We start from the raw sequence: 139,606 nt of genomic DNA, 5'->3' as shown, positions 1-139,606 counted from the left end.
CATAGATAATAATCATCTTGCTCTTGATCTTTTTTCGTATAATCGACATGTTATAATATTTTATCCAGTTCGGATTTTAAATTTCTTGAACCGCATTGCAGCCATAACAAATATTTTTAGAAATTTTAGGTTTCGAACACATCTTACAGTAACTTTTCTGTCAATTTCTTCCACCTGTTTCTTGACTTCTTATATGTGGTGACATGTAGCCTAAGTATGACTTTTTATGATGGTCAGGTCAAAAATGAAAACAAACTAAGCAACCTAAAAAAATTGGTTGCTGTTTGATTATTTTGTCAGCCAATAAATTGAGCTTTAAAATGAAACAAATGGTCGGACAACCACTTAAATGTAATGAGCGTTTTTTATGTCCGGAATTTAAACGATCTCTGGCCTGAAGAATAACAAAAAATAACTCGTTTAAAGTCAAACCGGTTGATTTAGATATTTGCCAAAAAATGTCACCAAACGATGAACAGGTCACAATTCTTTTGGCATAACAAAATGATTTTAAAACGTCCTGAGACGGTTTGTGAAAAAGTGAAAAAGATTAGTATGCTATCAGAATTTCATCAGTTCAGTGCTACAAATCGAATAATAGAAATGCCTTCTGTCACCAAATTTTATATTCAGTTTAAACAGGTCAGTGTCAGTATTCTTGATCAAAAATGCCTTGAGCGATGTACAGTAGGCCTATTAAGTTTTTATCAGGATTTTGCATCTTAAAGCTAATTTTGGTAATACCATCCTAAAACAAGTTTTTTTTTCATCTGGAAAATTTTCCGTGAATCTTAAATAGTTTAGAATACAAACATGATGTTTGTATTTGCAAAATTAACGTGTGCAGACGTTATGTTATCGCCAAAATGGCTTATGGCGTTAACTTGATATACAAAAAGCGCAACAAAATCATAGTTCATTGTCCGGTTATTTTTAAAAATATTTGTTTGAACCAAGCCTAGAGCAATAAAAAAATTATTTGGCATACTCACCTGTTTTTTTTAGATTATCAAGCTATTTTTGTTTATAAATTATTGTCATATTTCATGGCCGTAAGCGACATATTTTATAGCCGAAATACGTTTTTTTGTACAGCCTGGTGTTTCTAGGACTTGGACTTGGACTGGATTTCGGTAACCTACTAATGTGCTTTTGAGAGTAGAGCAATATTATGTGACAGACATCGAGTAAGGAGAAACTTGGATGATGACTGATCAGGCTCTACTTGGCCGTCAAGTTACGTAAAAAAAGAGCCACAAATAAGACAACGTGTTTTTTGTTTTCAAAATGTTTCTTTGTTGTTTGTTCATCCCAATAGTTGCAAAAACAAATTGTGAAAAAAAAAAAAAAAAAAATAGTTGCAAAAACAGGAGTGCGTGCTGTGAAAAACTCAGCCTGTTAACGGGTGAATAAGAACTGCTGTACCTTCTTAACAGAATAATCTTTTCCTGGGATTGGTAGCTATTTACAAAATCACTTTACATAGATTTGTGACTTCTCAGATGGCAAAATCTGTCATTTTTACTTTATGGGTTGTTGTCTACTTGGGACGGAAATAAATTCTGGCTTTCAATGACTAATTCTGACACATTTAAATTTTCAGTATCTCAGTTCCCAGTTTGTCAGAATGTTTTTCATTTTCTATATACTAGACTTTATCGGTGCGTGAATAGCTTACCTGCCTGCTAGCTAAAAAACGAAGTTGATATTTAGGCTATTTTTCGATCTATTTTTTCATAGTGGTGAAAACACACTTTAAGCAAGATATGGAAATCCAATAGGCAATGTAAAACTCGAGGCCAAAAAAGAAAATTGGTTTAGCAAGTAGTTGGTGAGCAAGGTGTTTACTTGGAAATATTTCATTAGTATCATGATTATTGAGGGACTCTTATAACTTTATCGGCACAATTTAAATTCACTTCTAAAACCATGCGTTTCCAATGCCACCCACTAAGTTTATGACATAGGATTTACCAAGCAAAACGATCGACAAAATTGAGCAAAATGTAGACAATTTTCCTGTTTTTTTTTCTTCTCATTTTGGAGGAGGTACGTGACCAAGTGCCCCCTGGCCCCTTCTAATTCAATACCAGAAGAAGATCTCCGAAACACATTCTAAACACCAGCACATCGCAAACACACACACACGCAAGCATCATGGTCGGCTAGGCTTACCCTAAACCTTCTGTTGACCAGCAATTCCACGATTTTGAACCAAAGTGAAAAGTGACTCAATCGATTGGCACTTCTACACGTTGTGATAAATTACAAGTAGCAAAAGATGACAACAACAAAATAAATATTCAGACAAATAAAAGCCATCAATATGTTGTGAAAGCGAATCAGTTCAAACATCAGATTCTAAGATAAACTTATTTGGACCAAAATGAATATTTAGTAAAATACAGGATTAGAACGACTTGGGTTGGAAAAAGAAAAGGGAAGGAGTTTACAAATGGAAAATGTTGCTTGTTTGTATTACGTTTGTGCCACTACAACTGTATCAAAGTGTGATGTTTTTCCCATGACAATGCTAGTTTCCGTGCATAGAGTAATGACTAGGGCAACCAAAAGTCAATAAAGTCAAAATTTTTCTGCTTTGTTCAAAGTTTATAAAACGTCCACAAACTAAATTTCAGGCTGACACGAAGTGAGGTTTCAAAGTTATTAAGTAAAAAAAAAGTCAAAATTCATGGTTAGGTCAAAATTTTCTTTTAACATAGTTTTTCTTCTCTCTATTGATATTTTATTAAAGCTACACACATACAGTACTGATTTTTTGTTGTAATTTCCGTTGCTATTCTGACGTAATAATCCATTTGTTGCAATTTCTGAGGTAATAATCTTGTTGCGCCCATTACTGACGATTGAATATTAGCCAACTACCCTGCTGTTGATGAGTTGGTTGCCAGGGTTAAAGCAGTGACCATTAAAAACAGGTCAAGAAGAGCTAGTTTTACTTCCATCGGCCAACCTCCACAGCCAAATGTAACTAGATTGTCCCTTGGTTGAAAGCTGCTTTCTATTATTCAAGAAGTTTAACACAAGTCGGAAATATTGTGGAAGGCTTCCATGATGGTGGTGTCTTGCTGCGGCGTGCTCAAGATGCTGTAAAAGCTCCCAATTTAGCTACTAACCTTGTAGAAATAGAGGAGCAGTACAGTGCACTGTTTGATTTAATTCAGAAGATGGAAGACAGCCGATACACCATTCAAGAAGCTTACCAGAAAATGAGGTCCCTTAACTTTGGTGTTGATGGCTGCCAAATTGGAAAATATATTCAAGCAAGAATCTCAAGGAATGACATCAAGTGCATTGTGAAAATGGGACGAGATGATATTTCACCACATTTTTATAGCCTGTTGAGGAACTCCCAAGCAACTTCTGTATCAGTAGAGAGAAGCTTCTCTATTTTAGGAAAAATTTTGGCGAGAGACAGGAACTTCAAACGCGATAATGTGAAACATTACTTGATGTTGAAGTATAATAGTGCAGAGCCCTTTCAGTAATTTCGGGATATTTAAAGACACTCCATATTTATCTTTTGCAGTTTTTCGAGTGACTTTCATTACATGTTCGTTAGCTGTGGTGTCGTTGAGTCTTCCACATTTTTCTCATATTTCATAAGAAAAAGAAGATATCCTTACCTAACGGTTTGATTTCTAATGTGCTTTGTATTTCACGTTTAAGTTGCAAACGCAGAAAGCTATTGGTCAAAATTAGGTCAAAATTTGTAAATAATAAAGTCAAAATTTCAAGTTTTTAGGTCAAAAAATTGGTTGCCCTAGTAATGACGTATTTTTATACAGTGCTGCGCTGAATCACCGTTTAACAACAATATAGGTCATATTTTGAATACAGGCCACGTAGTAAAACCCAAAAGCTTATCTATTCCAGTCAATCGAAAATTGCAACACGCTTGCACAACGCTTTCACTTTACTACAGCACTAAATTTCTGCACCTCCCAACTTCACCAAACTTCTAATATTAATACTACCGGTACCTAAACTTCACATTTATCTCAAATTTAAGTTTGTTCCGCTGTTAATTAAATTAACCTTGTAGTTTCTGCATAGGCGAAGCATTGGCTTAGCTTACTTCTACACAATCTTTACAAACCATTGTGAGAAGAAGCTACTAGAACAGCAGTTAGCCATGTATCATCATCTACGTTGTTGTGATAATGCAATTGAGATGAGGGTTGAGTGCCGCTTTAGTATTATCAAACGTCGTTTGTTGGTATATGAATCTGTATCGCTTTGAATTCCACTGATCTTTTTAGTTGGTAAATAGCTTTTTACCTTTTTATTTTTTCCCACCACAGAAAATAGCTAGTTTTTCTGCGTGATCAAGTATCGTTAGCAATGGATTACAGTCAAATTTAAAAGGGCTGTTATTGTTAACGATAAAAAAGGACTTTGGTTTAAAGATTCAAACGTTGTGGTAAGATTTTGAAAACTGATTTTGAAATTGGCTGCTTCAGAAAAAAGTGACAGATATCGCGTTTTAAATTTCCATAAACACATTTGAACTAGACAAAATTTTTTATTTTGTTGACCGAGGCAGTAGGCTGAACCATAAACCACAAAAGCGCTCGTGCAAGACAGACGCAAGCCTCCGCTGAGTCAGTTGGAACAATGACGTTGCAACAGGGACCATTGAAATTTGAAACTTCACCACCAAATTGTAAAGTTGCATTGCAGTTCACATTAGAAAAAGAACTTTTCAAATAGTTCGCTGACTTTGTTTCACCTTAGATCTAGGCTACATTTAATCATTTTCAAAATTAGATGTTTGTCTTGCAGAGATGTAGGCTACTGTAAGGCCTACACTGCACCAAATGAATTGTGTTTGGGGGGAAATTGAACCTTATTTGATGAAGGATTTTCAAACCCAACAAAACTAATCACTGGGAAAACTGATACTAATTTGAAACTAAATAAAACAATGATTCATGTTAATTTGATGTTGATCGACAACGTAATTCTGGAATTTTTGTTCATAAATACATTGAAAGGTTTTATGAACAATCGACATGGACTTGGAATTTCTTCCAATATAAAACAATGTAGAAATCCTTGTAGTACACGCAGTGTGCTCATTATTTAAACATTCAGTGCTTGATTGTCCATGGCTCGTCACTAATCACGTTTTTACTGTGTACACAATTTGAAAAAATTTTTGCAAGAAGGCGCAAATATTATTCTGTCCCAGACATTAAAATCTGTCATGTTTGTAGATGTTGAATCAATGCAAAAATGACGGTTTTTGCTGCCTGGGGTGGTCTAGTCTGAGATTTGACATCTCAGAGTCAGCAGGTTGGTTGGCGTTGAATCTTTATTCTCGGACTCTGGTAATTTCGCATACTTGTAGAGGATTTTGACGCAGGGCCAGTTAGCAAGATTGGCAGAGCGAAGTTTTCATCTTTTTTAAGTGATTTTGCGGGAAATTATAACATCTACTAAATACGGCTGAATGGAGAGCAGTTCCCTGAAATGCGTTACTCAAGCGCACACCCCGAGAGCCGAACCAGCGCCGCTTGATGTTGAGTCAGGTCCTTAATCACTGAGGTAACAGGGCGGACTCACTGTGAGCTTATCTTGCTGCTGCTAGTCATGCAGCCATCAACCAAAAACTTTCTTGAGTAACCCAGTGAAATTAAGTGATGTAATAAAAGGCTCGTATCGTAAATATTATACTGCAGGCCCGCGAAAATGTAGATACAATTGCAAAGAAACAATAGCTGTTTTTGGTTGTTAATAAATAAAATTGCAACCCTTACAGCATGATTAGTTTATGAGGTTATTAAAACTGCTCCAGTTTAACAAAGACACGTCAACAAAAAATGTACTTTTGTTGACAGTTTCCAGCCACCATATTAATAAGTTAATAACGTAATGAACACCTCAAGACAAAGTAAGATGAATGCACGCATTAGTAAAGGACGCAACTGCTCATTGTTAATACCGGGTTACTCACATGCTTCACTAGCTCGGCTTCCATTGATTTTGATATTGTGATATGATTTCGGATGACATCAGAATCGTTTTGGGAGGCAAGTCCAATTACCCTGTGTTTGTCAAGAACACCAAGTTAAACAACAAAAAGGTAACTAACTGCAACAGAAAAATATGATGATTACGTTCATAGATCTTTTATAAATATGAATCTGTTAAAAAGTTGCATGGTTTTCTGCTTCTTTTTTTTTATGGGGAGTATTGACGATTGAATGCCCTGATTGATTAGTAGGCTATATCTTATAATTTTATTCTGCCTGTTGCGTGGCCCTGTATCAGGAGGCTATTGCAGGTTTGATATTTGCAGCAATATTTTGGTCGAGTGAAACCTCCACAAAGAAGTGCAATATCCAAATCAGAATGTTCTCTTTTTTTAAGTTATGGCGCCATCGTGTGACTAAATCTTTTCCTAGTGACAAGGGAAATAGATCATGTGAGAGTTTGAAGTTTAGAAACCTTTTGTAAAGAGACACGTTGTTAATTTGCAATTTGTTTTCTCACTAAGTAGTTTTGAAAAGTAGCCTATTACTTTTAACCTACGTAGCCTATCTTTGTACTCAGTACTGCTGCTTACTCAAAATTACTTTTTGCTAATAACAAAAAAAGCAACAAAAGCTTGAAACAAAAATACTATCATAGGCCCATAAGCCTATATGAATCTTCTGTTTTACTCTGTCGTGTACCCCAGGAATTCATAGTATAAATCCCTGTCTAGCCCTTTTTATTTTTTCCTAAATAATGCACATTAAACTGATTTAAAGTAAAAGATAGTAACCTCAAAAATGCAAAGGCTTAACTTTTTATCGTTTTGTATTGTAGGATAGTAAAGCCGTCTCTCTGCTGAAGCCACAATTCTGCTTTTACGTATGAGCAAATACTACTCTATGGTTATGCAGCTAACTCAAACTCATTCAGGAATGGTAATATCCATCACTTGTAGCCTATGATTGTTTGCAAGCAGGACATCAATATCCGGTCTGCTTACTTTGATTCTGTACACTGCAAGCAGTATTCAAAACAAACATGCCTGCACGCAATGCATGCCGCTACAGAAAGCTCCAAATAATCTGCTAAAGCAGATATTTTCGATCTTTATCTACACTAGCCTACTTATTTAAGCTTTGGTAGAGAGTTTGCTTTGTTGAACCATAGAGAAATAAAACAAAGTAACTTCAGCGGGTTTAACATGATGTATTACATACACAAATATAACATAATTAAAAATAAACTCTAACGTTTTCGACACATACGTGTGTCCTCATCAGGAATTACATATCTGCAACTGCAATATACATAAAATGAAAATTGTAAGGTAAATTTGACTTTGCACTATAACTGTAACTGTACGTGTCGAAAACGTTAGAGTTTATTTCTAATTATGTTATATTTGTGTATGTAATACATCATGTTAAACCCGCTGAAGTTACAGTACTTTGTTTTACTTATTTAAGCATTTTATAACGGCTAGTAAAATACATGTTTGTTTTTATTGAATAGATTCATGTTGCTGCAATTTACTTGTTGACTCACAGTTGAAAAAAAATAGCTGCTATAAAAGAAACTTATGTTAGCTTACTAGGCTACTATCAAAACTACTCTGGCTACATTACTTTTATATGCAGTACAAAAAATCTAAGTGATCTTACTTTCACAACATTCAAGCATGCCAGCTCTTTGTATTCGTCGTCATGTGGCGCTAGAGAAACATTAAAGCTGGATCCATCGGCACCTTCCCAGACAGCAACTCAGTCATTTTTTCAATGTTGAATACGTTGAATCATGGTTGAATCAATGTGAAAATTGGCTGATGTGCTTTATGGGTTGTGTTTCGAATATTTATTTATGCTCCTATTATAGGTTCTTCAGTCTGTGAGGCAAAGTTAAGCAAGCTGTTCTCTGTGTGCAATGTCCTTTTTGAGAAAACTTTTCAAGTCAGTTTGGGTTTGGCTACAATTTTCAAATTGGTTTGGCTGCACTTTTGGTTGCAGCCAAACTAGTTACTAAAATTGTATAGCCCAGGGGTTCTCAAAGTGGGGACCTCGCCGCTTTGATGCAATCGCCGCATCCATAAGACAGTGATTCTAAGTACAGTATAATTAAGGCACAAAATTAATTTTCCAAACAGCAGGTAATTCACGCAGTGCATACTGCATAGGTACATTTTGTAAGAGAATGAACGTTCTTTGTTGCCTTTTTATTGTTATTGTAATGAGGCAGCAATTCAGGCAACACCCCGCAACTGCTGCAGCCAGTGCACTGTCTCAGTGATAGAGTTGGCGAGGTCCACGTGACCTGACGTCGACAAATACGCAATGACGTGCTGGCTGTGCTGCTTGAGGTTTGTTGCAGTCACAGGTTGGTGAGCCACACAAACCCCAGTGGAACATATTGTGCTTAAAGCGACCAACGCCAGTACGGAGACAATTTACAGTCAAAACAAAATGCAATAAAAATTAGTCCACATTTATCTGCCATTCTTATTTTGCTTATTTTGTAACTAAGACAATCATCTTATCTAATCAAAAACATAATTTGTAGAGCTGCATGTTAGGTAGGTTTTCCTGCCAAATTATGCTAGCTTATTGTCTCCAAGTCGGTGAAAACTATAGAAGTCTCGGTTTGTTGGTAATGATTTTAATTTTGTTTCATTCCGAACTAACTTCTACAGAATAAATACCGCTTCTGCTTGAAAATTTTTGTTTTTGATAAATTTACAGTAGTTTGAGAGACGTTTTAAGGAGCCGTAAATGTTCATAAATTTTTACATTGTCCCGTCAGCAATAAAAGCTTGAGAACCACTGGATGTAGCCTATACGCTTTGAACCTTGGGAATCTTTATCTTGGTTTAACAAGCCTAACTGAAAGCTTATAGTCATGGAAGTTTCGCATACTTGTGGAGGTTTTGAACTAATGACGCAGGCTCGGTTACCGAGATTGACAGAGTGAAGTTTTCGATTGTCGAAGTGTTGTTATTTCCATCTACTAAGTGCCACTTGTCCTGGAAATGTTTGTTCAAGCGCACACCCTGAGAGTTGAACCCTCGTTTCGTCACGAGCTTGGTCTTTTGTCGTTGTCGTTTCACCAAGTGAGTTGTTGTGACGCAAGTTTTGAACCCTGCAAGGATTTTCATCTTTTTCCGTTCTATTGGCTGGGTAGTGTATTCCATCTTCAACTAGTGACCTACTTTCATTTTGACCTTTTTCCTCACAATGACAAAAGTGGGATGTAAAAATTACTTGAATTAACAGACGGTTCTTGTCTAAAATTTAACTTAATGAAACGCGGCGTTAATTCTCTCCAAACATGTTTGCTTTCATACAAAGTTGTTCACCCATTTTCAGCTTGTTAATTTACTTCTTCAATCTCAACGAATCAGCTTGACACTTGAAGAGGCTTCAAGACTCTTTCAAATGAATGAAAAGCTTTGACCCTTGTGCTTAGTTTCGAACGAATCAAATAATGATAAAACCCAGCCCTCCTTGAAAACCATTTATCATCATTATCATCATCTCTTCTCTCTGTCAAACACTTTTTCAAAATGTACTTTTCACTTGATTCGGTGTTTATGACAAAGCCAGTGAAAAAATAATGTAATACCTTTTTGCAAAACAAACTGCATTGGAAATAATCCTTCCTTTTGCAAATGCAATTGTTAGACCATACTTTATGGCACGGCAACATCATAATTTCATCTTTTTGTGTCATAAGTGCATAACTAAGTGTCTATTTACTTGATTTGAGGCAATCGGAAATTTTTATGTCATCTGCCTTATTGCAATAAACTTTCTTCGAGGATTTAAAATTTCAGAGATAGGCTATTGTAATTATCAGCAGAATTTCACGGCTTATACGGTAGTTTTGTAAACAAGATTTTTTTCTGTCCAATCATTGTGTTTATTATACAACCTTGGTGTGAAGTGTCTTTCTCATTGTACCTTTCATTTTTATAAATGGTTTCACAAACTTCCTAAAAAAGCATCTAAAGAAGTTGTGTAGTTATTGACACATAATTCCAAGTCTAAAAAAAGACTGGTATTATGCAATTTAGTTGCACCAGCCATCAAACTACAAGGCTCTTCTTGTAAGCACTCAGAACTGCTTCGGTAGCTAATTTAGTAATGCAGCAGTAAAGTAAGAGCTGCGATATGCAGAAAAATCAATTAGTTTTGTTGTTTAGTCAGGTTAGGTTAGATAGATTTATCATAACATCTCATATCACTTTTCGCATTTATTGTTACGAATTTCCGTTCAAATGTGTATTGTTATTTTCCTGAAGAGAACACAGTTGGCTTCTGCATCAAAAAAGTTTGAATTTGCTCAGTTTTGTTAGATTTTTTTTATAATTTACATGTTAATATACAAATCAACTATTATGTTGTCGATGATTATTTGTATATGATGCAGCAAAATTACTTGTCTCCCAAAGCTATATTGTTATTTATTAAAATGTAGATTAGTTGATATATTAGGTAGGCTAACTAAAACAATACACTTTTATAGTCTAAAGCAAATTGCATGTTGGTAGCCTATTGTCAGATCTTATCCACAACGATAATAATATATTTGCAGTCTTTATTAATGATAAAATCGATGAGTACTTGCAAGTGTAGCAACACTCATATTATACAATATCTTGTTTTTTTCTGCTTCAGGGTGGTCTTTGTTCCGTTAGCCATGACATCAGTAGTAACCTTTGTCTGTGGTTTGGCTTTTCGATTAGCTGTCTAATCTGTCATGATAAGCCACGCTAAGTAGCAAAAAAACTGATACAGTGCAAAGATAGGTAGAATTGTGACATTGCTGCGCTGTCACTGATTTACCGAAGAAATATATTTTTATTACCTACTGTAGCCATCTCCAGGTGGCCATGCTGTAGCCTATTCAAAGCAAAAGAAAAAAACCTTAATTCCTTCTATTCACATCGTCATTTATATTAGCAGACTTCAAAATTTTGTGTTCTCTTAAGGAAACGATGAGTAGAGCTTTAGTAGACTTAGCTGAAACTTTTTTGCTAATGAAATGAGGTATGCCACGAAGAACGAAAGCTATAATCATTTTTTGTAATGCGGAATTCAATCCTGCGATTTGGATTTTGATACTTTGCCACCTGCACCGAAAGCAAGGAAACATAAAAATAAAAGTCTGTCGAACACTCTTATTCCTTTTTAGTGGCGATAGTGTTGTTTTAGACGTCAGATCGTGGTCAGACCTTTGCAGCAACTGCAAATTAAACTGATTTAGTGATCTCATCTATTCTTTGTAAAAACAACTTTTAAGCAACGGTAAGACCCTTGGCTCATTGTAAAGACAGGCTGTCAGTGAGCCCACGTCACTACAGCAAAATATGACAATATTTAAATAGGGTTAATTCTGGCCCAATCCAGATCAAAAAGAAAATTCTTATTAAAATAAACTTTGCTATAAATGACTGTCCATTCAGAAGGATTGAGAAAATGCTACTAAATGGAGGGGCTGCATCGACTTATTTTCTTTGAAAACATGAGAGTGAGTTGCAAAAGGCATGGTAAAGCACCTTACCATTAGACTAAGCTTGGTGCATGAATGCCATACGGCGAATAAACAATCGTTACATTGTAGCTTTAAATATAAAAGTTTGATAAAGTCAGTTTCAAACAGATTGCGTTGTTGAGAAATTATGAAATGTAAGTTGCTTAGGTTACGTATAAGAAGTAGTCTGTTTGAAATAGTATAAGCTACCGGTGCAGCGAGAGTCAACATATGGCCATGGTTTATCGAGAGAATAAGTACGTAAATCGACATTACAGTTTTTGTGAAAACTTTATCGAAAACTGCAAAAAACTTAGTTATTTCTCTCGCAAAAATTGCTGTCATTAGGTAAAAAGTAGTTTCGGTGAATTTTGAAATAAACTTAATTTGCGCTAAAATTTCTCTCAATGAACCGTCGTTTGAAATTGAAGAACTGTGGATTTGAGGGATAAGGATTTGCAGAAGCCAGGCGCAAATAAATTTGATGAAGGAATTGATTTGCGTCAATAAATTAATTTCTGGTTCTTGGTTATTTAGTTGGTAATTGATTTCGCAGTTTAAAATCTATTTACACATTTTGTCAAAATTTTATTAGAAAAAATAGTTAAAAAACGTATGAATTTTACTTTAACTTTTGTGCATTATGGCAGCACAAATAGCTCATCAAAAGTATCTCGTTTACAATGTTGTTTCTAAGCAATCAAACAACACACTTCATTCTTGTAGTCTGCTGCTGCATTTGTACAATTATTTTTTTCATTGAGACTTAGAGAAAATAGCTCAAGTCTTTCATCTGTGCTCTTTTCCGGATCTTGGGTGGTCGTTTTCCCTTTTGTTTTGATGGTAACTTCCATTGCAAGTTTTACATTCCTGTTTGGTGGCATTCATAGCAGAGTCTTTAATTGAGCGTTAATTTTCATTTCAACACGTTATTCTCTAAGCCAGGAGTGTGCAAACCGTAACCCGAGGGCCAAATGTTGCTCGCGAACTTAAACTTTTTGGCCCGCAGAAAGATCCGGATTTTAAATAATGTGTGGCCCGCTAGACGATTTTCATTTATGTTTCAAGTTTTCAACGTTTAGTAAACATCATTTTCAGTTTAGCAACCCGACAAGTTCAATTAGTGTGAAAAATTCAGCATAGAAATCTTTACCTACATCTCTAGTAGATACATCCTTTGATTGCAGTCACATTTTGTCTGTGCTAGCATAATTCTAGTCGCGCGCACGCAGCGCCAAATTTAAACTAATTTTAAGACGTCCGCATGTCAAAAAAACAGAAAAAAAATTCGGTGCTGTTTTGCGATTGAAATTGAATGGCCTACTCGCGTGCTCTGTATGAACAAAAAGTAAACACCTATTTGCTGAGCATCCCACTGTGGTTCTCGCTATCCGTGCTGTGTCTGAAGGCGTCGTCTTTAAGTTAGCTAGGCGGTAGATAGCTGCGTGGTCATTTGTTGCATGCGCATTCGTCATAATAAAGTCAACAATAGATATTACTTGGCCCTCAGTGCTGAAAGTTTGCACAACCCTGGTCTAAGCGCTTGATTTGACACGTTGAAAAGCTTTTTCTTTTATTGAGCTGCTTGACTTGAAGACCTTGAATGGTCACTTCGCAGCCTCCCGCTGTTGTAATGCTTTCATCATTTTCTTTTTTAATTGTAATCATTTCAACAGTTTTATTATGTACATTGTGTTTCGATTTATTGTATACATTTTTTGCAGCAGCCAATAAACACATATCTCTCTCTAAGCTACACATGGTCTTTTTACAATCTCTTAGCATATCTGGGAGGCATATGAATATCTTTGGGTATCTGGGAAGCATGCTGGATATCATGGGTGTTTTTAACCCACCAGAGTATAACTTCAGTCGCAGCTTTATCCGGAATTTTTTATTTTGTTTCCAAGATTTTAGCTTAGATCCGTGTTGTATGGATTGCTTACGCAATATCACTAATGCAATTGTTTTGGAGCTTTCCTGGCTGGGTTAGCTTGCAAATCAATGCTATTTTTAACATTCTGCAGATATTGAATCAATGTAACAAAGGAATGGTTTCTGGTTGGAAGAGCGGCAGTCTAAACATGATTGCGCTTTCAGTCGAAAAAAAAAATTATACGCTGAATAAACTTTGCTAGTCCACATTGGATCGGCGACAAATTAGTTCTCCGAAAGTTATGCATTAACCATTGAGCTTCTTGCAAAATTCGGTCTATACCTTTTCAACCCACGGCTGCACACTGACGAGTAGCAGTAGAAAGAAATTTAACGTCAATGAAAAATATTGTCGATAACAAATAACCTATCCCTTTGCATGCAGTACACTTTAGTCGTATTTACGTCAATAAAGGAGTGATAAATTTTCCTTGAGAAGGTCACCCTTATCGAGTCAGATAAACGTAAACGTGAGCTGCAGAAGCTGATACGTAGATTAGATAAAAGCTTCAGCTTTGGCTCTATCCAACATGGAAAAACCATTGCTTTGAATGTGATTCATCGTAGTTGTGGGCTATGCGCTTATATATGTGACATTAACGATGGGAAGCTTAATTTTATCAGATATTTTTCAATCTGATTGAAAAACCATAAAACCTATGTATAGTAAATAAAATAAATGAGCAAAGGTAAGTACAAAGTCTTACTTCAAGCTTGACTTGAAATAGCCAAAAGCCACTGCAGCCAAAACTTGCATCTTCCAAACCTAAGCCAGTAGGCCTATACGTCGAGCGGCATTGCTCGTTATTTAAATGATTTCTTTCATTTAGATAACGCATTTAAAATACACACTAAATGTATTAACAATTTTTTACATTGATTCGCAGACGTGGAATTGATGTAAAAAATGGTTGATTTGGTGTTTGGGTAGATTCATCAATGTACAAAGGAAAATAAGATTTTTTACATATTTTTAACAACCCTCTGAGAGCTTCCGCTGTTTTGCAAAAGAGGTTCTTGATTCGAAGAAGGATTGTGACGTACATTTTTTTTTTATATAAAAAATAAATAAATAAATAGACGTATGTCTACAGTGCAAGAAAAACATATCCATTAGTTGATGCTTAAAATTTAACTGATATTTTTTGCAGATGAGCTTTTTAATTGCTTTTTTCTCGGTTATTAGGCCTAACTTTGGAATGGTTTTTAAGTTTTAGAATATGAATTATTAAGGCAGTTTTTCATGAGGATACCATATCAAAAGCATGGCATATAAACGTAAATGGAAAAAGTGTCTGAAAATTAAATTAAAATTTCCACTCTTTCCTTCATTATTGGAAGAATATTAATCTGCAGCGTTATGGGCAACGTGGGTTTAGGTTTGTAGCATTCATTTGTTTTATTCCTCTATTTACAATTATGCGTAGGCCATATCGCCCAGCATCTGGCAAAACCGATCAATTAGTCATTTAAGGCCAGAAACCTTTACTTTCGCATACAGAGAGAAAAAGTCAGACCTGCACAAGCATTGCAAAAATAACATAAAAAAATTGGTGAAAAACAGGACTGCCACGTTTTAATAATTTTATAGTTTTTGTAAAGCTGGCTGCTTCTTTATTACACTTGGTACAACTTTTCCATTACAATAACAATACCTGCAGAAGGTCAAACTTTTTTCCTGCACGTTCGTTAAATTCATGAATACACAGTTGGAACAGCACAGTCGGAGCAAATTGTATCAAGGTTTGTTAAAACAGAAGCTTTAATGAAAGTTTACGGCTTGCAAGTAAGCCGCAAGTTTGAACAGAGCTGGAACATGTCATTCAACAACTTGTAAGATAACAATCGTCAAGCAGTGCCCTAGTGGCAGGATTCAGCCGGTTTACACCAGTTTGCGCAAGCTGGGTCTTAAAATTGTTGAAGTAATGCGTACGGATTGAATCAAAACATGTTGTTGTTACAAGCTTCATAATGTATGCACTTAGATATTTAACGACCGGTTTGCTGAAAATTAGGATCACACTACTGACTTGGCAATGATTCCTTTGCCAAGAAGTAGCCTGCGTATAGCGTCACAATTTTCCACACACAAGAAAATTATGTGTAACCATTGTGCAACAGAACTTACTTTTGCAATACACCGAGAATGACGAATGATAGTTAAACAAGATACGGTTGTCTACGTCATCAGTAATGAACCGTGTTGCCATTAAGGGCTGTTGGTGATGTCATACAAACTTGTGTTGATAGGATGAAATGCTATGCTGAGTAGGAATGCCGTACCACAAAAAAACAGTTTCACTTACACATCACAAACACGCCAATACTTTTCTTTTAGCATTGTAACTTATTACCTACCTATCAGCCTGTTCAATTTCTTTGTTCATTGATCGTAGCACTTACTTTTTTCTGATGGAATCCCGTTTTAAGTTTTGCAAGCGATATTTTATTTTTCGAATTTGTGATTTTCATTTCGAAACATTAGTTTTTTGAAACAGCCTGGTTCTGTGTACAAATATGTGCTGCTGGGCAGGTAATCGCCTGATTTAATTCATTGAGGAAGTCCATCGTGTCTCAGTGAAAAAACGTCAGAAACAATGCAGCTTTCAATATTTTGTTAAAATTCAGCTTTACACAAAAAGAATATATCAATACGTTTTTAAATAATAATTTTCTGCATATTTTTGCGTTTGTACTTTCTCAGGTCTATTTGGTTTAAAATGATTTTTTTCTTGCAATGATCATTTGTAGTGTTCTGCGTTATGCTTGTTTTTTTGTCTCTTTTCCGGTGATTCGTAACTTTTCCAACCCTTGAAGACCTCTAGTCTTGAGGGCATTGGTTTGATTCGCTTGTCCGCGCAACCTGCAAAAGACGTGCTTATGAAATAGCATTTGGCATTCCTTCTAGAAATCCTTTACTTTTCAGTTGGTTCCTCTAGGTCTAGGGAATCACTGTTGTAAGCTGGTCTTCATCAAGCTCTTGTTGAGTTACAGAAATGAAGCAATGTGATTTGATAACGAGTTTCTCTAATTCATAAACCACAGGTGGACTCTAAGTACATTTTAATGCAAAAAATGGCAAAAAAGTGTTGTTGTGAAAAAAAATAGTAAAAAATAATAAATAAAACTGAAATAAATAAATTGGGAATACATATTGGACAATCAGGCCAAATTAACTAATAATTTCAAATAAGATTAGCTTTAAATTTGAACATACTTTTTTTGCATTGTATGATGTATTTTTTTTGATGATGATGTTTTTCCAATGTATTGATCTTTTTTATAACTGTTCTGCAGATAAGACTGTGGTAAATTTTCATCTGTCAAAATACCCAAAATGTCGTCACGCGCGTATTGACTATAGATCCGAAGAATGTCATTGAAATAAACGAAATTTCTTGACCGTGATTTGAAATTGAATTTTAAATCTTAATGCAATGTAATTTTGTTCCATTTGCGTTCAAATCTGTTTTTCTTTTTGCAATTTTTTAAGGCTCATTAATTTAATAACGTCACCTACGTATCAAAATACCAATAATTTCAAAACTAAGTTGATTATATTCATTCTGATATTTGAGCAGAGCTACGCAAGATTTTAACAGGGTTATTAAACTCGATATACGCTAAATTCAAAAACATCAGTTAGACCTACCAGTTTTTGATAGCTATTTCAGAAATATTGAAAAGTGCTTTATTCGGTCCATCACTCACCTATACATACTGTTGCTGCCAGTAAACCAGTAAAATTGGAGTATGCCTGATTTTGTTATTTACTCTTTTAAACCGAGTACCTGACGAATGATTTAGAAGCAAAGTCAATACTTTTGTGAATTTTAAACAGGGTTACAAAGAAATCTTTGTTTCAACACCTGCAGCAAGTTCATTTCTAGAAAGTGAATATTTTTGTTATAGTTTTAGTAGAAACGACCTCTCGGAGTGTTAAAAAAATATGGAAAGGGCTATAGAAATATTTCATCTCAGCACGAAGTCATGTAACTTAACACATTGACATTTGTACCCCTACAGTTAATTTGCATTTAATTGATTAGTTTCACATGTTGGTTGGTATTAAGACAGTTCAATGACTAAGTATTCAATATTTTTGTTAGCTGAAGTACGTCATTTTTTTTTTCAACGGAACGTAGTTGCAGAACGGTTGGAGGCAAGGCAGTAACGATCGGTATTGGTTACATCAACAAGATAACAAGGTTTCTTTCGAAGCAGATATAAAAAGAAAAATATCTGATCTCTTCTTCAATAAAGCAAGAAAATGTTTTAACGTTTTAAAGAGTTCATTGACGGTACAGAAATGCAAGAAAGTGGTCAACGGTTTAAAAAGTCGACTAAAATTGGGGCATCAATGAATCACCTTTAACGCCAAATTTTATTCATGGCAGAGCTTCAAAATTTAGAAGAAAAAAATTAGACTACAAAATGTAGCTTACTTTCACACAAGAAAAGTCGCCTTTTTTAACCAATATTGAAAGATAAAGTCATTTACAATGTAAATGTAAGTGGTATAACTACACTTTGTGATAAAATATGTACAGCATGTAACCAAGCACCAACACTACGCAATATTTTGTTCCAGTTTAGATTATTCTGAAATATTGAAGATGAAACTCTGAAAATCTAATGCCAGTAGATGTAATAATAACACTTCACAATTTTATGAGACTGGCATGATCTTTCATAAAGCATTTGCGCATTCCAGCCAACAAGATTTGTAAAAATAATTGCTCACAAACCTTTACGAGTAAAAATTATGTTTGGTATTGAAGTTCAAGCATTAGAGGTTGGCATTAAAGTTTAAAAAACATTATTTTTTCAACTTTTCCGTTTTCTGGGAGAATCGTATATTGCTTTTTATAGGCACAACAATATTTTTTAGTCTCTGCAATCTATGAAGAAAAATAAGATAAGGAAATGAAATTTTAATCATGGAAACAATAGACTGTTGACAGCTGAAAAGTCCACACATACAGTAGTCTTGAAAAAACAAAAGTCCGTTGAAAATTTAATCATGGAAGCGATTAGGTGTCTGTCGTGCACTGATGCTATCAGCTGTCAATCAACCTTTTGAGATCAAATTGCTAATGAGCTATTTTTCATTTTCGGTCAATTTTAAACCTATTGTGGCCCTTTTTTTTTTTCTCTGTAGGTGTTACTTCAAAGCAGTGGCATAGCCAAGGGGGGGTTTTGGGGGTTGCAACCCCCCCCCCCTTTGGCACGCGTGTGACGTCACAATATTGAGAATGATGCTTTCAGTCTAAAAAAAATTGCCTAATTTTAAACAAAATTGCATTAAAAGAGCAAGTTTTGCCAATACCAAACATCTCAGCCAGGAATTAGCAACAAGAAAACATAGAGACTTAGCTTTATTTCCGAAAAATGCCGAAGAAAACATGATCTTATCCTTTTGCTATGCCACCAAACACCACCATTTTACAGGAATATTCGTAACCACATTTTTGTTGAAAATGCTCTCAGGATGCACCAAATTGAAAGTGATTTTTCAATATTTTCTGGGGGAGGCCCCTCAGACCCCCCGTCGCTGGGTCGTCAAAGCCACCCCTTTCAAAATTCTTGGCTACGCTACTGCTTCAAAGTACATTTAGAATGAAAAATTACTGCAAATAAAAAATAACCTAATAAAAACACTTAGCCTACAAATCCCTGCATTAAGGTTTTTTATTCTACACATAAAAGGCAAACGGTGAAGTAGAAACTGATATCTCTCAACCTCTGTTCTTTAAGGTACACAAGGTTGAAGGACCCTTCATTTACTGTAGGTTGCAACCGAACGATCAAACGTAACAAGTAAAATCAGTCACGTTCGGAAACTTGTATGCTTTATTGATAAATCTAAATTCTAAAAGATTGAGTGGGTTGATATCTTTGAGAAACAACAAAAAGCGTGCTAGAATTAAAATACAGCGTGTCAGATTAGACGACAAGTCGCCGAAAAGGGTGTGAAATACTCAACACTTAATACTGACATCAGTGAAATGCGTCGAAAAGATAATACTGCTACTGTATTTGTGCTGCAATTTGCAAGCGTTGTCCAAATTCGTCATCAAAGCATCGTGATTCCTATTGCATTCCCCTTGAACTAAAATAGCAGACGTTAAATTAATGTAAAAATGGACTGATTTTGCAGTTTCAAAAAGGAAATGTAAACCTTACGTTGGATCTCTGGACTAAGCAAATTTTCTTTTGATATTGTTTAGACGTGGCATGACGTGGCTATGAGAACGTTTGCTAGCTGGGGTAACTGCTTTGGCATTTCTGTGCAGCAATTTTATTAAATAGTTTTTCCAATTAACGCAGTCGTGCCATTAGCAGCCGCTTTTGACACACTAAAAATAAATATGCATCTATTGTTGTCTATTTTGTTTGTTGAGGTTTACAAAGCCTTGAAATAACTAACGCATTTGTGTTTAAAAATGTGTTTCGAGCCCTTGCGATTTAAGTATGCAGAAAAAAGCAAACTGTCAGTATTTCAGGAACAGCAGGCTACACGTTTGAAGAGTTGAACTGACCAAATCCAACCGCTTTTGTGACAAAGTGTTGTTTTTGTTTTTTTCAGTAATAAAGTTGAGGTCTTGCAAAAGAATGCTTGAGTAGAGGACGTGGTTGAAACCTGTAATTCACCATATTGCTTTTGTAGTGAAGTGGAACTTGAAGATTTCAAGTAGATTAAAAGAAATCAGGGATATAACAACAAACACAGGCCAAGACGTAAACAGTGTTGATGTTTTTACAACAAAGAATGTTGCTATTTTTTTTTTTTTGCTGTACTATGCCATGATATTGCTTTGCGTTTCTCCTGCGAAGATGAGATTCTCTAAAACAACAAACTATCTCTAACGTTTGGTTTTTCAAACCAATTATTGACAGCTCGTCCTTGCAGTTGTAAAGCTCAATTTTTTTTTAAATAAAAGTTTATTCGTTTGTTAAAAGTATGTTCAGAATACAGCTATCCCATCATGCGGCGGCACATGTGGCATCATCTCGCGGCGCACCGGTTGGGGTGCGTTGAGCTAGCTCTAGGACGCCGAAGTGTTTGGACTGTCTGATTGTCCAGTTTCACTACTTGAATGGTGGATTCAGACCGAGACTGAACAAGTTTATCACAGTTGAATTTGAATGTTTTGTGTCAGAAACATCAAAACTAAGGCAGTCACTAATTTTGTAAGCTGTTTCCTTGATTTTACGAAGTGTATTGCACTCTAGGCCTATGTGCATTTGCAATAACATTTATAGTTCAAGCTATGCGTCCCCACTGAGCTTTTAGTTGTTCAAATAGAAAAAGTAGTTTGAATGAGTGTGCAAATAAAGAGATGATCCTTAAGTAACAAAGGAGAAAGGACTGACACCGGAGTTCTCGGATCTATGTAGGCTGCAACATGATTTCGACTAATGGCCTTCTTGGGTTGTTGCAAAACAAAGTGGTTTATGAGATTCATTTAAAGAAAAGAAAGTCCATGGGATAGAAAAGGTTGGAAATTATTGGTTTGGATGCTAGATGTTTTCTGCTGCCCAACTAAATAGTTTTAACTGTTTGGATTTGCTATTTTGCAGTGAATATTTAGCATTAAAATCGTGAAGAAGTGGAAAGATTATAACAACTAGATATGAATGAAAATACGACGCTTAGTTCTATTGTTTTCACCACTGAGGAGCAGGAAGAATTTCCAAGTTTAGAAAGAAGCGTTTTGGCAACAATTGTTTTTCCTGTAATTGTTTTCGTGGTATTTCTTTTGGGGTTCATCGGAAATTCTTTGATTGTTTATATTCTCAAGGTAGGCTACAAGTTGGTTTTCGTTAGGCTATTGTAATTAGTTTTTATTATGACCTTTGTTCTTATTTCTGGGATTCAATAAAAATTCTCTGATTGTTTGCGTGCTTAAAAAAATGTTGTTACTTGAAAAGGGCTAATATGTGTATGGCCGAAAACGTTCGTAGTTTGTAGTTTATGATCAGTTTAATGCATTATGTTAAATGCGTGTGGTTGCTTAAATGCTTGGTTTTATCTATTTATGGTTGAAAAAATTCATCTCTTTACCAAAATTGTATTAAAAAAATTGATTTACCAGATTATAATTTGTCAAAATTGTCAGTCTATCTGTTATTTCGCTTTCACTTACTTTTGTTATGTTTAGTTTCCTCTGAAGAGGATCTGCGACATCTTTCTTGTGCATCTCGCTATGGCGGATTTATTGTTTTTGTGCACTCTCCCATTCTGGGGAATTGAATTAGTTCTTCAAAAGAGGTAAAAAAAAGTGAAAATGAACTTTACATTTCAATTGTTCAGTGAGTTTGAAGTTGCACAAAATTTATATAAAGCAATTTGTGCTTTTGTCATCTTGTAGGTGATGAGATTGTAGATTGACCTTCAAAACTTAACTCAAAAACATTACGTATTTAGCATTATGTATTAGCCTACAGAGCATGTGAATTTAATAAACTTAGGATAACTTACAGTAGCCAACACATCAGAAATATTGAAATAGTTTTTACTCTTTGCTTGGCAGGAAGTTGGACATCTCACATTTCTATGAATATTTGAAATAACAACTGGAAGATTGTATAAACTTTTTAGGTGGATTTTCGGGAGTGCTATTTGCAAAATCACAAGCTGGTTTACGACGTTTTCAGCTTACGGAAGTGTATTCTTTCTTTCCATCATCTCCCTGGACAGACTGGCAGTGATTGTGCTCAATCAGAGGTTTACAAAGCACAGGTGGGCGAAACAAACTTCATTGCAGCAGGACGTGTAATAAGTTTTCTTTCAAGGTTTCATGACGCAGACAGGAATAGGTCAACAAGCAACTATTGAAGTGTTTATTCTCTTTAAAGTAAAATGGTTGGAACTTCAGTCCAATCTTATTCAAAAAATAAAGAGCCCAAAATTGAGATACGAAACTCAGGTTCAGCAACCGTTTCGAAAACAAAATTTTGGCTATCATTCGAACTTTGGCTTTCATTTAATAGCACTGAAGATGAAGACAATTCAGATTTAGAAATGTTTGCTAAACGTGAATTTACTATCTACATTTTGGGCTCTTTAGTTTTAATTTTTTGTTATTTAGCACTAACAGAAAATATAAAACGGGATAGGCTACCAACACCTACGAATTGCTGCCTAGAGCTGTTAAACCATTTCATTTTTTTACATTCAGGACCAATTTCAAAGCTTACATAGCAATCACTATTGCTTGGACATTGGCATTATTAGCAAGTCTACCTTCATTGCGTTTTCGTGGGACTTTGTATCCTGACAGGAACAGTTCTGGTAAGTATAAACAATTAATGCGTCAATCATTTTCTCTAGCTTACGTCTGCTCACGTAGATAAATAGCTTTCGTATATCAGCAAGGTTGTTTGTAATTGGTATTCACATTGACCTGCTAAAATGCACAAGTAGGCTATTGACTTAGGGCTTTTTTTCCCTCCTCGGCTTGTAATCGAAGTTGATCCTCTGCAGAGATTGAAATATGTCATGAAATCAAGCTAGGCTTAAGTGTTAGTAATCTGTTGCTTCAAAAGTTTGACATTTCTAATCTGGGCAACTGATCTCAGGCTTATATAATTATAAACAAAATTATTCAACGAGATAATGTCCATTTTAAAAGTTACAAGTGATGTTGAATGACAGTTGCAACATGCTACGATTTGTAACAGTATTGTGACCAAAATAGGTTGAGGGCATGGCGATCTTGAGGGTCATATCCCTCTAACCCTTGATGAATTCAAGGTTGTGTTTTAAGAGACGGGCATTTGATGAGACTTGTAATCTTTTTAATCAGAAAAATATCATTTTCAACAGCTTGCAGCTAGTTAAAATTAAAAAGCTTTTCGCCTAATTCTCACGCCCTTTGCGTAAGCTAGTTTTCAGACTATTGTACATATAGACCAATCCTTGAACAGTAGCCTACAGCGAATTTTAATCAGCTGCAAAATTGGCGATTTCATGGCAATATCTGCAAATTGCATTCATTTGATGAGTTGAATCACCCTACATCACCAACTAAATTCAAATTGCATGTATTATGGCTTAATTCTGCATACATCCTTTTCCATTAAATCAATCTTTTAATTAAAAACTGGTCAAGTTTTCTGGTACCAATATGCATTCGTCAAATAGGGGAAATAACAAAATTTCTCAGAATTACCCCAAAGAAAGAAATCAAGTTTTACGTACGAAACACTATATGTCACACTTTAGTATCAGTTTCTGAAAGCATTTGGTGCTTTGCTGGTGGTTTATCCAAAGATGGCATGATCAGCGGTTTGTTCTACGTCACACTGACAAACCGCTGGAACCAATTTCTATTCCTGCATTTTATATAATGTTATGATGTCATTCTGCCTGCAGAATTTTTGCTGGAGTATCCCCTAAATTGCTACATTGATCAAAATTTGGGGTATTATGTACTTCGACTGCACATTGATTGCAATGTGTTCAAAAGGCGAGAAGATGGGTATTGAGCGACTTTTCATTTACAAAAACACCCTTAAATTTTGCTGGACACCAAAATTATAGTTACGTATAAAATTAACCTTAAATCTTGGACTTTTTGTGACAGTGACACTCTTTTTCAAAAGTCCCTTCAGATGTCACTGTAAGGGAGTTCTAACATATAGCTTCATTGCGGTGGCTAGGCCTAATGTTTTATGTGGGGTTTGTACGGAATGAAACTTTCTTTGACACATCCAAAGTAGTGTTCATGCATGTAAACAGGCACCTAGTATTTTTTAATCTTTTCTGTTAGTCGCAAACATTAATTATCCTGCTTTGTACTGTGTGTTGCCAGGATAAAGGAACAAACAGCTAATCACACTGTAGACATGCATACAAGATGTAAAACACGGCTTACAAAAGGAGATGTCACTTTTAATCAATTAACAAGATTAATGATTCATGAAAACAAACAGACGATTTTCATTACTAATTTGCAGATGTCAACTTCAATCTTTGTGATAAAATATTTTATTTCATGGAAATGACAGCACAAGTAAGACGACTCAGAGCAGGCCTATGCTTATTCTTTCAAAAGCCATAGCTGCTAATGTTATGTCCTTGGCATGCGAGTACTTTAAATTTAAATAAATTTTAAATAGGCCTAGCATTAGATAATCATCTTTAATTAAAAAAATTACTCTTCTGGCTTGAATCCGGGGCAGTGAAGTAATATACGGTAAAAAGAATGAATTCGATCTAACAAAATTACAAAAAAAGGACGAGACAAATCGAACTGTAGATTTTTGCCATAGCATCTGCTGATAGCATCATACAAAACGGGACGTTGTTCATCCTCCAGTCAAGTTTGCTATTCATGAAGTTCTTTTGCAGATTTTGCGATATGTGAGTGGACTTTTGATAGCTCGTTATATTCACATACGATTTGGTTTGGAGTACACTTCGGGTTACGGTATGTGTTTACATAAAGTTTTATTTATTTTAGTCAAACCTACAATCTAATAAGTTTTGGGGTCTGAGAATTGCCTGAAAAGTTAACATTCACAAATTTTTATGCAAACCATATTGGGGAGAGTGGGGCTAGTCGGAAAGATTTTTTTTTAAAGTGAAATTTAAAACAATTGGTGCATAACCTGACAACGTGAAGTGGCTTAAATTATCATCTATGGTGTCCTCTATCATACAACCAAAAATAAGTATTGAGTCAATTCAGCTTTTGATGAAAATTTAAAATAAACAAACATACAATTGATTTTTCAACTAGCCCCATGCGTGGGGTTAGTTGAAAAACGTCAGTTTAATGCCCACTAATGAACTGGATACTCTTTTTTTAACCAACAAACATTTACATGGGGTTGTAAGCAAATATGTTTACCTGCTTTAAAATCAAATTCAATGAATTCTACACCTAATCATCGTAAAACCACTTTTTAATAAACGCATTATTAAAACTTGTGACGCCGTATATATAACACTTTCCAAATTATTCAAATTAAAATTTTACAATGTATGTCTGCTTAAAACAAATACATTGGAGCTTATACTACTTATTATCATACTACGACGATCAGGGCCGGATTTAGCTGATGGGGGGCCCGGGGCACTTTTAGATCGGGGGGCCCCCTGCAAAAAATTTTTCGCGCCTACAGCGCGAAAAACCGCCTCTGCGTCTACAGTAGCATCAATCCAGCACTGCACAGCATTTTGCAGAAACTTCAAAGGCTGAATGGAAGAAAAAATAACACATAACACAACATTTTTTCCACGTAGGGGGGCCCTTCAAAAGTCGGGGGGCCCGGGGCACCTGCCCCCTCTTCCCCCCCTAAATCCGGGCCTGACGACGATATACTCGTATCGTACTACATAGTCATACCGTTATCAAACCATTTTCCAACTAACCCCACCCACTATTTTCCAACTAACCCCATTAGCATATGACAAACTATTTTCCTAAAATATTCAAGTATGGCGCATTGGACTAAAATTTGTTTATGTCTTAGTGTTGTTGAACACCTACAGCTGATACACACCAAAAAACTTCTGCCTATCTTTAACGATATCGACGCATAAGATGTTTTTTAATATGTCAAAAATTTTACTTCGAAAGTAAGAAAATAGAAAATTGTCAGCCAAACAGGTATACCTTGACTCAACAAATCGAAACTAACATGGATTATGTGTTTTTATAAACTACTTCACACGTTGGCAGTAAATATTTAAAAAAGTTATCGAGAGTTAAAAAAATGATCAGTTTTCAACTAACCCCGCCTTCCAACTAACCCCACTCTCCCCTACTAAACTTGTATTGCATTTTTTTCAAAACTTGCCTTCTGATTTTTCCAAGTGCGATTTTGACAAATCATATTGCGAGTTGTGAGAATCCCTACTCGACAAACATTTTTGTCAAACAGAAATTGTCAATGATGGAACACACAACACAAGAAAATGCCATAATAATGTTAACTTGCATACCATTAATGTGAATACAAATCTAAGAATATAGTTTGATCAGACTTCACGCTTATCGTGTGCTGTACTTTCAGCGTACTTTTTTGGTGATCAGCTTGTGTTGTTATACTACTTTAGCTGTTATGTTAACATGGTATTGTTGTCTAACGTTGTTTCACTGTTCCTTGTGTAGGTTTGTGATTGGATTTGCCATACCTTTCATTACTATATTTACTTGCTATCTGTCAATCAATATCTACTTGAGTAGAAAAAAGTCTCAAAAGAGATTGCTTCGAAAGAAACAAGTAAGATTGAAGCCTTCTACTATTTAATGTTACTTTTCATGTAGCTTTGTCCATTTTTTTTATACTGCATAGAGTATACAATAAGCCTACACGCAAAGATATTTCTTGCTGTGCAAACGTAGCCTAAGTTTATTTCAATACAGTGTCCTTCAGAAAATGTTAATAAGTTTTTGACAAAGTTCACTCGAAACTTGTAGATAATACTTGCTAAGATGACAGAATTTAAACACTCTTTTTTATTTTCAACTTTGTTATTTGTACAGTATTGTATTATACCAACTTGCTTTTGCAATAGACTACTAGAATTATAGGCCGACATAAAGTGATATTGGCCATCGGGTAACTTAAGATTTAAAAAAAAATAACATACAAAATTTAATATTTGTGTTGTCACACTTTTTTCTTTACGAAATACATCATACCTGCTGTACATTAACATTAACAGTACTGCTGGTTGATATACAAAACAACATACTTTTTCCAATAGGACCGTATAACGGCTACGATATGGGTGATGATCTTTGTATTCATACTTTGTTGGCTTCCCAATCAAGTATCCGGTTTCATTTTTATGGCGGAAGGCCTTGCTTTGATTGGTAAGTATTTGCTCGCGATAGTTCAATCAACATCAAAATGATCAGTGCAACTGTGTTTACTTTTTTTTTTAGCACAAAACAGGATAGGTGCCAATGCCGTCATTTCTGCCATACTTCTATGAGTCTCTGAATTTTCATCCTGACATTCATGGAACCTTTAACGTTAACCAATATTTCCGTCAGAAGTTGCATAAATACTCCCTTGCTTTCCCTTTTAAGTCCACATACATAGCGCTGGTAGCACATCCAAGAAGACACACGGTCACGAGCCCTTTAAAACATAATTACATGCAATTTTTTTTCCGTTTTACAAAAATTTGTCGTTCATTTTATCACACTGCATAAAGTAAGCCGATGGTATAAAGATCGCTTGTCTTCTGAAGTGGGTACAATAAGAGATAAAAATTGTTGTGTCTGTCAAAGACAAAAAGTAATGCAATATTCCAAAATGGTTGGTGGTTTGGTTTTGAATCTTTATCCTCGGACTGACAAAGCATTGATAGGTTATTCCTGGTAGTTTCGCAAAGGCTACTTGTAGAGGCTCTTGAAGCAGGGCCGGTTACCGAGATTGACAGAGTGAAGTTTTTCGATTGTTGAAGTGTTGTTGCCGGGGAATTATTTTATTCACTAGGTGCAGCTGAATGGAGAGCAGTCCTGAAATGCGTTGCTCAAGCGCACACCACGAGAGTCGAACCAGCGCCGCGTGATCTTGAACCGGGCGTGTAACCACTGAGCTAACATGGCGGACAAATAGATTGCTCGCTTAACCAGTTACCGTACCAATCAAATTAAATTTATTTTAGCGTTTATAGAGGGATGAAGTGAAGTGTGCCTTGAATATTACAAAGAAAAGCTTGGGAGTTTACTTAAAGACCATGTTATACTGTTTATAAGACTACAAGACTTTTTCAAAAATAAATTATTGATATCCTTCTTTTGTCAAGAAAAAAGTGATTTGAAACTTAACTACAATTTTACATTAAATTTGTGACGAAGAATCAATATATTCCTTCCTTGTAACTTTAACTTCTACAAAAACAGAGTTTTAATACGATAAATTTGATTAAATACAAAATATGGGCCGACGTCCTAAACAAAAACAAAAACATTTTTGGGTCATAACATACGCAAAAAGCGAATACAAGGTAAAATGGTCAAAATATTTTACGAGAACAGCCGCAAGATCCTCCATCAAACTGTTTAGCCTATGAATTTCTTGTACTTCCCAACTTTTTTTCTAGATTTGCTAATGTACAGTATAGCGCCATATAAAAATATTATTGTTGTTATTATTGTTTGCGTGCTCCCAACAACACATTCCTTGGTTATACCTTGTTAAGGGTTAGCCTGACATTTACAGACTGTAGGAGACTAGGCCTAACAGTCAACATCAGATTAAGCACCGCTATTAAACATCATAATATGCCATGTGTGTGCAGCTTGCAAAGATAATATTTCAGTGATTGGATGATCAATTCCCAATCATATCCAGAGGGAAATATAGAATTCTTGAACCTCTACAGATCAAAGCAATAATTTTTCATTGAATAAACAATTGCAATCGGCTATGTCCCTGTGGGTCTTCTACTGCATTTTTTAATTAGCCTATTTTGTTTAGTTGATCTTGCATTAATTATATCTGTCATTTTGTTTGCCTGATGTTTCGTGTACGCCTACGCCTGTCAGTTTTAAAAGTATTGCTTGTAAGTTACGTTTTTTTTGTTTATTTCATTTTTTTTCGCTCAATGCTTAAAGTTCAAAATGAATACTGCTAGCCTACAGCTTGCGGGTTTAAATTTTTTTGATAGCCTTATTAGCCTATAAAATGGAATTGTTACCAGACTTATCATTAGTGTATCATTGGCACCTAAAGTGCATCATTGGCAAATTTCTACTTTTTGTGATCGAAAATGTATTTAAATTCTTGAAAGATATTTTTGGAAAATATATAATGTTTTGACTTTTTTGATTTGTTAAATTCGCTTTGGCAACAGCCAATTTTGTTTTACATTGCAAAACAGAAAAATTTTGACCGGAAATCTAAAATATCTTCTATAATCAAGGCTTAGTGAGGGCAAACTAGTTAATACTAACTAGTTTACTGTTGCCAGGTATTATTAACTGCTGCAATGGAATGTACCGTAGATAAAAACTCTGGAATTTGATGGCTGGCATGCTTGCAATAAATCACAACCGCGAAAATATTCAAACAACTGCAAGGTTTCATTGTTTAATGTTCAATCAATAAACTTGCGGTTGTTGGGACTTTGAAAGTTGGTTTCAAAGCCTACCAAGCCTACATGGTGTCATGGCATTTATTGTGCTGTCAGTCAAAACAATTAGAATGTGTTATCAGGAGTACAGGCTGCGGTTGACATACTGTATAGTGCTGTCAATTGTAAAGGTTTAAAAGTGCAGCCTTCTCTATCCTGATCGCGTCAACTTCAATTCAATCAATCAACAGTTTGCTTATCAAAAAAAAAAGAACGCGTTTGGAAAATAAAATAAAAGTAGGAACAATGCTATGTTTATGTACGATTTCCGGTCTCGATACAAAGACAACCAAGCAACCATATATTTATGGTCATCTGCTATGTAGCCAAGCAGCCCTCTGACTCGTTTTTCATATACAAAATTTATGTCATGAACTATTTGTTCCTAGAACCCAGGAACATGTCGACTTTGATGGTACATTCTCAAGTTCACATTTTCCTCACTGCTCTAGCATGGAGTCATTCCTGTGTGAACCCGATCCTCTATGCGTGCATGAGAGATGACGTCAGAGGAAAGGTAAAAGTTGATTGGTTAGTTTTCTATCCTTAGGATTTGCTGAAAACAAATCTCACGACGGCTACTTAATAGAAGTAAAGAAAGTATTGATGAAAATGTATAGATACTTATTGATAAATTTTCTCGCTATGTAGGCTACAGTTGTACACTTGCACGTCTTCCAATTAAAACTTGCCTGTTTCATTCTGCCTCTTTACTGGTATCCTTTTGATGAATTAGGCCCCGATGTCGCCATCTATCTTTGAGATCTGAGACTGACTGTAACGTTCCCACTAGCTATAATTAAATGAAATAAGTTGAGAATTTTAATAACATTTTTTATTATTAGTTAGCAGAGATATTGCACAGACTGGTGACGGTTTGTAGCTGTGGAAACTCTGCGAGATACAAAAGAACTCCTTGTACAGAAGAACATTTGAAGGTTAGCGCAGGATTTGTTTTGATATTTTAGCTGTAAAGGATGCAACTTTGAAGCTGAAAGCGTTTGTAGATTGGCAACCCTAACCCATTAATTACATAAAATACTTCTTTTGGTATTTATAGATCTTGAAATTTAGCAACGACTAAACAGTTGCCGTAACATCTTTAAAAGACTTGCTAATTTTAAGATTGGTTTATTTTTTATCATACACAGTGGAACCCTTTTGAAGATTGTGAGTTTAATTTGACACATGCGCTGAATGCTGTCTTGCATTTGCATGTTAGACAATATCAGTGTAGACCAGTGTTTCCCAATCTTTTTTAAACTGGTACCGTACTCAAATAAACCTGGCGATTATGGCGTATCTTGGTATTACCCTCAATATTTCATTTCGTAAAAGAAATTAACCATTAAGCTCATATTTATTTAATTTTATTGATGACTTTTCAGTAGGCTAAGTTTTAGAAACAACCACGGCAGGAGAAAATATTGTTTTCGGTGTAACGGTTGCGCCTGCGTCTGTGAGGTGGAGAACAACATACAGGCTATCGTATGATGGAGAACAAAATATATTTTAGCGTGATTGTGGTACCGGTACCGCGTTATCGCTCAAGGTAATTTATCCCCAGGTTGGGAATCACTGGTGTTGTGTAGAGACTATAGGCTACTGTACAGTAGATAACGCTGTGTCAAAATATGTTGTAAAAATCGCTATCAAACACAATCTTAATCATGGATGCAGTGCATGGCTATTGGCTAACTTTATACCACAGGCCATGCCAACGTACAGCTTCAAATTTGACTGGAGGTCGATCTGTTAGCAGCCAAAACCGCCAGTCGGCCCATAAGTTGATAGTTTGAGTAGGCTAGTAGGCTAGTTCATCTATAGTCATTGTGTATATTTTATGTGATTTTACGCTACTTTTGTGTCATTTTGACCATACAAATAATGGATAGATTTTGGCATTTGTGCTGGAAATCCAAAAAGCGTCTGACAACACTGGTGAAAGGAAAGATTTCTCAATTTAACATACCGGTATTATTAGTTTTGCAGTGATTTGAGATTTAGTGATCACTGATCAGACACTTTGGAAATTTGCATTCTCAAAACTATCATTCCAAAAGACAGAGATGTACGTATACGCCGCAGATTTGCGGCGTAGACTTTTTGTTTGCGCTAATGCTTACGGCAACATTTTTTTGATAGTTGTCGCTTGAAGCTATGCCGTAGAGTTTTTGCGGTTTTTCAACGCATAGCGTCAACGCATACTTTTTAATGTCTTAGTTGTTCTTTGCATTTTTTTTTTTATCAAACTTTCTAAATTTTGAATAAGTTGAAAGAATGTTTTCAATAAGCAAAGACATATTGAAACCAAAACGCAGCAAAATGTCAGATGAACACTTTCAGATGCTTGTGTTTCTTCGTGAAAATTCAAAATAAAACTTGATTGTTTCGAGTGGTTTATACCTTGTGAATGTTTGGCACCTAGCAAACAAAATGAGTTTACGCTAGTGTATGCGCTGACGCTGACGCAGCCAACTTTTTTACAAATTACGTTGACGCATACGGCGTATGGGTTTTCGAACGTTTGCGTTTGCGCTGACGGCGTCATTATTTTTTGTATGCGCGTACATCACTGCCAAAACGATATAAAGTAAATTTAGTTTAGAGTTTAAAATCGAAATTACATCGGCCTCCAATCAGACATCCAGTTCACACGTGGGCACTGGGCAAGGCCTGTGTATGTAGGCTAGATCTCTATGATATAGAACTACCTTACTGTACTCTAAAATTTAAACCTCAATAGCGTAGTTGCATAAGCGCCTCATATTTTAAACGAAGAAACGCCAAAATCAACGCATTCTATTTCAAGTTACTGGATGTGGGCGTATTTCAAAGACAGCTTTCCATGCTGCGCATCTAGTGGATGAATTACGGTAAATTGCAGAAAACAACGCTTTAGAAACAAACGGAAATTTCATTGTGAATCTATCCCACTGACCAGGCATTCGAAAGTGTCTGCAACTATATGAAACTTCCAGGATTCAGCTTTCTCAGTCCAAGGATAAAATTCCCACAACCAATCAGCAAGATTTCTTGAATTAATCAATAAACTTGCAGTAAAAGTTAACTAAATTTATCATTCTACTTAAGGTTAATTGCACTAAACTGGGAAAAGGTGAAAGTCTGAGATTCACCTCCCCAACTCGGATAACTCTTTTGAAGAAAAGCACCAGAAGGACAAATGAAAAAAAGGTGGGAACTAATTTATCTAACTAAATTCCTTCCAAGCGCCCGTGCTACTTTCATAAACTTTGAACACTTTTTAAATAGTCTCCACGGTTTTTTATTTTGCAAAATAAACCTGGATTTATGCGAAGGTTATTATTCTCGAAGACATAGAATTTTCAAACAATCTGTACTGTATACAGACTTGATTTTATATTCAAACTCAACTAATTCTACAGCTACTACTACTTCATTCACGAATATATTTATTGATGCACATACCGCAATATTAGATCCCTTCATGCACGTCTTAAACCATTAAGGTTTTGCCACCTTTTCCTTTTGTTGGTTTTGTTACCGCATTTCTTTTTCACAGTATCATTTCTTTTGCATTCTGACAAAGAAAAATAAATTGAATTGAATTGAATATCATGCGTATATAGGTGAACGATTTTTCAGCTATTGTATTTCAAGTACCGATACGGTAACCTTTTTAGAATTAGGCTTAATCGGAGTTTTTGTCATTTATAGGAAAAACTACTGCATAAGCCCAGACAGCCACTTCATCTGGTCCAGATCTTTACCAGCAGATCGGGTACAGATCTAACCAGATCTGTGCCAGATAAAGTGGCTGTCTGGAAGCTTATTGTATGTTCTCGCATGATCACTTAATTATTGTTACAATGATAAATTTCTATAAAGGTTGCTGAAGCCCGGGAAGACGTAAATGAAGAACTTCAAGATTTACATGTTACTTCAGTTGTCTGACAAAAAGTATGCTACTGCCTGAGGGAGAGACAAAGTATTCTGGTGGTCTGCACACCTATGCATAATTGCATATACTTGATTCCCACATCTAGACTACTATGTTGCTGCCGAAGTGGATGTAGTTTTATTTTTTATAGCTATTTGATGGTTATTAAGATATTTGCTTTAAAATACCTTAAAGTTACTCTACTGCATGTCTCGCGGAGTTGTGTTGTTGGGCCTATTTACGTGTAATCTACAGCTCAGTTAGGAATAATGTTTCGAACAGTTTCACTAGTTTTGAGAACTGCGTTTTGAATTAAACGTCTGAAAAGTGCCATAGTATTACATGCAAAACTTTGTGTCAAATCGGTATGCTTTTTGCGATCCCGGAAGTTCGTTACGCGCCCCCCTGGGGGTCGCAACCCCCAGTTTGGGAAGCCCTAGTCACGGGAAAAGCTTTTTAAAATCATTAAAACATCTCTTGAATTAGCAGGCCACTTGATGCCCTAATGTTTTTGAAGTTGTACTTTTTATATTGCACATCTGTATTTTTGATGAGAACTGCATCACAGCTAAAGCGTTGAGTCAATATTTGATTAATAATGTGCATTCTTCAGTTATCTCATCACACTAATTGGCCTAAACGTTAAAACTGTAAACTAAAACCAGGCATGTACATTGCACAACGGTTCAGAGGAAGCATTTTGCCCGTAAAATCTCTTACTGCGACCAACGCGATGTTGGATTATATTTTGCATCGGAATTCGGAATCCGTTGGAATTTGTAATAATATTATCATTGCACAGCGAAGGGCACTTTCATTTTTCAAGGAGCCTCGTAACTTAAGACAACTATAGGCTACTTAACACGAAAAATAACTTCAACAATTCGATAATTTTTGTTGTTTCCTACCATATCACAGTAGGCCTAGGCTACGCCTACAAAAACAAATACAACACTTTGGCAAAGGTCTTAAGTTTCAAGCATAGGCTAATGAGATATCGTGGAACAGTCGTAGCCTACACTGATGTCCTCTTTTGAAAGTAAACCACTTAGAAACGATAACTTTTGTTTATAGGTTTCTCGAAAATATGTTACGTGGAATCGTCACATTATAAGCCTATGTAGCCTATGAACGTTTCAATAATCATAGCACCGGCCTGTCACATTTAGATTTTCTGATGCTGTTCTTGCGTTTGTTTGTGAATGTCTGTCTAAACTCTAAAATGATTCATGAGATCAAGTAGAGCACAATTTATTTGTAGTCTACTGTAGATACAATGATGACTCACAAAGGTGTTGTTGTGCCCCGTTTTCTGCTGTCTTTTTGCGTTTTTGTCAAAATATTTTTCTGATAATGTCGTGTATACAGTATTGTTAGTGTTAACTGAGAATGATTGTTACAGAGACAATAAACTCTGACCAGGGATATCAGAGAAGGGGATACGAAGGCTTTTAATACGTCTGACAATAGAAGAGCTTTTGTTTATCGTAAATAATCTCTGTTTATCGTAAAATGACAATTGGCACCGGTAGTAGTTTAATAACTCTTGTTATGATAACCTGCATTGCGCTATTAGCAGCAGGCCTGGATGCTCACTGCATGCTCGTGGTTACTTGTTAATTCAACTACCCGACTGTACCATCTTCAAGCCGCCTAACGGAGTGGAAGGTCTGCGCGTCATGGATGATGAAACTAAAGACTGGCTGCTCTCTAGCAGCCTTCCAGTGTAGTCCGGAAACATCGTGAATCTGGGGTGGTAAAAGGATAGACCCTCGGCCCCAGAAGCTCAGACGACGACGACGACGACATCTGGCCTACTGCAAAGACTTTGTTAAGAAAAACAGCTTACTGGCAACTTTTCAACTGTCTTTCCAAACAAGTATTCTTTGAATATGCTCTATGTAACATTTACTAACTGTCTTCTGTAGCTGACTGTAGCAGCCACACAACAAAACTTTCTGCAATTGTGTAAAGAACTGCATATTTTACGCTCTACAAACTACCGCCCTGGTAGTGTCATAAGAATAAGGCAATCGCTGTGAGCCTTCGCATCCCCTTTAAATATCCTTCACTCTGACAAACTCTGACACTAAAACTCACTCTGACACTGACACTAAAACTCACTTGACAAACTCAAACTCACTCTGAAACTACTCAAAGTTACCACTGGCTATAAAAATAGTATTTTTCTTTAAAAATGAGAAGATTACTCGTCGTCGTGTGAGCGTCTGGGGCCGAGGGTCTATCCTTTTACCACCCCAAATTCACGATGTTTCTGGACTACACCGGAAGGCTACTAGAGAGCAGCCAGTCTTTGGTTTCATCATCCATGACACGCAGACCTTCCACTCCGTTAGGTGGCTTGAAGATGGAGCAGTCATTGATGATGTGGTCTGCGGTCTGTTTCTCGGCACCACATTCACAGAAGGAGGAAGAGGTCATTCCCCATTGGTGCATGGTTGAGCGGAAAAGCCCGACGCCCGTACGGAGACGGTTGAGGCGCACCCATGCCTGTCTTGGTAGTGTTAGACCGATGGGGCGTGTGTCAGCGTCGGGGATGAACGAATATAGAGTCTGGTGGCGGTTGACTTCCATTCAGAACTCCGTTTATGGTCCGCCCAAGCAGCCGCAGAGATGTCTTGTACATCAGCTTCGTTGATAAGAAGTAGAGCGGTTGGCACGAATGGGTGTCTTGATTTCAGTCGACGGGGGTGCTCGTTTGGGAGAGCAGAGATCTTGTGGTGAAGAAGGTGGTTAGGCTCCAGTGCCCGACGACCGAGGAACAGAGTGGCTTCTTCGCGACGAAGCTCAGCGGGTTGGATGCCAGCGAGAATGGGGAGATTGTCCAATGGTGTGGGACGCAGGCATCCGGTCACTGTGCGCAGGGCGCTCTTATGGCAGTGTAGATGTTATGGCAGTGAGCACTGCGGCACCAAACAGGTGCACAGTACTCTGCTGAAGAGTAGACAAGGGCTAAGGCTGCTATACGCAAAGTGTCAGCCCTCGCCCCCCAGCTAGAGCCTACCAGGCGCTTGAGTAGCGCAGCGCGAGATGTGAGTTTCTTGCACAGTGACACCAAATGGTGGTGGTAGACTATGTGAGCGATCTGTCCAGTGTCACCCCAAGATATCTTGGTTCGGGCAGAAGGACAGAGATTTTCTGTTATTCTGGACGTGTAACTCACGATCAGCTTCCCGATTATGGAGGTGGAAAGCAGCTGCTGCCACAGTTTTGGTTTCGCTGAGTTTCAGTCGCCAGTTCTGGAGATAGGCTGAGAGAGTTATCATGTCCTGGCTCAAAGTGTCTTCTAGATTTTCCCACGACGTTGTGGAGTGGAGAATTGCCAGGTCGTCCGCATAAGCATATTTGCGGAGACCGTAGTTGGCAGGTCGTGGGTGTAGATGTTGAAAAGAAGTGGAGCCAGGACCGATCCCTGTGGGACGCCGTTTTTCAGGCGTCTCAGTCTGCTTTGCGTGAGCTACCGGTGGTGAGGGTGAAGCTTCGATTCCTGACAAGTTCCATAATCATATGAACCATATGTCGGTCAGGAAGCAGGCAAGCAGCTTGCAAGTAAGGCGGCGATGCCATACGGTGTCATAGGCAGCTGTAAGATCTAGAAAGACAGCGCTGGCCTTCTTTTTTGCCTCAAAGCAATACTCGATGTCTTGGGTTAAGAGTGTGACCTGATCTATGGTGGATTTTCCGCGCCAAAACCTAGCTTGCTCTTTTGAAAGGAGCGGGTCGATGATTGGGTTGACGCGTGCGTAGATCATTCTTAGATCACACCCAGGGGCGCCGGAACGATTTTTGAGTGGGGGGGCAAGATTACGAAAAAGGGGCACTTTTGTTTACTAAAAGGCCTTTTTTTTCAAGTTTTAAGATAAAATATAGCGATAATGATAATCCGGTATACAAAGAAGGGGCACTATGCTATGTTATAATGATGTAACCTACTGTCAAGCCTTCAAGCAGCCTGCTTGTATGAACCGCCGGTGCTACCTCCTCAATCGGCCAAGTTTGGCCGCCGGTCTCTTCTAGCCAATTATTTAATTTCGCAATAGAATGATCGTGGATTCACTGTCGAAAATATGTAGTATCAATGAGTGACGCAAAATTAGGTCAGCGCGTCATAATCGCCACTGTTGCATTGTGCGGGAATATTTGTTATTGATGGAATATATCCATCTGCGATCACCAGCGCTGTAAGTCTTGTTTGTAATTCCCGACGTTTATTTCAACAAAGTGTTAATCCGAAGTGCTAATTTACATCGGCTGGCAATATTGTCGTTTTTATATCGATTCGATGTTGTCGGGCATTGAACCGTTGTTAAAAAGGAGAACTAAGTTAGTTGACATCAATGGGGAAAACATTTTTTGATCATATTTTGCAAAAACTATGCTTCTTTTAGTAATGTACATCATTGAAATAGCTAAAACCTCAATTGCTAAGGAAACAGGGATCAGATGTCAGTAGATGTAACAGAAAAAATATTTCGCACTTGCTAGTGCGTCGTCAGTTCTGATAAAGGGCAGTTAAAGCCTACAAGTAATGTTTTAATCATTGAAATACTTATTTTATTACCTTGCCATCATCGTCAACACAGTCATGTCGAACGTTGTTTTTCGTTGCTAAAAAGAATTCTAGGGGAGTGACGAACTTCTATAAAATCAGCCACATTGGAGACACTCGTGCGAGTGTTGTTTGAATAGTACTGGATTACAATCCCGATAAAGCAATTATTGCGTGGTGCAACGATTCTATTGTAGGACGTCGCCCAGGCCCAGACTTCAACAAAGCTAAGTGATTATTTTAGCATTGTTGCAAGTTTAATTATATTTACTTGTGCTATCGTTATTTTTATTTTGGCCTCCAAGCACGCAGATTTGGCCGCCGAGAAGGAGCTCCCGGTAGGCCACGATGGCTGCCGAAAAAAAAACGAGTTTTAAGGCCTGTATTGTGTTGCAAAATTTTGTGCCGTAAATATTATTTTGAGGCAAAAATGAAAGATTATAATTAGGCTAAAAGCGAATAGCACAAATTGTTATATTGCAAAATGTGCAGCAGCTTCCATGACTTTAAAAGGGCACCATTGCCCCCCCTTCCCCTCCATCTGCAGAAAATTTGAGGGCAGGGGGGGCATTCGCCCCCCCTGCCCCCCCCCGCTTCCGGCGCCCCTGATCACACCAGTCTTAGAAGATTACTAATGTCATCAAATGCTCCCCTCATTAAAAAATTTTGCTTAGCCTACGCTATTGAGTGCAAAAATTTTTTATCAATGAACTGTTGTTTACTGATTGGTTTCCAAGGGTGGCGATTATAGCCTACAAGTAGCCTAAGTTAGTATAAATAGCCTACTGTAGCAGTGCAAAAGTCGTCCTGAGAATGAGAACAGTTTCAGGGTAGGCTATCTCGCAAAAACGATATTTTTGCCATTTGCAACCTTTCTCATGGTAGAGTAAGGACTGTGATGTTCCGGGAAACGCTCTTCAGACTATGCCGAATGTGCCCTTTTTACTATGTTTTTTTTTTTACATTTGCATTGAACAGAATAGCTTGCAACAAAAACAGAACCAGCCCTGATTTCTCTTGGAAGCCCTGATCGTAGGCTGTATCCTACTTTAAGTGACACATTCGCAAATCTCCAATACAATACTCAGCAACATGGTTGTCCCCCCCGTTAACTTAGTTAAAGGTTACGCGCCCGGCTCAAGATAGGTTTGGTGGCTGTGCAAATTAAAAACAGTGACATCCAAACACTGTTTTTGCATATTTTAAACCTTTTGGTTTTGCCATTTTTCCCTTTTGTTGGTGCCAAATTCGTGTGTTTACTTTGCTGTTCTCTACATGTTCGCGCCAGCAATGAAAAATAAATTGAATTGAAGATCACGCGGCGCTGGTTCGAGTTCGACTATCTGGGTGTGCGCTTGAGCAACGCATTTTAGGACTGCTCTCCATTCAGCTGCACCTAGTGAATGTAATAATTCCCCGGCAAGAACACTTCAACAATCGGAAAACTTCACTCTGCCAATCTTGGTAATCGGCCCTGCGTCAAGAACCTCAAAGTAGCCTATGCGAAACTACTAGGCTTTGTCAGTTCGAGGATAAAGATTCAAAAACCAATGCTTTAGCAAGTTTTTATTTTATGAAAGTGCATAGTCCGTAGGTGGGCAGTAGCGCGCTACTTTTGTAGCGGCGCTACTTTTTCGGTAAAAGTAGCGGTAGCGGCGCTACTTTTTAGTTGGAGTAGCGGCTGCAGTAGCGGCGCTATTTTTTTTTCAAAGTAGCGGTAGCGGGAGAGGCGCTACTTTTTATCAGTCGCACTCCCGCTACCTGCTACTTTTTAATTTAAAGTGAAAGAAATACTCGTTTTTTTCGCAACGCTGGCGTGCTCAAGCAGTTATATTATATAGCCTATATCAGCGTGGTCCAACTACAGGCCCGCGGGCCGCATACGGCCCGCAGATAGATTTTTTGCGGCCCGAAAGCTTTCACAGTATTGATTTAATTTGTATTTATGTTACAGAAAGTAATTTCAATTAGAACAAGTATAGCATTTGGATAAAAAGTTTCAAATATTTAATTCAAAGTTGTAGACAGCATGACCTATACTGTTTCAACCTATCAGGTCTCGTCAGTAGGCTACAACTGGGCTTCTTAAAGGCTGATATGTAGCCTACCCAGTGTTCCGGACGTTTTTGTTTCCTTTAAATATTCCACAGTTTTCATATGATGTATCTTTTAAATTGGAACCCTAATACTGGCTATTGCGCAACAGTCAGAAATTTGGCATAATCCGATAATTGCGACAGCATCATTGTATCGCAGTGATGCTGTCGCAACCTAATCTCTATTATATAACAATCGTATGGATGTTAATGTGGAAACACAGCTACCAGAACTTCAGCTCAAACTCTGCGAGCTTCAGTGCAATCAATTCTTGCTGTCAAGGAAAAATGAAACCTCAGAGTGCTTCTGGAAATTAGTCAGCAAGGATAGATTTCCCAAATTGAAAAATTTTGCATTAAAAATGCACTCAATGTTTGGAAGCACATACATGTGTGAGAGTACATTTTCTAGAATGAAGCAAGTCAAGTCTAAAACAGAAATCGAATGATAGACGAAACACTGGAAGATATTCTCCGATTTGCTACCACTAATATTGAAATTGATGTAGAAACGATAGTATCAGAGAAACCTCGACCACACAGGCATCTTACTGATAGAGATTTGCAATAAATTTCTATTTGTTATTGTTTAACAATTTCGATTACGCACTCACTATCATTTTATTGGAAATGGCCCGCAAGTTTTCACGTTTTTGTAAAGTGGCCCGTAAGTCAAAAGTAGTTGGACCACGCTGGCCTATATGATCGGTTTAGTTGCAAAGTTTCGGTCTTTTGGGAATCTCGTTTTCTGGTGTGGAGCTGCGATCCTGCGATCAAGGTATGAAATCGATAATGTTCATTTTAATTTTAATATTAGCCGAAGTAAAGTTGTATGGCCTATGGTTTATAGAATATAGACTACATGCAGTGAGCATTGCCTCATCAGTCATCACCTATGCTAAGATGTCCAAAAATAAGGTTTTATCATATTGGTAGTAAAACTGTTGACAAATGGTTAGCTAAGATAATTGTTGCTGATAAAATTTTCTTACACGATGGCTTTTGTTAAAAGAAATCATTACAGGGCAATTTGGTTTTGCTTAAAACTTAGAAGTTACAACATAGTTTATCTTATTTCTAAACAGCTCATTTATTTCTAGCTGACGTCAACTTCTTCGGCGAATATCTCCGTGTGATCGGCAAGTCCAAGGCGTATTACGGAGTCTTGCTTCCAACCAGGGCCGGATTAAGACGAAACTGGGCCTGATGCTGCAGCGCAAAAACAGGCCTATTTTTTCTAGGCATTGGTACATATGCATTCGACACTCTGACTCCACCGTACACGCGTAATCAGACCGACCAAAGAGCCTTTATTGCTTTCGACGCAGTCAGCCAAATTTTAATGAACATGAACAATAATAACGACGTGTTATCGTAAAAACTCGAGAGTAACATCAGGCTATGTAACACCAACACAATTCAATAGGCTACCAATATTGCCTGAAAAGCGGAGTTAAAATGAAGAAAAGGCTAATCCAGATCAACTTAACGTTGGCATATTGTCAATGCTGCGCTAGTGCTGCTTACTTATACTACTGTTTTTCGAGCCTTAGCAAGCGCGAAATCTTCGATCATGTCAGTGCAGTCAAGGCTGCTCAGCACCTCATGTTCAATGCTCATAAGCGCCAGCATGTTTAGCCTTTCCTCCCTCATCGAGGACCGCAGCTCTCCTTTGACTATTCCCAGTTTTGAGAAGCTCCGCTCGCCGGAGGCATTAGACACCATCAAGCACAGATAGATGCGCAAAGCAATCTCGACGTTTGGAAATGTTTGAGAAAGGTTCAACGACGACAAAAGCTTGTACATGGTAAGCTCTGCTGACTCGTTCACACTCACCGATTTCTGGGTGCGCATAAATGCAGCAAACTGTATGAGATCAGCCACCAGCGTGTCTTCCAAGTCATCTGGATACGAGGAAACGAGATTTTGAGCTTTATTCTCGATCTGCTTTATGCTCAATGACGTTAGCTCCGAAAGAAATCCGAATGTTGTAGATATATCCTCATACGCCTTCATTCGCTTTTCCAGTTCAGCTAACAGTCTGTCGATCATGACCAGATATATATGGGTTTTGAATGTTTCCCTAGGGGTGAGGTTTTCTTCGTTTGCAACTCCTTCATCAGGCATTTAACCTTCCGATGACCTAGATTTTGTGCCGTTTATGATTGTTTCGTCATAAACTGCGTCTAGCTTTCAAAAAGTTTTGTAATACAAGGTCATTCTTCACTTTTCAGATGCTGCAATAGCTTGTCCTGTTAAACTACAGAAGGATTAATATGGAATCAACGAACCAACAAGTGTATTTTAACAAGAAGGAAAAAACTAAGACTTCTGAAACAAATAATTCTCAAAATGGAAATGAACCAAGTATCAGTAGGTGCAAATGTAAACTACGAAAAGGGCATATGCAGATAAGTTGAGTGTCACAGAGGGAAGTAAGAAACGAAAAGGGGAATTTGTCAGGCAATAGCCTACAATAAAAATACTTGGAGCTTGGTTTTACAATAGTTCCGGGTAGTGAGCAATCGTCACGGCCCTAATGTTTGGTGTGCTCCCAAATTCTGCCAAATGACGTTATGAAACCTTCTAAAGTTGTTCGTCACTTTCATTCAAAGCACAACAATCTTGAAGGCAAGCCACTTGAATATTTTGGACGAATATTCTCTGATATGAACGATTAAAAAAAGCAAATGAAAAGATGACGACTACCGAAAAATCCTTTCTTTATGAATCCTATCTAGTTTCTCTACGAATAGTTAAAACCAAAAAAAGCATACACGATTGGGGAAGAGTTAATAAAGCCGTGCATCTTATCTGCGGCTGAAGTAATGAAGGGCCCTGAAACAGCTCGAAAAGTGTTATAATTTTTCATCTTAAATAAGTAGTCTATGCCAAAATCTTGCTTTATCTTACGTGCCTAGGCGTAACACTGTGCCTAGGCGTGCGAAAGTCGGACTACAAATTTCATAATAAGAATTATTTGTGGGTTAATTAAGCAAAGGAAAACTGTTCAGCGTCCGGAAAATTCACGTCTGTTTTCGTCTGGGCCTATTTCAGGAATGGGCCTAATGCTGCAGCATCAATAGCATCCACCTTAATCCTGCACTGCTTCCAACCATTACAATTTGCGCGAAGAAGTTAACGAGATCAGCGATCTTGTGACCTGTGAGGAGTTCGTTTGTTTGTTTTTCATATCTTTATCCTGCATTGCGGGAAAGCGGACTTGAGCGCTATGCATCGGTGTACGCCTTCCGACGTACACCTGACCCACGCTGCAGCCGACGGCAATGTCTGTTTCCGGTTGTCTACACTACTTATGACTTAAATTTGGTACTACCCATTACTCGAAATCGATCACTGGGTAGAGGCAATTATCGTAAAGTTTCTTGCCCAGAGAAACAACAGCAAGTGCGGGTGGCTGGAGTCGAACATGCAGGCTCTCGACTGCGAGCCCAACGCGCTAACCACTCGGCCACTGCTGCCGACATGAGAGTGAAAGTCCTTGAAGGGGTGAAGAAACGATTCAACGACATGAAGTGCGTTACGGCATCATGTCGTCATCCTCCTTCAAGACGTCGTGGCTACTATTTATGCACTAGCCTATGTTTCCACGGATGATGCTGACGCACTGCGAGAAAAAGTCAAGACAGATGTAATTCGACTGTTGCGCGAGACATCAAGCCAGGTTGATACCGAGAAGAGTGACACCAACACCATCAGTCACGACTCCGAGGATGAATTTTTTGCTGTGTTGGCGCCATCCCGTGAAACGTCGGTGCAGAAGGAAACAGCAATTGACAGTTGTGGACGCCTTTTTTTCGGACAGGAGCAAGTCCTTGAGCTTTTCGAATACCGAGTTAAAATATCTGCTCATTAAATAGGCTACAACTTACAACATTCCCATTCCTTCCAGTGCTGCGGTGGAGAGACTTTTCTCTGTTGGAAAAGATGTGCTTAAAGCCAAAGCGGGCAGGACTTAGTGACTCTCATTTTGAAATGCTCGTGTTTTTGAAAGATGCGTAACAATAAATTCCCCTTAGAATGTGTTTTCTATAACGACGTTAAAATGACAGTGTAAACGAATGATAACATTCGTTTTCAAGGTCACTTTTGGGTCACTAGGGACTTAAAGAGTGTTTCCTACTGTCATTTTAAACAAAAGTAGCGGAAGAAGTAGCGGTAGCGCGCGCTACTTTGGTCCGAGTAGCGGTAGCGGGTAGCGCGCTACTTTTGTAAATTGGTAGCGGTAGCGCGCGCTATTTTGGTCCAAGTAGCGGTAGCGGGTAGCGCGTTTCTTTAAAAGTAGCGGGTGCCCACCTCACTGAGTGCGGTTCATGTGTAAATGTTATTTTGCCATCGTTTTGGTTGGCAGCGGTGTCTTTTTTCCCCAATACTATTTTCTACGCAAATTTTACTGACTCCGATTCTAAATTAGCCTGGTTAACCGAACAGTGGAACAGATGTGTTGCCTGACCATGCTTCTTTGTTGGTTTGAAAATTCCTACTTGAGTAAGAATTCATGAAAGCAAGTAGCGCCACATATTAATTTCCTCAAGTAGCCTACTGCATTAATTTCGAAAACTAAAGGGTGGATTACAATCAAATATCACGCACGGTCAACACTCATTAGAGGGAACTGGAGAGCACCCGGTTTTTGCAAACAGCGGATGTTACGTCACAGACCATTTCATTGCGGCATAACATAACAGCCTTGTTTTCTCTCATTCAATGCAGTCTTGTAAATTATTCAATAAGTTAACAACTTCATTTCTTTTAAATCATTTGCGAGCCATGTCTTCTGGTAAAGATATCACAACAGTTGATTACTTGGTTATTGGAGGAGGGTCTGGCGGTATTGCCAGTGCAAGAAGGGCAACAGAGTTTGGTAGCACCACAGCAGCTGTTATTGAACATGGACGACTTGGAGGCACCTGTGTAAGTTTTAAATTATGTTGTTTTATAGTGTTGCAATATTTCCAATCTTTAGCTTGAACTAATTCAAATGTAGCCTATTTTACTGAGCTCTGTGTTTATCACTGCTGAAGTGGCACTGCTTTAAAGGCTTTGTCTGCCTAGAGCTGAACTATCCTATGATGTCACTTTAGCCTATAGCTTTTAGTCATGTAGGCTATAACTTAGCATGCACATCAAGTGGATGGAATAACTTACAGACAACAAGTGTAAACTTCACTCTGTCAATCTCAGTAACCCGACCTGTGTCAGTGGTTGAAAGCTTTTGCAAGTATGCACATGATTAAGCTCTTTAAAGAAGCTTTTTTAGTTTGAGAATAAAGATTCCTACATTCAAATCGATTTAAGTGGAAAATTCTCCTACACAAACAAAGTACATATGCATTTAAAGTCACTTGAAAAGTTGTCAATGTAGCTTATCATCCCTAAAAACAAAGACAAGGCTCAACAGTCTCAACACATTATTTAATGGCAACCACATGTGACTGTGTGTGTGTGTGATGAAAGCTTGCTATGAAGTTCAACAACATAGCGGCATGTTACAGTTGCTTCTTTTCATTAGTAAATTGTAACTGTATAAACTGTTAGATCATCATCTAGTCTACAATCAGAAGGCAATATACCAATACTTGCCCTCACTTGGTACAGTTTTCCTAAATTTCAATTGCAAATAATCATAAATGGCATGGACATTGGACAAGGACAGTGGCGTAGCCAAGGGGGGGTTTTGGGGATTACAACCCCCCCCCCCTTTGGCACACGTGTGACGTCACAATATTGAAAATGATGCTTTCAGTCTTAAAAAAATTGCTTAATTTTAAACAAAATTGCATTAAAAGAGCAAGTTTTGCCAATACCAAACATCTCAGCCAGGAATTACCAACAAGAAAACATAGAGACTTAGCTTTATTTCCGAAAAATGCTGAAGAAAACATGATCTTATCCTTTTGCTATGCCACCAGACACCACCATTTTACAGGAATATTCGTAACCACATTTTTGTTGAAAATGCTCTCAGAATGCACCAAATTCAAAGTAATTTTTCAAAATTTTTTGGGGGAGGCCCCCCAGACCCCCCGCCGCTGGGTTGTCACAACCCCTCCCCCCTTTCAAAATTCCTGGCTACGCTACTGGACAAGGACATACATTTCAGTGGCAATTGGGTTACGACTTATAGTCAAGAATGCATTCATTATTCACAGACTTCCAAGCTCCTGTATTTTTTCGGCGACCAAGCATGACCTACCAGAGGTTCTTTCCTGCGACAAAATTTTTGCTCCCAACAGCCAAAATAAAAATCCATTAAAAATGAGTGGAGAAATTTTGGCTTGTAAAAGCCGGCGACCAAACATGGCCTGCTGGCGTGGTAGTTTCGGAGGCCATTTAAATGACTTCTCGGTGGCCGTGATGGTTTCCTGGAGCTTAGAAGCCTGTTATAGTTTCTGGTGCGACTGAACATGGTGAATGAAATGTAGCAGGTGTAAGCTACTACAATAAATTGTAGGATCCTAACCACATAACAAAAACTTAGAAATTATGAGACTAGGAAGTTTTAATTTGGTATATACTGAGGGCTATTAGGTATGTAAGTGACAAACTGTCTTTAATGATACAGTAGAATTCGCCTATAACGGCACCTCTAGGGGATTTGTAAAAACTGACGTTATAGCCGAATTGACGTTATAGACGAACTACCGCAAACTATTCCACAACTGTCTTTTGATTAAAGAAAGAAGTGTAGAATCCAATCAGGGTTACTGTGTACCACCAAACTGACAAAAGGCACGCAGAAAATACAGTGAACAAAGAAATTGTTTAAAAAAAATAATCTACAGCGAAAGGTATAGGAAATTTGCGCAATACAGCTCGTTACATACAGTTTTTTTTTGTTTTTTTTTTACATACAGTAGTAGAGAAGTTTATTAGCAAAAAAGGCATTGATCTTGAGCTGTTTCGGTTTTGACACAGATTTGACACAGCTGTACTGCTTTTTACACGTGATAGTTTTTCACGCGGGAAAAAAGTTAATTCAGTTAATTAGTTTATAGCTACACTCTGCTACAGTACTGCACGTACAACTGTTGCTTTGAGTTGTTTAAAGGTCAGCTGTAGAGCTGCTTTTTACACGTGATAGTTTTTCACGCGAGAAAAAAGTTAATTCAGTTAAAGTCCCTGCTGAGAACGACATAGCAAAATAAAGGGAAGACATTTTGCAAGCAGCAGCGCTAACTGGATTAAAATACTGACCGTTCGTGGTAAAGGTGATGGCTTAAAGTGACGTTATAAACGAACAAAAGACGTCTGGGGACAAATAAAGGGTGCTGTTACATGCGAATTGACGTTATAGGCGATGCTGTTGTAGCCGAACTACAATGTACGTAAAAGATAGGAATTCTGCCGGGACCGAGCGAAATGTGACGTAATAGGCGAATTGACGTTATAAACGAAGCCGTTATAGGCGAATTCTACTGTATGAAACAAGAATAAAAAGTGATTTCAAAAATATTGTTTATTGCTGATTAGTGTAAAGTCTGTGTGTCATAACCCGTTCCTCAATTTATGGCACTTTATTTTGTAGGTTAACGTTGGATGTGTTCCGAAGAAAGTCATGTTCTACACAGCTAGCCAAGCTGAGATGATACACGATCTTCCTGACTATGGTTTTACTGTAAATCAGACACCATCATTTACATGGAAGTAAGTTTATTCTTGACATGCTGTTCAATCATTTCATCATGCTTCAGCTTGTATTACTGTATATCAGTGAATCATATATCTAGATAACAAAGTTTGCAAGCATCGAAACAAAACTTCACAACAATAACGCCTAACAACACAAAAACTCAACAGACAACATTTAAGACAGCAGCCTCAAGCCTAACAAAAGAGTCGCATAAAAAATGACCCAATGACTTCAACACCATTCGTCATAGCACATGACTAGGGAACTGTGTTCCGAAAGCTAGTGCAATTTGCTATTACCACAGCGAACTCGCAGCATCAGGCTAAAACAGGTCATTAATATCTACATTGTGAAGTAGCCTAAGCAACGATTATGCTGCTAAAAGCGAAACTCAATCTATTGCAGAATTATTATCAAATTGACTTTAGAGATATGTTTTTAAATTTGGTGTCATGTTGCACAGAAATACAAGTAAGTAAAGTCAAAACAATTAAGATTTTTGAGTGTGTTGTTAAAAATTGCTATATTTCAAAGTGTTTTTTTTTTAATATTTTAAGCTGTCTCATATTGTGTGCACATTCATGCAAATACAGTATTGAGGTTCATATATTAAAAGACACCTTGAATATTAACATTATCGCTATCCCTTAGTAGTAGTTTCATATGGCATTTTCACATGTGAAGCCAATCGTCTTTGAGCCAGTTTTAAACCTATTTCCGTATTGGTAAACTGTGTTAACCACTGGATAGCATCTATTCTACAGTCCCTGGATAGTCTAAAAAGAAATGATCAACATTCACCATAACTATATCCCTTTAAATAAAATAAACAGAACTTAATGCAGCAATAAATGTTTTCATACAAAAAAATGGGAATTTAGTTGTCCCAATAAAATTTTGACAGAACAATTAGCTGTTTTGCTAAGTCTAACTAAAATTTATGAATTCGAAATATTATGCTGGTATGTTTTCATATCCTGCACAATTGTCAAGAATTTTTTAACTATTAAGTTATAAAGATAATAATAATATGCAAAAATAATTTGATTTCAAAACTTCAAATCAAGTTGATTACCCTATGCAATGTTATAATGGAATATGTTTGTCCATTAGTCCATATGGAGTTAATTTATAAAAAATTTACCTAAATTCACTTTTCTTTACTATGCCTATCGTATCGTCATTAATGATGTTGTTAATTTAGTGAGACCTATAAGTTTAATTTTAGGGTAAGTGAGAAAGCAGTTAAAGCATCTGCATTCACTTTTTTCTTGGATCTCTGCTGTGGATAAAGTTTGGCAGAGAACACTTTGTAAATAATTAATAACATTCTATCTACTTGAACACTCGTTCGAAAAGAAAATTGTGGTTATTGTTCTGAATACTGCAATTTACACCAGTGTTTTATGGGCTTTTGATTATTATCATGGGCATTGATATTTGTAGTTGTATTTTCCAGTAGGAAAACCCCTACCACCATGATAGCTGCATGGCATGTAATCATTTCTTTAACTAAACTGTTTAGTGTTTACTATCATTTTATCACAGCACTAACACCAGAACAGTTGCACAGTGCACACCTTAAACTTGTTTTAACGTCCAAGTTAATCGTTGACTAATGATAAAAATGAAAAAAGTAGCATCTTGTGCCACTACCGTGACGTAATAATATATTTTTTACTGTTTATTTACTGTTAAAAATTTATTGATGTCATGCAAATTTATTATAAATTAACAAGATCACGAAAAAATTTTATTTTTGCTCTGCGCTGTGAATGGCAAATATAATAAGTTCAAAATGCTTGGTCATTGTGACCGCGCGTTCTAAAGTCGTCCTTCCTATACATTCTTACAATGAACGTTCTTGTGTGACGTTTGCTTTATGGCAAATTTGTTAAAAATCTTACAAATTGTCTCATTGTTAAACAACAAAAATACTACGTAAAGAGAAATATCCCCACTGGTGCGAGCAAACTTTTTAGCAGTTGCCTACAGCATTTTAACAGCACTACAGATTGATTCTGTTTGTTGAAATGGATCATCTGTGATTAATATCCACCTTCATTTTCTACACCATGTCATTAAGGTTGAAAGCTATCCTTTGTCTATAATGTATTTTTTTGATGAAAATAAACATTCTTGATAAATTTTCCATAAAATGAATCATTTTGTTTATACAGGACCATAAAGGACAAACGAGATGCTTATATCAAAAATCTAAACGATATCTACGCGGCCAATTTAAAGAAGGTATATACTTGATGATGACGCGTTAAAATTAATGTGCCGTCATATAGCATAGCGCCATGACATAGCACATTTTTGAGCATATCATTTCGGTGGAATTCATAACAATCATTACTTGCATGGAGCTTGAAAGTCGTGAGCAGTGGACACAAACCTTGTAAGCTTTCATGATTTCCTGGCTAACAACTCGAAGACTCAATTCATTGCTGACTAATATTATTGTATCACTCAATGCGTTCTGTGATTGAGTTGTTGTTTCTTTACTGACGATTGTAACGTTTTAGCTCATCCCAGCCGACAGCAGCCGTCGTTATTACATTGATTCAACGTTTGCAGACGCTGAACTTTTGTAAAAATGGCAGTTTTGCAAGCTGGGAAGTTTGCATATTAATCTCGTATAGAGTTTCTCCCACTCACTAGAACAGGGATGAGCTCATTTTTACTGTTTTTTTACTTCCGTTTCTTACTTCGCTTGCCTTTTCATTGCCTTGTATAATATACATTTATTCAATTTCTTTTTGCATTTTTTGGTTGAAACCTCTTTTCTTTTGGATTTCACATTCGTATGTTCATTCATCACAGGCCAACGTTGAGTACGTAAAAGGTCACGCAGTTTTCACAGGAGAAAAATCCCCACACCCGGTGATATCAGTCGATGGCAAGAAGTATTCTGCACCTCATATTCTAGTGGCAACCGGTAAATAAGGGTTCTGGTAAAGTGTCCAGTATTTTGCACACAAGTTCGATACCATTACATTATTTTTGAAGTATAGTTTTGTCACCATAACACGAAACAAAATCAATTATTTTTTATAACAATTCCTTCTATTTTTGATATTTAATGTTCAGCTAATTTTTACTTTATTAAAATTCTGCCTGATGCTGGATTTTAGCATTTATTTGCAACTCTGTGAAACTTTTTGTCGTGACATTGGTAGGAGGATACCCTATTGTTCCATCGGACGCAGAGATCCCAGGAGCCTCTCATGGAATCACGAGTGATGGTTTTTTTGACCTTGAAGATTTGCCAAAGTCAGTGCAACACATGTTTACTTTTAAGCGTGCTGGTTTGCGAAGATTCTTAAACTTTCATTTAGTTTTCTTGTTTTCATTCGATTTAGAGAAATGTAAAGCGGCCAACTGCTGTGTCAATAAAAGCATAGAACTGAGCGTGAAGTTTCTTTTGTTTACTTCATACTTCATAGCTTTTGTTAGGGCAAGGCAAAAGGTTAGGTATGTGGTTTTTGAACAGTCATGCCACTCAGCTCGTGAATAAAATTTTTGCTTGCTCACTTTAAACTAAGAGTTTGTGTGAAACGTTTCAGCCAAAATTTGTTCTTTCAAATGTACACAATATATATAAGTTTTCCAAATCTTTTATCTTATCTGGTATAACATTCATTACATGCATGTGAAAGATAACAACCCATTGTCTTTCAGAAAAACTGTGGTCGTCGGCGCCGGATACATAGCCGTAGAAATGGCGGGAATTTTGAACGCGCTTGGTTCAAACACTCGCTTGGTGATCCGACGTCATCAAGCCCTGCGTACGTTCGACGCTTCGATAAGCGAAAACGTCACCAGAGAAATGGAAGTGGCCGGTGTCAAAGTCGAAAAGTTTTCCCACGTGCGTTTTACCTATTAGAAATACTTGACTCTTTGTATCGACTCCATTTGAATGTGTTAGTTAAATATATTGCAAAAACCTACGGAGTAATAACCTCCAACAATTACGAAGTGCTTCTGTTCAATGCTGCAGTGTTGCACAGATTTCTGAGATACATCGATCATTGTTGAATCTTCAATCATCAAGTTTTTATTTTGCGCCCAAGCCGCCCATTGCAACAACATACAGTACAGTGCGATCTCAGATGCGATACAACGGAAAGCAGCAAAGGGACATATTAGTCTTCGAGTCAGCTGCTCCCATTATTTTGACATGCCATTAAGTGTCTTTGAAGAGACAATCTAGAGCGGTGTCGAACCCACGTCCCTTTGAACGTTCGCAGACGTTCTCTCCACTTGGCCACGCAGCAAACAACTTCTTTAATTTCAGTGTCCGGTTTTCTTTTTTCAGGTTAAGAAGGTGGTGAAGAATCCAAGCACCGGAAAGATGACGATCACAATCTCCTCCTCACCACCGGATGGAGGAGAAACCTCCCAAGTGGTGGATGATGTTGATTGCTTATTGTGGGCGATTGGAAGGAAATCCAGCACTAACATAGGACTGGATAAAGTGGTATGTTTAATAAAACAGTTGGGGGCTGATCCAGCAAGTAGCCTTAAAAGAGGGGGGATTTTCACAAAACGCAATGATATGTAGGTCCAATTAATCCGACGTTGAAAAAGCACCATGAATAAAGTTACTTTTCTCAGCTTTAAGGGGGGATGGGTGCGATTGCCCCATTTGCACCCCCTTCCCCTGACCCACCACTGAAAACAATTTGATTTTCGTAATGTATTAGCTTATAGGTCGAAAAATTATTGCACGACTTTGCAGCTTTGTGTCTTGAGTTGGTGATGCGATACTGGTGATCCCATCCTCATGTGTGAAACACGTGTCTATCGCTGTTAATTGTTGCTACACTCGACTGCTGAAATACACCAGTTCACATTAATGAAATAAGATCATAATGTTATTGAGCGCTCACACCAAGATCCAGATACACGGCATCAGATTTACAAGTCTAGGCAATTTTTTTATAGCTCATTTTCCAATGTAAGCTATTCGTTGTGTTGCGCTGGTCATAAGCAAAGCTTTTGTGCAAAATGTGATTTTACCGTGATGTTGTTTTTGACCACTTCAATCACGAGATGTGTCGCTCTTCACTCATGAGAACCAATTAGCAACTTTAATTCGGTTCTTTTCACCACCAGGGCGTCGAATTGGACAAGAAAGGAGACATCAAAGTAGACGAGTTTCAGAACACAACCGCACCCGGTATTTTCAGCGTTGGCGACGTGCAGGGGAAGGCTCTGCTTACCCCAGGTGGCTCCTGTCTGAAGTTAAATTTCATGTTGATTGACTAAGTTTTCGCCTGACACATTCTATTTCGTTTGGAAATTTTTTCGCCAACTGTTGTGGACTGTACACTGTACAGGTTTAGTTGAAGCCCAAGGGTAAAAAACTGCGTAGATACTGCTGTATAAGGTAAGGTGGTCCCATGCTTGATTCCAAGTGTCGGAGATGAGAATATAAGGTTCTCATTGTGCTAAGCCTTCGGCTCTATGGAAAGCATGGTGGCCAGTTCCTTTCTCTCAGCCGCCTTGCCTTCAACAATCATGCCCATCCAATTCATTATGCGTTGCATAGAGATGAGCGGTGTTTGTTAACTACCAGCTTAACCCAGGTGTGGAACCAGGTTTGCATTGTTGGAAAGACATGCCTTATCCGCTGCCTTACTTTCGAATTAACAACTTGAATAAGTTCTGTTTGAATAAAGCTTGAAAAGGGCTGTATGACGAGCCGAAAACGTTAGCTTATTGTTTTTGATTTTTGTTTTTATAATGTCAAGTGTAGTGTTGCTGCTAGATTATGTCTGTTTATAATTTACAACTTAGTTGCGAAAAGGCACGTTGTTACTTTATGAAAAGGCACCAGTATTTTTGATGTGAAAATTATTAGTTCTGTCATTTGTGTTGAGTTTGCGTCTGCTCAGTCATGATCTTTTGTCCTTCTAGTTGCGATTGCCGCCGGTCGTCGATTGGCTCATCGCCTCTTCAATGGAGAGAAAGATTTGAAGTTGGATTACTGCAACATCCCCACTGTTGTGTTCAGTCATCCCCCGATAGGAACAATTGGCTTAACTGAAGGTAGGATTCATGTTTGCCTGCTGTGTACAACCAACTGTACGTTTTTAAAATTATGCTTACAACATAAATGTTACAAGTTATACAGTTGGTTGTACACAGCAGGCACAGATGACTAAATGTTACAAGTTGTGGTTTCTAACGTCTGACTCTGTGGATGCCTTATCGCTTGGAAGCATAAATGTTACAAGTTATACAGTTGTTGTTTCTAACGTCTGACTCTGTGGATGCCTTACTTGTTGCCCCTGGAAGAATTGCCGTTTTCAAATCGTTTCAAGTTTTTCAGCATCTGGCGACGAACTTTGTAAAGGGAACTTTTGCTACCAGCTGCTTAGTGCTTATCCAGCCTGCCAATCATTCCTCTTTTACATTTATGTGATGTCTGCAACGTTAAATCAATATATAAAAGAGCTGATTTGCTGATAGCTTGGCAGTGAAGTCACAGCTTCAACCTGATTTTGTTCAATTTGATTTGAGTTGTATCATGTTCTGGCCAAAAATGCTCGATCGGTGTATGAGTTTCTAGAATTTTACTAAACGACTTCAAGAATAAATTAAAAACTCTTGTAAGCTGATTAATTCTTGTGGAGTAGAGCTTTATCAGAGTTTAACCAAAAGTCGTGTTATGAAATTGTATCTTACTAAACATTACGCGTGTGCCTTACAGTAAAGTCACGTCATCAAACGATTTCCTTGCAGCGGAAGCCAAGAAAAGACACGGCGACAGCAATATAAAGATCTACCAGTCGAAGTTTCGACCGATGTATCACGCCATGACTGCGCGACAAACCAAATGCCTGATGAAGCTTGTATGTCTGCTGCCTGACGAAAAGGTAGGACGAGCTGAGAATTAGTACCATTTTAAATGTACTTTCAGGAGAGAGAGTTCGTTTTTTTTGTACCACAGACAGGCAAAGCACATTAACATAACAGAGTTGAGCATTATAAGAATATTGTATATTTTTACATACTTACAAATAGTTTTAACAGTTAAACGTTCTCGGGTTAACTTAAGCCCTCATCAGGGATCTGAAAATATGTGCACGAAATGTAATAAATTTAAACTTCTTGAGCGTAACTAGCTAACTAACGTAACTTTGCTGAAACGAACAATACAAAGACGTGTTTGCTTTCATTTTGTCTTTTGAATTGTTTCTCACAGGTCGTCGGGTTGCACATGCAAGGTCTCGGTTGTGACGAAATGCTTCAAGGCTTTGGAGTCGCTGTTAAAATGGGAGCCACCAAAGCCGACTTCGATAACTGCGTCGCCATCCACCCAACCTCCTCCGAGGAACTGGTCACAATGCGTTAGCGCCGGTTTAGCCTTCAGGTCTTTGCATCGATTGATTCAACCATACTACCTTTAAAAAGTTCCAGTTTGCCAGCGCCAACCCACCGCAGTAAATATTGCACCAATGTGTGTTACCAGTTGTCATTTCCGGTATTCAAATATTGGTGTCAGTTCAACTTTAGCTTAAAGGCTCTTCTAATATTATGTGACCTCGTTGGGAATGTGGTAGTTCCCAGACACCAAAAACCACAATTTTGCATTGATTCGCCGTCTGCAAACGTTGAATTAAAATAAAAACGGCGGATTTTGCTATCTGGGTCTTGATACTAAGTTACGTAGTCGTAAATTAACGACTAACGTTTGATTCGGTGTCACGTGATGAGTGAATAAAAGCAAGAAAACGATGCCATATGATATTTAAACAACCTCTCAATGAACTACTCAATGCGTTGCATCACAATAACTCGATACCGTTGGATTTTAAAATTTATGTTTTGAACATTCAACAAATATGCAAAATCCGGTGTTTGTTGCAATTACTGGCTGACATGTTCAAGTGTTCATACTAGTGAAGTTGCCCAAATTATTGTACAGTATTAATTTTCTTGCAAGTGTGTTTAAACCCAGACAGCAAAATCCGTCATTTTTACATTGATTCAACGTCTGCAGACGTTGTAAAATGTAATGTAAAAATGACGGATTTTGCTGTCTGGGAAGCGGCGATACTTTTGTGCACGCGTAGCAACGTCATGTTTCAAAGCCATCTTTTGGATCGGCTCTAGATTATGAGGCAAACTATGAAGCAGATTTTCAACTTTTTCATTCTTTTCGTATGGACATAGCTTAGGACGTCGTTGATTGTGTGGCTATCGAATGGCTGTGGCAACCAGAAAGTTGTCAAGCTCTGCTATAAAAGTTTTTGTATCGTTTACCAGTTGCGCGTTTAAACCGCTTAGCCAATATCTATTAAGAAATTAATTTGGCTGAAAGCATTTCAGCGAAATCCGAAGTTGCCTCTTCGTTGGAACCCGTAACTGAAAATGCATTTTGACAGCTGTTTGATACTTGCGTAACATACGCTCGAGCTATTGCACTGATGTTTAACTTGTTCGGTCATCAATTCTAAAGACTGCATCACAAGCATGAACAAGAAACGAAGATGCAACTGTTTCAAAAGTGTAAAAGGTGTTGCTTGGTACATACGTTTGGCGTACCACTCCATATATGAACGTCACTCATGAGTGTTTGGAAACGCTGGTTTGGGTATTTTGTCACATTCTTATAAGGGACGATTGAAATATCATGCGATGCCGTTTTATTGCTTTCACCTTTATGACATATCTCGCCAGCCTATGCATTATGCAACGCAGTATGACGGTTTGAACACCCCCCAAGGACTTGTTTGGTATTAGTAGAATTACCCCCTAACTTGAATTTCTCGCCTAATTAATGCAATTAACTAATTGTAGCACTTAATTTACGGTTTCTAGGTCTATTTCCTCTTCTGCTCTGTGCAAAAGTTGCTTGCACAATGTTTGAACAAGATTAGTCAATGTGCGTACAATAAAAATGTAATCAAAATACTACTAAGATTGGTCAGGAGCGCGTCATATTTCAAGTACCTTGATGGAGCGCTTTATCTTTTACCTCCATTTGATTTGCTACCTGGCAGTTTTAACAATTCCCGTAACGTCATCTAGAGCTAGAACAGTCTAACTTCATTTGCAGTCATTTTGACCTGACCTACCTTTCTTACAAACCAGTTTGTGGCAGTGTGCTCCCGCCAGAGCACCGAGACCTCTATACAAAACGACGTCTAAATAAGTAATGGCCACTGGCCAGTCCCATACTTGAAGCCAAGCATCGGGAGAGAAGATGCACTAACGAGAGTAGGGTGGCCAGTTCGTTTCTCTAGGCAGCCTTTCCTTCAGCAATTAAAACCACCTTGTGACACCCTAGGTAGAGGTGTTTTTCAACAACCAACTAAGGCCAGGAGTCGAAAGATTGGAAAGCGAGCGCCTTATCCGCCGCGCCATCAGTTTACATTGTATTGGATCAAAAATCGCCAAATCTTGACTAGACCAGCCGATCAATTCTTTCTCACTACGTTAAATCATGGTACGGTTTAAGCTCTGGTTTGTAGAGGCTGACAAGTGAAGAAACAAAGCATACAACACATCATGCCACTGTACTTTCAAACAAAAACAGATGATAACAAATTTAACATGCACCGTTACTCGAGTCACGAAAACAGGTAAACAAAATAAGTTGGCAAACGTATTAAACTTCGATAAATGGTTTTGAAAAACTTGTGTAAATAAACTGTTAAATCGGGTTTTGTTTGAGGTAAAAAAAGCTATCCAAGCACCACTGACGTTATTGGCTAATAAAAAGATAGATTTTCGACAATAAAAATGCATAAAACTGTGTAACTAGTTGAAAATTTCAATAAAACAAAAGCTAGTACCTTTCTTAATTACATATAATTAATTTACGTTTTGTAAAAAAGCACCGCAATAGCACCGACTGACGTTGTTGGCCAATAAAAAGGTTGATTTTCAACAATAAAAATGCATAAAACTGTGTAACTAGTGAAAAATTTCGATAAAACAAAGCTAGTACCTTTCTTAATTACGTTAAAAATGCCCTTGCGTGATGTCCTCTGTATACAGTATATGTCTGGGCAATTCTGTGTTTTCTGCAAACCAAGTTGATAGCACCTGTTCTTTACTTCTAAGCTTGCGTGTCGCTTGGTCCGTTCATTTCACGCAAAGGAATCTTCTGTGAATTGCCGCTCTCCACTCCAAAGCTCTGCGTAACTTTGTTTCTGCGAGAACACAACACACAGTTACCGTAAATGCTCTGCAAGGAAATGCCAAAAAAAAATAACCTTGCACACTGACCACTAAATAATTAATCATGAAGACTTTTACAATGCAAGATGTATAAACTAATCACATTTTCATTGTATGAATCTTTATTCTCGGACTGAGAAAGCTTCTTTGAAAGCTTAATCCTGACAGTTTCGCATACTTGTAGACTCTTGTAGAGACTTTGAATTGCTGACGCACTTAACCAGCGCTGCTTAATCGTACGGTTTCTGCATGAACAAAGTCAAGCGCTTAACCAACTGAGCTATCGGGGCGGGCATTTTACAGTAGCCTACATCACGAACTGTTCAACTTACAATTTTGCAAACAAATCGTTGATTTCTTGGAAAGTCTTTCCTTTAGTCTCCGGTAGAAGACATCCAAGGAAGATGGTTATAAATACGCAAACAAACATAAATCCAATGAACACATATGGCCCGGTTAGATCCTAAAAAAGAAGAAGTTAAGTGATTTCTGCCAATGAACATTATTTTTAAAAATGACCCAATGGAACACATGATTTGGCACATTTTGCAAACTTCTATTCTGGAGATGAATTTGAGTCAGACCGTAAGTAAAACTAAAATGTATAATAACAAATAAGTTCATCCATTCATGGGTAAACAACTACACATTGATTCAAAACCTGTTCAAACCTATATGCTGTAAGTTTAATGTTCATAATTTTATTCACAAAGAGAGTTACAAAAAATATTTATTTTTTCCGTTTAAGCCGAGAGTCATCCTATTACCACTGTCGGTTGGCGGCGTTTCCCGAACTTCACTGGAAAGCTACTAGAGTGTTGAGCTAGACCTTTGGCCTCATCATCCAAGTTAATTTAGAAAAAAAACATCAACCCCACCAAACATGCAAATTATTGTTCTAGCAACTCACAGCGACGGCGGGAAAACTTATTCCGACTATGAAATTGCAAGTCCAATTGACCAGGCAACCAACCATAAACGCAGGAGGCCGAGCGGACTGGCGGAACAACTCAGCAGTGATCAGCCATGGAATAGGTCCTGTGAAACAAAGTATTAAAAATTAAAGCATTTGAATTCTTCTCTTAAAAAAAAAACATTAATATTTTTTCTGCTCTTGTCATTTTTTCATTGTTTTTTGCTGACGTCAAAGATTCACAAATTTGCAACTTTGGTATGAACAATTCAACATGTTAGATGACAAAACCAGCGGCTTTGAACAAGCAGGATGGATGGAAATCTGTGTGATCAGAAAATTACTACAAATACATTGAAAAAGTTTCACAAGCAGCTACGCTGGCATACAATGCATCAACTGGGCTCACCTGGTCCAATAGCAAACCCGACTATGTACCCGATTACACATCCGATGCTGGTGTACGAAATCCAACCCTGGTCTTGGAACTGAAAACAAAATCGTCTCTGATATGACTTGATATTAGCAATGACGTGTCCGAATGTTATCCATGCAGTACGCCTATTCCCGAAAGTTATTCTTTTTACGTCTTCATCAACGTCAGGTGACATGAAACGACGTAAATAAGAGAACTTTTGCTAAGTTCAGTCGTGAAAACGGTTCTGTTGTTAATTTAGAAAAAATCACTCATGAACTCACCGCTATGAGAAGATTGAGTATGACGGTAAGCGCCAAACACCAAAAGATCATCATCCCGAATCCCCACACCATCAGAGCCTTTCTTCCTACTCTCTCGATGATTCCAACCTGCGGATGACATCTTGAAGATTATTCACACCATCAGTTAGCAAGGTAGGCTACATGTTGTAGTACACTTTCTTTGGGGCTTTATTTCCGCTTCAAATGGGGTCTTCGGTGCGGATTGCAGTCCCCCATATCATTCTGTTAACAACATCCTCTTCTTTCTCCTACTGCTCCAAGGTGTTCTTCCACAGTCTCTCTATCATCTTCGCTTTTTATTTCCCAAGTTTCAATCGTCAAAGGTGCTTCGCTCTCCGACGTGCAGTCACTTTCTGACAAATTAATTTCTTACTCGGTACTGCTTATCAACCACAGAGACCACCGGAGCATTTTTATTTCGAACGCTTGCATTATCCCTTCATGTGAGATGGCTATCGCCTCCATACCATACAACGTTGCCAGTTTCACCATGGCTTTACAAGTGTTTCCTTACAGCTTTTCTGGCATACATGACTCCTGTTCTTTTCTTCAATGCTCCCCATCCCGCCTGGCATCTTGTCACCTCCTCATGGACTGTCGAACCAAGGTATTTGAATTCTCGCTGGTTTCACTACCTCTCCCTGTAATCGTCTTTCTGTCTCATTTTTTCGTCATTATCTTCCGTTGACATCTGGAGTTTTGAGATTTTTTTTTCTGCTTATTTTCTCCATCGGTGCTCTCGAGCCCAGTCATTGTCCCGCCTTTTCTTCTTTCTTGCACACAGCACAGCGTCGTCTACAAACAGCATGTCCCACGGCGCCTCATTGTAGATGTTTCCTGCCAAGTGCCGATTCTTGCTATTGCCCAAAAGTTACATCAAATTCCTGAGTGTTTTCTGCCCCACACATCACTTGAAACTATGAAACATATATGCGGGGACTTGACTTTCAGATGAGATGTAATTATTACCTGATTAAGTCATGTGGGAGATGTTAGAATAATCTTGAAAAAGTATCCACTAAAAAAATTAAGCGATTCAAAAAATATAATTGCACAACTCTTTTATTTACCTCACACGGTAAAAACAGGTTTACTTGAATACTGCCCATTGAATACTGCCCATTGAATATTGCCCATTAAATATTGCCCATTAAATATGTAACAAACCTTACCGAAATAATCGTCATTAGAACGTTAACGGTGCCAACTGCAACAGAAGCAAGATCCTGGGGGTTGCCTGGTGGGATTCCAGCCTTTTCGAAGATCACGTTGGAGTAGAAAAAGACCTAGGAAACATCGTAAGCATCATTACCTGCTCGACTAATGCGTCTGTATTGTCTGTTGCTTTATGTGTGCACTATACTGAGTGTCACACCCGTTGAAAATTGGTACAAATTATTTTGTTCATTCCATTATCAATACCCAATTGCATAAATAGTTTGTTTAGAATTCGATTTTTGATTTCGAGCGTTAAAACTTGCTGGTGCTCGGTCAACAGTAATATGGCGCAAAAGAGCTAACAGACAGCATCCAAACGCTCCCAGTCCAGAGCGCACCACCACGTTCTTGACACATGCAGACGTGATTAACAGTCAAGTCAATCTCTATAGGCTATACGATTTATCGCCTCTTGTTCCCAGTATTGCAGGGGTTGAACGCCTACGAATGCATACTTTGTTTGATAGCATTTTTGAAAAATGTTCTACAAACATGTACTGTACATTAAACTTTCAAAAAGCTAAACTGTGTTTTCTCGGAAAAGATAGAAAACGGGTGGTAATGCGCGTAGTTTGATTTGCACATGGCAGCACCACAAGAACAATCCTGCCAAAGCATAAAGTACAGTATTTACAATATAAAGTGGACGTTATAATGCGTTGCATAAAAAACTATCTGCAAACAGAAATGAGTGAATACGGAAAAGTTTGAACGTTCATCAGAACTGTTTTAGTTTTCTAACTATAGTTGAACTGTTCATATGAAACTAAAAGCAGAAACACACAATTTCATAGCTTCACTGACGTTTCGCGCACTACGACAATGCGTGTCCTCGGGTCGAATAACTTACAAAATAAATTTTCGAGAAACATACCACAGTACGGGTAGTGAAGAAAGACATTTGCATCTCTTGCCCACTATTTTAAATGTGTTTTCAGCGTGCTTTCTCTTTCCACTATAACAACAGATATTTTGAAAAGTTTATTTTGTGCGTTACTCGCTCTAAGGATGCGCATTGCGCAATCATGGTGCGTGAAACGTTAGGAAAACAATAAGAAATTTATGTGTTTCTGCATTTCCTTTCTTATTGATTAGATGAACATTGCAAGTATAACTAAAAAAGAAATGATTGGACGCAAAAGTTGCCGCATGTAAAAAATCAGCTGAATACCCGTAAATTTCAATGCAACAGCGAACACCATAACATAATCACAAATGTGTGAAGTTTAATTTTCTCTATGTTGCCACAGACTACAACAACGAAGCGACAAGCACTTAGTAGAAGAGACAAAACAGTAAAGCCGAAACAACGACCGCACATTTTTTTATTTTACCGAACTATCAGCATTACACCGCATCGTATTAACTATAACAAAGTAGTGTTGCAAGACAAGTTTTGATGATGCGGCAAGAGTAAAAAAATAGCTTTGTATATGAACGAAACGCAAACTGCTATCTCTCTGGATGCCCTTGGGCTGCGGCTTGCGGTCAAAGCCATTAACTGTCTGGAGAACGTTAAATATTATGTAGCAAGCCGGCGTAGTAGAAAGATCATATCACCAAATCAAACCGGACTTTCAGCTTTTCTTGAATGACGGCTCAGCGGTTTCATGACCATCAAACATGACAAGGCATTAGAACCAACACAACAATGAGCCGGAACAACAAGTTGTTTTAGGAAATCTCACATTGAAAAGCATAAAATTATGGAAATTGCTTTGCATTTTCCCGCATTCTGCACGACGCGTGTAAAGTCAAACACAGAATTGTGCACGCCGCAACATAAGGACTATCCAAAGCTCAACATCTCACACCCAAAGCACTTATAGTCAATGACAATGTCTGCAAGCCAATAACTTGAAACCGAAAAGCAATATAAACCTTATCAAACATTTTAACATAATCCAGGAAGTAGAATTTCCTGAATTCTCAAACACCATATCAAAGCTCCCACGGTATGGTACATTATTTTAGAATCTACAAGGGCCCACTTAGAATGGGTTTGTTGAAATAGGACTCTGACGTGACCAATGTTTTGCGTTACACATTCATTGAACGACATTCCTGGTTAGTGGCTAGACATTTCTTTGAATAACCTGTCTCCCAATGCTGATGGAAATGTAAGAATTTGAGCGTCATCAAGTTTAAAAAGAAATAACAGTTTTCCTAAACATGTTGTTTGCTATCAATTGCGAATGTGTGAGCAATGCGTGATCGCTAAGAAGAATAATCGAGAAATCACAGCGTGGTCTTACAGCATGACAAATGGATTAATAAACATAATGCATTTCCACGAGTCGAAGCAATGCTACTACCAACGCGCTCATACACATGAAGGGTCTGTTTTCCTTTTTTTCTTTCGCACGAGCAAAAAGGAAGGAAGCAGTTTATCATTATCTGAGCAGCGAATAGATATGGTCGGTGATACATTACGAGCTCCAGACAAGGTTGCCATTTTAATATTTTAAGCCACACACTGGGTCATTTTTGGAAGTGTGTAGCATAAAAGGTTGCCCTACCTATCTTCGGAAAATGTTTCTAACACTGCAGTATTGCTTCAAAAAAGCTTTTCAGGAATTTTAATCTGGAATACCGTATTTTAAGTTTCAAAACAAATCAACTTGTGCAGGATTTGTTGCAAGTCAATAATCCCTTTCAAACAAAATCATTAAAAGTTAGTAGAAGTATATTAAATAAACCAAGCCTCAAAGTTTTGTCCAGTCAATGCGTGAAACTTTAAATATGTTTGGTAAATTTTGAGATTTCAATCTGGCAACCCTCCAATACTTCCTCACAATACAAGCATAGAGGCATTAATCACCATATGGTGCTTATTCAATAAAGAAACTAAGCAATAAGCATCCTTCTAAATCTCATGCTAGCCCTACTAATGCTCAAGCATTCTAAATCTAAACGCTTAAAACTCTAAACAAATCTGTAAAACAAAAGCAAGGGTACTTTGGCATCGCCTGTTATAGAAAATGAACCTCCAAAGTTAAACCATGGGAAGCCACTTACAGCATTAATTCCAGACAACTGCTGAGCAACCATCATGAGGAGAACAATGATGAGTTGCCAGCGGATCGTGCGATCACGGAAGAGTTGAGGAATCGTCATCTGACCGGCAGAGGCCTGCTCAGCAGCTTCGGTTCGCATTTCGTCCATTTCGGTAATGACGTCATCGGTTCCTCGGAGCTTCACAAGGGCTGTTCATGTCAAAATCAAGGATGAAAAAATTTTAAAGCATCCAATCTACACATCAAAGTATGGACCCCGAAAGGAAAGATATAATGCATCTCGAAAACGCTTTTTATTTCCATGGACGGATCGTTAGGAGAGCCAGGTAAATATAAATGTAATCCTGGGTGGCCCGTAGCCGTACGTTCCCGTGGCAGACAGCAATACTTTCATTCCAATCACCAAGAGAAACCAGACAGGCAAACAAGAGGCGTCTGGGAGACTCCAGGACAGCGATGGCAGGGTTCGCACATCAGTATCTGGTGCTGTGATATGCGCGCCGATAAATATATGGGACTATGATACGTAAGGCGACGGTGTCAAAAACGCAAGTTATAATATTAATCAATACTTGGATCGTTTTAGAAAACCATGGCATCACTTTCCTAAAAGTCCATGTTCACTTTCAGGTGATCACTGCCACTGTGCAAAAATTGTGCAAAACGTCAGTTTGAACAACATGTAAGGTCTATCAACTCACTGTTTCTGGCTTCATCCTCTTTGCTTTGGTCGATGAGTAAAAACCTTGGGCTCTTGGGCATGAATGGGAAGCTTATCAGTGACAAGAGTGACGGGATACACGTAAAAGCGAACAAGAAAGGCCATAAAGCATCGGTTCCCATAATTCCGCCAAGACCAAATACCTTTTTCAAAAATAAATAATCAATAGCTTACGTACTTTGTATATCAAAACATTTTTCTACAAAACAAATACGAAAAACAAACATATCATATTTCTAATAGTTGTTAACAGCGCTAGTCAGGACATGTCATACAAGAGTCGTCGTCTTACTTGTGCCACAAGAATGCCGATCGTAATTAAAAGTTGATTGAGTACGCCAATCGCCCCACGCCATTCTTTGGGTGATATCTCGCCAATATACATGGGAACGACCCCTGTCGCAAGCCCTGCAATCGTCAACAAAATTCCATAAGAGACATGGAGTGGGTTTTTCAAATAGTAGAACCATTGATAGCTATTGTGGTAGTTTTAGTCAAAACTACGCGAGCGTGAAGCTAGGCTTTGTATTTCATTTCCTCAACAAATTGGGGTTTATCCAGCAGCACAAAAGCACATAGCCTACCGACCAAATCGTGAATAAAGAAAATGAAACAGGAACGCCCTCGTTATAAACCAATACGTTTTTAAATGAATGAATGCAGTTTCATCGCCATCTAATATATTTTACTAAGCTGAGTAGTGAGTATTTCACGAAACCTCCAGTAGAAATCGTAACTGATGGAATCAGTTCTTTTTACAATCATTCAACGTCTGCGGACGTTAAATCAATGCAAAATAGACAGATTGTGTGATTAGGGTCTGTACAATAGTAGGATGAGTCATGCCATTCAGTTATCGTGTTACGCGGGAAGCGTTTGACAGCAATCTGATTGGACGATCACACAACTCGTGCTGGTTTGACCGGTTTTTTCAAAACGTGCTTTCCAAAGCTGCCACAATTTGGAAGAATCAAACCAATTCATAAAATTTAAAAAAATTCTACTGTAGTAAAGGATGTGTGCCATCTCGTTTCGAAATGGTCTTTTTCCTTTAAGACAAGTAATGGCAAAAAGGACTTTGCTGGCTGGGGAGATACAGCAGCGTTGACGTGGTATTGTGGTAATCTTTGTGTGGACGTGGCATCGCCAGCTACTTTAAGACTGCTCACTATCGGGATCGCTGATCATTCTAAGCTGTGTCAGTTTGTGTGTGTGTGTGTGTGTGTGTAGGATAAGCATGAAGTCACCCTCTAATGAAACCATGGTTCCTGTTATTTTAAGAACCAAGACTAGGTCATTGCGATAAGAGTTGGGCGTGGCGTGGGATGGTCAAGGATGACATTCCTCGGGGAGAAAGCGACATTGAATTGAGGCTAAATGTCACGTGAGATATTTTCTTAATTGCAGTATTCGTCAGATGAACATTATAACTATAGTAAATAGTTTTGATGAACATTTAAGCTTTTCAGTATTCAGTCGTACAAGACATGGTATATGGTTTCTTTCGTGTTCTACCCAGTGAAGCAACACACTCGAGTGTCAAACAACTGTAAATTCTTGGCCACAAAATTACTGAAATATACTAGGACCTTCAAAAGATACAAAGACGTTGCAAGAAAGCAAGTATTTTGATCATCTGATAGAATTAAAAAATTTAAAATCTAAAAAGTAGGCCACGTTTTTTTTACTCTCAGAATAATGGGGCTAATGTATTGCGTGGTACAACACGGCTCACAAAGTCACACATACTGTCAACAGTCAAGCGTACTTTAGAATTTAATTTGTCTTGCGCACATACTCCAAATAGTTTTATATCGGGCGACCAATAGCGGTCGAACATTCTTAACCTATTTCCAGGAGGCCTTCGAGTGGAGTTGTCTTTATTTGAGATAACAAAACAACTTTAGGAATCCACGCTGATTTAGACAACCAGTGGAAAGACAATAAGAAATAGAATGCTTGAGTAATTAAAGTGACTTTCAGAACTTTCATTAAAGTCATATCTTGCTGTAGCTTTACAAATCACCTGTCTTTTAAATAATTGAAATTGTAAACTTCCCTTTGGCTTGAAATCCGATATCACTGAAATACAAAGCGATGGATACAGAAACTTTTCAATGGGGATGTTGGTAAAACACTTCGAGTAAATGGATATGCCAAAAAAACAGTAAACCTTTCAAGGTACCTGCAAAGATGCCGATGAAAATACGACCAATGACGATCAAAGCATAACTTCCTGCAGGCTTCGCTGCTCCAAGACATACTGCAGCTACAATGGATACGATATTGTTGATCATCAAACCGCCGAGTCTGAAGAGTAATTGAATTTTTGCAGAGCTTATGCATAAATGCAAAATATATAAAAGGTTTTTTTTTTACAGAAATTGAATGAATTGTTTATTGAGATCGTGAAAATAAGTTGGTTACGTTCACATGTGCAACATGGCATTAGAAAGAATCGTTCTTAAAATGTCGTTCAGGATATTTTAGCACTAACCTGCCAAATTTGCCAACAACAGGGCCAACGAGGAGAGAACCCACCATACCGGCAGCGGCAAATGCAGAAACAGCCAAGGCATACATATTGCTTTGGTAAGATTTGTGAGAACTTTGTTTCTAGACAACGAAATACTCAGTCATAAAAAAAGAAGAGTTTTACAGTAAACACAAGCATAGCAATGACTTCTACTTACTGCCTCACATTCCTTGTCCAACATATAGGTCATCGATGTGATATTGCCAGTCATAACTGTTGTTGCATTTACAACGGTGCAGTTGCTTATCTCCGGTGGCACAGGAAAGTAAAACTGTTTTATTTCCTGAAAAAAAATCAACAATTATACGGCATGATGAAAATTTAAATATCAAGCATAGACCAAGAATGGATCAATCCAGTGAGGTGTTGAGACGCTGTGAAACTTCCTGCGACTACTTACATCAGCAGGAGCATTCACGACCGCTATGTTGTATCCATACTGAAAAGATGCACCAATCACCGCCATGGCAACTCCAACAATGAGAGAAGTGGTCGCTCGAGGTTTCTGTAAAACAATTGGACCAGAACTTAATCTCACTTCAAATGTCATATGTTCATACCTGATAACATGTGGTCATATCTTAGCTACTAGCATTGTTGGTAAAACACTGACACATTGAGGTGATCATAAAAATTGGGTTTTTTGCCTCCTTGTCCACTCAATCCAGTTCTTTTTATACTCGACATCATTCTGGTTATGGCGATGACTGAAATAATGAAGAAGTCTCAATTTAGAAGAAAAGTGAATTTTGTTGCCAGCTCAAGTTGAATCCAATCAAATGGAAAAGTCCAATTTTACATTATTAAAACTATAAGCTACTGATTTGAAGTATAATGTATGTTTTCACACAAAATGTTCAAAAGGTAGGCCTAAAATAGGTTGTCATCAAATGTTTTATAGTTTAGACCATTAACTAGTACAACAGTGCATTGACAACTTGCTTTTATAACCAAAAAAATATCTAGGTACTTTAAAAACTTACCACATTTTTTTCAACTAAGATATCGCCACCAGACATGTCAGCTAATAAAGTTGTTATAGAAAGTAATTTCACAAAAACTTAAGACACTGCAAAGAAAATGACAAAACACACATTAAAAACATTGATTCTACAATGAAATCAGTATAACTCTTAAACCTAATGCTGAGCTAATTGTTCACATTGATACCATGTGTGGTAATGTTGCCAGTTAAACCTAAAGCATCAGATCCGAGCTATGCTGACACCTTCACTGGTCACCATCCCATTTTCTGCTTGCGTAGATGGAGGCCGGAATGGCCCGATTCGGTGAGTCCGATTCGGTGAGTCCGATCCCTTAACGGGGGATTTTTTCAATTTTTTTTTTAATTATTGGGTACCGTGGCCTAATTATCATTGCCGTTTTAGGGTTAGGGGTTAGGAGTTAGGGGTTAGAGGTTAGGAACTCACCGAATCAGACTCACCGAATCGGACTCACCGAATCGGACTCACCGAATAATAGCAGACCCGATGGAGGCAGCGTCTAGAAGTTTGGTTAAATGAAAGTGGAGATAAAACTGCAGACACAGCAAAAGCAGCCATCATGCTACAAGATACAATTGGACCACTTTTCGTAGAAGCATTGTTTCAAATGAACTTTGATGAAGAAAATGACAAGAACAAACCGCACTTAGTGTTGAAAAAAGATTGAAGAATATTGCCTTCCTGAACAGAACTCAGTCGTGGAAATTTATGGATTTTGGAAACTGCAATATTGACACAAGTTCTTAACTACTGAACTCAGACAATAAGCTGAAGGATAAACATGATCAGGAGCTGAATGGTCAGACAGCATAATTGGAGACAAAGTTTTTTTCTTTATTTCAAACAAATTACAACAAGTCTTGTTAAGAGATCTGGATTTAAATTTAAAAATAAAAATACTCAATTATGCAGGTTAGATGAAATGCCATGAAAACAAGCAAAAAATGTATTTTCAAAAATCAGTACCAATCTGTAATTCAGAAAGTAAAGAATCCAACACCATCCTGACCAAAACATACTTTCATCAAGAATTGTCCACAATGCGGAAAATCAGATCACCAAAGAAACCACCCTGCTAATGGAGAAAAGTGCCTGAAAAGGCCAATCACTTCAGTGCAGTCTGTCATACTTGGATCTGCTACTATTCGGCGAGTCCGATTCGGTTAGTCCGATTCGGCGAGTTCCGTATTCGGCAATTTTTTGAAAATCCAACGACGCCTTCTGTAAATCCAACGATTGAATATTATTCAATATTCAGACATTGAATCAATGTAAATACGAACTGTTAGGCCAATTAGGTTCTTTGAATCCTACGTCACCGTCTGTATCAAACTTAGAATATATTAGGCTAGTTATTTTTGTCATCAAATTACCTAACTATATTTTTATAAGTAGTGCTGCCAAACGTTTTTATTTTTTGTACTAAAATTCGTATCATCAACTTCTGCAGCTTTAATGTTTTATACAAATTGTTGCAACTATAACCTTTCTCCTTAATTTGCTTTTGACAACAATTTTTTTTGCATTTTTATCACTACGTTTTTGGTGAAAATACAGTATAATTGCATTTAAATCGCCATAAAATTATTTCTGTCTGTATCAGTAGCGTAGCCAGGAATTTTGAAAGGGGGGGGGTTTTGATGACCCAACGGCGGGGGGTCTGGGGGCCTCCCCAGAAAATTTTGAAAAATTACTTTGAATTTGGTGCATTCTGAGAGCATTTTCAACAAAAATGTAGTTACGAATATTCCTGTAAAATAGTGGTGTCTGGTGGCATAGCAAAAGGATAAGATCATGTTTTCTTCGGCATTTTTCGGAAATAAAGCTAAGTCTCTATGTTTTCTTGTTGCTAATAAGCAATTTCTTTTAGACTGAAAGCATCATTCTCAATATCGTGACGTCACACACCTGCCAAAGGGGGGGGGGGTTGTAATCCCCAAAACCCCCCCCTTGGCTACGCCACTGGTCTGTATTATATTATATTTAATTATATCTCCATTGTTATTTACTTTTTTCTGAATCCGCATGGTCACACTGAAATAAAATGTATACCAGATACGCATCTTTAAAGAGAAAACTGCGATAACTTTATATCTTTACATATTGGTTTCTTCTTGTTTATTGTTTTATTTTGCTATTTTTATGTAACACAATACTTGTTTTTGTATAAACGACTGTTTAAATGATCTCCCACACCTACAGTCTCCGTACTCTCTCATTCAATGCATACTGCAAAGTTTTCATTTTTTTTAATGTGCGTTTCGTTTCACATCCAAATCAAAAATAAATGACTGACTATGTAGCTGTAGCTAGTATGTAGCATCTTTTAACAACCAGAAGAATTAGGAATGTGGGCTATAGTTGCCGATTGTTTTGAAATACAATCCTATCCAATATCTTACACAAACGCTATGAATACACAAGACGTGACCTGTGAAAAAGGATACGTGTTACAAAATTGTCACAGAAGTAAAGTATAAAACTTTCGCTTATTAAACAAAAAGATGTCAAGTTAAATTTACTTTAGCAGCTTATGCTAAGGGTAAGACAGGACTTCTATAAACAGTAAACACAGTAACTTTGCTGTGACTGTAGTATTAATACTGTAGTATATATGATACTGTTGTTATTAATAGTCTTTGTTTTGTTTATCTAAAATAACAACGTTTAAATTTCATAGAACATGGGGACGTTATGAATAAGTTTTCTGAAGAAGCTGTCTTCTATTAAATATATAGCCTAGATAACTACACTGCCAGATGATCTCATAAAAGGGTTGGTTCCCTGGCATAACAAAAAAATTAAACCCTTCACTTAGCCTACAGTTTAATAATAAAACAGTATAATAACAAAAGCATGGAACACTGAAAACTTTGAACTTAATATTTCAGCAGAAGGATTTTGCATTTATATTGAATTTTGACTAAATTGCAAAAACAAGAACATAAATCATGTTTTTCACACCTGATTTCAACATCTACATAGTTGACATTTTATCACCTTCCATAGATTTGGAAAGTTCCTAATGTTATTTGCACAATGACAAAAACAAAGTAATAACTCTAGGGCCATTTTTATATGACCTTAAAAAATCAATAATATGACTTTATTTTTTGGAAAATATGACTTTATATGACTTTATGTGAAAATCGTTTATTTTTACATGCGAACAACGTCACTCACGCAACTAAAGAGTAAAACATACGCAACATAACAGTAATACACATCCATTTTTATTTTAAACCACTGTTGTAGTACAGTTTCATGTAGTGTGGAATGTTAGAGTCTTGTTACGATTTGGACGTAAAAATGTCTTTAGTAACGAAAATGAGCGCTCCACAGACGCTGATGTGGGTTGACACTTCTGCAGTTTTGCATAAAGCGCTGGTGAAATGTCTTGTCTTTGTAGCTCCATAATTTGTTTCACATCGTTTTTGTCCAATTGCTTCTTAATGTAATTTTTGAGCTCAAGCGGATCTTTTCCGAAATCAAGGGCATTTAGATCAGCATGGGTCTCTTTGATGGTGTACGTACAACTTTCCATTTTGAGTATTAAGTTGACCTCAATGTGTGACCTCATAAAATATAGGTCTGTGACTGTAAGTGTTATGTAGGCTAATCCTACAATTTGCCTTCGTTCAATCAGAAATTGCCTTACTTTCTTAGTGCTTAATTGCTTCACCGCTTAAATTGGTATTTTTTATTTAAAGTAGGCTATACAACGGTATGACTTTATATCTCAAAAATATGACTATATTACTTAAATAGCTGATTTATGACCTAACCAGGAAAATATGACTTTATATGACTTCATAACTTTCTTAATATACCTCATAGGGATGCGGTTTTTGCATTAAAATTGATTTCACGACTCACTGATGCATAGAAAAAAATATGACTTTAATGACTTTAAATGGCCCTACTAATAACACAAGAAAAGATCACATACTATAGAGTAAAATCATCTAAATTGAACTTAATAGTGCATTGTTGAAACAACTTGTGTTCTATGTTCTGTCCTTGCTTTGTAGCAACATAACTCATAAACTTGTGAGTTGTGACCTGGTTATTTAAAAAAACTTATTGATCAACACCTTATAGTCAAAGTTTGGTAGAGTGACACATTATTTAGCCCAAATAGTGCTTTTCTCAATTCTGTCCTCTAGGCTCTAACCATCATCGGAGTATGAGCAGATCTTTCTAGGCTAGATTGGAGGGAAGGAAATCATCAGCCACTCAACAGTCTTGTCAATAGAATGTTTTCAAACGAGCTTCTCTCCACAAGATAGGCTAGCTACTGTTTTAGACTAATAACTGTAATAATATTTAAATGTTAGCTTATTGGGTACGGTACCTCCAAATGCCCATAGTCAGTGTTGCAAGATGTTTTTCACTAAACGTGGTAAGTTATATATTGTATTGAAGTCATATCGAAATAATAGGAAATCAAAGGAATCAACCATATCAAAACCTGCAACTGCCAAAAACTTTCTGCAACTAAGAAGCCAAGCTAGTATAGTTGGTGAGCAAAAATCGTGAATCTGGCAACCCTTGAAAATTACCACGCATTGCCGGGCGTTGTCGGCTCTTTCAAAAATAGGCAAATATTTTAAATACAGTAGATGTTGGACCATAATCTTCCTCACCCCAATCCTAACCTAAACTGTAATTCGCAAAACTGGTCCAATTTGAACTGGCAACCCTAATAATGCTCGAAACTGCTTGAAAATGCCTGAGAAAACGTATCAGAAAAGGTATTCAGAAAAGGTATTTAGAGGTAGCCAACCAGAGTGGCAGGAAACAGCTTTTTCCATTGTAGGCTCATGGTACATATTACACTCTTTCAGGATTTTGCTCTATTTCGGTACCACAAACCTAAGTTGTTTCTGGTAGAACATAAAAGTCGATTTGCCTCCATTAAGCTCCCTGAGCACCCAACACCGGAATGACTGTGGTAGGGTTTAGCTTATATGGAAAATTGTAAAATATGGAAAATTGTAAACCTGCAAGATGTAGTGGTATCCATCTTGAACTCTGAGCGTTGCGCGAAAAAAAAAAAGACTGTAGTAGGAATGACATAGTTGAAAAAAAAAAGACTGTGGTAGGGATGACTGATTGCAGCGGTGAAAAAAAAAAAATCCCGCTCTCGCATGTAAGGCAACGTCGACCACAGGGTGTGAGGGCTAGCGACCCTTCCCCGCACCGGCTTATAGTCGGATTCAACCGGACTTAAACAGCAGAAGCTTTGCAGTAAGCATCCGAGCGCGCAAGACAGCAAACCTCAAAACCTGCCAGTAATTGTGTGACGTCATAGTATGTTAAATCCATTGTTTCATTATCAATTTATCTGTAAACAATTGTTTCATCAGCATGCTGCTGCTCAATAAAGAATACAATCATCATCAATAAAATAAAATAGCAATAAGTTATATGAATTAAGTATATACCGTATTCAGAGATGGGCGTGATCTTGATTTTGAAGATCACAAGTGATCTTGAAGATCAAGATCGTGATCTTGATCTTCAAGATCACTTTTTTTTTGGTGATCTTGATCTAAGATCACTTTTTTTGTGTGATCTTGATCTTGAAGAACAATAAGATCAAGATCACTTTAAAATTGAATTTTACTTCCTAAATAGAGGCATTTTTTTAGAACTCGTACTGTACAAAGCAGTTAGTGGTAACTACTAACATTAAGCCACTGTTAATATGATATGTGTCCAACAAAAGACGATTTAAAGTCTCCGTCCGTCTAATCTGGTCAGTGTTGCCATGTCAAAATTGAAAAAGTTTTCTGTGTTGATCGTAATAAAGAAGTCAACTACCGTGCACTTTATGTTGACGTATAATAAAAAATGTTTTAACTTTGTTCACAATTTCCATGTGTGAATTTAAAAAAAATGTTTTCTTTCTTTGACCCAATTTTAGATGTTTCAAAACTCTAGAATGGCGGCGTTAAAAAATCTGGACTCTAGGACGCCGACTTTGGTCATGTAAAGTGGTTTATTGCAGCAAATCAACCAGACCAAGACTTGTTTAGCCAGTTTAGGGTCTGAGTATAGAGCGGTTTGTCTGACCGCAGGCCTCTGAACTTTTTTGATAGCAGACAACAGCATCAAGGTTGCCAGATAGGTAAATGGTGCAATAAACATTGACATAATACAGTGAAAGTTAAAACTGCTTAGTAACACGAATAAAAACTCCCACATGAACCGGACAAAAATTTGGTAAAAAATGATGCAGTTCAAAGTTTATTTTTATTTATTTATTATAAATAAAACGTATAAAACTAATTGCAAATTTTGCGACTTTTTCAGAACTACTGTAATTAACCTCGGCCTTGGGTGTGACGTTGCGATTCTACGCAAACTACATCAACAATTGCTAAGCCTAATAGCAACAGTCACTAACTTATCACAATTCTTAGGCCAGCGATCGAGTAGTTAAAAGTAAAAGTTAGCAATACCAACTATATACCTTTACCCAGGTTGCTTATAGTAATTATTTTTTGCAACATCACTGATCAAAAACTTCATTTTTTTTTCAAGTACACAAAAAGTGATCTTGATCTTCAAGATCACGATCTTGATCTTGATCTTCAAGATCACATAGTATGGTCATCTTGATCTTCAAGATCACCAATACTGGTGATCTTGCCCATCTCTGACCGTATTGCATATCGTGAATGGACTCATATCATCTATCAATGACGTAATATCATTAACAACACTGGATCTGTATTTTCATATTTCAATATTTTAGAATATTACACACTACCTTCTCCCGATATGCTGCTCTTTCCCGCTCGGATCAACCTCGCGTTGCTTTTAACACATCGATAAACATGATTTCCCGATCAACTCGATGCAACCTCAAAAGTTTCATCCCACTATTCTATATTTTTCCTGGTAACGTAGCCTAGTCATATCTTCGCTTCGATCGCTAGTTCCCCCGACCCATCTGGGCGAACCTGCCTCAACGTCTGGCCAGTGCACATCCGTGCTCGTTGGTTCAACGTCAACACTTTTCCAGTAAGTAAAGCATACAATATATTCCCACATACCTTCTTTTTTTACACCAATTAATTGAGCCTTTGCTCCAGATTTTATATAATTTTCGTCTCCCACGAGTATTCAAATCGTCCTTGTAGCTAAGCTTCTCTTCCTCGTGGGAGACCCCAAAGTTTATCAGCTCTGCCTACGGGCAGACCGGGTATAGGAGTCAAACGTACCTGTGTTACGGTCACGTGATGGAGACGTGGGCGCTGCCTGGCTTTATAAAACTTCTGTCGCCCGACCCGTCGTGAGCGGACCTTTTTGCGTTTGCAGAAACCAAAACCCGTCTCCCTGGCCCGTTCCGCCATTCTAACTTTTGCGGACTAGTCGCACAAAATTCTCGATCCACACTTTCCTTCCACAGGTACCCAGACTCCCCAGCCTGGCCCCCGCGACCTAAGCTGGTGGACTTCCCTTCTGGGTGCATCGCCACCCCATAATCACGCCGCTCCCGGCCTCCACGGGGCGTGGCAGGCCTGTTCTTTAAAGTCTCTGACCTGGCTATGTTTATTGTGTTCTTCTCGCCGTGTCAATTATTTTGTACTCGTGCGTCGTTGATCAAAATAAAACAGTTCATCATCTTTTTTAAATCCGTTCAATCTCTGGACTCTGGCCAACTAAATAGGGGAGATGTTCGGATCTACCGTTTTCAAGATCCTGATCTTACGAGTAGAGTAGCCTACAAGTTCTGATAGATCCGATGGTTTGGAACTTTGAAAGATCCTGTGCTGATCCTTCCAATTTTCAATGATTCTGCGAACATCTCTGATTCCTGGTATCCTAACCTTAATACACAGACCTTAATTCTTTTAAAAAAACGTGAATGAATTCTGTATGATATATCAATGTGATATAGAATCATTCAATACCAATGCCCTTTTGGACTTTCGGGTGCACATCGAAACTAGACCTATACCTCACTTGCAGTGACGATCGGTGAGGGAAAGCAAGGAAAGCAGTGTCTAAAACGTTTTTTGCCTAGACTGGATAAAGTGCAGGCCTTACTTATTAGAAGAAATGGTGTATTGAAAACGACAATAATAAAACGAAACAAACAGTTGCTTACCGAATTCTTACATATTCCCTAGTCACTCCAAATCTCCAGTTCTCCAGATTTATAAAACAATGACCACTCCAGTCCATGCCAAAACGTAAAAAGAAAGATCAACTAGCAAAAATTGTTAATGCATGGCCGGGTCACTCAAGCATGAAAATAGAATGGAGCAGAGATACAACAATAATATTAAATGGGCGGGGAATCGTTTCTAACATACCCACCCCCAAAACCAGAGTTTAACAAATGAGGGTTTTACCACTGTAAAACGATTACAACGAAGCAAAACACAAACCAATTAATTGCCACAAGGTGGCCACATAAACGACAATTAACATGAATTATGCAAATGTCGACCAGAATCAAAAATATTCGCGGTTAGCAAGGATCACAATTGCAACATAAAAGCTGGCTTGCATTACACACAAACCTAATAGAACATACATAACAGTAGCTCGAAGACACGCCCAAGAAGAGTTAATAAACCCTTTTGACCAACATGCTTAGCGATTGCTAAGAATAAGCACAAAAACATAAGTCTACCGACAACTGGAAGTCAGCATAAACGGATACACGAAAAACAAATGATAGCATACATGGTACCAGTGGCAGAAGTGGGGATATGGCATAAACAAAAGCACACATACAACCTAATACTGCGCAATGCTATGACCAGCGCAAGTGACATTAACGTCAGAGCAAAAGTAGGCTACCAGAAAAAACACGCGACTGTTAAGTCGAGTCGTGATAGTTAAGCAATGAATTGACAAAACACGAAAAATAATATCGCACATAGCAAAAGCATTAGTAGTGAGACAGGTGTGTGAAATAGTCAGACCAAAAACAGAGCTAGACTGCTACAGTGTAAATAACTGCAGGATGCAAATAGAAACAACACTATTAATGGGAGTCAATAACAGTTATGGCAGAACTGCTGGATGCAAATGCATCGACGACACCGCGCTAGCTGCGGTAGTGAGGAGCACAAGAATAATAATAGTAAAATAAACACAAACACGCAATACAATTCAAATATGAAACCTAAGCAGCATGAGCAATGTCAGTTGTGCAATCGTGCCAACCAGCCAGCCTAGAAAACAAAATTGTCATTTCAAAAGTCCATACTGCCCTCTAGCAGGCAGATCTTTCTGATGTCGCGAACAAACTCTGTACCGTCAGCAACCTTTACTCGCACGCGTCTGACAAGTTTGTTAGTGTCCGGCATAACTTCCTTTACAATAGCCTTGGGCCAGTGCCCACGTTTAGTTGCCTCGTCCGCTACCAGTACCAAATCGCCTGGTTTCAAGCTTGGAGATGTGCCAAACCACTTTTGTCGGGGCTGCAGCAGAGGGAGATATTGCAACAGCCATTGTTCCCAAAACTTGTCTGTGAGGTATTGGGTCTTTCTCCAAGAGCGTCGATAACCGTCAGCCTTCATAAAAACATCTGGCGGTAGGGTGTCACAAGCTGATCCGGTGAGTATCATACTTGGAGTCAGGGCTTGCAGATCATCTGGTGACGATGGGAGCGAAGTGATGGGACGATCGTTTAAAATTCTTTCAATCTCTGCTACCAGCGTTAGAAGGTCGAACTCATCCAACGTAGCGTTTCCTACCAGCGACCGCATCAATTTTCTTAATAAACGAAAAAATATTTCGTAGAAGCCGCCTTGATGTGAAGCACGCGGAGGGTTGAAGTGCCAGTTCGTTTCATGCCGAAGTAAGGCATCGGTGACTTTCTTTTGATGGAGGTTCTTGAGTCCTTGCCGAAGTTCGCGGTCTGCAGCAACAAAGTTTCCTCCGTTGTCACTGTACAGATCAGTAGGACAAACGTTTCTACGGCTGCAGAATCTTCGGTAGGCTTGAATGAATGCACTTGCCTCCAGGGATTGCACGACCTCAAAGTGCACAGCACGGGTCGCCAAACAATTAAAAATACAAACATATCGCTTAACACTGCTGCGGCCGCTCTTTACCATCAATGGACCAAGAAGGTCAGTGCCAGCAGCTTGAAAAGGAATGGATTTGTTTACGCGTGGAGCAGGTAAGTTGCCCATCTGCTGTTTTCCGGCGGTAGCTTTCCAAAAACGACAGTTCATACAGGAATGCAAGACCCTTTTGACAGCTGATCGCCCTTTGACAATCCAATAACGGGAAGCAATGGCGGTAAGGACTTGTGAGCATCCCATGTGTCCTTCTCGTTCGTGATACCTCATGATCACTAGATCGGTGATTGGGTGCTGATATGGGAGAATGATCGGATGCCTTCTTCCGCTTGACAGAGAAGATTGTTGCAATCGCCCACCAACTCTTAACGTTTCGTTAACAACATAGGGGTTTAGGGACTGTAGCTCCTTCAAAGCCACATGCTTCTTCAACTGCAGGTCGGACACGAGTTCCACCGGGGCGTCAAATCCTGGGTGGTTATGGAGAACTGCGAACACCGTCGGGTATGCTTGATGCTGGGCGGCTGTGACAATGGCAAGTTCAGCTTCGTCCATCTCCTCGACACTGAGCGAATCTGTCTTAACAGTCAAGGAGTCATCTCGGCATTTCCTTTTCAGGTACAATTTGAAGCGAAGCAACCATGCAACCGTTCTTTGCAGATCGTGGAAATGCGAGTAGCGGGTAAACAACCGACAGAGAGAGTCTGAGTCCGTAATCGCGTGTTGCTGAGCTGAGCAATGTTCAATGCTTTTAACCTCTGGATCGTCTGACGAAATTCCGCCAACAAAGTCGGGCTGGTTTGGCCAATTGCTCGTGACATCATGCAAAAACTTAGGACCATTAAACCAAAGCTTAGCGGTATTAACTTTATCAGGCCAAACTCCCCGAGACGCGAGGTCAGCGGGGTTTAAAGTAGTCGGTACATAATGCCATTGATTGACACTGGTAAGCATGTGAATAGTGCTCAGCCTATTAGCCACAAAGGTGTGGAAACGAGTCGAAGTATTATTAATGTAACGCAGCACAACAGTTGAGTCTGTCCATAAGACAACACAATTGAATTTAAAATCACACTCCGTCAGGATAAAATTGCAGACTTTGGCAGCGAGCACAGCAGCAGTGAGCTCCAGGCGAGGTACGCTAACAGGCTTTAATGGAGCCACTCGAGCCTTGCCAAATAGAAAATTACAAATTACTGCAGAATCATCATAAAACACTTTAACATAAAACACGACCCCATAGCCACTGGTACTGGCATCACAAAAACCATGCAATTCAAAGCGGATAGCACAATTACCAAAAAGAGTCAGGCTTCTAGCGATGGAAACACATTCAAGCTCTGGAAGGGCCTTTAACCAAGCTTCCCAATTAATGTTTACTGGCCCAAGGCCATTAAGGGGTTCATCCCAATCAAGTTGAGCGTCACATGCCTGCTGCAGGAGTTGCCTAGCAGGTAAAATGAAGGGTTGTATTAGACCTAGTGGGTCGTATGTTTGCGAAATCATGGAGAGAACGCCTCTCCGGGTGTTAGGCTTTTGTTGGATACTCACCCTCACCTCCATGCAATCGCTCGCAGCATTCCACACAACACCAAGGGTTTTCTGCGTTGGAAGCTGGCACTGAGGCAAATCGACCTTCGACGCCAAGTCTTCCTGCAACACAGAACTCAAGACCTCTGCACTGTTAGACAGGAATTTAGTTAAATGGAAGCCGCCACTTTGTAATAGTTCACGCAGTTGTTGTATTAGTTCGATAGCCTGATCCGGCGATTCACATGAATGACAAATATCGTCAACATAAACATTTTTTAAAACTGTGTTAACAGTGTTTTGATCAGCACCTGCTTCATTGTCTTTGGCAGTCATCCGAAGTGCGAAGGCAGCACAGCATGGCGACGACTTTGCTCCAAACACATGAGTTTGCATACGGTAGTCGACAGGTTCCCGCTTGAGATCATCGTCCGGATACCATAAGAATCGAAAGGCATCCCTGTCTCCTTCGTCTACACGTACTTGGGAAAACATGGCCTTAATATCGCCCACAACAGCGATCGGATGTTGCCTGAAGCGAAACAATGTTCCTACAAGGTTATTGGTGAGATCTGGGCCATGAAGCAGCTTGTCATTTAATGACACGCCTTTAAACTTCGCGCTGCAGTCGAAAACGACTCTAAACTTGGCCGCATTGGTCGTGCAGTGATGGGGCACATAGCACGTCTTCCCTGGTGTGTCTACCACACCAGTTTCAAGTGGCACAGCATAGCCACATTTAACATATTCCTGCATTTTATCACGATACTTATTGAATAACACCGGGTCAGTAATAAATCGGCGCTTCATTCCCTCTAGGCGCTTGAGTGCCATAGAGCGATTATTGCACAAGTCCGGGTCTTCATCCTTCCACAACAGCCCTACAGAATAGTGTCCATCCACCTTCTTCACCGTGTCCTGCATGATCTGCAGCGCACGTTTATCCTCAATTGAAGGACAGGGGGCCTGTGGCTCATCGATGTCATTAAAATCCTGCAACAATACATTTAACATTCTATCGCAAGACTCCTTTACGCTAAGAAAGTTTACCATTACTGGTGAGTTGAGTTGCCTATCGCCACCATCTTTCCCATAAATGGTCCAACCCAGAAGAGTGTGCAGTCCACATGGTTCTCCTGGTGCGCCAGTACGAACTTCCTGCAAAAGATAAGCCTGGTGAAGATCGCTGCCCAATAACAACTCAACCTTCCTATCTTTTAGTTCAGGGAACTTTAAGTCCTCCAAATGACTATATGCACTACTAAGTGCTTCGGTGGGAATACTGTGGCTGACATCCACAATCTGGTCCATCACCAGAGCATCTGCAACGGAAAACACAGCCTGCTCTTCCATTCCCTGCACAGCCAAAAAATCAATTTTCTTGTCATGAAAGGAGACAGCATTGGTGGTCAGCAACTCCACATTGCTTTTTGTCGCAGCAACCCCTAAGCGAGATACGAGGCTTGAGGAGCATAGACTGACGCTAGAACCTTCATCGATAAAAGCATAAGTATAGGTATAGTTGGAGGGGTCCCCAGCCCATACCTTAACTGGCAAAACCTTAAAAATTGTTGTCCCAGATGTTGCTGGCACAGTTGCGGACGTTGTTGCTGAGATGCCCTTCTTCAGAGCAGAGGGGCTTTCCTCTTCCACACGGTTTACATGCAGAAGTGAATTATGCCTCGATCCACACGTTGCACAAGATTTCTTAAATCTGCAATCAACCACTCTGTGGCCTGCTCTCAAGCAACAAAAACACAGTCTATGCTTTTGCACCAGGGTTCTTCTTTCTGCAACAGGCTTTTGTTTAAACATCTCACACTTCCATAGGGCATGCGACTCTGCACACAAACAACAGGACTCTTGCTTATGGTTAGCAGATTGGGAAATCTGCTCTTGGGTTGTGCAAACCGAAGCACGCTTGTAGCCACCTTGCGGATTAGATCGAGCCATCGTTGGTTGTAGAGCTCTCTTAACATCTTTGCCTGGTTGCATAAGATGGCCATATTGGCTGTCGGCTCGAGAGGCTGCATCCTCGACCAAGACTCTTAAATCACCAAACGTGGCACAGTCCGATCCTAAGTGATTAACATGAACAAACTGCTCCTTTAACTTATAAGGAAGTCGCAGGAACAGCCGTTGAAGCACCTCGTCACTGTTTAAAAGGTGAGACTTACCCCAGCCATCGAAACTGACTTCACACTTATACATCTTGTCGCAGAGCTTTGTGAGGCCTGGCGCATCCCACTCTGAAATAGGGGGTCCTTGCAGCAAATCTTCCTTCACTTTGGCCATGAGTTTTCCAGGGTTGCCAAACCTTTTTCTCAATCTATCCCATGCCATTCCATATGCTCTTTCACTATTTTGCAAGCAACTCAGGCCAGATATTACTTCCAAGGCCTGGCCTACACAATTGTCCTCCAAAAAGGCGATGCGATCTTCAAAACTTAGATAATTTGACTCAATGTATCGCTCAAAACGCCTTTTAAAGTTAAAGAACTTTAACACATTGCCGTCAAACTTCTCAAGCGATAACCGAGGACCATGAACATTTTGAAACCCTGCACTGAGCTGGGGTTGAGGCACGACGATGGGAAATTCACTACTATTATTAGCTTCAGTGCGAAAGGGAGATGTGTAAGGATTAAGAATATTACTAGCACTACTGCTGCCCTGAAGGATACCCTGTTCTGCTTTTACAGGTGGTATCTTTACACCACTCTCACGGGGTGTCACGTGACTGCTAGACTCAGCAGCTTTGCCTGTGTCACTGCCTGCATCCATAACTACCGATGATGTTTGATGTGACACTCGCTTGGATTGCTCTCGACAGCTTCGAATGAGGGTAGAGCATGCTTCAAGCAAACCATAAATGCTTTCCCCCATACGGTTCATCCTAGATTCTATTGAGCCTGATTGCTGTGGTTTGCATTTGAGTAAATCTAAACGTTTAAGGGAGAGCTTCCTTTGAAGTTCAAGGCATCTTTTCTTTACCTCCAAAACTTCAGAAGAGCTCAGGAAATCATCACTTGAGCATAGCTCCATGTCGATGGAAGTTATGCCAAGCTCGATTTCAACCAGCTCTTGTTCTAACACAACAAGACCTGGCAGCTCTTCGCTACTGTCATGTTGACCACTAATATTAGAGGCGGCCTCATGCTGCTCTGTTGAGCCACTAGCATAACCATTTGGCTTACCCCGTCTTGGGGTTTGCTTGGGCTTTTTACGAGCCATAATTAACACACAGCAATATACAAGCTACAAAAAACAAAATCTGTACGGTACTTACCTTAGGTGAGGTGACAATTGACCTTCACGATATTACGGAGAATGTCAGTAAGCAACCTACTAAAATTACAGGGTTTAACGGTAACCAGTTCTACCTGACTAGAACAATGGCCTGACAGAGTACAGGCTTAGAAGCTTCAATCTTTGGCAGACCTGACAAGACTGCCCAAAGTGAAGATCTATTTACAAAATTTAAACAAAGTTTACAACGTGGCGGGCTCAAAGGCACAAACCAAAAAATGAATCCTTGGCAGACCTGAAAAGACTACCCTAGGATAACAAACAACTAGTTACAAAGTTCAAAGAAACTTTACAGCATGGCAGGCTCAAAGGCACAAACCAAAAAGTTAATCCTTGGCAGACCTGAAAAGACTACCCTAGGATAACAAAACAAATTACACAACTAGCTAAAGTGAGCTAGACAAAGGCACATACCATAAATGAATCCTTGGCAGACCTGAAAAGACTACCCTAGGATAACAAACAAATTACACAACTAGCTAGAGTTAACTAGACAGGCATAACCTTGCACCAAGCAAAGGTATGTTTTATAAATGGTGTCTAAAACGTTTTTTGCCTAGACTGGATAAAGTGCAGGCCTTACTTATTAGAAGAAATGGTGTATTGAAAACGACAATAATAAAACGAAACAAACAGTTGCTTACCGAATTCTTACATATTCCCTAGTCACTCCAAATCTCCAGTTCTCCAGATTTATAAAACAATGACCACTCCAGTCCATGCCAAAACGTAAAAAGAAAGATCAACTAGCAAAAATTGTTAATGCATGGCCGGGTCACTCAAGCATGAAAATAGAATGGAGCAGAGATACAACAATAATATTAAATGGGCGGGGAATCGTTTCTAACAAGCAGTGCTTACCTGAGCGAAAACTATGCAAAATATAATGGCTGAATTCTAGGTTTAACTTCTTATTATTTTTATCACGTCTATTTTAACTTGAAAATTACTGTGTTCGTGACTAGAATTACTCGCAACGCTTGTGAGTAGTCTAAGTCCTCACCAAACCGCATGTCTTGCCTATAAATGCCAATTAACGCAAACGCTTTTGTCAGAAACCATCACTGAAGCTCCAGGGAAATCAACTTTCAAAGTTGCTTTCCCAGGTTCAAAAATGTCAAAAAACGCCTTCGTTTTATCCAATCCTCAATCGTTTTGCAAAACGTCACCAGCTGCTTAGCCAATCAGATGTGTTATGGTTATGGTATGGTTAGTTGTGCTTTCCCAGTGACGTCATGCGTATCTCATAGCGGCTGCTTTTGGTTTCAGACGAAAGGAATACAACCTCTACGCATGAGTGATTTGCGCGCTTGTAACTATAGGCTACTGAGTACGCTGAAAATAAAGCTGGTTCTCTTACCAAAAAAACATAGATTCTACAATAAAACATGCAATTCCAAAGGGTACATTAACCAACCAGTAGGCTACTGAAACGGCACAAGTGTTTTTTAAATTCTTTTGGGTCAATAGACTGACATCACAAGTTCAGAGCAAATTTACTTGTGTTCTTCAAGAATGGACTAGCTTAATTTATAGGCTAATTATTTGCTCTTTACTAGTGCACCAGTCCAATGCATGTCTTAAATGCTTACAGATGACATTGACAATAAGTTTTTGGGCTCAGTCTAAAAACGCAGCCAACATTCTAGACTAGTCCCAGTTTGATTGATTGATTAAATCTTTATCCTCGGACTGGGAAAGTCCAAAGATTTTGTTTTGGAAATGCTCTCAGAGCGCACCAAATTGGAAGAGTTTTTCAAAATTTTCTGGGGGAGGCCCCCCAGACCCCCCGCTGGAAGTGTTGCCTTCGGCAACACGCTTTCGGGCTTCGCCCGACGGTTACACCCTTCGTGCCTACTACCTTGCTGCAGCATATTTCCAAGTTGCTTTCCCAATGGTTTAAGCCACCGAACGTCACTGCTCACTTGATGCTACGCGTGGGCTATATGAAAAAATAATAAATCTGATAAGTTCGTAAATAATTTAATACAGTAGAATTCGCCTATAACGGCACCCCTAGGGGATTTGCAAAAACTGACGTTATAGCCGAATTGACGTTATAGACGAACTACCGCAAACTATTCCAAAACTGTCTTTTGATTAAAGAAAGAGGTGCATAATCCAGTCAGGTTTACTGTGTAGGCTACCACCAAACTGACAAAAGTCACGCAAAAAATACAGTAAACAAAGAAATTGTTTTTAAAAAAATAACACAGCGAAAGGTACAGGAAATTACAGCTCGTTACATACAGTAGCAGATAAGTTCATTGTTTATTAGCAAAAAAGGCATTGATCTTCAGCTGTTGCGGTTTTGACACAGATTTCTCTACCACATAGCGTTCAGCTTTTGCTAAATAGTGTAGGATTTGCTCGCTATCGTCGTGACTTCGGATTTTTCACGCGGGAAAAAAGTTAATTCAGTGAATTAGTTTATACAGTAGGCTACTGCACGTACAACTGTTGCTTTGAGTTGTTTAAAGGTCAGCTGTAGAGCTGTTTTTTACAGGTGATAGTTTTTCACGCGAGAAAAAAGTTAATTCAGTTAATTTAAGTCCCTGCTGCGAACGACGTAGCAAAATAAAGGGAAGACATTTTGCATGCATCAGCGCTAACTGGATTAAAAGACTGACCGTTCGTGGTGAAGCTGATGGCTTAAAGTGACGTTATAAACGAACAAAAGACGTCTGGGGACCAACAAAGGGTGCTGTTACATGCGAATTGACGTTATAGGCGATGCTGTTGTAGCCGAACTACAATGTACGCAAAAGATAGGAATTCTGCCGGGACCGAGAAAAATGTGACGTAATAGGCGAATTGACGTTACAGGCGAATTCTACTGTACCATGTTTTCAACCATTGATCTCCTGCAAAAACTTTGAATCCTGCTTGTAGCTCCTGCGGCTTTTTTTGTGGTTCCTTGAATCTTATTGCAGTTGTGAATAATAATAATAATGTTATGGTTTTATTTATTGTCGCTCTACAACAGCTAAGGTCTTTTAGCGACAGGGCTCATGTTTAATTTTATATCAGATTTTACGATATTATCACATTATTACCCGATTTATTCTCACTGCGTTACGCAAGAAAGAACACAATCGGTAGGCCTACCGTTTTTAAAGTCTTCGGTTTGACCCGACCTGGAATCGATCTCAGATCTACCAGCACCAGAGCCGAAGACGAAACCACCAGGCCACTGAGCTGGTATGCAGTTGTGAAACCTGGAGGCCTTTTGAGTCCCTGCAGTTTTGCTATAATTTGTGTCGTTTATTAGGAATTTGAAACGCTCGCAGTACCGTAATTGTGCGTTTTCTTGTAATCCGCAGCTTGATACACATATACGTAGTTTTACGTCTTTTTAGTGTTGTGTATCTGCTGCTTGCCACATTGCGCTTTGGTGCATCGCTTGGAGCGTTCCTATCACACTGGGCTTCTCACCAACGCGCTAGCGTTAAACCAGAATCAGTATTGTTTTTGTCAGTCATTGGGTGCTGCATCTTTTTCCAGTCAGTTTACCACGGATACGGATTTCTTTTTCTTGAAAGTCATAGCACCAGTTCAGTTGTGGTGGTAGTTTAATTTTCCGAATTATGATGCGATTAAGTTCATTACGTCCGATTAGCTAGGTATCTTTTGGTTGTAACGTTTATAAGTTAATGCATCCTGATGATTTGAGGAGTTGTTTATTGCAATGAACTCATACTTATAGAAATCAAGATATCTTTCTCGGATCATCCCCACCCCCGATGTAGCCTACTCGGGATGTTGCTGCATTAATTTACAGCTAGGTATGAGCGGATGCTCTGAACTATTCGACGTCCGCTACACTGCTTTTCCACAAAAATCAAGATCCTGTCTAACATAGGCTACCGGTAATCTAACCAACAGATGTAACTTACAAAGCGTTGTTTCGAAAATTCCATTTACTTTGCTTATTTGTTTATACGTGGCGCTATTGAAACAAAATTAATTGATTGTCCTGATCCTGACAACTTTCTATGATTTTGCACGATCTGGATCCTGTGAACATCTCTTGCCCATTTTTATGCATTGTCAGTGTTGCAAGATCTTTTTCAATAACAATGGTATTTATTGTATTGAAGTCCTCAGAACAATAATTCAGATGGTCGCATGACTTCGTGAACAAAGAAGCTTAAGATCAAGCAGTGTTGGTTGGACTCTCGGGATATGCGCTTGAGCCAGGCGCGGATTTATGGGGGGGGCCCGGGCCCCCCCGAAATTTTGTGAAAAATTGTAGAAATTGTATGTTTCCGCATCAAATGGTTTGATATGCTTCTAAACAGCTGATATTAGTCCCTCGGCATCACAATTGATGAAAATGGTTGTTTTAATGTCTATTTTATAGCATATCGTATATGTCGTAGTATCATTGTTCATATCTGTTTAGCTTTTTCTTTCTTTTTAATTGATTTTCAAATTTTCTGGCCCCCCCCGAAAAAAACTCTTAGATTCGCGCCTGGCTTGAGCAATACATTCTAAGTACTGCTCTCCGTTTAGCGAAACCTAATGGATGGAATGATTCCCTGGCAACAACAATCGGAAACTTCCCTCTGTCAATCTCGGTGACTGGCCCTGGGTCAAATTAAGCCTCTACAAGTAGGCTATGCGAAACTACCAGGAATAACATATCAAGGCTTGGCAGCTCGAGGATAAAGATTCAAAACCAAACCAGGCTAATTACATAGTCATTAGTCATACAAGGGATTGGTTATCTAAACAAGTCAATTTATTTTGTTTCAATAACGCCATGTAGCGGCACTGTTTAAAAATGGGCCACCCATATACAGCTGTAGTAGTGCAACGACATCCCGAGCGCGGTAGCGGTGGGGATGAACAGAGAACAGCGTCTATATTCTTGTAGTTTATTGCGATTGCACAAGCCAACTTGGCACATTGGAACAAAAAAGAGTAAGACCGGTCTGACGAAATTAAGCCTTGATTACAAATAGAATACAAAACTGATTGAAATCAATCTTGAAACTGAAGTCATGACGACTGACGAGAGTTTCTACAGTTGGAGCACATTGCTCATCTTGAAAACTATTGAAATTAATTTCCTACTTTCGACTGCACGTTGCAACTTTTTGAAACATATGACAAACTTACATAATGAAAACCAACTCATTCCATAACTTATCAAAACTTAGGCTACATGCGGTACCGTACCAAGAGTTAAGATTCCTACTAGTTTTTATCCTGTAGAAGTGAGACACTGGACGTTGCAGTTTAACGACTAGCTTTTACATTAGAAACATGACCCTGACTTGCTGATTACACACAACAAACCAACAACGCAGATAGACACAAAATCATGTGAATGCAACGTAATGCGATAGAGCAAGTACGCGCTCTGTGAAATTCCAGCCTGAGGATTTGTACGCGACGCAGGGAAAAACAGTGAGCCTGTTGAGCCACCCGGATTCCAGAACCATGTATTCATTGAAGCTTTAAAAGACGTCTGCACCGTGCAGTGCCCGCCAGGGCCGGATTTAGCTGATGGGGGCCCTGGGCACTTTTAGATCGGGAGGCCCCCCGTGCAAAAAACACCTTTACGTCTACACTAGCATTAATCCAGCACTGCACAGCATTTTGCAGAAACTTCAAAGGCTGAAAGGAAAAAAATTAACAGAAAATCACCTTTTTTTCCACGTATGGGGGCCCTTCAGAAGTCGGGGGGGCCGGGGAACCTGCACCCTCTGCTCCCCCTAAATCCGGGCCTGGTGCCCGCAGGAGCTACACGCCACATTTAAACAAACAAGCAGAATAACCAAAAAGTAAAAAGAATGCATTGTAAGTTAGAGAGAGAGAAACCTTTTATTTCGTCTTGTACTTAGACTACAGTCTACAGCTGTTGGTTAAATTATGATTCATGAGGCAATCGGAATGGTAGCGAAAAATAATTCAATTCAATTTTATCTTTCATTGCTAGCGCGAACATGCAAAGAACGATAAAGTGATAAAACGAAAACAGTGTTTGGAAAATACTATTTTAAGAATGCACACTTGCACAGCCACCAAACCAAGAAAAGAAAAAGAAAACAGGCCTACAATTAACATTGCACAGCCACCAAACCAAGAAAAGAAAAAGAAAACAGGCCTACAATTAACATTAGCAATTGCGCAACAAGGGCAATTTAACCCAAAAAGAAAATCAAAAAGTGACTAGTTTCCCAAAAATTGCGTAAACTAAGTAAATATATTCTTGAGTCATACGCACAGGTGTGCAGAGACAGTCACACCACTCCAAAGAAAGAAAAAAGAGTTTAGCCACAGACATCAATAACAAGCCGATGTAGAACTGTTTGTTTCCAATTAAATAGCCTATCACGTAGCCTATTTTGCTGGGCTTAATGATTAACATCTCAAACTCATAACTGAACGAAGGATTTCCTCAGCAGCTACTGTATCCTTTTATACAACCTGACCCATAGTATTTCGTAAGCACAGGTCACCGAACACTCGATCGCTGACCGCATGGCGAGAAAAATAGCTCAAGAACACTATCTATCACTGCCTTCTCGGACGCCCACATGCTAACAGCCAATCACAGTGCGAGAAGATCTGTGACACTCCCACCAATCGTCACATAGATAAGACAAAAAAATGCTGTGAAGCACGTTTTCACATCACTACGGAACTCCGATTCTTGTCGTAAAACAAGTTTGTAAAAATGCGATATAGAAAAACGTATCAATAAAATTAGGATTGAATGGTAGTGGCGGAGGTGGAGTTTATAGCAGCTGTCTATACATAGCCTACAAATCTTGAAAATATCAGGTAAAAGCTATGTGCTCATAAAGCTATGACCTGGATATATGTTTTTGTTTTGTTTGCAACTCTTTTTCTTATTTCCCTTCCATCTTAAATTTTTTGAAGGTGTTGCGACCGTGCCCATTTTCTTTTAACTTCTTTACTTATTTTGGTCTCAAGCATAGCCGTACGAGCCAGGGGGGCAGCCGCCTCCCTGTTGTTTCAAAACGTCGCGAATTCGGGCAAAATCTTGCATTTATTAGGGCAAAAATTGCTATATGAAAAACTACAAAATTGCATGGATTAAAAAAAACTATAAATTAATATCTTTTACCTATCAAACTAAGTACAGTAGAATTCGTTTATAACAGCACCTCCAGGGAATTGCAAAAACTGACGTTATAGCCGAATTGACGTATAGACGAACTACCGCAACCTATTCCAAAACTGTCTTTTGATTAAAGAAAGAGGTGTATAATCCAGTCAGGTTCTACAAGGATCGTCGCCATCACCACAGGCCCGTAACTAGCTTGGAGCAGCAGGGGGGGGGGGGGGGCAAAAAGTATTCTAGAGGGGGCCCAACTTTTACCTTCCGTATCATGTACGAAAACGACGTTTGTACACAATGTGGGTATATTTACGCAAGTACATTAATCGTAGGCCTAATACAACGTTTACATTAGACTAGTTTATCATAGAAACAGTCAGTGACGTAGCCAGGGATTTTGAAAGGGGGTGGGGGTTGACGGCCGACGGGCAAAGACCGACGGCGTCGTCGCCAAAGGCGACACCCAGCAGCGGGGGGTCTGGGGGGCCTCCCCCAGAAAATTTTGAAAAATTACTTTGAATTTGGTGCATTCTGAAAGCATTTTCAACAAACATGTAGGTATAAATATTCCTATAAAATGGTGCTGTCCGGTGGCATAGCAAAAGGATAAGATCATGTTTTCTAGGGCATTTTTCGGTAATAAAGCTAAGTCTCTATGTTTTCTTGTTGCTAATTCCTGGCTGAGATATTTGAATGTTTGGTATTGGCAAAACTCGCTCTTTTAATGCAGTTTCGTTTAAAATTAGGCAAACTTCATTTTAGAGACAACATTCTACCACACCCTTAAACACACAATGTTTACAATTAAATAACACAAGAAAATTGAGTATAAAACTGAAAAGTCAGCGAACAGAGCTAATTAACATATTTTTTTCCAGGGGGTGCCAACATTTTTGCAGGGGGGCTTCGCCCCCTCTGCGCCCCCCCTAGTTACGGGCCTGCATCACCATCATCATCGGCCTCCTCTTGTACGACATCTTCTGCGGCAGTTTGTACATGTATGTCATGCAAAATGTCGCTCTATGTTAGGCCTACTGCTTCACGAGTTATGACGTTTGCATCATTTTCGAGATTGTTCACACGGGAAAAAAGTTAATTCAGTTAATTAAAGTCCCTGCTGCGAACGACGTAGCAAAATAAAAGGAAGACATTTTGCAAGCAGCAGCGCTAACTGGATTAAAAGACTGACCGTCCGTGGTGAAGGAGATGGCTTAAGTTAAAGTGACCTTATAAATAAACAAAAGAAGTCTGGGGACCAACAAAGGGTGCTGTTACATGCGAATTGACGTTATAGGCGATGCTGTTGTAGCCGAACTACAATGTACGCAAAAGATAGGAATTCTGCCGGGACCGAGTGAAATGTGACGTAATAGGCGAATTGACGTTATAAACTATTGGTTCTTAACCGGGAGGGCGCGCCCCCCCCCCAGGGAGCATCTCTCAGGGGGGCGCGAGTTCTACAACAATTTTGATTTTTTTAATTACTCTAATATCCTAGGACATATGCTGTTTGTCATATTTCGTATTTTATCTTACTTTATATTATATTCAGTAATTCTTGCTTTATTAGTTAGATCAAAACTTTACAAAACAATTTTGCGCTGAACTCCAGATTTATCAAATTTTCTCGACGCTGCTTCATTTTTACTTTTTTGGTCAAATTTCTTTTTTTACAGCTTTATTTACTTAATGCTTAAGCTTCAAGGGAAAAACATCAACATCATTAAGCATCATGACATCATTCGAACCTTTATAGCCAAACTCGACCTCTGGAAGAGTCGAATTGAACAAGGAAATCCAGCGAGCTTCAGTAACTTGGATTCTGCTCTCGAAGATGGTAACTTTGAGTCTGAGTTGAAGAAACAAATAAGTTAGAAACCCACCTTAATGAATTGAAAGCGGAGTTTATCAAATACTTTCCAGATCTGGATGAGAAGCGTGAAACCTGGAAGTTCATCAGAAACCCGTTTCAATGCGGAGTAGTTGATATTTTCGAAGAAGGACAAGAGGAGTTTCTTGAGATGAAGTTCAACTCCACAGCTAAAGAAGATTTCAAAAAAACTGGAACTTGGGGCGTTCGGGGCCAATTACCTTCCTATTAACCATCTTATCGCAACTCGGGCTCTTCGAATTCTAACAATGTTTGGATCCACGTATTTTTGTGAAGCTGCATTTTCTGCTCTCGTTGCTATCAAGACCAAGTACAGAAACCGGCTGACAGTTGAAGGAGACTTACATTGTTCACTCTCTGGAGTTAAATCTCGCATTAAAAAATCCAGTCGCTAAGACGCAGTGTCAAGTATCTCACTAATGTGTACAATAAACAGACAAAAATGCAATTTTTTTGGTATGATAGGCTACTTATTTAAAATCTAGGGGGGCGCGAGGCACATGACCATTATTGAAAGGGGGCTTGATAGAAAAAAGGTTAAGAACCACTGTTATAAACGAAGCCGTTATAGGCGAATTCTACTGTATAAGCCTCTTATTTGCACAAGAAATGTGCCGCAAAATTTTCATTTGGCAATTGGCACACCCGTATTGATGTATTGTATGGTGATCAAACTGTAGTACGGAATGCATTTAACCAACTGCATCATGCCAAATTTGGGCAGCCACCAAAATATGTCAAACTGCCCAAATCAAAACGCAAAATTTGCTATAGGTAGCTAATTTTATTAATTTTCACAAATGCATCGTGGTGATTTGGGCAGCTGAAAACATGAAATTATCTGATGAAACTGATTAGTTTGTTTTTGCAACTGCCCAAATTAGCGTGAGGCAGTTTCCCCAAAATAAACAAATTCATCAATTTTTTCCATTTACATAACTGCTGTAGGCCTATCGTTTAGATTTGGGCAACAACAAAAATATAAAATTAGCCTACTAATGATAAAATGATGATCATCTTGATTTGGGCAACTACAAAATATGAATTTATATAAATCTGGTGAATACTTTTATAAAACAATTCGGGTGGAGAGGTTACAGTAGGCTACTTTTTCAACCATAAACGGACATAGCAAAGCAACACCACAACATTTGACAAAAAATGTTATACCTGTTAAATGTAATGTTAATATTGTGGTTTTGCTTAGCTTTCTTTGGTTACTTTTATAAAACTACCCAATTTAAAACTACCCTAATATAAAACTACCCAAATGATGCAGTTGCGCCCCAAAATAAAAATAAAAAAATTTTAGTTTGTTTATGCAACTGTGCTGTCATGTTAATTTCACCAATATTTTAAATGATAGGCTACTGCTGAAATATATAATCTCAAACCAATCATAATATATTCATTTATTTCAAAGCTTTCCAAACTCAAAACCTGCCATGCAAGCTGGCAAAATATTTGCTTTGCAAGATCTTGTGTAAAACATGGCAGCTCCACTTTTTTTCATTAATAATATCTTGACTTCTGTTCTGTGGAGACAGATCCAGTTGTTTGCATATTTCATTTTTATTTCTTTAGATCAAATTTCAGTGCATATTTCTTTTGATCAATGTTTACTAATTTCATTGCCACACCTTATGTTTTTGCATTGCTGTCTGAGGTCCATCACACCAGTTGGAGGATTATTTATGTGTGTAGCCTAATACTGTGTAGCGGTCTATAAAATATATTCAAAATTGTACAATTAATCATCAGCAAGATAGTCAGTCTCTGTGTGTCTCAAGGCCGTTACCGTACCTTAAGCATCACGCAAGGGTTGCTCTGTTGTTGAACTTGGCCAAGTCTCAAGCCGAGTACTCTGCTTTCAGACCGTGGTTTCATTCAAAAAAATGCTTAATTAGGGTGAGACATCCTAGAATCTAAAGTAAAATGTGCAAACTTGGGTTTTATTATATTATCATGAGTGCATTTATATTGTCCAATTACAAATATACTCAGTTTCAAAATTTCCTTTCAGTGAATGCTGGGTCCAAATATTAGAAAATTAGGTGGGTATATTTTCTTGCCTGTAGGAATTCTCATTAAAGGATTCTTGTATGTATTCCTGCAGTAAATACAAACCACAATAGGCTACAGTACATTTTGGTAGCCTAAGTAGGCTACTAATATATTTCTTGTTGCTGATTTTCCTGATATGATTTGTGCAATCATATAACTGCAGACAGGCTCCATTGTTTCAATTTCAAGGTCTATTAATCAGTGCACTTTGGTCTAATTTTAACCAGTAGCCTACTGCCTACCTTATACTTTTTATACAGAATATTAAAGTGGGGTTGTTTTTTATTTGTGGTGTTTAAAACAATATTTGTTACTCCTACCTACCATGCCAAAGTGCAGAAGCATCGAACAATGCACAAGCAAGGTATCTTCAAAGATGAATTCAGTTGTTCTATCTTGATTACTTTGATAAGAAATCCTAGCTAGCTGGTGATCTTGTTATGTTAGTTTTTCATTGTTATCATGCACCGCATAGGCAGTGGCTCCTAGAGGGGGGGGGGGGAAGTCGGGCCAGTTTCCCCCTAGCAAAACATTGTAAAGGAAAAACGAGTATTTTTTTGTTTTTGCACTTTTGAGGGGGGCCCATTTTTAGTACCAAAGTAAAAATGTACCAACTAAATAATCAACACATTCTTAAATGAAGTGCGTAGTTCCAAGTATTTCTCAATCATTGTAAATGTCACTCTCGATGCTTCTCATCAAGAACAAATCATTTTTGTGTTAAGGTAGGCGATGTTGAACAGCTTCAAGACGTAAAATCTGAAGTTGAAATGATATCTGTATCACTGAACGGTTTCGATTGTATTGATAGTTTCAATTTGAAAACTGGTGCTGTTTTAGCTAAGCGGGAACTATTTTTGCTTGGCAACTGAACCTTAACTTCAAAATCTGCGTTGGCTAGGCAATTAGGCATAGCATGTTGTATCCAACATAAGTTATCTGGGAAAGTTAAAGGTATCAGTCCAAGCACGATTAAAGAAAGTAAATCCTGTATATTTTTTGTTTATGGATCATCATCATCATCAGTCATCATCTCCGCCTGCAGCAGATTGCGCATCAACATGAGAGTGGCGATTTTGAGCCAGCTCGCCCAGTGTCGCCAAGTTGAGTCCGATCCTTGATTGGATGTTGTCTTGCCATCGTTTTGGTTGTCTGCCACGTTTTCTTTTTCCTTCTACTTTTCTTTCTGTGCAAACTTTGCTGATTCCGAATTGTGATGTTTTAGTGTGGCCAAACAGTTTCAAAACTTTTGATTTTGTTATTGCTGCAATTGGATGTAATTTTGTCATAGTTAAAAGATCTTCTGTTTTTGTGTGGTCAAGCAGCCTTTTGTTGGTCATGCTTTTCATGATGTGATTTTGGAAGGTAGTGAGTTTTTTCTTTATTTGAGTTTTTTGTTTATGGATGTTGTTGCTTAAATCTAGTTGGAATTCATAATGTTGCCTACAGACAGTGTTGTTCAAATGTCTTATCATTTTGGAGTAATTGATTATCTGTAAGCTTGTGGCATCTTAAAGTTATAGCCCAGTCAGAGGAAAAATTCTGAAAAATCTAAAGTAAGCTGTCCTATCATCTTGCAAAGAAAATTGACTTCGAGAGGGTAATCAAGGCGTGGTGCAGTCAAACCCAATGCTTTACATTACCCTTTTGCAATTGAAGCTCTAAAGACATTTCTTAAATGCACCAAGTTGGAACCAACAAGAGCTTGATCGGAAGCTGAGTCAATGCTAAAGTAGCCTACAACTAGCAGTTTTAAATTTGTGACTGCTATGCATTATGTGGATTACGGTCCTAAACAACATTCACTGATGAATTTAATGAAATTAAAGGAAGATGTAATCTAAGTAAGAGAAAGCTGAGAAAAGTAGGCTACTACTCGCAAGCTAAAGTTGCAGTGGCAATTATAAATTTAAAAGAAAGTGATTTTCTTTTCCTGAGGACAGAACGCTTTTATAACCACTTAACTAGCTGAATCATTCGAAGGAAATGTATTCTACCGTAGCCTACATTGCAAAAGATTCGATAGTTGTTGGAATTGACAAATGTATCAACAAACTCAACCATATCGTCGATGAGTTTGAAGTTCCATGAAAAGTTCATCTTATGTCTATTGTGCAGTTGCGGGCATGTGGAACAAATTTAAACCATTTGTAGGCTACAACAACGACATTTTTCAAGACATTTTGGATGAGTTGGTACTTTTGATAGAAAGCCACACAGCAAACCAGCTGCAAACCAAAAGGAACCGCCCCATAATCTTTATACAAGGAATCATTGAATTCAACTTTCAAAAGGTTTTTCCAAACAGTTTTGTTATGATTTTTTTTTGTGTTCCGGTAGCTAGGCTACCTCCAACGGTTGCGCTTTGAGAACGTGGTTTTAGCAATTACTGAAATTTGTAAAGAATTGTTTGCGCTCCAGTAGGCCGATGACTCAAAACCGATTGAAAAGCCTAACTATACATGTTGTGCATCAATTCAGACGTCGCAAAATTTTATCATTTGATGCTGTGATCCGTAACTTTGCATTGCAAAAAGTCCAGAAAGGGTTGAATTAAATCAGGGATGTCCAAAGTCCGGCCCGTGGGCCAACCCTGGCCCACGAGACATGTTTGTATGGCCCGCGCCTATTGTTGTACAGTGTGTTATTTTTGGCCTGCAGACACATAAAAGTCATACAAATTCAACTTGCAGTTTTCAGAAAAATTATTGTGGCTGTTGGCCCGCGAACACTTATTATCAAATCTGGCTCGCGTGGGAAAAAAGTTTGGACACTCCTGAATTAAATGCTTGGTTGAACTATTTTCGTTGCCTGTAGGCCTGTTGTGTGTTTACAAAGCTTTCTAGACAAAATAGTTTGCCTCAATGGCATTTTTTCTGCAAGTGTGGTCCAGTGATTATTATTATTGATGATTTTTACATTGAAGGAAGTTCTTTTCATGCTGAGGAAAGTAAGCTAGTTTCAGCTTAACACGAACATGCAACGCAAGATACAAATTAGTTGTATATTTGCTAAAAAATATTATGGAGCCCATTTTTCGTATTATTTCCCGACCAGTGCTAGCTTCTCTCGGAGGCCCTGCGCATAGGCTACATTATATTTGGGCAATTTCTATAAAAGCGTGCAAATTTGGCCAAATTTATGTTCTGTCCCCCTTCCCCCCCCAAAATGGTTTGGTCTCGTACGGCTATGGTCTCAAGCATGTTTCAACTTTTACGTTTTTTTGCTTCTACCTTCTTTTTCTAGGTCTTTGCTATGTTAATGTGTATTGTTTCCTCTGTGATGGTCCGAAATAAAAACAACTTAACTGAATTACGCAAGGGTAGCTTTTGAAGGTCAATAAGGCTGAAGCTTCGGAACTGTCTACCCCAATTAATAGCTCAGTTGGTAAACGTCCGACTTTATTTAGGCTACCGTACAATGAAAGCGCAAGATCAAGCGACGCTGATTCGATCGTCGAGGTGTGCGCTTGCCGCTTGAGCAATGCAGGAGACTGCTTTTCGCAATTTTATGTAGATCATGGCCTATAGGCTACATCATTGTTTTTTTGTTGAAATCCCTATCCTAGAGGCTACTTGCTGGATCAGTGGATCCGCCCCTAGGTGCCTACCCAGACAAGTATAGCTTATGGTGCGATGAACACGTCTTCACTCGAATGCCGAATTTCTTCTTTGCACCATGCACAAACTGACCAAGGAACGAGCAGCTACACTTTTCTGGCAACATTGAAAAGATCAGTTGCCAATTTGACCATATTTTACACCTCGCTACAAGCTTGTTTTCTACAAAAAACTTAAACTATATAGGCCTACTTGAAAACTAATTTTATTACTCTTATATAGATAGCCCATAAAAAGTGGAATAGTCTGTAAATCAGAAAAAAAACGTAACCCTTCTGGAGTGGCGGATAAGCAAAAAGCAGATGTAGTTTTGCATCTTCCATGATCTAAAATCCCTACAGGCTGCAGATCATATCATCAACGATAACAAGCTACCATTCCACGTTCGCTAAATTGAGTGGAAGTTTTTTTAGTTGCCAGAAAACATTGCCAATCCATGGTCTTAAAGTTGAAAGATGAACTTTTGGCCCAAACGAAAACGACGATAATTAAAATCGACGTTTCAATGTTCGAATAACTTTTGTTTCGTTCAAACTCGGATAGTAGTCAAAGTCCCGCGATTAAACCTACTAATTAGCCCGCATAACACTAATGCTGAAGTACGAAATGTCAAATTTTGCTATGATCAATACTGTGGGCCAAAACAATTAAAAAGACAGATAGCACAAGCACAGGGGCGTAGTCTGGGAAGCAAAGGGAGCAATCGCCCCTCCTTCCCTTCCTGATAATGTAACCGACTGATATAGACGTGTAAGCTTTTGAAAAACTGCAGAGAAGTTTATTGAAAGAAGACGTTTTTTATCAAATTTATGCGGCATTTAGATTTTAGACAACATTTTCGCTGCTAGCGGCTTTTTCAATGAGCCATCCATTGGCTGTGGTGTGACTTCACATATAGGCTATCACATTGCCAAGCTTTCTAAGTGGTTTAAGATACAAAGGTGGGCAATTATGACGCCGTATATTCCGAATTCGATTAAGTCGGAAAAGCTATTAGGAAAGCTATTGATTTAGGCTGAAAGTGCTCTCAGAATGCGCAATTTTAGTTGTTTTTTTAACTTCTCAGGAAGAGTTTCAGATTCCTTTGTGAGAGTGTGGCTTTCGGCGACACGCCGACCGGCTCATTAACATTTGCAATAATACTCATTAGGGTGTACCATTTTGCAAAAAGTTTTTAGAAATTAGTGCGGCTATGCATTACGGGTTTTCACTTTTGTTAAAAAGTACTTTGGTGGAGTTTCAGAATTTTCCCGCCAAAACTGTGGTTCTGCCGCCATTTTGAAAAAATGGCGGCCAGATGAGATATCATGAAAATCTACAGCCTTAAACTGGCGCAATGTGATCATGTAATATGTCGATTACAGGGTTTTTGAGGTCACAGAACACAAATCTGAAGTCAAAAACGCTCTACGAGAACAATTTTGCAAAGTGAAATTTTACCCCTTGAAATTAATGGTGAAATTTTACAGACATGGACACAACCTAACCAAGAATACCTCACCCCAGAATGAATAATCCTAAACTATTGTCAAACTTTTGAAATAACAACACGATTCATTTACAAACAAATTGAGTTAATCACTCTCAGACATGATCTATCCCTGTTTCTTCTGCATGATATTCCTTATCATCAACGCAATACCAGAGTTAAGCAAACACACAATTCACTAAATTCTGGACGAATTTTTTTGACAATTGAGTTTGGCTAAAGTAGCCTTTTTGTAATCTGACAACTGTTCACTGTGCCTTTGCACAACAAGCAAGAGAGCTTGCAGGTGGCTCTCGTCAGAACACCTGTCAATAAAATCAGTGAATAGCTTAATCCCCCGTACCGCAATATCGTTGACCACCCTTACATTCAAAGCGAATTTGTTCAGTTTCTTATAAATTTTAGAAGTTTTTCCATTCTGATACTGGCATTTGTAGCCACTTTTAATCAGTAAGTTCCAAATTGCTATCCCAATTGTTGCCTCCAGCAATGTACAAGCACCTTGCCACCTCCCTGAATTGGCTGCACTCGTATCAAACAACATACCACCAATGGCACCTTTCACTCTCCAGTCTTCTACCAACTTTATTACGGCCTGTTCCTGAGATAATCCGGTGCCGTCTGGTATCTCACTCCCAGCAGCTGCTTCATTTCTGCATTATCTTCATCATCAAAACTAACGCCAGACACATATAATTATATAGGCTACACAGTTAACCGTTCTGATGAAACATATCCTCTCATTTTCAGAATCTTACCGTCCCAGTGAATTATTTCCAAATCAGGGGCCTGGAGCTCATCTCTGATATTTGGGTGTGAGAGGACCTAGTCTTATTAGCCAGTCTATGAGCTGTTGTGGCTGAGATATTAGTATCAGACTTGTTTGCCGGACGCTTGAGCCACAGCAGCCACGAACATTGTTCTTTGCCGATAGCTCAATCCAAGTCGATTAGATGTTAAAGCTGTATAGGCAACATAATATTCATTTTCTTTTTCTTCCTTTCAGGAGTTTTCCAGTTGTCACTTTGTGTTTCTTCATTTGTACTCCAACTTCACGGTTTTAAGATTGTCAGCAACATCCCTTTCTATTTCCCTTCACCAGCTGCGCTGTGTCGTTTTTCTCTTGCTAAGTCCAGTCTCTTCTGCAGAGCATCTCTGCACAATGCGCAACCTAATTGATCTCGCTGGAGCTGATTTTCCAGATCTGTCTCCCAGTCAATGATACCAGAATGCATGAGAATTGACTGCGAGGTAGTCTTACATATATTCAGAGCATCCTTGAGCTTTTCTTCCATATCATGCAAACGTTTTTTAAATGAATCACTTTTATTCCTCACACGCCTAGAATCAAGTTCTAGTTGATACCAAGTTTCATACAAATTCCTCAGATGCCGGTCTATATCCGCATTTTTAACAATAACCTTACACGATTCCTTCTCTGTTCCAGATTGTTTCTCGTTTTTCTTACCAAATACCAAACCCACGCCAAAATGATGTTTCCATACCTGGCGAATTTCCTCCCTTGCAATCACGATGGATTGGTTGATGGTTCTGTGACTTTCGTCTCTGAGAAACAACAGCCTAGCTAGAACGTCAGAGCTTTTAGGAAGCTTAGAAACACCTAGTCTTTGCTAGTGTTTCCAATAAGGAAGTACTTTCTTTTTGGTGTTTGTGCCAATGACCGGTATGCTTCACCGGCCGTCTCATTCAGTGGCATAACTGATCTGAATCTTGTAACTTGGGTAGGATCACTAGCTACTCTTCGAGTCACTGTAGCTAATGATAATCTTCGTCGTGTAGAAGTAAGGCATTTACCTAGTTGGGAGAGTTTACTTCTGTTTTTCGAACCTTTTGCTCTGCCGTGGGATACTCTGTTGCTGCCCATTAGTTAGTAAGTAGGTATAGGTTAGCAACTAAATATACAGGCTACTGTAGACTAGTTAGTAGATTTTTATTGGATCTGAAGTACACGAGAAAGTACATGTTCATTTTTCCCTCATATTGATTGATATAATCACACCGACTAGAAAAGTTTTTGCATACAACACATGCATTTTAAGGTTAAAATGACAATAAGACGCTCTTTTCATGTAAATCTGCAGTCCAAAACAGTGTGGTCACATCTAGCCTAGCCTATATGTCAAAATTCACTTTACAAAATTGTTGCCGTAGAGCGTTTTTGACTTCAGATTCGTGTTCTGTGACCCCAAAAACCCTGTAATCGACATATTACATGATCACATTGCGCCAGTTTAAGGCTGTAGATCTTCATGATATCTTATCCGGTAGCCATTTTTTCAAAATGGCGGCAGAACCACAGTTTTGGCGGGAAAATTCTGAAACTCCACCAAAATACTTTTTAACAAAAGTGGAAACCCGTGATACATAGCCGCACTAATTTCTAAAAACTTTTTGCAAAATGGTACACCCTAATACTCATCATCCCCCCCGAAATTTTGTTCTGGATGTATTTCCTTGCCTAAGCAATGGCCCCACAACTACCAAATGTTTCCAGTGGCGTAGCTCGGGAGGGGGCCGCCCCAGGCGGCACTTTCAGACTACGATTTTTGATTTTGATTGTAGTCTGATAAAAAACGCATTTCATTTTCACATGCTTTTTCTTGAAGGGGCGGCAAAATCTAAATCCGCCCCGGGCGGCACATTCCCTAGCCACGCCACTGAATGTTTCATACAGAAAAAAAATACTCATAAATGACTCACTTGTATGAACATAGTTTGAGAAATCTACAATAAAACATTAACAGAATTTAAGCTGAAAAATGCGAACGAATACTACTGTACTTTAGTCACGAACTCAATTCAGTTGACGTGAGACATCGCCACACACAGATTCGTCTTATCAAGGTTCTGCAGGATAATCAATAACGTAATGCTGGTGACGTAGTGTGGTGTCATAGATTTGACATTTGCCATGTTGGTGAATAATTTAACAGTTAGCCAAGATTGCGTTAGTCTTATGTGAATGTAGAATAGTCTTTATAAAGAAATATGAGCTAGCTCGAGCATTCAGAGCACAACAGATAGGCCTATATGTAAGTTATTGGGTTTATAACCGTTTACAGTAGCGTTGACTGGGGGGGGGGGGCGTCCAAGAGGTACTTTTGGATCCAGGCCCGATGGACCCAGACCAGGATGATTTTAGGTACCGGTACCCAAGAACTTGAAGAAATCATCTTGTATTATTTTGTTGAATAGGTAAAACTACGGTTGTCAAGTGGCTTAAAATTCCGACAAAAAGCAATAAATTAGCCTATTTTATTTAGCCAACTGTGTCCAACGGCCAGCAAGTCCTTCGGACATTTTTTGTGCAAACGTTTAATTTCCTGTGATATCAGTGAAGTGTTGGACATAACAGTAAAGCGTTTTGCTTTCTTTTTTCTCAACTGTCCAAATTTCTACAGGATTAGGCTACTTGGCAACCCGAGCGAAATAGTAGTTCGCTTTTCTTAGAAGTGCCTTAGTTTGGGGCCTGAGGTCTCATACGTGCTTGTCTTAAATTATTCTTTCAACGGCCTTAACCGGTAGAGCTGTATAAAAAAATGTAGGTCATGTTTTAACCCGAAATTGGTTTCATTGCAAATCAGGTTTCGAAATAAAAGCAATTCTGCTTAGTTGTAAACTTAAGGCAAAAACAAAACGCACAATTATCTCGGGACGTAGAAAGCATTTTAAAGTTTTATTACAAGCTTACTGGTCGCATTGCCTCGTGTTCGTCAAAAATCACTAATTGTAGACTAGGTTACTAAGCTTATAACTACAGCATAGGCTACATATGTTTAATACCTAAAGTTATTAAACGATTTGTAAAAGTCACCGTACAAAAACTCCTTTAATTTTCTGTTTAGTGGTTTTACTGCGTATTTGAGGCATTGCAATAAAGCGTTTACAAACAGTTAATATGTGGGTTGCATCAGCGCTTTGTCGATCTACAATCTGGTTCCGCATCCTGTAGCGATTTGCAAAGACGTTGTTTCTGTGCGAAGCAGAGGTTTTCTCATTCATAAAAATAGATATGTTTATGCCTCTGCTGCCACCTAACGTCGTGTGGATAGTTGAGTTTTTCGAGAATAGCGACCTGTGCTATAAAAGAGTAGGGTACCACTTGGCTACAAGGAGTTGGTTATCGGATTGCATCTTAGTACTGACTTCAACCAGCTTTTACTTTTATTCTCACACTTTCATGCATCGACATTACCGACCTTACTAGGACCTCCGGTATACATCTTTTTCTCATTGTTCATTTCTCATCACACAAATTTAAATAATCGACTATGTATTTTAAACCTAACAACGTCCGTATTGTTGGACGACTGACATTCTGATATCCAGTTTCACACAGAAATGCTACGGTACCAAATGCAACAGCGGATCTAGCTGATTAAAATATTGTATTTGGATGTTCAAAATGCCGCTTCTGTGCAATGTTAATACATTATAATTAAAAAAGGGACAGCGAAATGCAACGAATGATACACTTTGATCCATCGATTGCCAGAGTGCAAAAACTATGTAAAAAAATTGGAAATGCACTTCAGTTTTAAAATAAGGCGTTGCCTTTTGCAAACGTAACTTTGATTTAGCCTGGCAATAAAACAAAATTTGAATTTAAAAATAGAGCAATCAAAAATAAAAAGGCCAAAATAAAAATACTAAATTCGTGTTTAGTAAACGTTGCGAAAACAGACTGTTTTCATCTTCAGTGCTATTGCATGAATTCAATGACACTGTAGATGAAAACAGTCTGTTTCCAAAACGTTTGCTGAACATGAGTTTAACATCTACATTTTGGGCTCTCTAGTTTATAATTAGATTGACCAGGGATTCCAATTATTTTGCTTCATTGATAGAGTACATTTACAAAGCATTGAAAGTGCGCATAAAACATTTTAAAACACAAACTATGATGGAAAAGTCTAAATGAAATCCGCATAATTAAGTTTACGAAGTGCAAGTAATTAATAAGACGATAAAGTTACACGCAAGAGAAATTACTTAACCCAGTTTGGCAACATCGAAAAGGTCAAATTTTTATTCTTTTGTGTTTGGCGAGTAAGCACCCGTTTGAAAAACAAAATTTGTATTCTGGTTGGTATGTACAATAAAGTCAGTGCAAGAGCAACTGCACATCTACTATCGCCAGCATTGCGTAGCAAGAGGACATGTTGAGATGAGGGTGACCAGATGCCACCACAAAACAAATGGTACAAACCACAAGAGAAACAACTTGTTTTTACGTTGAATAGACATCGCCACATAATAAAATAACGTTTACAAAAGCTTTGATAGCTTATTAATGACATGAACAAGAATATATCGATGAGATCTTAAACACAATTCACTTTGATGCAGGATCACGATAGGGCTACAAAACTACTGAAAAACTTTACAATTCACAATAGTGCAGATATTTAACTTGTTTACATACTGTGTCATACGGGCCAAATTTGCGAGAAAACCGGTAAAAAACATTAATAAATACAACGTTTTTACATCAATGGTGAATGACTTCACACAAACAACTCTCGCTAGATACAACGTTTGGACGCATGAGAGATGTATTCTCAGCTGAGATCATATTAACCCGCAAATAATCGTATATGACATACAGTTGGCACGCTGAGCGCATAACCAGACAGCAAAATCCGTCCTTTTTACATTGATTCAACGTCTGCAGACCTTAAATCAATCATTTTGCTGCCTGGATGTAAGCTGCGTGGGTAACCACAGGAACTATTCACATCAGTTCATTCGAGTTGCCATCTACCGTGCCATGACTTCGTTGCATATCCTACAGTAGATGTGGTTGTCCAATGGGAAGCAGCCCTGCTCCTTTGAAAACTGAACTTCACATTTCTGAAAAGCAACACAATCGGGGATATACAGAGATGTCAAGTTTTGAAACAAAAATAATAAAGTAGTGTTTTTACATTAATTTAACGTCTGGCGACGTTGAAACGATGTAAGAAGGGCAAGCTTTCGTGAGGATGAAAGACAGCTAAAAAAGAACGCATTCTGCCAGTGACGTTCGCAACTGCGCATACATAACCCGTTTCAGATTCTAGAAACCGGATTCCAATATTGGTGTTGGCAACCCACCATGTGAAAGTGACCACTTGTGCACATGGCTACACTGTGTATAACTATTACATGGCTAGTTTTGGCTACCTCGCATCTGTAGCATTTCACGTGGAAGTCTCTATCCAAGGCGACAATACGCACAGTCTCTTCTTTGCCATCTTCAGGTAAGATAGGAAGCTGACACACGGAACACCGCGGCGCGTATTTCCTAACAGATAGAAAGCACAAAACTATAAGTGGATACATCTAAGTGATTATAACAAAGCCAGCTTCAGAAATATGAAATTCCAATTATCTTCTTCTTTTTTTAAATACATAGCATACAAATTGTGGCGTATCAAAAATATATGTATTTTTAAAGTTTTTGTCATTTTAGTTATCAACAAAAGTCCTCTAGACAAAATTAATCTTCAGATCAAGATTAAGCTTTAACAAGATTAATTTTCTTTTTGCAGGAAGGTAGAAATTGAGTTCATTGATCACGTGATCAATCAGCGTCATCATAGTACTACGTGATCACGTGATCAATCAGCGCCATCCTAGTAAACTGTTTTATAAACGAACTCAATGTGCTGCTGTGCTGAAAAATGTACATGTGAATTTCCGCTGCCGTCTTTAAGAAATATGCGTGCATTGTATGTCTTCCAATACTCACTGATGATAGTCTTCCACACAGTAGATGTTTTCCGAATCGTCAACAGTAAATGGAATTCCATCCAAATTTTTACCGCATTCAACGCATTTGAAGCAGGAGGCATGGTATGGTTTCCCCGTGGCTCGTAATATCTGGATAACAGAAAATGTGGATTGTGTTACGACGGCGAGAAGCTTGCATTGATGGCTATGCGTCCAGCATGGTCCTGAACTGACGCATCACAGCTCAATGTCATTTCAACTTCCGCTAAAAGACATGACCTCACATGATATTCCAGTGCAGAAAATTTGCATGTGATTTTTTAAAAGCCACGTAAGTTCATGGTAAGCTTTTCTTTTCAATGCAAAGCATCTATTCAAAATTTAATACCTAGATGAAGTGCCACTAAGCCCAAGCAAAAACGAAGAACTAAGATTACACTATTTTGCAAATACATCAACAAGGTTTTCAGAAGGAAAAGTTTTTTGAAAGTAATTGTAAACTAAAGCAACTGCACAACAAAATATGAACTTACTCGGTCAGTTATTGCCTGTGAACAAACTGTGCAGGTTTCCAACGACGCGATATAACAGGGCTCGCAATATGCCTTCTTCTCGACGGCAAAGAATGGCTCGCCGTGCAGTTCCTTATCTGAAGACAAACTGTTGCAATTAAAAACTAATCAAGCACCAAAATAAGATTCTATCATTACTAAGACTCCGATCAAACGAAAATGGAAGACGCCATATTGGGGTTTCACCCTAGTTTGGGATCATCAGCGGATCATTGGATATGCACCACTGATGATTCCAAACAAGGGTGAAACTCGAGTATGGCGTCTTCCATTTTTATTCGACCGGGGCCTTAAAGAATTTATAAAATCCCCACATCTCTATAATTAATAAATTATTCTATCTTTGCAAAAAATTTTGAAGTCAATTTTAAACCTCTGCTCAAGCTACGTTAAAAAACATGGCTTTGGCGTAGAATTACGGAGACTGAAAAACGCAACTTTAACATCCTTGTGCCATACATACTGCAAGTGATGCATGTGAAGCACTTGATGTGAAAGATCGTGTCCATGGCGTTGCACCCAACCTTTTCTCCTTCAACAACCATATTGCATTTTTCGCAATACCCGTAGAAGTCCTTTTCCTAAATATATATCGAGCAATTAGACGTATAATGGCAACACCAAAAGTTTTAACAAAACCTCGGAAAAGTAGACTGACATTGACATTACGCTGTACAGAGTTCCTTTCAGCTGCAGTGAATTTGATAAATTTCACCATTATTTTGACAAAAGTGTTGTAAACCATAGTACCGTACTGTATAAGATAGACAAGACCACATACACAGTAGCGTATATTTCAATTCATTCCATTTAATTCATTCAGCCGTTGCTGAGAACCAGATAGTAAATGCATGGTTATCAAAGCAAAATCGTGTTGTGTAATCTGCACTTTAGATCTAAAAGAGAAGTACACAACCATACATTTGGATTTTCCATATTTGAGAGTAAGTTTGTGGTGAGGAAATCCAATTCTTCAGCAGAGTTCTTTTCTATTCCTTTCGGGATTCCTGCAGCCGCAGGAGGAAGAGATCCGTGTTGTGAAGGAAGATCATGTGCCATGGAATACACTGATGGTGGGGACACAGCTGGAGGAGGAACAGATGACGATCCAACAGAAGAGTGGTTTGAAGGCTGTTTTTGCAAGAAAACGTCTGTTGAGTACGCGCGATGTTGTGGATTGTAACCCAGACAGCAAATCAACCGTTTTTTACATTGATTCAACGTCTGCAGACGTTGAATCAATGTAAAAACAGTAGGTTTGTTGTCTGGGAAATAGCAATCGATTAGCTGGAATGTGATTTCTTAAACATTCTTTAAAAGAAACTCTACCAGCCTACCAACAAAACATCAAAAGAAAACACATGAAAAATGTGATTTTAACAAATTTTAATACGCTCTATCATCCGTCTGCAATTGTACATAATGTGGTACCACTTTTAGTCAATATAACAAAGTACACACTAAAACTTTCGTTTCGAAAATATATATATATGGCTTGAAAATAACGTATGTTCAGAATAACATTGCCCCAAGTTTTGATAGCCCATACACCAGCAAGCGTAGACTACAGCTGACATAAACGGTAATGCTTCTTGATACTCTACGACGGGGGTGGGGAACCTTTTTAGTATTGCGGGCCACATAAAATGAGAAATAACACAGGCGGGCCACTAAAAATTTCGAAATTTTATTTACAGATAAAAAATGCAACGAAGACAGTTAGTAGACAATGATTTATTTCACTTTCACAGCTAGTGGGATGGCTGAAAGCTTTTATTTTTGGTGAGTCGTGTGATATCTGCTGACACGGAAGATGTTGCAACTCTTAATTGTAACTCAACTCTTAATTGCAATTCTTAATCTTCTATGATGGATTAACTAGTCATAGAAGGCCATTCGCAATATACTAAGAATGCACACCCTACTCTTTTTTGAGCTGTTGTTTCAATATATTTTGGGTAAAGAAATTTTGACGCGGGCCACATGGAACAGTCACGCGGGCCGCAGGTTCCCCACCCCTGCTCTACGAGAACCTACCACGCTTGTGCTCTCCCCACCAGACGTGCGTGCTTTGAGTGCAGTGGACCGTGACGGCTTAGGGAGGACTGGGGGTGGAGCTGGCTTTGACATCATAGATTGTTTTGCCTGCAATAAGATGTTTTAGTACAAAAAAGAAACTAAAACATGAAAGTCGATAAGCTTCATCTATCCCAGTTCGCAAAGATGATCAAAACGGACCACCACAGATGTACAGTACAGGGCTTCGCCGGTTACTTTGGTCAAAAGTTCATTTCATTTGTTTTTGCACTAAGAAACCATTTGGTTAAACATAATACCCATTACCCAGTGTGCAATACACATTGTAAAAATACGGAATCTTCATGGATACCCTTGTGCATTTTCTGACCTCACAAACCATCTCACATTTTTGATATCGCATTCAACAATCGACCATTGTTACGCCGTTGTTGCATATTATCCAATGCATCAGCAAAAACATTAAAAAAACAGTAGGTTTGAACAAAATTGATGCCTTACGTGATTTGGGGTAACAGGTGGTGGATGACTCAGAGATGGTGGTGGTGGTGGTGGAAGATGAGGACTTTTGGGAGACTGGGTGTGGTTCTGAGGTATATTTATTGAAAATTAACGACAAATCAAACCAACAGCCCGTTTTCTTATTTCATTGTAAGCTTTTTTCCACCACATTCATTTTAAAGTTACAAAATATTCAACACAAAATACTAAAATCAACCTTAGGGATAATGAACTCGTCCAAGTCAGGTGGAGGAGGTAAGTTGAAATTTCCGTAACCTTGCTTTGGCTTTGTAACGTCCAAGCCTTGTATGAGTTGATTAGTTAACTTATCAACATCAGCGTCTGCCCTAGGGCTAGTAACCTGCAATAGACAGCATGTTCACTAACGAAACTGAATTACATCACTAACGACCAAAGTTGCAGTGATCCCAAGAACAATCAATGAAACATAATAAGTGAACACACTCAATCAGGTTCAGAAACTTATATAACTTATTGATAAGGATTTTACCATCATAAAGACAGCTTCTTCAATATCTTATTCAAATGGAATCGAAAAATGAACACGGAACTTTTAATTCAGTTCCATGCGCATATGATCAACGGTAGGTGAGGTGAGTTTGGTTGAGTATTGCGATGGCTGAGACAATAAATTGACAAATTCCCTACTCGGCTCTACCCTTATATTAATTCAATGTTATTGCAGATTTCAAAAACTAGTCAATGCAATTGGATGTTAAAGTAGGTGACATCTAGCACTGTACAGTGTACGCAAAGTATTCAATACATTAGCCATATTGTAAATTTTGTGCAACATGTCAACCCTTTACTTTAGCAAGATACGCTTAATTCATGGACTCGTGACAATATTTATCTGATCTCTTGACAAAAAAATACACCGCAAGTCATCATCACTTTTGCAACTTGCATGCATTTACCGTCACAGCCCAGCCACACCATTTCTCTTAACTTGCAATTGTTGTGTCTCAACCGCTACTTTGCTTGCTCACGACAAGTATGACAAATAGGCTCCACTGTCACGTTTGGCCTCATCTGAAATCTTTGATTGGTAATTTTTCACAGAGACTCGGCAAAACGTAGTTAAACAGTTCACAATAGGTACGACTACTTGATGCTGCTTTCTAACATAGTAAGTTGTGTATGTAAAGCCTCCACTCGTGTTGACATGACGAAGCCAAGCACTCAACTGAACTACTAAACAACCAACTCACCAATAAATGCTTGAATTTGTAGAGTAAAAGCCACTTAACGTTTGAAAATCACAAATCCTTTAGCACTGCTGAATGATTTGATGCGCTCTGCACTATTTTTCAGGCTAGATACCTTCTACGTCACGCTATCTCATGGTCGGATTGACAGGCCTAATATGGCGGTGTCGTACTAGTGGTATGCGCGCTTCTAGCAAAATAAAGAAAAAAATTTCTCGAGATTTACATTTCCGACAAGCGATGTGGCTATGACGTAATTAAACACGTTGCGTCACTTAGCGCTTGTATTTCACATTCCTTACTATTTTTTGACTAAAAATAGTAAAAAGTCCAATTTCACAAGCCGATAGCTGCGGAATAAAGATAATACAAAAAATATGCGTATCAAGAAAAGTCCTTGGAAAACCTTCTGCTCTGTGAAACCAATGGTATTTTACAAGCTCCACCTAAACGTCTCAATAAATTGTTTCCTGTTGTGTGAAGGAGGATTGGGACTTGGGAGTTGTGTCAAAACCCAAAAGCTGTATTTCAAGCATCGCTATGACAAAATAATTGAAGTTGAGTCAACGCGTCCTTCTGGTAGACAAAACAGTTACAAGCCATAATATATAAACCTCAGTGAATAAGTATATATCTGTTGAAGTTTCAAGTTACTATAAGCGTATAAACTGACAGATTGTTGAAATGTTTATCCTTAGACTAGGATATCCTCTGATGGCTTAATCTTAGTAGTTTCGATACAGACTTGAACGAAGTAAGCTTTAAAAGAGACTTTCTCACGTTGATATATCTTACAACCTATTCAATAAAATACATTTTTTGTGATTGAAGCAAATTTTCAGCAAACCGCAAGTTTTTATAAATTTCTATTCTAGGCATATACAGTACTAGTACTTCGTTTTAAACGTCTTCATGGAATGAATAAGAGCTTGCGTGATGCTCTGGGCTACGGCCGTGTGACACACAATCAAGAAGAAGATGGAATGAAAGAACCCAGCTTGAGAGAGTACGATCCGGGTACCGTATGTTGATTAAAGTTGTGCGTGCAATGCAATGCACACAATATAGAAATCGCTCTATCGTCAAAACTTCCTGCTAAAATGTTTAAACCGCCTACTATTCTAGGTTGTACCTCACGTGGGAAACTGTTTATGCCTTCATGGAAATGTAAATTAGCCGCCACAGCAATGATGTTGATAGTTGATTTCTGTTAAAATTTCGTGTGTGACTTTCTGTCATATAATAATGTTATATTCGGCAATTCCACTCTTCGTCTGCACTGACCCTGTGCTTTTCAAAGCGCTGAAAGCTACGCATGACTAACAGTGCAATATAACTCAGGAAGCTGGTCAATAGAGTAGAGAGAAACTGAGAAAGTTAGTTGGGCTACTGCAAGCACTGGTTGTGAGCACCAAATAAAACTGCAACAAACTGACAAAAGCAAGCCAAATAGTTACTTAACAGAAAAATGTAATTAGCACCGATTTGTTGGACATAACAACGGCTGATTAGGCATAGAACATACGACTCCAACCCAAAACAATTCGTTTTAAAGTAAAAACTGTAACACAACCATAACACAACAAACTTTCATGATAACTGAATGCAAACTATGTGACGTGACTTGAGTGCTATTACTTTTGGTACACAACGAACTCCACCAATGCTCTGAAACGATATCAACCGCTGCAAACAAAAGTTTTGATAAAACAAGCTAAAAGCATAATAATCAACTCAATGCTGCTCAACAAGCCGCATATTTATCTTATCAATTTACTTCAATTCTACAGCCTGTCAATACATTCTTTGAAGCCAAAGAAAATCATTTTGAATCCGAACGTCTTTCATATAACGACGTGCCGTGTATCTTAGTCGTGATTCACATGATTAAACATTTCGACGGATATGAAAAACATCACGATAAAAGAATCTTATGCTGCGATCATTGAGAATGGAAACCAGCATTTAAAATGCCGCAGCAGCAACAACACCAGTTGGATATTAGAAAATATTAGTTTGACCAGAAGAAGTCGACAAAGAGTCATAAAAAAGGCTAGGCTACTCAAATTGACCAAAACCGCAAGTCTTTTCACCTCTCCGGTGTAACGGTCCAGGAGTTACTGCGGTCTGAAAGTTACCGTAACTTCTGGACCGCATATACACGGTCTGAAAGTTACTGCCAGTCCAGAAGTTACTAAAACAGGGTTGTCAGATTTAACGCTTGCAGCAGATTTGTATAAATGATTTCAACATTGGAAACATGTTGAAATTGAAGACTTATCCACCATTGCATCTTCACAACATGGTTTACAGCAGAAACGTAATTGAGGATGAAGCGAAAATAAGATGAAAGTTAAAAGATGAGTTTTGTTCCAGAAATTGTTGCTGTATTTGAATGAAATTTTGATTTGTAACTTAAAAATTTACGTAGGCTATCATTTTAATCTGATTTGTCTGTATTACCGTATACCATTTGAAGTTGTGTCCGTGCCTTATACGCGTTGGCAAATAAATTTGCATGGGGAGGTGATTGACTGGATGACCACTCAGCCTATAGTCTTTTGCTGTCATCCTGATTGTGCTTTGATGCAACCTACGATTCACAGTGTAGTGTTATGTGTGTTTGATTGACTCGTTGTATATGGCGCTGTTGAAACAAATAATTTAATTGATCATCGCTTCAAACCTTTCAAAGTTTGATTCGTGGCTATACGTGAATCGGTGGCATTTAATAAGCTACAGGCCTTAATATATCGTGCAGTTTGCATTTGAAGGCTGACTTGTTAGCCGCTGGTTTTGAGTTGTAGTTGACGAACATAGTCTTTGACTAGCCTATATTTTATGTATTTCATGAAAGTTAAAACCAAAGTTTTCTAGTGAATGAAGCACTGAGCCTATTTTTGGTCTGGTTTTTCATAACTACCGTTTTGAAGAAATATAAAGTAACTTATAGGCTACATGTAGGCCAACCGGTAGTCAAAACGCCATCAACCTTCAGTGAGTAGGCTATCACAGTCTCACACGCGGGGAAGGCTTTAACTTTTCCGAAAGTGTTGAACACTTTGAGATTCCAATGAATTTCCGTTGGACTCCCATCGAAAACACGTGGCACGAAACTTAAAGTCAAGAATAATGGTTTCGTGGTGAAAATATTTATCCTTGGGATTCATCTTTCGCATACTTGCAGAGGGTTTAATCTACTGACCAAGTGAAGTTTCAGTCCATTTACAAGTTTTCCCAAACGAATTTCGAAAAAGCATACCCACCTACAATAGCAGTAACTTTTGGACTGCTTCTGCGGCGTTGCAGTCTGGAAGTTCCTGTCAGTCCAAAAGTTACCAGGGGTGCCCGGCGTTTTCGCAATCAATAGAAAAGCGAAAATTGTTTTAACTAAGTGTAATGAATTCATTGCTCTCAACCTAATGCAAGCTTTTCAATTAATATTACAAAATACTTATAATTATTAATCTGACCTTTTGAGAGGTTAAAAATTTAATTATTTTTCAAAACAAATTTAAATAAAATTTAAATGAAATATTTGGCAACCCTTGTAACTTTTGGTCTGCAGTAACTCTTGGACTGCTACACCGGTATTATCTGCCTTTTATCTAGATCAGGGGTTCTTAAACTGGGGTCCGTGGACCCCCAAGGGGTCCGCGGATTAGTTTTAGGGGGTCCATGAAAGCTCAATGGAAATCTTAGTGTATAATTTCAACAATAGAATAAATTTTTCAAAAGAAAAGAGATTAAGTTCAAATAACGCTGATGATTTTCCTCAGGTCATCGTTACTCATTGCTTTTTACATCGCCATGCATTAGAATCGAAAACTCTCCCAACAAATTTGAAAGAAATTTTGTCGGGTAGTGTGAAAATCGTTAATTTTATCAGAGCTTGGGCTTTGAACCATCGAATATTCAAGAGGTTATGTCAAGAAATGGGAGCGGAACATGAAGTTCTCCTCTATAATATAGAAGCTCGCTGGCTGTCAAGGGGACAAGTTTTGAAGCACTTATTTGAACTTCGAATGGAGTTTCTTTTTTTCTAAGAGACAAAAATATTGAACTCTCAAAGCAGTTTAACAGTGAAGAGTTTATTCAAGGGTTAGCTTACTTGGCGGATGTTTTTACTCATATGAATGAGGTAAATCGTTCGATTCAAGGCCCTGCCGTTACAACTATGGATGCTTCCGAAAAACTTAAAGCTTTTCAGGACAAGTTATCTCTGTGAAAAAGGACATTGGAGACTAACAACTATTCTTATTTCTCAACGTCGGAAGAATTGATGCTTCAAAATGGAACTGCAGTTTGTAATGCTCTACCATCTTCTCTGCACACAGACATGTGCAGTCATTTGGAAGCTTTGCAAAACACTTTGTGAGGCCACTGCTCAGCCGCAGAGGATATTAAAAATACAGCATGGATACTTTACTCTTTCCTCGTTGAACTGGAATTTATCAGGATGAGGAGGACCTTGCAAAAGATGAGTTCATTGAACTAAGGGCAATGGAATCATTAAGAATGTCCTTCAATTCGAAAAGTATTGGCGATTTTTGGAGTGCGTTGACGCAAGCATATCTTCTTTTGGTAAAGAGTGTCATGGCTGCTATGTATAATCTCTTTGGGACTACATAGGCTATTTATGTGAGACACAATTTTCATCCTTGGTAACTATCAAAACAAGGAATCGAAACCGGTTGGATGCAAAGGATGACATGCGTGTTGCCCTATCAAAGACGAAGTCACAATTTTATATTCTTGTTGAAAACTAACAGCAGCATCCTTCACATTGCTGAAATTAAATCGAAGATATTGAAAAACAATCTGCATTCGCTATTTCAAACATAAATTTTGTTACCAATTCACTTTAATTTTATTGCGTTATATCCAATTCATGCTGATCAAAAAAAGTTTCTCGGACTAGGCCACAAAGGGGGTCCACGCAAACGAAATTTTTTTTTTAAGGGGTCCGCGTTAAAAAAAGTTTAAGAACCCCTGATCTAGATTCTAGAAACTTGATTGCAAAATTCATACATAATTATCCTAGAAAGCAAAATCCGTCATTTTTACATTGATTCAACGTTGAATAATAATGAAAAACTTTTTTCGTTAGCTTCATAATCAACTCCTACAAGAACGCACATGTTTATATTTTATGACATTACGAGCATTTAGCAATTTTTGATTTAATTGTAATAAAAACAAATTATTGGTATTAGTAACCAAAAAGTTTCTGTCAAGTAATTTAGCAGTCACTGAATACAAAATACCCAAAAGTAATAGTAACAGACAAAATAAGATATTCGGTGCGACCATATTATAACCGATAATTAAAAATAGACCACATTTCCAGCATATTAGACCTTTAGAACTGAAAATTATCGTAGTGGAAAGCTACGCTTTAGACATTTCTTATTGATTTACTAGCAAATGTTAGCTCAATCAAATAACGGCTAAAAGCAAAACAGATGGTGTAGTGCAAATCTTCTTTCACAAAACACAAGTAATGAAATCTACACCGAAACATTAAATATGCTTAACTAAAGCAATACCTGGTTCGATGCGCCAGCGACATGTCCGTGTTCTCGTTCTTCGATGGCAATACATGCAACAAAAGATAAATTAAGTAAGTTTACTCACCTTGAATTTAAGCATTTGTAAGATTTGTTGACGAGGAAAGTAGGTGATGGCAAGAGCAATGGATTGACAAATAAATAGACGCTTCAATGTAGTGGAAATAATCCAGTGTGAAGTATTGATATCGGTAATGATTTGCGAAATAAACCTTTTTTTTATCTAAATGAGTTCATTTCAATATCTTTAAAAAAAATCAAAAAATATAAAACAAAGAAAAAATAATTAACTTTCATCCGCAAAGAGGCAATTGTTAGTTTTGAGTTCAAGCGAAAGGTTTTTGCAAAGCAGTTCTATAATTCCAAGAGGAACTTTTGTTAAGGCTTGGATTGGAACTTTTCTTAAGGCTGTGGTAGCAAATCGCATTCATGTATACGGAGCAATAGCAAAATATCTGCAGCTCAGCTGTTATGATGGCTATGAGTGAATGTCAGATCGTTCTGCAATAACTCCACAAACCACAAGTATATGACAACTCAAACACAAATTTTGAACCGAGCCTTTTCGTTGGACACCGGACTCTTTTCATCAAGCAAATCAGCTTTTTGACATTGATTAAGCACTTTACAACGTGACTTAATGTGAAAAAAACTTAAAGACTGAGAGGTTGGGACTAACTTAATCTTGGTTGCAAGAAGCTAATTATCCGGTCCCGGTGAACTGCATCAAACAAGCTGTCTGAAAAATCATGACGAATCGCTTTGGGCCTACAATAAGTTTTCCTTTCGTTTCTCAAACAATTTTTTTTCGTGCATATAATTTGCAATGTACTTGTATTGTGAAACGTAAAACGTGTGGACATTACCAGTAAGCAAATCGGTCTTATTTTACATTGATTCAACGTCTGCGCATCATCATTAACACAAAATGCAATGATTTTCTGACTAGATTGGTGACTGCAATTGCAAACTGCAACCACAAACAGAAAAACGAGCGTAATCATTGTCGCATCAATCGAAGTGATACAATGGAAAATTTGTATTCAATTGTATTCATTTTGTAAAGCCAATAGTGTTCAAATTTCAAAACCTTTTAAGTGAACATCTTAACCTGAGTTGACTGCAAATTAATCATTCTTTCAGGGTAACGTTAGGCGGCTATACTAGTAATTTGCACGTTAACGGTACGCTAGAGAGGGTCAACTAAGTCAAGTTAAAAAAAGGTTCTTCAATTTGCTGGCAAACGTTCAAAAATGAAAAAAAGGACAGACCCTCGGTCCCAGAGGCTCATACGACATGAAACTCAAAACTAGATAGGCAAACATGCAGAAAAAACTGTAGTTGTAAATTGTAATCTAAACTGCAACTCTTTTCATTGATAAACATATTGCATTTTTCTTGATATTTTAGAATTCTGTAATAGGCAATCTAACTGACACCCAGTGTCAACACTTTGCTGCTTAAACAACAAGATTCTCTCAAGTAGGCTACTGCAGGGTTGCTTTACTTGCTTCATATTCAATCGATGATTTAAGATAAGACAACGTTTGTAAACCTTTTTTTGTTCATCGCAAGTATCTCGTTGTCATCATTGTAATGGTTGAACCTTACAGGAAAGCCAGGTGAAGTGAGATTGCCAGATAAAAACATTAAAATTCCTGATCTACCGTTTTCAGCCTGATTAAACCTGGCTAGATATTGCATTTTCCATTGTAAGTTGTGACCATTGTAGCCAAACTACTGTCCAACGTTCAAGGTAACTAACACATGATAAAAACAAAACAGCGTGCTTGATCGTTTACTCTTGACGCATTTATCAACGTAAAATGCAAAGAAACACACGGGCAAGTGGTTACAAAATGACTATTGATAAATTTGTTGATTTTGAGTCATTTTACAAATCACTCGTGGGCAAACGGATCTTAAAGTAAAACCTCAAGAACAAACAAAAAGACGGAAAAATAGAAAATATTAAGCTAAGCTTCGGCACACACATGACTTATAAATGCAAATCCGGCATAGAATCGTTGATCAACATAAAACTAATCATCGGTGTAGTTTCGTTAGGCATTTTCACACTTGAAGCTCGTTGTCTTTTTTTTTAATATAAAACTGATTATAACAGTTTGGCATAGTGTTTTCAGGCATTCCGCGCATTTAGCCGTTGGCACATGTATGGCTGCATTTTGCACGTGCCAACAAACTTTTGCAACCACAAAAGCTTCTCAGGTTTCATTGTCAAACTATGACGAATGTTTTTAAGTGATTTTAAAACAAAACGGTTCCAGAGAGGTACAAGGTAGTAAAATGAACATAAATTACCGCGTACAACTAGCTGCCCTTGAAAAATGCATATTCAATAAATCACACTTGTTGAAGTCTGCTTTTCATCTTAAAGTCTATATAGGAAGTCTGTTATTATGACAAACACAGAAACATGTTTGCACCTACACGGTACACCCCAGTAAACAGTGTTCAAAAACCTTGCAGACAATTGAATACAATCACACCTTGACAAATGATAACCGAACTTCACGGGCCTCTGCTACAAAAACCTTGAATCCAATTGCATACAACCACACCATGCGTAATGATATAAAAATTTACAATCTATTTGCACAAGATCTGCATTTTAACCCTCAGACTTCACTGCCTCTGCTACTGTATACCGGACTATTCACTGGTCAACACTATGAACAAAGTCCTCATTTTTTCCCACATCGAGCACATCATTGTTTGTCAAAGTTGCTATCTTGCTCTGTTTGCTTTTGGTGTTGGTCACAACTGAAGACAATAAATCACACTGCTCGTGCAGCAAAACAAACCCACTTTATATTGCTTCAACGTTGCTACACGTTGAAGCGGTGTAAAAGTGACAACTTTTGTTAGCTGGGCCGTTCACTCTATGAAGATAATATGAAATTGATCTAAACCTACGAGTAAAATGGTAATAACATTGCAGCAACGTAAGTATATAAGCGATCGTTTCTAGCAGTACCGGTAGTTGAAAAAGCAAAATTCATCAGATGAACGTTGCAACTTCTGCTAGAAACGATGATATTCCTGATGAACACCTAAACTTTTCAGTGTTCAGCGATTACGTATAGTTTTTTTTTTTCATTTTGATTGCACAGCAGCAACAGAAAACCTAGCTAAGAAAATTTATAGACAACAACGCTTGATGTTAGCACTTACATTGCAACAGTTTATAATCACAATGAGAGAAATGCCAAAGCCAAGCGCAATGCAATGTGGAGGTAATGACCATGCGGCTGCATTGCCCAGCTTGTAAATTCAGTCTTTTTCAAAATGTAAAAAAGACGAGTTTTGGTAACTGGGCAGTGAGTTGCCTACTCGGTCACACAGCCTTTTATGTGAATAATAGAGCTTTTATTATATACATAATTTTAAACAATAATTGAAATCATAATAAATGAAAAAAAAATCCGCAACATTATCGAAAGAATCGCTCGTGGTATTTGAGCAAATGATAACTACGTAATGTGATTAAATAGTACGATTGGTCATAAAAATAAAAGTTTAGAGTGGTGTAAAAAACATAACACTCCCAATATCGCTGCAACTACATTAACATGCGCAATTCTTAGTATACACTATATACACCATTGCATTTTCAAATGTAGCATAATTCAACATCACATGACTGCAAATGAACAAAATTGTTTAACTCAAAACACGTAAAACCAACTGATCGATCAAAAAGCGTTTCTTGAACTTGTTGCAACTTCAATGATGAAATTAAGTTTTTAAAACCGTTTTCCTCCAAATTTTCACAGTGTTGGCAATTGGCATTCTTGAATGCGCCTAAATATTCTGACTGATCAAAGATCGGAACTGTTTTTCTCTTAACAGGGAATACGAATCAACTTCAAATAAAATATTTACAAAACAAAAATTTCTAGTGGCCAAGCACGCCAGGTTAACATCTACACAACTATTGCGCTTGTGCTTCCAAACAATTAAAAATGTCTTTGCATGTACGACAAGATAATTACAAATTATTCACATAAAGTTTACTTTGCAAAACGAGTTCTTGCACAGCTGACTTTTTGCAAGTTACACCTGTACATTTCAGCGACTAAAAACAGTAGCACAACTAGAACAATCACGCTTTACTTGCAAACATACCGTAACTTACTTTGTCTAACTTACAAAAATCCATCGGTTTCCTTTCACATGTTGACCAAGGCCCAAGTTGTAAAAGACAAAGCAAAAGTAGGATAATTGCACAAAACACAAGCGATAGGCTTATTTATAAGCCGCACGCTTGGCTTTCAATAAGAAAGCAAAAACATACCTAAGCCTAAAACGATAAGTCGGATAAGACTGTAACGAGAGTTCTTGAAAATACCGGTACTTAAAATCTGGTCAGAAAAATGACATGTTTTATAATTGCATTTGATAATTCCGACAATACACAAAAAAAGATGGCAAGAGAAAGTTAATTTTTGTTTAAAGTCACTCGCTTCAGCTAATTTTTGAAATAACTAAAACATCAGAACTTTAATCACAATAATAAAGTCAACACAATTACCGTCAGCTCAAACTGTATACAGAGTACAAACAGATACATCACTTCCGACTTCGAATCTGATCAACGATTCCAGAATATCTCATCGACCCAACAAGATCAAGTTCAATGGCCCAGGAAGCAAAATCCTTTATTTTTACATTGATTTGACGTTTAATCAATATAAAAACGACTTATTTTGCTGTCTGGGAAAAACATTTGACGCAAATGCACTCAAAATAAAATTTCTATGGTGAATGAAGAAGAACTTCCCCCACCTATCACAGTATTGAAGTCTCAACAAAGCACGAAACAGCGCTCAAAAAAAACGCGTTAAACAAACTGATTTTGAAAATTCAGTTAAATGCCTGCTTAAAAATGCACTTAAAGCAGCATTTTTCAACAAGTTACGATATTTTCATGCTTAATAATTTTTGATAATGTGGTTTCAAAGCTCGTCTCAGACTGCAAAATCTGTCATTTTTACATTGATTTAACGTCTTCACTCTGTTCTGAGAACCTCATTCTGAAGTTACTCTTTGCGATATCACTGCACGCTTTCTCGTACCACGCCAGACGGAAAATTAACTATGGTGCGCTTCAAAACATCTCAGAAATGTCAGCAATGCAACTTTGAAACGAACTCTAGAAAGGCTACTGTGCTATAGTAATAAAAAAAAAACTATACTTTGAAGATCTGACCAGCCTGTTCCATGAATTTAAAAAAAAAAAAACACAACTCAAGAACTAGCCTATTTCTTCTTCTTGCTTTGAACATCCTTCTCCACTCCAGAGGTCGAGGGGCCTTGCCTTTTACAACCCTTGGGCAGTGGCGGCGACTCGGTCTAGATCAAGTCTCCGCCAAGAACGACGAAAAATGGTTACAAGTACAACCACTGCTAACAAAATCCGTCCTTTTTTTTAACATCGATGCAATCACTGCAAGCTTTGAACCATTGTAAAAAAGTATGAATTTTAGTGGATAACAATAAGACACTTGATTCCGATATTTCCACCTTACATGAAACAAATACTGTAACAATTATATAACTGAAATTTAACATTGATTTCAATTATTAAAGCATACGGTTGGTACATTCAATAGACAAATAATAAGTTATGGTTGTTTGATATTCCAACATAGAAAAAAACAATTCCATTCTGTTTAATCGTAAATAAAACTCCCCATCCCCGCAAATAAAACAAAAAAGAATACAAAACAACAGCAAGATATGTTGTGCCAACAGGATTGACAAGAGGATCATCTTTTGCACATTGCTACAAACAATGTACTGAATCAATCACATCGCACGTATTTGTTTCGTGTGAGCATCGCACTAACAACGATGCTTCAAGTATCAGCTAAATGTTCACGCCAACCAGACACGTGACTGCCCAATTGAATCGCAAATCCCCCTTTCAACTGCAACAACAGTTGATCTTTTAAGCGACCGATTTAGCAAACCCGTCTGATTAGATGAATTAGTTTATGTAAAGTTTATCTGCGGATCAGTAACCAGCCGATTACGGTTGGTACATACGTAAAAATTAATCTGCAAATAAAGTTACTCAATCGGTGATCCAACTCTAAAATAATAATCAACAAATGAAACTTCAATGGCAAATGCGTTTAAGTATAGCTGAATACTGACATCTCGTGACAAGAAATATCCGATAAAAGACAGTAAGACATCATCCAACATTTCAACAAAAATTTATCATCGGCTTCTTGAGGACAGTTTTGATTAAGGTGGCTATCATAATGAGCTTTAGCCAAGGATAGAGGGGGAAAATCGTGACCAATCAAGCATAAAAAAATACGCTAATACTTAGAAGTTAAAAAATAAGATTAAACCTATCTTGCGTGATGTTTCCAATGAGAGAAACATAGCAAGTATATACATAAAAGTAGTAGTGTACCGTCTCAACATGGTGTTTCTCAAACCAGAGTCGCGAAGCGATTGCAGAAAGAATGAATAATTCCTTTAGTTTTTCCACGAGAAACAAATTTTCTCTCGAAAAAGAATGATGCACCAATACAACCAGTTTTAAGTGCTTTTATTCACTATGCTTCGTCATTTATGTTGCGTTTTAACGAAACACTGTACACTAATTTCACAATTTTCAAGAATCGTTAGCGATTTTCCTGTAAAGTGGTATCAAACTCATCCAGATTTCTTTGTGGGGTTTTCTTTGCCTGCCTTGCTTCTTTGCTATGAGCTAAACGCATCAAGACGTGTTCCCCTTCACGACCATCAACACTCTTGATAACGCACCATGGCCGATCTTCATAGCAACTGTCCAATGTCCATACAAATCTTAACCCGTTAACGCGTAATTAAATTTTCGAAACTCTCCTTACTGTGCGTATTTAATTTGATCACTCGCAGTATTTTTCGTCGCATTATTGCTTGCTAGGATATTGGGGAACACCCATGATGCAGCATAATACGCTTTTGTTCAATTTCCTTTTGTGTTTATTGCTTTACCTTTTCATCGACTATTGCGGAGAAGTCTCCTGCTGGACTATTGTTTTCTGGTGTAATCACATTACTCTCAAGTGATTATACCTTTCACTATTGTGAAATTATTCAACTAGTTGTTTATTACAAAGAAAAAAATAAATCAGTTTACAGAACAATAATTTCTAAGCATTTATAGGACACTAAACAAAGTAGCCTACACGTAAGTTTAGTTTGGTGATATTCAAACTGTATCATTTTCTGACGCTTGTTCTAACATTAGCAGCTACACAAAACCCTATTGTTTTGTTGACTATATGTTACAAAATATGTTTTCGAAACAACAAAATATTTCTGAAACTGCTTGCAACATTATATCGAAATGACTTCACACTGACTGAACGCGCATGATGTGGTTCGAATTTTATAAACCGGAAGGAAGCCATTTTAGAAAAAAAATATTTAGGATGAAATCTTTTTATTCTTGCAATTGTGGTTATATTGTAGGTGAGTGCAGAAGCTACCTAATATTGCAATAGAGTGATTAAGGGATTAATGATTTCTGTCAAGCTGCAATCGTTATTGTAGTGTAAACAATGCATCTATGTTTCTTCACACGTCATAATTGCGCATTCCAGACCGGAATGGCCCGTTTCGGTGAGTCCGATTCGGTGAAAGCCTTTTTCGGTGAGAGCCCTATTCGGTGATTTTTTTTTTTAAATTATTGAGTACCGTAGCCTAATTATCATTGCCGTTATAGGGTTAGGGGTTAGGGGGTAGTGGTTAGGGGTTAAGGGTTAGGAGTAGGGGTTAGGGTTAAGAGTTAGGGGTTAAGGATTAGGAGTAGGGGGTAAGGGTTAGGGGTTAAGGTCTCATTTCAATGTTTAGCGACATTAAAACGATGTAAAAGCGGCAATGATAATTAGGCTACGGTACCCAATAATTTTCAAAAAAATCACCAAATAGGGCTCTCACCGAAAAAGGCTCTCACCGAAAAGGCTCTCACCGAAAAGGCTCTCACCGAATAGTAGCAGACCCTTCCAGACAAAGCGACTACAGGAAAACAAAATTAAAAGTGCCACGAATAGCTGCGATCACGAAAACGACAATTGTCGTTTTACGCACAGCAAGAGCGACTGTCTCGGACGACAATTGTCGTCATACGCACTTAACAGGTTAAATATATCAGCTAAAGCTATGTGGGCTAATAAAGCTATAGCCTAAATCGGAATGGCCCGTTTCGGTGAGTCCGATTTGGTGAGTCCGATTTGGTGAGTCCGATTCGGTGAGTCCGATCCCTATTCGGTGATTTTTTCAATTTTTTTTTTAAATTATTGGGTACAGTAGCCTAATTATTATTGCCGTTTTAGGGTTAGGGGTTAGAGGTTAGGAACTCACCGAATCGGACTTACCGAATAGTAGCAGACCCAGCCTAAATATATGTTGTTTATTTGTTCTTTTTTTGTTTGTAACATTTTCTTTTTTTTATTTTCCCTTTATATCTTAAATTTTTCTGAAGGTGTTGCAACCGTGCCAAATTTTTTTTCAACTCAATAACTTACTTCGGTCACAAGCACGTTTTAACGTTCCCGTTTTGTCGCTTCTACCTTTTTCTGGACCTTTGCTATGTTGACGTGTATTGTTTTTGATATGATGGTCAGAAATAAAAAAAACAACTGAACTGAACAGAATCTTTTTAAAAACCTCGCCAAGATCTTTTTTAACTCCATAACCAATAACCATGCTTCACAAAGCGACACTGACAAACACGATTATTGCACTTTTATCTCCATATTTGTAATCATGAAGGCATCATGCAGACTTGTGTGTTTGAACTGCTCTTTTGAGCAACTATTAAACTATGTGACATGTTCTCGAATTCTAAACCCAAAAATTAGGAAGAAAAAGTACAAGCTAGACTTTTTGCACTGGCTTCTTTACATTAATTCTCAGTGAAAGTGGAACAGATTGTGTGCAATGCCTTCTGCAATTTGAATTTCTGCCAAAGAAAGCCGGGTGGAGAGTGCAATTTACTTGTGAATAAAAGAAAGTACCAAGCATGAAAAAAGATACAAAGATTATAGCTGTATATAAATGGCCAGGCACCATGAAAACCAGAGCATGCTACAAATAACACTTTCCTCAACTCAATCATAATAATGTGGAACAAAAAGGGATCTCCAAAGTTACACACAAAGTTGCAAATAACTGAAAAGACAACTTTATTTTTAAGAGCACAGCAGTAAATAGAAAGATGAGAAAGCATGCCTGTGGCAGACAATAAAAACAATTTCTAATCTATCTGATTTATGGTAAAATCATGAGCCACGAGAGATTACATAACAATCAACAGAAGGCCTGAAAAAACTGAGCATATGGTTTATCAAATCTAAAACATCGTGGGCTGTCATCAACAATAACTTAAAGAATAGTTGGCTCAAAATGCTGTAGGAAAAGCACTGTAAAGTGCAGTTAAAAGGTAGAAAATACCGTACTGTACAGTATACATGCAGTTTAAAACTATCTGACCAGGCAGAAAATGATTTTGTCATCAAACGTAAAGAAATCCATGGTAGCACAGGCTTAAAAGGTAGAAAATACCGTACTGTATACATGCAGTTTAAAACTATCTGACCAGGCAGAAAATGATTTTGTCATCAAACGTAAAGAAATCTATGGTAGCACAGACTGGACATGCATGTATCAGTGAATATTATAAAGCAAAAAGAAGTAAAAGTATCAAATCAAAACTTTTCAAACAGTTGAATAATAATAATTAACAGAGAAATATTCAAATACTTAATCAAATTGCCAGACTCTTCTTCCAGTACCACATATGTTCCAAACCTAGATAATATGTACGTACATTCATTTATTTATCTTATAGTTCGGATGCTTTAAAAAGTTTTTCAATTGCAAGATGAAGTTGAAATATGATAAGCTGCAACTGTTAAATGAACAAACTTATGCAATACAAGACTGAAAAGCACTTTTCAGATTACATACAAGTAACAACCGCTGTGGACAATAAAAATATATGAGTTTGGTTAAAACTTATATGCTGTACAAATGTACTTGCATCTCGTTCTGTAGTAGTACTGTTTGGTGTTTGCCTCCTGTATATCACATGAATACAGTTCTCTCAAAAACAAAAAATACACAGAGTCTCTCAAAGAACAATGACAAGGGATTGTATTTTTGCCATTCATTTAGAAATACAAACAGTGTCATACACTTGACACTGTGACATTTTATGACACTGTGACATTTTATGGCACTGCAAATTGAACTTTATCTAAATTTTTACAACAAACGCGTTGTAAATAACAAAAAGGCACATTTTTTAAAGATATTTTATGCACATACCAGCAGTTCTTGAAGTGGTATGAGAAGGAACAAAGTTTGACATCGTTTGATGAATGAATTGCTCAGCTTCATCTAATTCCGCCAATTCATCTTCCAGCCAAGAGTGGTCAGCCATAGTTCACACTTTACCTACGTCCTACCTACAACCTAGATTTTGATAACAAATAAAAGACATGAACATACACAGTGGCTGTGGGCACCATGTCATAAAGCTTGCTTTTTTTCCTTGAACAGCACAAAAAAGCTGGTTTCAAAAACGATCCAACAAGTAGCCTTAAGGAGGACGATTTTACCATCACCAACCAATTTCGATTATACATACTGTATATACAGGCCATGAATTAATTCTCATGTCAAAGGTGTGGCCTGTGTTGGTAGAGTCCATGTTCAGAGCTCTACAAGATCATGCTTTACGAGTTCTTCCTAAAAAAGTTTTGCTGAACCTTGATTCTGCTGTGCTGTAATGTTGACACATCTGACCTGTGATATTCAGAGCTGGAGCTGATCTTAACTTGTACAAGCCATCCCAGTCTGCCCTAATGGAAGACTTCACTAATGTCTCTCATTTTGAGCTTAGATAAAAGATTCTCAAAGTAGGCTAGATGTCTTCAGACTTGACCTTCAGGTAACCATTGTAATTTATAAAATACAATGAAGTGTATTGGTTGATTGATCAATTCAAACTTGCAAATACTGTCTAATTGTTGTATTATTTTTTATACAAGGAAAATAAAAGGATAATTTAAGCTTCTGGCTGTCTGCAAATACAGTCTTGCAAATACAGTTACACTATAAATAAAATTATTTTTGTTTGTTTGAGGGGTGGCCACCCCCCAATCATAATGGAAATTTATTAATCCAACCTATTTCAAACAGGAATTCGTTGATCAACAGTAAATGACATAAACAGCTTTTAACTTGTTGATGGTACAAGAATAAAAGAAAAAAATGTGACTTCTCAGTAATTTATTTTTGAGGCATTCCATTATAATTCAACAAATTTTAGAAATAAATGTAACCACTAGGTTTCAAAAAGTGTTGGTTTTGATATATTTTGTTGTTTTCAAAATTTGAACTTGGGCAAAAAAAAATTTTGAAAATCGGACAAGTAGTTTTTGAGATATCACGTTTTGAAATTTTGTTGCTGTCACTAGGTGGCGCTGTTGATGTTCCCAATGTTTTTTGATTTTAGGGTTATATTTGGGGTAGAAAGTTGGTTGAAGTGTCTATTCCAACATTTTTCATAATGCAGAATTCAAAAATGTTGTCAATTTTACTCTAAAAGTATAACTAAGGAGTTATGGGGCATTTTAAAAAATTTGGGGACCAAATGCCAACCCTCAAATTGTCATGTGGGTAACGAGATATCCCAAAAAAAAAATTCTGTTCTTGAAAGTTTCTTGCATATACTTCATGATAGTATAAAATATTTTTTTTATGAGACTTTAGTCCTTTTTGCACAATGCAACCTTATATCAAAGATCTATTAATGCAATATTTGAATGATGCTTGCTTATGATGTCACAATAACAAATTACAGATTTTCCCAAAAAACTTTTTTTCATTTTGAAAATTGCCCGGGAAAACAAAATTTGACTGCAATTTTGAAACAAGGGCTGGTTTTCCAGAGCAATTTTCATAATGAAAAAAGCTTTTGGGGAAAATCTGTAATTTGTTATTGTGACATCACAAGCACGCATCATTCAAATATTGCATTAATAGATCATATAACTTCTCATGCAAGTCTTTGATAAACGGTTGCATTGTGCAAAAAGGACAAAAGTCTCATAAATAAACAGTATATTATCATGAAGCATACGCAAGAAACTTTAAAGAACAAAACAAATTTTGGGGATATCTTGTTACCCACATGGAAATTTGAGGGTTGGCATTTGGTCCCCCAATTTTTTTAAAATGCCACACAACTCCTTAGCTAATTCTTGTAGACTAAAATTGACATCATTTTTGAATTCTGCATCATGAAAAATGGTGGAATAGACACTTCAACCGACTTTTTACCTCAAGTATAACCCTAAAATCAAAAAACATTGGGAACATCAACAATGCCACCTAGTGGCAGCCACAAAACTTCAGAACGCGATATCTCAAAAACCGCTTGTCCGATTTTCAAAATTGTTTTTTTGCCGAGATGCATTTTTCACATACTATGACATATGCTTTAATCATCAAAATTGAAGACTTAGTGGTTATTTGGATTTGTTGAATTATAATGGAATGCCTCTTTTACGTACAATTGCTCTGTTAGCAAACACTTTCAGTTCCCTCTTTTTCTTACTTAATAGAATGCCAAGGGGGCCTTGGCTTGATAACCTTGCATTTTTTCTCGAGGCTTCCTGATGCGCTGTCTCATTTGTGTATATTTTTTGCATATCTTATGCTGTATACTCATATACATTGCGGTTTTTTGTGCACGAAAGTAAAGTTTCTGACAGATCATGAGGTAGATTCAGAGGTCTAAATGGTATACGTAAAGAAGGCCTCGGCTCAATAACTTTTCGTTTTTCGCGGTCTCTTGGTGCACTATCTTGTTTGTGTAGTTCATATGTTTTGCTTGTCCGTTGTTTCGTCTACATTAGCCTACTGTTTTTACGCACCAAAATAGACTTACTTACTGAGCACTGACAGGGAATCACTGTTGCCACTCTCTTGTCATGGAAAAGTACTAGATTTGACTGAAAAAAACACTAGATTCACAAAAAAAACACTAGTATCATAATTACACGATCATTTACATGCACAATGTACAAAAATGACAGCCAATGGCATTAGTGAGTGTTAAAAGTCCTTAAAATTTCAAAATAGAACTGAATTTTCTTAAAAGTGAGAGCCCTGAAGTCATAACTGTAGGGGAATAAAACATTTTGGGGGGGCGAACAAGTTTTCCCAAATTTGGCCTTAGCAAATATATTGTCAAAAACGCAATATTACTCACAATCTCTGAGGTAGTGTAGTCTAAGAACTCCACACTCATCAAATGCAAGCCGACGAAATGTAAGCCTACTATAACAGGCTACGCTACCTACGGTCCGGTACTTTAGTCTACTTTGAACACTTTTTACAGTCATTTGTGTGTATTTTTAAAGTATTTAAATGCTAAATATCTCAAATTTGGTCATCACTGGGTGTAACTAAACAAAAAACTTGCTGTCCACTTTGTAAAGCACTACAAACACATTGATGCAGCCAAACAAAAATTGGTGGAGCTACTTTGAACACTGTCCAAACTTATGCACACCAACATAGCGGTAAATCGCTAAAAAAACACTAGAACACTAGATGCAACCCAAAAACATTAGATCTAGTGGAAAAACAATAGTGGCACCACTGCAGGGAATTATAACAAGGCAAGCAAAAGTTTTAAGTAGCTTGGCAATTCATGTTTCCATTTTGGAATACCAAAAGTTCTGAGGCTGATTTTTTTATCAATAAGGTATTGCGACCTTGCCATATTTTAACTTGAAAATCTATTAAAAATACGTCAAATTTCTAAACGTTGGCATTAAAACCGCCAATATGGCAATTCTGTTTGCTGCCAAGATGAGGCCTAACGTTTGGTTTTCAGTCCAGATGCTATTATAATTGTAGGGTTTGGCTGTCTAATTGTTGTATTATTTTTTATACAAGGAAAATAAAAGGATAATTTAAGCTTCTGGCTGTCTAGTCTAGGGGTATGACTTCCTACAAAAAAGCAAACGAATTAAATAGAATGAATCATTTTTATTTAATCAAAGTTGCAAATTTGCTATTCGGGAATTGAAAAATATCTCTAATCAATATAATTTAGTGCGACCGGTGTCAGAAGAGCGACATTCCCCAGTCGTGAATTTAACCTTCTTGTTCTAAAATTCAGTCCGTTCGTTTTGCTAGTCAAATTTCGAATCAATGTCTGAGCGTTTTCATTTTTCAATTCCCCGCTTATATCATAATATCCCGGTAGAGCCTTTTCATCAATAATAGCTATCGTAAGAATCAAGGGAAATGCTATACCGGTTTCATAGTTAGGGGAAGGTCGGGGCCTATGATCCCCCTTTTTGATTTAGTCCCATAACTCTTTTATTTCTGAATATTTTCACCTCATATTTCATGTTGGCATAACTTGTGATATAACCTGTTGAATCACCAAAGAGAAAATTCGTATCTTGTCAGATTTTTAATGTGGAGCAAAAAATGTAAATTTGTTGAAGTGGCTCATAGGATCCAACGCGTGGGGTCCTATGAGCCACCAGTACAATCAAAAGAATAAACGTATTTACATGAATACATCGATGAATACATTTACATGAATACACAACAACACATTTGCAAGATAATGGGACGTGATAAGTTGAATATAGAGGCTTAAGTGATCATGAAACTGGAAGATTTCCATAATTTTTAAATAAAAAGATAGTAATTTCTAATAATCACATTAGGCCTACATTTTTTTTTATAAGTGACAGATTTATATAGGCCTAGAAGGCTAGAAAGTATGAAAAAAATTAAGCATGCCACAACCGTGCCATCATTTTTATGATCACAAGCTTACAAAATCGATCCATCGAATAGCCTATAGGCTACTAACAGGCTATTCACACAAGATCAAAAGCAGAAAAGTCAATCAAAATTTTTCTAATTCCCTTCACTCTTTTTGTTAACCCAGTAGTGATGGGTGGAGGAAGAACTATGACTACAGAGGAAACTGGAACAGCGATTTACCACGATGAGTTTTTTTAGCAGTTGTTCGAGGCATTATGGTCAGTTTTGTGAACTAATTTTTGAAATCGCTTATGTACAGATATAGCCTACATTTGTATCTTAAACTGTTAAACAAAAATTGAAAAGTACACATAAACAATTTACTATAATCTTAACTAGCTTAAACATAAAAAATAAATAAACAACTTTCTAACAATAAACTAATTGTGATCTGAATTTCAACCAAGTAGGATCCTATGAGCCGGCCTCATAGGATCAGCACACAAGGTGGCTCATAGGTGCCGACTCTCCATATTGACAAATTCACATGTATTGACGCTAAACTATTAACTTCAATACTGCACTTCTTTCATTATTCCTTTAAAAAGGACACTACTTGTCACCAAATTAAACCATTTGAATATCTGTTCAAAAACTAGGAAGTTATAGTAAAATTTTCGAACCCCTCAAAATTTACTTTTTCAACATAAAAATAAAGAAACCCTCCTTTCGCTTCGAATTCTCACAGGAGATTGTCCTGGCAATTGTGGGAAATGCATTCAAGCAAGAAGAAAAGATCTCGGCTGAAACGGAGTGGCAAAACTTTTTATTTAAAAAAATAGAGGGGTGGATCATAGGACCCAATATGCTCATAGGCCCCGACCTTCCCCTATGTCGCATTAGAAATACAGATGTGTTGAGCTAGATTCTGTGTGAGTGGCGTTTGTCAACAGGAAGCTTGACTTATGTTCTGTGAGAACGATAGGTTTTGAATTTGCAGCATTGAAATGCATTTTGCAATACTGATAAATTTCGGTTAAATGTTAAAATATAAATTTGTTATTTAAAACATGGTACATGTTACACACTTCCCTCCTTACGGCAAAATAACAGGTAATTCATATCACAATAAGCGGTTATACAAGATGCAAACTATGTACAATTGTACAGATGTGTGGTTATAAGATACTTTACAACAAAATTGACAATTGTAGGCTAACAATTGCTAGGGGAAGACACATGACCCCCCTCCTTTCGTGGGATGAGGAGATTGGACGCACACATAAGTTAACAAGTAGTCGATAACGTGATTGCAGGGATAACAGTCGTTTATCATGAAAGATAAGGCGATGTCTTAAGTTCCCTGGGAGCCATTTTGGCTTAGTAGGTTACGATATACAATAATTGCAGGACTGTAATAGGCTACAGTAATTGCGGTTACAGGGGTAACAGTCGTTTATCATAAGAGATAAGGCGATGTCTTAAGTTCCCTGGGAGCCATTTTGGCTTAGTAGGCTACGATATACAATAATTGCAGGACTGTAATAGGCTACAGTAATTGCGGTTACAGGGGTAACAGTCGTTTATCATAAGAGATAAGGCGATGTCTTAAGTTCCCTGGGAGCCATTTTGGCTTAGTAGGCAAGGCAGCAGTGGCTTAACTAATGGCTTGGGTACAGTTTTACCTCTTGTCCAGGAGGGATGCAGTTTCACCTCATGCTCAGGAGGATTTATGGGTTGCAGCTGCTACGTTGCTGCGTCATTCTTGATTAAGCATCACGAATCATTTTAAAAATAAAATACACAAATATAGTAGGCTATATAGAGAAGTTCTTTTTATTTGCATCAACAGCACATGTGGAAAAAACAATACAAGATTACAATGTGAACTAGGTTGTTTTAATGTTTGCTGACGATGATGGGAGTGGCAGAAGGACCGAACTGGTCATCAAGTCTGCCACACCCGTGTGGTGTCATAGCTTATTTGACATGGAACGGTGTCGGAGTTGAACACAAATATATATTGTATACATTACAAAATAAAAAACAATACACACACGAAATTTAACAGTACAATATAAAACAGGAATACAAGAAGCGATGCAGAAATACAAAATGGCATAGGCTATACATACAACACAGCATAGGATACTGGTAAGGAAAAAGCGAATATACAGTAATTAGCGAGATACGGTGAGAATAAGTAAAAACAGTTTGATGGCACTATATCAGTTACTTAATTTATACCCAGACATTAAGTGCAGTTTTAATTTTTTAGAAAACATACTAATTGTTTGAATTTTTCTTAGCTGTTCCGGTAATTTGTTCCAAGTGTTTGTTCCAAGAAATTTAATTGAGCGTTGACCAAGCTTTGTATGCATTCTTGGTTTAAAAAGTATATCTTTCTTAGCACCTCTGGTATTATAGTTATGAGTTTCATTACAAGGACGAAAGTACTCAGAAAAAATTGCTGGTAGATGTCCTTTATTGCTTTTATAAACAAACTTACATACTTCTATTAATAGGCAGGTGAGTGTCCTTGATTGTTCATGCCCCGCGTCCAGGGAGATAAGGCTTAACACTCATAGAAACAACCATAATAATAATAAAATAGCGCGTGCGCGAAGGTTGTGCTAGCTAGACAAAGATGGCGTTTATGAGAGTAATGTCTTTGAGGACCAGTTATGCTATACAGTTCAAGCATGTTGAGTTTGAGACTATGACAAGCAGTGCTGATGAGCAGTTCAGTTTATGTCTGTTGACGGATGATGAGCAGTGAGCACGACATGAATGAGTGGTCAGCTTGTAAGGTCGCAAGCTGTAAAGCAGACGTCTTGAGCAGCTGGATGCTGGATAGACAGTGCAACTGTGGTGCACGTCGGTGTGTCGCAAGCAGCAGTGCTTCTTGTGTGAAGAAAGCTTGAGTGCGTAACAATGCAACTACGCGTGGTGTCGCAATGTAGCAGTGGACATGGGATTGACCATGTTGAAAGGTAACGATGCAGCTTCGGTGCATGTTGGCGACTATGAGGTTAGCCGAGTTGACGTCGTCTGCGCAGGGCTTTTTTAAGTAAAGGCATCTCTGAATAGAGGCATTTCGCGTGGAGGTAAGTTGATGAGAGTCATCGTGTGGTGGCGATAGAGAACTCTGTCGTGTCATCCGTCGTAGTGCTGTCAGTCTCTCAATGTCTCTTGAGGTCTCTCAATGTCTCTCGCATCTCGTCGTAGCAGCAACCATGTAGTGAGGTGGCGCATCTGCAAAATTCGATACAGAGTAGCATCCGCAAGATACATAATTGCGGTATAATAAGTAAAGTACGTACACGGTAGTATAACACAATAACAAAAAATATAGCATAAATTGTTGAAACCACTAGGCGACATGATTTAGTCATGGCGGCAGATGCCAGCTTATGAGGTTCTAGAAGCTGTTCAAGTGTGAGAACAGGCAGGAAAAATCGGTAGACTAGAATGTAAGTATGTACAATGTGATACAATACAGGAAATACAATGTCAGTGAATGAGCGAAGTCGTTGAGAACGAATAGCTTAGTTAACGTAGGCTAGGTGAAATGACGAGCACCTAAAATTGTAATAAAATGCAGTGAAAAACAGGTGGTGATGCGATATCAGTGAATGAACAATGTCAATGAGACATGGCGTAGCTTGAAGTACGATATGTAAAAGCGGTAAATAATAACATAGGGTAAATGGAAATACTACGTAACATGACAGTGTCATGGCGTAGGCTAAGCTTACGGCTAATAGAATTATGTAACAGGAAACAGTAATGGTTCAATAGAACATACCGAGATAAAATCGGTAGGCATAAAACGTCTAGCATGTTTTGTAATGGTTAATCAACGTTTGAACGACGTGGGATGAATGGTGTTGTTTAATCGATTTCAGAACGTGGCAGCGCTCCTGCCTTATCAAAAAACAAAAGAAATTACATGGCCAAATGCCAACCAAGTTTTTACACACAAAGTTCCATATTCAGGGTAAATAACTGTGCATATACTGCAATTCCAAACAAAAGAAAAACAGCGGCTAAAATAACTAAACAAAATTTCTCAAATCATGCTAGCTCCTAATAATACTAAAAAAAATGGGGGGAACGATAACAACCTTATGTGTCCAGGCGGCTTCGCATGATTTCCCCTTTCCTTTGCCCCAGGGAGTTGCACGAACTGATAGCTTCAGCTGAGAACGTATCAGGGTACCAAAGTGTCTCCTAGCCGGAGCAAAAAGACGCACAAAAATTACGATGGTTGCTTGGGAGCGAAACCACAACGCTTTGCAGAGCGGTGCCTGCACGTCTGTATAAAATAAGATTGGGACGGGGTGTCCTGCAATCTGCGATGCCGAGTAAGGCAAAATAAAAGGAATATTAAAATGAGCTAAAAATTTAAGTTACATTTGACACTGTGAATTTTAAACAAAAAATTACATGGTTATGTTTCCCTGAAAAGGCAACTTGTTGGTAATTACTAATTAGTAAATCTAATTATTCTAATTTGAACGTCTAAAAATATTAAAAGTGGCAAATGGCGCTTCGGCATGTACAGTAGATAAAATTTTCGACATCGGCGGCTAAAGCGGTCTACCGCTGAACAATTCGCCTTATTACTTCCTATGATCGAACAACAAAAATCAGTTACGTTTGACAAGCAATAAACTGCCGGCGTTGCGCTTAAAAAGTACAGTAGGCTACACATAGTTTGTTGGCAAATCAACGTGTGAAATGTTATCCAGTAAGTTAACATGTTTTTAAAAGATATTCATGATAAAAATTGTAGGATAGGGTACTTACCAGATTTTTTATAGCTAGTTTGGAGAATATTTCTAAACTTACTTGTCTGAGTGTCACCAATGTGGTAGGCTAATATTTATATTACATATGTTAAATTAAAGGTTTAATAAGTTAATTATATTAAGACTGTCTGACTACCTGATAGATATTCTATCTAATTTGACTACTAATTTAATTGTCGAGTTAACCATTTTTTTGTTTGGACGAGCCCCCAGTGTAGGGTTTGGCTGTCTAATTGTTGTATTATTTTTTATACAAGGAAAATAAAAGGATAATTTAAGCTTCTGGCTGTCTAGTCTAGGGGTATGACTTCCTACAAAAAAGCAAACGAATTAAATAGAATGAATCATTTTTATTTAATCAAAGTTTCAAATTTGCTATTCGGGAATTGAAAAATATCTCTAATCAATATAATTTAGTGCGACCGGTGTCAGAAGAGCGACATTCCCCAGTCGTGAATTTAACCTTCTTGTTCTAAAATTCAGTCCGTTCGTTTTGCTAGTCAAATTTCGAATCAATGTCTGAGCGTTTTCATTTTTCAATTTCCCGCTTATATCATAATATCCCGGTAGAGCCTTTTCATCAATAATAGCTATCGTAAGAATCAAGGGAAATGCTATACCGGTTTCATAGTTATGTCGCATTAGAAATACAGATGTGTTGAGCTAGATTCTGTGTGAGTGGCGTTTGTCAACAGGAAGCTTGACTTATGTTCTGTGAGAACGATAGGTTTTGAATTTGCAGCATTGAAATGCATTTTGCAATACTGATAAATTTCGGTTAAATGTTAAAATATAAATTTGTTATTTAAAACATGGTACATGTTACATAATTATAACGACGTCCACGGCCTACTGTATAAGCTAGCCTATGTTCGATTGATTGATTGAATCTTTATCCTTGAACTGGGAAAGCTTCTTGCAGAACTTAATCCTGGCAGTTTCGCATAGGCTACTTGTAGAGACTTTGAATCACTGATGCAGGCCCGGCCACTGAGATTGACATAATGAAGTTTCTGATTGTTGAAGTCTTGTTGCCCTTATTCCATCTATTAGATGCCGCTCAATGGAGAGCAGTCCTTAACGTGCGTTGCTCAAGCGCACACCCCCGAGAGTCGAACCAGCGCCGCTTGATCTTGACCCTTTTTCGTTCCAGATGTCACGAGCTAACTAACTGAACTGTCGGGGCAGACTGGGCTCACAGTAAAACATGATTATTTCGCTCGACTCAATTAGATGACGCGGTGCTGGTTCGGCTCTCGGGGTGTGCGCTTGAGCAAAGCATTTCAGGACTGGTTTCCATTCAGCGGCACCAAGCTGATGGAATATTTTCCTGACAACAACATTTCAACAATCGGAAACTTTACACTGCCAATCTGGGTAGGCATGAACTGGCCCTGCGTCAAAAGCCTCTGCAAGTAGGCCTATGTTTAAGTTATGCGAAATTACCAGGAATAACCTATAAAGGCTTGTCAGTGGTCCGAGGATAAAGATTTAAAACCAACCATGTTATCATTCTATAGCTTAATTTAAAACGCATACGGTAGTGGCTTGTTTCTTGTGCAGTTGATTAAAAATATTTTGCTTTAATTCAAAATTGCAGAATTAGGCCTAGTAGGCTAAAATGAAACTCAGTCAGCTTTGTCAAGTTTAATCTTTGGTTTGTAATCTTGGTTTCGGCAATAGAATGCCAACAAAGGTGTTAGGAAAGCACAAAATGGCCTACAGCCTAACAGTGGGAGTAGCCTAAGCTATATAGCAGACATGGGAAAACTGCGTCCCGCACATGGCCCGCTTGTCAAACATTAAAAAGTTTTGACCCGTGGTCCAAAAAGCTTGCCCGCCCCTGCTATATAGGCATGTGGTAGCTCACGCTAATCTTCTAACTACATTGGGAGAGTTCATCAAATGTTTAGATCATTTCCTTTGAATTATAGCGTATTAGCCAGGATGTGAAGCTTGACTGACATAGCCTAATAGCTGCTGTCAAGAAAATAGGTGCCCACTCTGTCTATTTTATGCCATTTTTGCCGAACCCAGTGTGTGTGGCGCAATTTGTTGAGTGCTAGCTTATAGCCAACTGTAGCCTACAGTGTGCACAGTAGCGTACGCAAAGAGGATGGTTGGGAGTAAACCCCTTATTGAGGTTAACATATTTTTTGAATTGTTTTATTGCTTATCGTGGCTTTATTTGTGTACTGGTAACCTTTCAGTTTTCTTCACCAAGACAACTTATCAATAGTTTTTAAGTAGCCTACATCGAGTTTAATGAACACGTGGGCTATTTTTGTTGTAGCCTAATATGGCAGTTAACTTATAGCCAAGAAATTATTAATTATCTGTGAAGGAAAAAAAGCTGAGTAGCTGACATCGAAATTTCCCGCTTGTTTTTGTTGCTTATAAGCCTATAGTAGAGCTGCTTGAAGCAAAACTAGGCTGTTTTTGGCCCAGGATCTGGTGCTGGTAGATCTGAGATCGATTCCAGGTCGGGTCAAACCGAAGAGTTCAAAACGGGTAGTCAGTCTAGTCCCGCCAGTTAGCTCAGTGAAACACTTAGAAGGTTGGGCTCCTGGAGTCTTGCTCAGTTTGGGGGGGGAGGCTGTCGATTCTTCTTATGCTTTAGGAGTGATATCTTTGTTATTTTTTAAGGCACGGTTTTAAAATTTGGGATTCACTTTGTAAAATTATTCACGCTGAGCATATCCGAAAATTAAAACTATGCGAATTTTAGAACTGCTCATCTACGTTGAAATGTTGAGGTGACTTATGACTTTTGGATTATTTTGCGATTAAAGCAATTGTAGCGTGAGTTTACACATTATTTTTTGGTAGAGTAATGAAGAACATGTATTGATATGTTGTGCTAAAATTTTTTTACATATTCTCAATTTGAATCCATATTTTTCATGCAAAATAATAACTTTTCCCACGCTCAAACATAAGCTCGCTGCTTGTCTAAAAGAACAATACTTCATCAATTACATGCAGTAATGAGATTTCTGAACGCGCGTCACACCAATTTGGATTACGATCTTGTGACCTCGGTTCTTAGAACAGCAACTCCTACGCTTTATTAACAAATGTAGACCAGCTGAAGAAGCAGGGTGGCGTTTATACAATCATTTCGACGTGGATTCAACATCGCAAGACGGTGTAAACATGTGTGGGTTTGCAATTAGATTACTTCTCTTTTGTCCTTGTTTGTATAAAAGTCATAAAATCAGTCGTTTTGTCCGTGCTAAAATTCAGCTATGTTGAAACCGCATTATATTGATATTTTCTAAATAGAAAATGGATTTATAAAATATGAATACAATACTGTTTCAGCATATAAAAATGCTGAATTTTACATCGAGTAGGCCTATTACGATTAGTTTTATGATCAACTTTTTATACAAAAAAGGATCGATGATTTTGATAAGCAATCTAATTGCAAAACCGCGTATGTTTACAAGTATTCAACGTCTTGATATGTTGAATCAACGTAAAAATAGCTATCTGTCTAATGAAAGGAAAAAAGAAAAGTCTTTCATTGAGCTCCGCGTTTTATTAAGGCTCTGGTTGAAGCCAAAGTTTATAAAACCGTAATCATTCAAATACTTTATTCTGCGCAAAAGCAAACTTGACATACTCGTATGGAAAGTGCAGGGCATAAAGGCTTTTCACAGCATTGTCATTGGCCACGATTTTTTGGTAGTTTATTTTTTCTAGCTTTGGCACCTTCTCCCATAATAGCGTGTTTGCATACGTCGCATCTACGTCGTGTCGACGATAGTTGGGGCAGGGTGGCCCTTCTGCCGCTTTGAGTTGATATAGGGGTTGTTGAAGGTTGTTTCCCTACTACTGCTTCAATCTTATGTATGGTGTGATAGTTCAAGCCCTGGAGAGATCACGACTTTATGAATGACTTCACGAGTTCCATGGCCAGTTCCCAACCGAAGTCGAAGGATTTTCGCTTGCGTGGATCAGTCCCTTCATTTAGTGCTAAAACTGTAGATGCGTTGACGCGGCAAGTACCCTATCTAAAAAATAAGCAAACGCAGTAGTTGTCCACCGTGGGGACTTCGCTTTGCACGTGAATGAACCCATCCTTTGGTCGATGGTATCGGTGCCACCCTT

The 139,606-nt window shown here is 38.1% G+C and overlaps 6 protein-coding genes across 10 annotated transcripts; 3 read left to right on the top strand and 3 right to left on the bottom strand.

The window, feature by feature from the left end:
* The first annotated feature begins 21,045 nt into the window (after window positions 1-21,045).
* On the top strand, window positions 21,046-34,924 carry LOC145777378 (type-1 angiotensin II receptor-like). Of its 3 annotated transcripts, none has more exons than XM_082588745.1 (11): window positions 21,046-21,266; window positions 21,627-21,736; window positions 22,067-22,207; window positions 22,647-22,759; window positions 24,821-24,899; window positions 26,589-26,700; window positions 27,188-27,296; window positions 29,959-30,086; window positions 30,415-30,507; window positions 32,663-32,764; window positions 33,440-34,924. In XM_082588745.1, the coding sequence occupies exons 1-11, from the start codon at window positions 21,099-21,101 to the stop codon at window positions 33,503-33,505; spliced, it is 1,221 nt and encodes a 406-aa protein (XP_082444871.1). In that variant the 5' UTR covers window positions 21,046-21,098; the 3' UTR covers window positions 33,506-34,924. The 3 variants fall into 3 exon arrangements, with proteins under 3 accessions (XP_082444871.1, XP_082444872.1, XP_082444873.1); XM_082588746.1 differs by having other exon boundaries at window positions 21,046-21,281; XM_082588747.1 differs by lacking the exons at window positions 32,663-32,764; window positions 33,440-34,924 and adding an exon at window positions 30,961-30,979.
* Window positions 34,925-44,867: 9,943 nt separating this feature from the next.
* LOC145777214 (glutathione reductase-like) lies at window positions 44,868-56,735 on the top strand. The gene is made up of 11 exons (XM_082588537.1): window positions 44,868-45,092; window positions 47,707-47,825; window positions 49,992-50,061; window positions 50,641-50,755; window positions 50,997-51,090; window positions 51,499-51,685; window positions 52,136-52,297; window positions 52,936-53,047; window positions 53,740-53,871; window positions 54,568-54,701; window positions 55,031-56,735. Exons 1-11 carry the CDS (start codon window positions 44,886-44,888, stop codon window positions 55,178-55,180), a joined length of 1,482 nt encoding a protein of 493 aa, XP_082444663.1. The 5' UTR covers window positions 44,868-44,885; the 3' UTR covers window positions 55,181-56,735.
* Window positions 56,736-57,328: 593 nt separating this feature from the next.
* On the bottom strand, window positions 57,329-68,210 carry LOC145777099 (solute carrier family 2, facilitated glucose transporter member 5-like). Its single transcript, XM_082588388.1, has 14 exons — window positions 68,123-68,210; window positions 67,540-67,644; window positions 67,297-67,422; window positions 67,101-67,219; window positions 66,789-66,913; window positions 64,896-65,011; window positions 64,584-64,746; window positions 63,884-64,071; window positions 60,820-60,933; window positions 59,627-59,734; window positions 59,337-59,415; window positions 58,925-59,052; window positions 58,347-58,477; window positions 57,329-57,986 (listed from the first exon to the last, which is right to left on the bottom strand). The coding sequence occupies exons 1-14, from the start codon at window positions 68,156-68,158 to the stop codon at window positions 57,893-57,895; spliced, it is 1,632 nt and encodes a 543-aa protein (XP_082444514.1). The 5' UTR covers window positions 68,159-68,210; the 3' UTR covers window positions 57,329-57,892.
* Window positions 68,211-77,364: 9,154 nt separating this feature from the next.
* LOC145776745 (uncharacterized) lies at window positions 77,365-82,962 on the bottom strand. The gene is made up of 2 exons (XM_082587972.1): window positions 79,497-82,962; window positions 77,365-79,394 (listed from the first exon to the last, which is right to left on the bottom strand). Exons 1-2 carry the CDS (start codon window positions 82,960-82,962, stop codon window positions 77,365-77,367), a joined length of 5,496 nt encoding a protein of 1,831 aa, XP_082444098.1.
* Window positions 82,963-91,822: 8,860 nt separating this feature from the next.
* Window positions 91,823-92,235, top strand: LOC145776744 (general transcription factor II-I repeat domain-containing protein 2A-like). The gene is made up of 2 exons (XM_082587971.1): window positions 91,823-91,970; window positions 92,057-92,235. The coding sequence occupies exons 1-2, from the start codon at window positions 91,823-91,825 to the stop codon at window positions 92,233-92,235; spliced, it is 327 nt and encodes a 108-aa protein (XP_082444097.1).
* An 11,354-nt stretch (window positions 92,236-103,589) lies between these two features.
* LOC145777421 (lipoma-preferred partner homolog) lies at window positions 103,590-126,341 on the bottom strand. 3 transcript variants are annotated; one of them, XM_082588789.1, is made up of 11 exons: window positions 126,201-126,341; window positions 115,821-115,858; window positions 109,260-109,403; window positions 109,043-109,129; window positions 108,542-108,649; window positions 107,426-107,635; window positions 106,968-107,085; window positions 106,466-106,581; window positions 105,952-106,082; window positions 105,384-105,504; window positions 103,590-105,071 (listed from the first exon to the last, which is right to left on the bottom strand). In XM_082588789.1, the coding sequence occupies exons 1-11, from the start codon at window positions 126,313-126,315 to the stop codon at window positions 104,979-104,981; spliced, it is 1,281 nt and encodes a 426-aa protein (XP_082444915.1). In that variant the 5' UTR covers window positions 126,316-126,341; the 3' UTR covers window positions 103,590-104,978. The 3 variants fall into 3 exon arrangements, with proteins under 3 accessions (XP_082444915.1, XP_082444916.1, XP_082444917.1); XM_082588790.1 differs by lacking the exon at window positions 115,821-115,858 and having other exon boundaries at window positions 126,201-126,330; XM_082588791.1 differs by lacking the exons at window positions 115,821-115,858; window positions 126,201-126,341 and adding an exon at window positions 115,909-116,083.
* Window positions 126,342-139,606: the final 13,265 nt, after the last annotated feature.

Source organism: Aplidium turbinatum, chromosome 9, assembly GCF_918807975.1.
Source record: "Aplidium turbinatum chromosome 9, kaAplTurb1.1, whole genome shotgun sequence".
In the NCBI taxonomy this organism is placed as follows: domain Eukaryota; kingdom Metazoa; phylum Chordata; class Ascidiacea; order Aplousobranchia; family Polyclinidae; genus Aplidium; species Aplidium turbinatum.
Note: the sequence above shows the minus strand (reverse complement) of the source record. Positions and strands in the feature narration are given on the sequence as shown.

Bases quoted from the DNA above. Each gene is read 5' to 3' on its own strand.
- LOC145777099 (XM_082588388.1), bottom strand. From the start codon at position 68,158: ATGTCTGGTGGCGATATCTTAGTTGAAAAAAATGTG. The intron at 64,747-64,895 runs GTAAGACGACGA...TTTTTGAAAAAG, and splicing joins TCGGCATTCTTGTGGCACAA to GTATTTGGTCTTGGCGGAAT. The intron at 64,072-64,583 runs GTGAGTTGATAG...TGACATGAACAG, and splicing joins AGAGGATGAAGCCAGAAACA to CCCTTGTGAAGCTCCGAGGA.
- LOC145777421 (XM_082588789.1), bottom strand. From the start codon at position 126,315: ATGGCTGACCACTCTTGGCTGGAAGATGAATTGGCGGAATTAGATGAA. The intron at 115,859-126,200 runs GTATGTGCATAA...TTGCCATCGAAG, and splicing joins TACCACTTCAAGAACTGCTG to AACGAGAACACGGACATGTC. The intron at 107,636-108,541 runs GTAGGTTCTCGT...TTGCAAAAACAG, and splicing joins GTGGGGAGAGCACAAGCGTG to CCTTCAAACCACTCTTCTGT.
- LOC145777378 (XM_082588746.1), top strand. From the start codon at position 21,099: ATGAATGAAAATACGACGCTTAGTTCTATTGTTTTCACCACTGAGGAG. The intron at 26,701-27,187 runs GTAAGATTGAAG...TTTTTCCAATAG, and splicing joins GATTGCTTCGAAAGAAACAA to GACCGTATAACGGCTACGAT. The intron at 32,765-33,439 runs GTGGGAACTAAT...ATTTCTATAAAG, and splicing joins GAAGGACAAATGAAAAAAAG to GTTGCTGAAGCCCGGGAAGA.
- LOC145776745 (XM_082587972.1), bottom strand. From the start codon at position 82,962: ATGGCTCGTAAAAAGCCCAAGCAAACCCCAAGACGGGGTAAGCCAAAT. The intron at 79,395-79,496 runs GTAATTGTGCTA...ATGATTCTGCAG, and splicing joins TAGAAGCCTGACTCTTTTTG to TAATTTGTAATTTTCTATTT.
- LOC145777214 (XM_082588537.1), top strand. From the start codon at position 44,886: ATGCAGTCTTGTAAATTATTCAATAAGTTAACAACTTCATTTCTTTTA. The intron at 51,091-51,498 runs GTCAGTGCAACA...ATTGTCTTTCAG, and splicing joins GACCTTGAAGATTTGCCAAA to AAAAACTGTGGTCGTCGGCG. The intron at 51,686-52,135 runs GTGCGTTTTACC...TTCTTTTTTCAG, and splicing joins AAGTCGAAAAGTTTTCCCAC to GTTAAGAAGGTGGTGAAGAA.
- LOC145776744 (XM_082587971.1), top strand. From the start codon at position 91,823: ATGCTTAAGCTTCAAGGGAAAAACATCAACATCATTAAGCATCATGAC. The intron at 91,971-92,056 runs GTAACTTTGAGT...AATACTTTCCAG, and splicing joins GGATTCTGCTCTCGAAGATG to ATCTGGATGAGAAGCGTGAA.